Source organism: Polyodon spathula, chromosome 1 (assembly GCF_017654505.1).
Source record: "Polyodon spathula isolate WHYD16114869_AA chromosome 1, ASM1765450v1, whole genome shotgun sequence".
NCBI lineage: Eukaryota > Metazoa > Chordata > Actinopteri > Acipenseriformes > Polyodontidae > Polyodon > Polyodon spathula.
Genome location: NC_054534.1, coordinates 105,722,602 through 105,866,780, shown reverse-complemented (window position 1 = coordinate 105,866,780; position 144,179 = coordinate 105,722,602). Strand labels below are relative to the sequence as shown.

The following is a 144,179-nucleotide window of genomic DNA, read 5'->3' as shown; positions in this document are numbered from 1 at the left end:
AAAGATCCCCTTTTTCCTGTATACTATACTTCATTTTTTGCTCTCATGTACAGGCTGCACGGTACTGAATTTCTGCACCAAATCAAGGAAGGTACACGTGGTCTGCTGAGGTAGGGCTTTTCGAAGGTTTGGTGAAAAAATATGAAATTGCAGGTGTTTCCAATTATTTGTCCAGTCCTTATACATATGTATATGTACTATGTATGCTGTATGTAATTATGTAATTAGTAATTATACCTTGATATTTTTCTAACTTTGGTTATGTTTTATTTCAGGATACTAAAGGAAATAAGTATAACACATAAAATCAGTAACAGATTTGGTAACCAGCAAAAAAAAAAAAAAATGCTAGAATTAAAGTGGTTATGATTTCTGCAGTTATCAAATCATATTTATACCACGTTAAATTCACAATGACATAAGTCATTTCTCAGGCAGTGCTGATATTCTGAGCTCCCAGTGCAGGAACAGCTTTGAACTGCTCTCAGAATTACAGCACTGCAGCATATCCCACAATCCTGCTCTGCTGGCAGGGATTCAGAAACTGTGCTAGTATAACTATTTTTAGATCAGCGGGCTCCATTTATCAAAATGCGGCTGGGTTATGATAGAGGAGCACTGCCATTTACCACATTCCAACCGCACTGGGACTCTTGCACTTCCAATAAGCAGTAAAATGGCTTATACTGTGATTAATGGAGACACCATTCTCAATGCGAATGGTTGCAGAAACACGACTTTTGATGACAGCAACAACATGTTTAGCCAAGTTTGTGTTTCTTAAAAATAAATAAATAAATAAACAAACAAATAAATAAATAAAAACCTTCACAGCTGGGTGCCAGAACTGCAGGAATCTTCCTTGGAACGAAATGCTGTAGCCTTTTTCATGTTTTATCTCGTGAGCAAAAAGTAACATTTGTATTGTCATTTGTTTTCATTGATTGTATTTTTTTTTATATATTTTTTTTAAATAAAGGAAACACAACAAATTAACAAATCTAACATAAGTAAACATTTATTTTCTAATAGGTACTAAAAGTCGATTTTCGAAGCATTTTTGCGTTGTGTTTTTTTTTTTTTTTTTTTCGACCGAGTCTTATTCCTGGCCAGAATAAAAGGGGGGGCTCGCTGATTAACGCTTGCGAAAAATCTGATTATTTTTCTAGATCTATGCGCTTTAACTTTGTTTATTCAGACTTAGTCATTTTGCCAATGTTGCGTTACCCTTAGTCATTTTGAATGTTAAACGCAAGCTTTCAGACTCCTGCTGACCTCCTCCAGCCGCTATAACTAGGGGTCTACTTAAATCTCTTCAGCCATTGATTTGTCAACATTTAGATGAACCCGCCACTGGGATCTGTTGCAAGCAGCTACTAATAGTTAGAAAGTCGAGTAAAGGTATCAAATCTGTTTGTTGTAACTGCTGTGCTGTAATAATGCAGGTGACTTTGAGATTGGATAAAGTACTACAGTTTGAGTGTCAGAGTTGCTGCAGAGTCACACAATAGAAATCATATTATTATTATTATTATTATTATTATTATTATTATTATTATTATTATTATATTTTATGTAACTGACACAGCTTCATAACCAGAGCTGACATTCTACCGAGGTCAAACGTAGGTGAAGCTGTAGCTGGCAGTATTTATATGACTGCTTGGTATTTACTGTTCAATTTCCAAATCTGTGTTACACGGCAAACCAACAGAGACAATGAAGGAATCGCTTGTACTTTACCAGAATATTTACATTGATGATGATGATGCAAAGACACAACTGAGAACATGACCTCAGTGTCCTCATAGCTAGTTACGGCCGTGAGCTGACACTACATAATATCCAGGAGCGACTTGCAAGTTCAATGAGGAGGATGAGTCAGGTGGCATTCTTACAGAATTCTGCTATATGCATCTCCAGCCTTTTATGTTTCAATTTAAATATGGTGTTTCTGCTATGCAAATGTTAGATATGTTCATGAATAAAACTTTTGAGTTGTATCCGATAGTTTGTCTTTCATTTTCATATTGAGGCTGTTTAAAAATGTAACCATCAAATTGACGTGCACGGCAGTTCTAGTGTTACACAAAAATGGTGTTTTCTCAAAAAGGAGGGAGCTACTTTTACACCAGTGTGATTTTTACGGTATATTTCTTAAACCAATAAAAAAAATGCTTAATAATTGCTAATCACTTCCAAATCACGCGTCCACATCAGCATTTTATCATCATGTGAAGCTACTATCAAATATGATTGGGTGGTTTTGAAAAAATGTTGCCCTTATGTAGCCTTAAAAATAGAACATCATTCTAAATTGGAAGCCACGTCTCTGGGTGTCACCGGGGTGTCGACAGGGTGTTGACCAGTGTGGTCACATGAAGCGACAACCGGGCACCAGCTGTTGTTGACAGAAGTCTCCCGTGTGACCAGGCCCAAACGTATCTGTTTGCTAGACTAAAACATATGCCCCTTTCACACTGGCATGCTCTACCAGGGTCGGAACCTATCCAGGTCAGGAACTGGTGTCATTCGGGTTGGCTATGTGACATCACACTGCTTTTGCTAAAGCAGGGTTGACCTGGGTGACAGACGCAAGTATACAATACATGTATCAGTGCCCTGGAAGCAGCTTGCTACAGACACTTCCATCCAGCCTTCTCTGGATTAAACCGTCGGCATTAAAATCAAATGTTTCTTCATCCCTGCTGCAATCTGACTCATGCTGTGTCTCAACACAAATATGTCTAAACAGAGTAAACAGAAATATTCCTTGCGGAAGTGAAGCCTTCACGCAAGCATGGCTGTTTGTTATTTCATCAGCTTACCAATGGCTGTCATGCATATTGCCTTGCACACCCTGGTTCAAATTGTGTCGACCCACATCCTGAGGTGGGTCTCTGGGACCCAGGTCAACCCGGGTATGACCCAGGTACATGGTTTCACACTTTGTGGGATTGTGACCTGCTCATTGTGTGTGATGTATTGTATCCTTACGCTTCTGCTCATCCAGTTGAACATCAATCCAGGTTTGTCCAAAAATTTTGAGCGTTGCAGTGACTTTGGGAATGTTCATGTTTTTGTGCTGTTCCCTACTACCTTTTCTGTACTGAACAGAAGACACTTCCAGCAGTATAATTATTTAAAATTTACAACTACCGGTAAGCCACTGATACTTTTTATAATTTGAATTTTGGAACTGGCGAGTATATCCCTTCCCTTCCTGTGTCAGCTTGGGTATACCTCCCTTTTTTAACAATCTTTAATTTTTCTAAGAAAATCCGGGCAGATCTTTGACTTTCCTATTGGTTAAACTCCCAAGACCTTCACCTAAAACTGATAATATGTTCAACGGTTTATGTACCTCCTCTGCTCACTCATGATTGGACACCTCCATAACAAAGGACAGATCTTTGACTCTCCCATTGGTTAAACTCACTCAACACCTTCAGCCAAGGCAGGGCATACCTTCAACTTTTTATGTCCCGCCTCTGCTCACTTATAATTGGACTGCCGTGGAGAAAATGCAAATCTTTTATTGGTTGATCGTATCATAGGATCTTCAGGCAAACATTAGAGCATGTTTCGCAGCATATAAGCAAGCACTGTAAGAGTGCTGTCGACAGTTTAGTTGGTCAGCAGAGAATACCTTGAAGGCCCTAAAAACACGCCCCTGCCTCCTTGTTATAAGAGGGACCTCACTGGAAGGAGCTGGATTATAAGAAGCCCTTGGCAAAGTTCAGACATGAAAAGGAAAGAAGGCTCTTCTGCACAACAGCTGCAAAAAAGTGACTTGTGTAATGTAGGGACACCTTGTTTGTTTGTTTGTTTTTTAATCAAGATATTTTAAAAAGACAGAATTCTTACTGACTGAATACTAAATGAAAACTTTGTTTTTACATTTTTTTTTTTTTTTGTTCTTCAAGTAGTAAGCTCTGTTGGCTTGTATAAAAATACTGGGGCTGTGTTGAATGTTAAATCATAAAACATACTGACCCCCTCACTAAAGAAAATGTCCCCCAAAAATTTTGGTAGGGGGCCAAATTGACCCTCAATCAGTAAGCCCTGGCGCAAACATTACATTTATAAAATATTTGTTACCTAGCCAATGTGTGATTTATCAGGTTGATCCACCTGGTAAAATGACAAGTTGTAAGTGAAGCAATTTCTGAATGTATCTTTCTACTACAAAGTCAAGCTCAAATTTGTTTCTGAAAGTGGTCCAAAATTGGTCACAGGTTTTGACCATTGGCTACTTTCACCCATGCTTCTGACACAGACAATTATTCAAATATATTTTATATGTACCTCTCCCTCCCAGATGCAGAGATACTTTGTCATGCATTTGCCTCCTCTCGACTCGACTGCTGCAACTCTCTATATGGTGCTCTCCCAGCACACACCACAAACCAACTGCAGCTAGTTCAGAATGCAGTTGCCAGGAACCTTACCAGATGTAAAAAATGTGATCACATCACCCCCCGTCTTGCCCAGCTGCACTGGCTACATGTAAAGTTCAGGACTATGTTAAAAACTCTCCTGCTCACCTACAATGCCCTTCATCACACAGGTCCCGAGTACCACCTCAACCTGCTGACCCATTGTGTCCCTGCCTGCAAGATGAGGTCCTCTGACTCTGGCCTGCTTGTTATCCCCAAGCAAAAGTGCACCACACTTGGAGAACGCTCACTTAGCTTCATGGCTCCAACTTTTTGGAACTCTCTCCCAGCTTTGGTGCGTGTTGCTCTGACCGTAGCTCACTTTAAATCAGCTCTCAAAACCCACTTGTTCTCTTTTGCTTTCCATGCTCCTTAAGCCTGATATCTGCTTTAGCTGCTGCTACTACTATGTCACATTATGTTACTATCATGTATTATGCACTTTCCGCTGCATTTAATGTACTATTTCACGTACAGTATCATGCACTTTCCACTGTATTTAATGTACTATTTCACATATTATGCTACTACCATGTATTATGTACTTTCCACTCAATTTAATGTATCATGCATTGTTTTGATTTTTTTTTTTACTGTATATCATGTATTATGCATTTCCCTGTATTTGAAGTATTAGGGATTTTCTTGTATTTACTGCATCTTGTAAAGCGCTTTGTGATAGTGATGCTGTATATGTGCCCACACAAAGTTAATTAGGTGTATCCCCTCAATGTTTTGTTCTGTCCCTTTCTACAGCCTGTCTTGATGAGGGCACTGATGTCACAAAGAATGCCCAGGTATTAATATGCGTTCGCTTTTTGATTGTGATGACCATTGTTTCTGCGAGAGTTTTAGGTTTGGCAGCCCTTTTTGATCGGCCAAGTGACTCATTTCTGAGTCTCTTAAAGCCAGCATGGAGGAATGCCACATTAGCTTTGACAACCTGTGTGGCTGGACAGCCGACGGAGCAACAGCTATGCAAACCGTATGAGTACATGTGCTGAATTATTTGCCCACCAAGAGGTTCTTGCCAAGGCTTCCATGAAAACCATGGATGAGGTTGAATCCACAGTGAAAGAGTATCAATGTAGCGAACACTAGCATTGTTAATAAACTGAGATTCGCACCATCGTGTGAAACGGGCAGTGAGGTGCCTAGTGTGCTGCTGTATTACAATCCAATCTGCTGGCTCCATTTTAATAACTGTATACAAAGGCTATTTCAGCTTGAGGAAGAGCTCATTGAAGTTTGACCATCATTTCTCCCGATCTAGTCCCAAAGTTACAGGATCCAGTGGTGCATGGATGTTTGCTCTTTTTGAAAGAGTTTTTACTAAAGGTTGCTTCAGTTAACCTGGAGCTTCAGAAAAGGCAGATTACAATTTTGACAGGATTGAAGTAAATACTGTAATGATCCATGCACTGTAATTCCAGCTGTATATGTGTGTTTACGTGCTGTATATTTATCTTACTCCTGCTGTTTGTAATTATAACCCCCCACTCTGTATTTCCTGCCGCTGTTTGTTTATCTCTGTGTCTGTAATCCTAGCACAGTGGTCCTAACAAATATGGACATGGTGCATTTTATAAGATCACATAGTCTACTTAATAAATAAACAAACAAACTTGATAAAGATGAACACATATAATGTAACAAAAGGAAAAAAGTACAAGAAAACCGAAAGCATAGACCAGAAACACATTTTATTTTTTAACAATGCCTTACCTTTGAATCTGACTTTTTATTGCCAAAACTAACTATGCACCTGATGATAACCATGCTACTGTTCCTATGGAAATGACTGCTTATAGAGAGAAAGAAACATCAAAGATAAATGTTCTTGAAAATAAGGATTTTGAATATTTTTGCCTTCATTGACAGCTAAATGGAGACACTTTCCAGAAATTCATACCAAACATACTCCTCACAGCTTACTGAGGTCCACACCAATAATAAACAATATCTATCAAGATTAACATTTCAGCAATGCAATCGTGTCATCCTCCTTACTTTAAGCTTCAAATGGTTTGTTTGTATTTGAGTCTACTGCTGGTTGCTGGGTGTGTTTAAGATAAATGATCGTATTAGTTTACACCAGTATTAAAAAGCCCTCAACAGGACAGATTTATTTGTAGGCTAATGTGTATTTGTTGAATCCTTTATCTTGGCAACTGGACATTTGTCTAAAACATGGTTTATTCTTTTTCCTATGGTTTACCATGCTTGGCTAAAGTTTACCCAGTTTTCAATATATAGATTTGTGAATGGGGCCCACAGTGTTAAAAGCATATGTCACTAAAACATTTATAATAATCTTTATACATTACTTTATAACAAGACAGAAATGTAGACATATCTGTAACAGGATGATATGTTACATGTGTGGGTTGTCACTGAATAATAATGAGGCAGACAAAGAGCTTTGGGTGTTGACACACTTCTCAGGCATGCAGATTCGTCACAGGCACCCAGATTTTATTAACACACTGTACTAGGGTACTGCTGGCCTTAGTATCAGATTTTAAAAAGAAAAGTTTGCCACACAAGACGAGCCTCACTAAAAGAGACGTCTCGCTCCGGGAACCTACTGTTGCTCCTGAAGTCCCGGCCCCCCAGAGACTCCAGGTCGTTGCGACGGTCCTGGCTGAGCAGAGCCTTCACAAGGACCTTGCAGTTGAAGGGTTTGGTAGTAGTTATCCTGCCCACAGACATGCTCCTCCTGAATAGAAACAAAGCCCCCCCCCCCGTGTACCATGGCGATGCAGTCACCTTTTGAGCTGCGCACAGCCTCCCTGGGCTTGTATTAATATGCATGTGTCATAAACAGTGGCATTAGCAGATAATAATGAAAGCAAACAGTAACAACAGAGATGTATTTGCCACATACTATGGAAACTATTCATACAATTTTAAGGAATTGTGTGTATATTTTGATTACTCTAATGAAGTTTGCAGTTCATGAAACATTTTCTTAACTGTTTGAGAGAGTGTTAAAAGTTCATTTTTAAAAAGTTGAATTCTTCAACTCTCCTTTGTTCTTTTGTATTAATAATGAAAAGTTAAATTCTTCAACTCTCCTTTGTTCTTTTGTATTAATAATGAAATGTTCTTTTATTTGTAAGGTAGAGTTAATTTGTCGGGCTCTTCCTTTCTTTTCTGAAACACATGGAGCTGTATAGAACACAGAATATGTGCTTCTCGGCCTCTGTCGTAAAATATTCAAGTAATCCTTCTAGTGAAATGACCCACAAACCACCCTGTGAGAGGTGCAGTGCAAGTCATTTCTCAAAATGAGCATAGCAGCTTAGTGGGAGTCGTTTTCTACCACTTTCATTCTTGAGTTGAAGTTTAGATAAAGTAGTTTGTTATGCGTGGTTTCAAAGTTTTAGGATTAAAAGTTATACTTTTCCTGATAAAAGAAAATTGAATTTTTGTAGGTTGTGCTGAGAATAACAATAAATCATAACAGATCTTTTAAGCAATGCAGTCAACTCATATTTGTGTTTGTACACTGAGGAAAACTATTGTGTGTTTTCACATACCCTGATTGGCAATGATCTACTGCTACATTAAGTGGTCCGAGACTAGGGCCAAGTCAGTTTGTAAAACCAGCCAAGTTATAAATGAATAAGTAAAGAATTACCTTCATAATGAAAAATGTATTTTGTAAAGAAAAAACAAATACAACTAAAAATTAAAGGTTACAAATATCTGTCAGATTGCATGTAACCTTGACTTCTGACATAATGAGGCTTCTGAAAACTAATCATTTCACAGAAGATATATTTGCTAACAAGTTTTTTTTTTTTTTAAATAATATGTTGACACTTTATTCAGTTTGTTAGTAAAAGTTTCAATTTGCAAGCTACTTTTGTTACTTTTGAAACACTTTTTGTTAATTGTCTCTGATTACTATCTACTGACATAGAAGTTACTTAAACACAAGTGTGCTTACACATAATTACAATGTTATTATGCATAGTTAAAATGTACTTAATGGGCAACAATACTAGAGGTGGGCAATGATATGAAAACTGTAAATCAATATTGTGCAACTATTTTAATATCAATATATTAGAAAAGCAATACTTTACTTTTACTTAGTGGTGCTTTTCTTCACGATATCCATGGAGAAAAACAAGGCCATGTTATACTGTTTTAGTATTCCTTCCATGCCTTCATCAGACACAGCACACCTGAAATATTTCTATACTTCACTGCTCACAGACTAGCCAATCCGGAAGTAATTAAACCTTTCTGTGTATATGCTGACACAACACCTCAAAAAGTACAGTGTCATGTTGCATTATGAGATGCGTTTTGATGTTTAAAAGTACATCTCATTTATAATACCGAAAGTTCACATTTAAAAAATACATTAATAATACTGGTAGTATAAGTAATCACATGGACAAAATGCAATGAATCACTGGCATATGTGCATATCTCAAAATAATCCCAAGAGTGCTTAATGCAGCATGCAAATAGTGTTTGGTATCTTGTGAATTATATATATATATATATATAGATATATATAAGTATATATCTATATATATCTATATATATATTAATATAGCATATATAGATCTAATATATATACGGCTATATACATTAATGCCAGCTACAAGGAGAAACAAAATCCTCCAGCTCGTTGTTTTAACCGGGTTCTTCTGTAAAAAAGACAGCCTGAGAATTAAATTAGCTTCGCGGCGAATCTTTTGAAAACAGATATAAGAACATAAGAACATAAGAAAGTTTACAAACGAGAGGAGGCCATTCGGCCCATCTTGCTCGTTTGGTTGTTAGTAGCTTATTGATCCCAAAATCTCATCAAGCAGCTCTTGAAGGATCCCAGGGTGTCAGCTTCAACAACATTACTGGGGAGTTGATTCCAGACCCTCACAATTCTCTGTGTAAAAAAGTGCCTCCTATTTTTCTGTTCTATTCGGCCCCTTTTCTAAACTCCATTTGTGACCCCCCGTCCTTGTTTCTTTTTTCAGGCTGAAAAAAATCCCTTGCGTCGACACTGTCAATACCTTTTAGAATTTTGAATGCTTGAATTAGGTCGCCACGTAGTCTTCTTTGATCAAGACTGAACAGATTCAATTCTTTTAGCCTGTCTGCATATGACATGCCTTTTAAGCCCGGAATAATTCTGGTCGCTCTTCTTTGCACTCTTTCTAGAGCAGCAATATCTTTTTTATAGCGAGGGGACCAGAACTGCACACAATATTCAAGATGAGGTCTTACTAATGCATTGTACAGTTTTTAACATTACTTCCCTTGATTTAAATTCAACACTTTTCACAATGTATCCGAGTATCTTGTTAGCCTTGTTTTATAGCTTCCCCACATTGCCTAGATGAAGACATTTCTGAGTCAAGCAAAAAACTCCTAGGTCTTTTTCATAGATTCCTTCTCCAATTTCAGTAAATCCCATATTATATTTATAATGTACATTTTTTTTTCTTGCATGCAGTACCTTACACTTTTTTTATTAAATGTCATTTGCCATGTGTCTGCCCAGTTCTGTATCTTGTCTAGATCATTTTGAATGACCTTTTGCTGCTGCAACAGTGTTTGCCACTCCCTACTTTTGTGTCGTCTGCAAATTTAACAAGTTGCTTACTATACCAGAATCTAAATCATTAATGTAGATTAGGAATAGCTTATACTGATCCCTGTGGTACACCGCTGGTTACCACACTCCATTCTGAGGTTTTTCCTCTAATCAGTACTTTTTGTTTTCTACATGTTAACCACTCCCTAATCCATGTACATGTGTTTCCTTGAATCCCAACTGCGTTCAGTTTGAGAATTCATCTTTTGTGCGGGACTTTGTAAAAGCTTTCTGGAAATCTAAATAAACCATATCATATGCTTTTCAATTATCCATTATCGATGTTGCATCCTCAAAAAAATCAAGCAAGTTAGTTAGGCACGATCTCCCTTTCCTAAAACCATGTTGACTGTCTCCCAGGGTACTCTGTTACCATGTAGGTAATTTTCCATTTTGGATCTTAATATAGTTTTCCATAAGTTTGCATATAATAGAAGTCAGGCTTACTGGTCTGTAGTTACCTGGTTCAGTTTTGTTTCCCTTTTTGTTGGATCGGTATTACGTTTGCAATTTTCCAGTCTGTCGGTACCACCCCTGTGTCAAGAGACTGCTGCATGATCTTGGTTAGCGGTTTGTAAATTACTTCTTTCATTTCTTTGAGTACTATTGGGAGGATCTCATCCGGCCCAGGGGATTTGTTTATTTTAAGAGCTCCTAGTCCCTTTAACACTTCTGCCTCAGTTATGCTAAAGTTATTTAAAACTGGATAGGAACTGGATGACATGTGGGGCATGTTGTCAGTATCTTCCTTTGTAAAAACTTGTGAAAAGTAATCATTTAACATATTTGCTATTTTTTTTTCTTCCTCTACGTGTTTGCCATTTGTATCTAAAACATTTAATCTCCTCTTTGAATGTTCCTTGCTGTTGTAATATTGAAAAACATTTTGGAATTGGTTTTAGCTCCCTTAGCAAGTGTTCATTTCTATTTCTCTCTTGGCCTTTCTAACTTCCTTTTTGACTTGCATTTGAAGTTCTGTGTACTCTTTCTGTGTACTTTCTTTTTGGTCCTTTTTTAATGCTCTGTAAAGTGCCTTTTTTCGCTGAATATTTTTTTTAATCTATTAAACCATTTGTGGCAATTTAGTTTTACATTTAGATTTGTGTCTACTTTAGGGATGTAATTGTTTTGCGCCTCTAGTACTACATTTTTGAAGAACAAGGATCCTTCTTCTGTGGGTGTTTTCTCTATTTTACTCCAATCTACTTCTGTTAGTCTTTGTTTCATTACTTCATAGTTTGCTTTTCTACAATGATAAACCTTAGCTTTAGTCATTACTTTTGGGGATTTAAAAAAACACTTCAAATGAGACCATGTTGTGGTCTGAGTTGCCAGTGGTTCTCTGACCTCTGTTTTAGTTATTCTATCTTCGTTATTTGAAAAGACTAAATCAAGGCATGCCTCCCCTCTAGTGGGTGCCTTGACAAATTGTGTTAGGAAGCAGTCATTTGTCATTTCCACCATTTCTATTTCGTCCTTCGCCCTGTTACCATATAGTAATTTTGCGCGGGAAAATACTATATGGTAACAGGGTACTGGGAGACAGGTCCACATGGTATTTAGGAAAGGTAGATCGACGTGCCTAAGCTAACTTGCTTGTTGACTTTTTTGAGGATGCAACATCGATAATGGATAATTGCCAAGCATATGATATGGTTTATTTAGATTTCCAGAAAGCTTTTGACAAAGTCCCGCACAAAAGATTAATTCTCAAACTGAACGCAGTTGGGATTCAGCACATGTACATGGATTAGGGATTGTTAACATGTAGAAAACAGAAAGTACTGATTAGAGGAAAAACTCAGAATGGAGTGTGGTAACCAGTGGTGTACCACAGGGATCAGTATTAGGTCCTCTGCTATTCCTAATCTACATTAATGATTTAGTATTCTGGTATAGTAAGCAAACTTGTTAAATTTGCAGACGACACAAAAATAGAAGTGGCAAACACTGTTGCAGCAGCAAAGGTCATTCAAAATGATCTAGACAAGATTCAGAACTGGGCAGATACAGTTTCCGGTAAGGGGGTAGTAGTTATCCTGCCCACAGACATGCTCCTCCTGAATAGAAACAAATCCTTCCCTGCTAAAAACCTTGTGAGAATGCACATTTGGGTGTTATGGGGTTTAATTGTGTAATTGTTTAATTGTTTAGTTAATCCCCTGCACCTGGTCGTAATTGTAAATTAGAGACAGGTGCAGGGTATTTAAGAGAGGCAGCCAGACTGTTCGGGGCTGCTGAGTGAAGAGCCCGACTGCGTGTGTGTCCAGTCGTATTGAAGGTGAAGTGCTGAGTGAAGAGCCCGACTGCGTGTGTGTCCAGTCGTATTGAAGAGAGTGTTGTGTCCAGTCCGTTTGAAGAGAGTGTTGAGAGAAGCCCGTTTTGGGTGTTTGTTAGGTAAACGGCTTAGCGTCCTGTGTGTGAGTCAGAGATCGGCTGGTGTATAGTGAGAGCTCCAAAACGGAGTTAGGTGTTTTATTTCTGTTTTGTTTTATGTTTATTAAAAGTGCGCGTCAGCGCTAAAGCAATTCCGTTTCTGTGTCCTGGGTCTACTTTGAAAGGGGCAACGAACGTGAAAGGTGAAAGGATCATATATTATATATATATATATATATATATATATAAAAATGTAATATAAAAATGTTATATATGTAATGTAAAGTGTTACTGTTTAAAAATGTAATTATTTTGAAATTCCAGAGAGGTGTCTCCCAGTATATTTCAAACTTATTTTTGTTCTAATTCTTAACCCACTCTTTAGGAACCATAAGAATATAACGCCAAGTTCCTTCAACTTCTCAAAGGCGTGTACTTTAGGTTGTTAATGCTCTTGAAGGCAAGGATTGCGTGGTGTGCAATAGTGTTACACTTCCTTTTCTTACAAATAGAGCTCACAATGATAAACCTTGATGTCATTAGTATAGTCCTACAAAGTTCATTCTAGCAAAGATCCAGACATGCACCAGATGTGTGACAAGTACCAGATGACATGATCATACCTGTGAAAGGGGTGTGGGGAATTCACTAGCACAGGAGACAGAAGTTTCTTTTGAAACACCACTGGGGTGCACTGATTTATTGTTGCCCGCAGATGGGGCTCTTGCCCGTGGCCTGAATACCGACAATGGTAATCAGGGCCACAGGGTTACCAGCACAGGTAAAACAGCCACAGTTCAGTGCACGTGCCAGTGATGAAAATAATATTCATTAACAAAAGGCAAAAGCAAAAGAGAAAATAAAACGCAGTAATAAACCTACAACCAAAAGGTGCTGCTCCTGGCAACGTTCCATAGCCACATCTATTCAATGCAGCTCTGGTCTTATTTGTGTGTTGCTGTTTTTTCACTATAACTCTCGGGGTTGCCCAGATTTCCTCAACTAATCCTAAACGTCCACTCAGGTAAGTAATAATTGATTAAAATTATTCGGCAGTGTCTGTCTTCCTCAGCCACACTTGCCCCTTTTTCTTGCTCCAGACACTGACGGTCTCTATCGGTTTATAATCCAGTTTTCAAGTAGCACTTCCGCTGTCGTTCTTCTTAGATGGGCAGGGCTGAGGAAACAGCAAAGCATTATTTTTATAGGTCGAGCGACCCCCCCCCCCCCCCCCCCCCCCAAGGCCCACCTCCCGACCACTCAGAGAGAGGGAGAGACAACACACCCTAACCCAACCTCTATCTGTCACTGCCTTGATCGACAGGCAGATCTTATGAGGGCTCCTGACCTCTCCTTACAGGATCATGCATGCGTCAGATAGCCAGCACAGAACTCGCCCTGTTACAATACTGTATAATATTGAAAAAATACTTGCTTTGAGAATAGACTTTTTGTGGCTTCCAATGAGTATCAAAAATCCTTCTCTGATTTCAATCAGAATGATTGTGGTTGATCAAACTCAATTAAATTGTAATGCACTTGCAGTGTGGCTGTTACGGGTAACAGATACACGGTTTGTAGTATTTCTGGATGATAGATGTGAGTGATCTATGCTGTTTTATTCAGTGTCTATTCAGTGTTTTAACTGAATGTCTGTGTGTGCTTTAACAGACTGTATACCCTCATTTTGAGAAGTGAAATTCCCATTAATTTAGCGTGTAGTTACCTGAAGGAATTCCCTGTCTAGTAAGACCATGCTGAACATGCCTTACACCTGGGGAATTCCCATTCCATATGGAATAGAATTGCTCTTAAACACCTGTGCGTTCCATTTCACAGGACCCCTTACTATAGGAGCAGGCAGTGTGTTTCAGTTATTTTTCTTCAGCTACCAGCCAGTAGGGGCTGGGACTACTCTGCTAAGGAGACGAGCATTGACATACTCACAGCACTTTCTGGGACATTTATGAACATCTTGGCTAATGTATATCTAAAGAGGTAGCCACAACTGTTTTGTTGTAAGTCATCATGTACAGGCTAGTCTAGACACTTGCAAGATATGAGTTATGCTAGGAAAAAGAATCTTTCTTATTAGATATTATGGTAACACTTTACATTAAAGGGTGCATAAGGTCCTTTTTATTTTATTGTGTTACATGCTCCCACGTGTTGCTACAACTGTTTTTACGGAAGGTGTGTGTATTGTTTACATTTTTTATTTTATTTTTACATTTTGACTACGTTTTATAAAACTTTTAATTTGCATTCCCTGCCTCAAGATGGCTTCACATGTACCCGCATTGACCTATCTAACTACATTTCCATATAGTGCAAAAATATGTCTTAATGTTGTGGAAGAGTCCCAATCCCAGGTTAGGGGCAGAGATTAAGAGGTTTCTTTAAAAAATACCAGTGCTTTAGAAAACAAGACCAAACACTCTTCTCTATGTGTGGCGTCAGCATGTACAGTAAATCAAATGCAAGTTCATTCATTGCTTAATGGAACCTACCACTGCAGATTTCCCATTGTCGCTTATCTCTAAATTCCCCATGATATGTTTCAAATGGAGTGAGAGGGTGTGTTTAGGCAGATAAAGGAATAGAACACACTTGGCTTTCATCAAATATGAAACTTTAGATACTGAGGAAGACAGGTTTCCCAGCTAAAGGCTTTGTCCTATGAAATATCCTTTATTTTGTGCACAAGTTCTCCCACCAGTTTTCTTCTAAACAGAAATGTATGTGTGGCAGATTATGGGAAAAAATACATCCAGATCTGCCATTTAAAATAATTAATCTGATTCAATTATAAATGCTAGGCCTTTTTATAGAGTAAAAGAATGACTAAAATGTCAATGTGAAACTTCTCTGTTAAATGTAGTAAGTTCAGCTCGGAAATTGATCCGGATTTCTTTATATTTCTCAATATTCATGTATTTGAATTGAATATATATATATATATATATATATATATATATATATATATATATATTATATATATATTTATATATATATTTTCCTAATATATATACAAATACCTAAGCCATGACGCTTCCTTCCTGGAACTTCCATTGTAAACAAACACTTTCCATTCTTATCCCTCTGCAACAAGCACAGCACGGTACAGCAGAGAAATACATTTAAAATAAAGACATGGGCTTTCAACCAGACAATGAGGAGGACTCCCAAACAACAAGATTCAGACCAATAACAGAGGAACTTGAGGAAATGTTTTTAAGAAAATGAAAAAACCAAGGGGATAAATACAGTATGTAGTGCAGACATTCAGGTGTGAGGAAGACTCTGAGCTGACTTTTTCATTCCAATCAACAGCCTTGCGAAAGGACCGCAGCATTGGTCACATACAGTAACCCTTATAATTAAGATGCAGACGGTTTGTTTTCTTCTGCACGCTGTAGCTGTTAGTCTGTAATTATTAAATGTAGGATTAGAAGTGGTTGATTCAAGACCCATTCAAATGAATTTATTTGGCTTTCAAGGGTTAATTAATAAATCTGTATTGTGCAACAGTTCAAGCCCTCGACTACACGTTAACAGTGTCAAATTACTTTGAAAAGACCAAAGAATGGCATTTAGGTGGAGGAGCAGGGAGCTTCAGTTACAGGTTCATTATCTCATTGCTGGCCTTATTTCATTTCTCTTATATCTTCTGTGGGCAGACCCAAGGGAATAATGGGAAAGGCTCTCAGGTATTTATAGCAAGGTGAAATAAAAAGGCAAGAGAGAACCTGCAGGTTATGTAGCATGGCTAAACAATACGCCTTTGCCTATTGCATTACAGATACCATAATCCAATTCATGTAGTGTGGAAATAATGATGTGAGAAAATGATGGGTCATTTATACTGACAGCAGTAGAAATATTTAATCTGTTGTGCCTATCGTTTGCATGCTACATTTCAAGCAACCTAGTTTTTTTTTTTTTTTTTTTTTTTTTAATAGGGTCATATGGATTAAGAAAGTTACGAGTTACAATTGTAGCATTTTGAGGACCCTCTTATTGCCCCAATCAAGCCTCTTGTTCACTGAAAATTGTATATTTGTATCCCTAAATATATAATCTTCAACAGTCACTAAATCTGGTATCCATTAATTACTAATACAGAACAACTTGGTGGGATTTTGATATAGTGACTACTGATATCTCAGTCATTGTTTTTCCACCCCCCTTGTAGGCCATTATATGTCTTGTATTTTTACTCTTAAAGTATATTTGCAAAATATGTTATATATATATATATATATATATATATATATATATATATATATATATATACACACACACATATATATATATATATATATATATATATATATATATATACACACACACACATACACAGTATATATAGATAGATAGATAGATACTCTAGATAGATAGATAGATAATACATGACACGTCAGAGGCATGAATAAATATGATTTAATTTCAGCTTTACACTTGCCTACCAGGAAAACATCTAACACCTCCCATTTGTTTAAGTAAGATTGATTACCTTACATTAAGTATGCATGACCCTCTCATTTGGCCTGTCGCCTACTGTACTCCCTCCTGGCTAGCACTGTTTTTCATTTCTGCTGTGCGTAGCTCACAAACCTCACCCACACATCTGTCTTCACACACCGCTACACAGTTCCCTACTATTCATACTGTGAGGAAAGCAATATCATGGAAATCAATGATTCAAAGAAGTATTTTTTCTTCCCAGTACCACTGACAGAGGTGATCTCATGCATATTTACTGTGTTGTATTACAGTAAACATTTAGTGGTCCAGTAACAGGAAGAAGACGTGAAGAATATTCAATCATGGCATGTCATGTGGAAGCATGGCACTGTGCAAAATGGGCTCTTTTCATAAATCTGTTTTTGAATAAACCAAAAACAGTCTAAAACAGTATAATTAATAAGAAGACTGTATTTTACTGGTAAATTAATTAAATTATTCACAAATTGGCAAGAATCTCAAAGCTATTTACTCCAAAGCTTCTTTAGCATGATATTTTCTCAAACCTAATATTACACCCCAAAAAAGTTACCAAATCAGAAATATACAACGCAGACAATTGATGTTGTGGCTCCTGGGTGGTCTTGAGTTGTTTCTTATTCATTTTGGAATTGTAAATTAGGTTTTGTTTTTTTCATTAGACAAAAATAACAATGACAATTTGGAAGAAGTAGTTCAGAGTATCTAGCCCTTTGTATTCTACAATTATTAAGAAACAAATTCAAAGACAGGGAGACCCTTTATAGCAAATCACTTTGAAAATCTAGTCCTGTCTTCATAAAGTTGTTTCTTCTGTTCTTCCTGGGGTTGTGCTTTAAGGCAGCAGTCTTATCTTATCATCATGCTTTCAGTCAAGCTTATTTAACACTTCTGCAGGGTGGGTTGGATCTGACCTAATTCAAAAGTGCCTGCACTATTTCACAGCCACCCCATTAAAGTGGCGTCTGTGTTCACCATTGTAATAGTCAATGCAAATACTATAAGGTGGACTCCATTCGAATTGTTCATTAGAAGGATACAAATGAGTGTATACAACTGAAAACTAAGGTCTTTCCAGAGTTATTGCCTGTAAACTGCTGGCTATACAAAATGTAGAATCAAATATTGCCTGGTTTTGAAGTTATCATTTTATTATTTTTTACCTACTACAAATACATTGATCTTTGGTGAAGATTTGTGGCAGATGTTGAAGAAGACATTTATCAGTTATTACAGTCTAAATGGGTAGGCTGTTCAAAGTTATAGTTTCATATTGTGAAGGGGTGTGTGTGTGGGGGGCTAAGGGTTATGGGGGTTGTTTAATCTGGGTGGTCTATATAGAATATCTTAAACAAATATTACAAATGACCTCAATCTGAACTTATGCTTACCCATGCGTGTTTTTTTTGTTTTTTTCTCAAGATTATAATCTTCAGTAGGAATTGTCTCCATAACAACATAATATGCAATCATAAAATAGACTATTGAACCTGTACCAATGACTTGATCTTATCAATTACTTATTGTACTATTCGTTTCTATGAAAAGCATTCAAATACCCATTCGATCATTAGTTCATTAGGAGAGTTCATGTTTTCTCCAGCAAACTTAATCTGTTCCTTTATGCATCCCATGTGATCTTATCTGAAAAAACACAGCAGTCTATGTGATATTAACCAGGCTGGACCAATCAATCAGTAAAAAATAGCATTAATCTTTACACAGTGAGCATGCACTAGCAATATCATTTCCAGTCAAATACAGTTTATTTTATACTAGCTTTCATTTCTGAAGACCTGGGTACAAATATAACAATGTGCTTGCTGGGTCCTACAACCATAGCTGTGAAAACTGGTAAATCACAACAAATCATTCCTGGGAGTTGAATACCATGACCTAGAACTATGCAACTGCAGATTCAAGCTGCTGTCTAACATTATTGATCACTCCTACAGTGCATGAAGAAAGGCCAGAGCCAGGTACATATCTTCAAATTGAAGCAACAGACCTCAGAACCACTTAGAAGACTGGAAACACTAGAAGAAAAATAAAAGCAAATATAAAGAATCATTTTAAACACCATTTGAAGCTACTTATTTTGCTTTTGCCCCGTGAAAGGATCCTGTAAGTGAACAATTTGAGCTTGAGTCTTAGTTTTAAAACACATGCATTTCTTTAAAGTGAAAGTTGTGCAAACCTGTCCCAATATCACTGGCTTGTATTGTGATTTCATACTGTGTTAATAGTCATGTAGGTATGCACTTAGCAACACATACAGAACACAGGCAAAAAGAGGCAGGCTCTAACAGAACCAAATAAACCAGGCTTTGGATCAGAAGAGAGATTTGTTTCATGTTCATCCGATTGGCTTAGTGGATGCATTAAATTAGACAGTGTCCATGCCCCTCCCACATAAGAAGACAGTTAAAACCTTTCTGCCTGGCTGAATCTGATAGAGAACCACGCGCAGTGACCTCCACTGCTAGACTAAAGGAAACAAGAAAGATAAGGAACAAAGCAAAATACAAGCCTTTTCTAACCCTGAGTGGAGCAATTTTTCTTTTGCAAGTGGAAAAGGTAGGGGTAGTACATTTGCAGACCTTTTCCATGGAATACCCCTCATGTACCTTCTTGACATGCGAGGAAGCTTTGTGTTTTTCAACTTTTAAGCATTATTCTCATTTTTTTCTTAGATCATCAGTATTCCTCAAAATATTGTTTTGGGAATACTGAATTCCTTTACTGAGTTGCTCACTTTTTTATTATTAAAGACGAAGGTAAGATTATGTATTTATTCATTTACTTGCTGTTTTGTATATTTGTTTAATTCATAATCTATGGCGTTGTTAAGATATAAATTCATGTTGTGCCTATACCTGTCCATTAGATCTAATGGGTTTATGTTTAGTGTAGGTATATTGGTGTGTTAGCTGTTAAAATGCTCTTAGATATATCTACTGTGTGTGGGTATCATGGCACTCCAAATTACTTTACTGCTAAACAATTGCAGAGTTTGACTTTCCATGCTTAAGCACCAGCTGATTTTCTTTCTTTAAAAAAAACAATAATAATAATAATAATACAAATGTATTACTCTTTATAAGTGAATGCAGCCTTTGTTGAGGAAACTGGTGACATGTTGACATTGCAGGCTAATTCATTAGCTTCCCATGCCTGTTTCAAACCCAACAAGTGCAAACAATTTGGTTGCCTCAACCTCGTCCCCTCATGGACAATAGTCACATTAGTTTGTCTTCACCATGCTAATCCCGTTGACCCACACCATCCTCTAATGAGCACAATTCGCTATACTTGAAGTTCACAAAAATGCATGAACGTCCTTATTATGTTTGCGGCTCTTGTTTGAAATGTCAGGGAAAGCCTTATTGTTACATTTTAGCAGCTGTACTTGGATCTACCATTGTTTTGATGCATCCTCTTGTTAATGCTGTGTGCAAGATAATGACAGCCAATTTTTATGTACATTGATTTTTTTTTTGTAGAAAGTATATGGAGCAGCGTTGCTCACAGCCAACACAAAAAATATAGTAGCTCAGTGTATCAGATTTGAATCGGGCAAGTTCATTTTTCACAGCTTTGAGCATAGTAGCATAATAAAATCAGAAAAATGTAATCTGATCATTCCTAATGTAGCACACGTTGGACCAGGTTCAAACAACCACTTAGCTTTTCTCTAGGAGTGAGAAGTGAGTTATAGGACTAAAAGTTTTCATTTTCATATCTGGAAACTTTAGATGAAGTATAAACAGCAGCTGGTGAGATTCCAGAAAATCTCTCCAAGAACATTCCAAATGCATACAAATGCATACAACATGTTAACATAATGTATATATATATATCTATATATATATACTATATATATATATTATATTATATAACTTCTATATATACTACATCTATCTATCCTAGCTATCTATCTATCTATCTATATCTATCTATCTTACATATATTATATAATATATAATATATATTGCTTCTGGAAAACCAGGAATTAAAATTGTCATGTACATTGACAAAGGTTCCTCTGAAAGAAAAAGTACAGGGAAATAAGATCACTGTTTTTATATAGAAAAAAAAGTTAATAGAGATTGTGTTTGTATTTATTTTTCTAATCCACGTACAGCTATGGCAAAAAGTTTTGCATCACCTAGAATTTTAGGATTGAGACTATATGAACATAATTGAGATATTTTATTTGACATCATGTAATCAAAGGAACTACAAAATTATATCACAAAGTCTACCGGAAGCCATAATAGTAGTACAATATTTCATGTTAGATTTTGAGTGTTAAATTTTTCAATTTATGTATTTATGCCAGTTTTTTGAATATGGGAAATTACAAAGCGGTATGTAGTTCAATATGCTAATGATTCAGCAGGTTTCATTTGACTTTATGAAGCAAGCATTATTCATTTTTTGATGCAACACTTTTGGCCATGTAGAATAATAATCAAGTACCAAAAGATCTGATACGATTATTATTATATATTTTTTTGTTCCAATATGCTTGCTGCTAAATCACAGCTCCCCTAAGGAGGTTGGAGTGATTTGATCTGCATCAAAGAGGAAAAGAGGGGAACACTTCTCTTGTCATCTGGACTTCATTGGAACAGGGGCAGAATGGTATGCTTGAGCTTCTTGTTAAGCATGCTGCTGCTGTATCTGGCAGAAGCTGAGAAGCTGTATCACAGCCGGGATCACTCAGATATTCATCTCTCCCCTGGGAGTCAAGCTGGCCCAATCCTGACTTTTAAGTCTGCAAAGGTAAGCATCCATCAATGCCTTTGGTAGTAACACCATACAACTAACCAACCCCAAAGCTTATACACAAGTCAAGAATTCTTTAGGTACTTAAATTACTTAAAGATTCATTTTGAGTTAGTGTCATGTGAGTGGGTGCATGCAAGATTAGATGTTTTCCGTAGTGTTTTTAAAACGGCAGCTGCAGTTGATGTGTTGGTCTGTACTGTGGTCCTTTACTGTGTGGAAGCGCCCTGCATTGAAGCATTCTGATTGGTGGATGAAGGTTTCTAATGTTTGTTTAAAAACTGTACTCACAAAATAAGAGCTACTTTATATTCTTAACCTGTAATTGAAAGAAGAACCCTGAGGGAAAAAGTTTGTTTAAAAAAAAAGGAATTTCAGGCAGAATTCTAAACTAATGTTAAATGTTTAAACGTTTAACTGCTGTATCAACACTACTAACTGTTCATCAGTGTGGAGTCCTATCCAACAGTTACAGTTTATATTAGATTTGTTAGTTTAGCTTTGTTTCCTAATTCTTTCACTGTACTTTGTATATCTGTTTTTGAAAATAAATGTATTTAAACTTCTGAAAAACCGCACTTGAACATGTATGTTGGTTAGACATTGCTTGCAGTATTTGTGAAGCACAAATATAACAGTGATAAGATCCTTCATCAACATGTTTAATACATTTCTTCCAGCAATATCTGGCTAGGTATGGATGGATTAAGCCTGTAAATTGGGAGTCATTGGAGTACCACAATGTATTGCTACCCCAAGAGAAAGACCCTGCCCCTCCAGACATCCTGTCCTTTATGTCAGAAGGGCAGTCAATCGGCAGGTACATCACTGACATGCCACCCACAGAGCTCACTCCAGACCCAAGCTTCATCAACGCTCTCAAGCTTTTCCAGGAAGCCAACAGCCTTCCTGTGACAGGTCTTCTTGACAGTGTCACCAAGGAGGCTATGAATAGACCTCGATGTGGTGTTCCAGATCACGAAGCCTCACCAGAAGGGAAAGGTCCTGATAACTCAATTGGAGTCAGTTGGAACTCAACTCTTGAAAGTCACTCCAATGTTGAAAATGACACAGTCATAAAGAGCTCAGACCAGTCGATTGATACTAGTTCCTTCAATTACAACATCAGCAACAGCATGGGGCAACACAGGGAGAGACGTTTTCTCCAGAAGCTGGTGGATTACTCACACAGGAAACGTAGAGCTGCAGACTATATTGAGAATAACACCAATGGACTAAGATTCTCCAAGGCGACTCTTAAATGGAGGCTTCTTGGGGAGGGCTACAGTGCCTGGCTCCCCATTGACGACCAAAGGTACACCCTGAAACAAGCTTTCCGAATGTGGAGCGAGGTAATGCCCCTGAATTTTGAAGAGGATTTAACTTCCCAGGCCAGTGAAATTGACATCAAGCTGGGTTTTGGAACACGTAAGTGTGAACTTTGCTTTTATCTTTCTCCCTGTCTCAATCTCTGATGCCTGGTTGTTTATCTTACTAAGCAATTCAGGAATCTGCTTATTCTGTTGGCAGCCCCAACCTCTTTTGGTATCGGTTTTTAATGGTTTGAGCAGTATGTTTCAATCTTGATTTTTCTTTTGCATGTAAAATTACCCTTGGAATAGAAATAGCAATAATCCTTAATATGGTATCCTTATAAACTGGTTATAATACAATCCTTTACAAGTAATATCAAAATAGAACCAACAATGCAGTTCTATTACATTATTTATCAACATGCAGTTTTAAAACAAGACCCTCACGTAAAGGACAAGGATTTATGAATTCAGGTGACAACCATACGATTAAATGGTTATCAGTTTAACATAATTTCGGGTACCTTCGTCTTTAAGTAAGTTTTCACGAAGCTTGCATACTGTGTTCAACAAGTTAGTAGCATCCATCCCTGTGGTAGCTGTAAATACAAAATTAGAGCTACCAATGATGAAAAAATGGACGACCATGACGTATATCAACAATTTGTCCGGAATAGTTTAGAATAATGCATGGCATTTAATAGTTTAATGCAAATTGCATAAGTAGTATTTATGATCTGTATGGTATTAGATGTTAGTATTAAGTTTATTACAATGATTGATTTACAGTATGTAGAATATCATTTTGTGATCTCAAGATATGTGTTATGTAATTTTGACAGAGTGACACCTGAGATATCCTCACAATCTGATATTCCCAATAACTTATTCTATATAATGTTAATACCAGATTTCGTCACAATTATATATGTCTATTTTCCAGAAAAAATGTAGGTTTGACAAGTGTATTGGCAGGCAAACACCACTCTGCAGGACATAAGCTCAGCTATTGGTAATAATGAGAAGTATTGTAGACCTCCTACCACCAGTGTAGGAGCAGGGGGTGTGTCAACCTTATGGTTGGGATCTTATCTAAGTATGCATTACTATTTCTTCAGCCAAAATACTGGAGAAAGTCAGAGGCCAGTTCTGAACCAACAGTGAAGCTTTTCATATAAGTGCAGTTACTGAAAAATTGCAATGTGGGCCAAAGGTCATTTTTTTTCTTTTTTTAATTTAGTTAAATTTGTAATTTATAAAATGATCACACTCTTGGGAAATGTAAGTATGATATTCTGAAAAAGTAAAACTAAGTAATTCCACCTGTGCCAATAATGTTTCACCTCCTTTCTGCAGGTACTCTAGTCTCCTGCCAAAAACAAAACAAAAAAAAAACATTTTACAGAGTAAGGAAAGGCAAAGCTGACAAAACACAATGTTTGCTTGCTTGTATGTGTTCTTTTGCACAGTGCTTCGAAAATTAACTTTTGTGTTGTTGCTGGGTCACCTTGATAGGCCTTGATAGTTGATGTGGGGTTAACGCATTGGTCAGTATTCATGACCTTGATGATGCATCTTTATAAAGTTTAATCTTTGGTAGAATTAAAGGGCTTTGGCATTCATTGTCTTGAACCCATCAGGAAGGCACCTTGGCTGCTCACAGGCTTTCGATGGAACAGGTCAGGTATTTGCACATGCCTGGCACTTGGGGGATATACATTTTGATGACGATGAACATTTCGTGCCACCGAAGAGTGATCAAGGAATAAGCCTCTTAAAGGTAAGCAATTTTAGGCAATCCCATATAAGGGAATATCAATGTAGATTCTGCTCAGTATTCAGTATTGGTTTTGTCCTACCTGCAGGTGGCAGTGCATGAAATAGGCCACGTGCTGGGACTGTCCCATATCAACCGGCCAGGCTCTGTAATGCAGGCCAACTACATCCCTCAGGATTCTAATCTAGAACTTGACTGGATGGATAGGAAGGCTGTTCAACAGATATATGGTAAGTTAGGTTAGAAAGGTAAAATGAGGCTACTTCTATCAAGTTTTTTACGATAACAATGACTGGATTCTAGTAATTAACAACAAGTGTTTTGCCTAAATGTCAAATTCACCAGAAACATCTAAACTGTCATAATGTGGTACTGGATTCTGTAAGATATATGCAATATAGCCACATTCGAAAATTCAATATAGCCACATTTGATTAAAATACAATATAAGTTAGCAGGGAGTGCCAAATCTGTGAGTGTTTAGGTGACCTGTCTATTTCTCCAGCTGCAAAGATGGGTGCCAGAAGTCTGATACCTTGGCAGATTCTGCCTAGCGTCATACTTCTGAGAATTGCTGAGAATGAATTTACATACAAAGGGGTCTGTTTTGGATCTTAGAGTGCTGAATGTACTTCATTTGAATGTAAAAGTGAGTTATATGCATGTTTAAATGTATTTGCATTTGAATTGCAGACACTTATGAAGTGTTCTCTTTCTGTCTAACCCTCTGAGGTGCCTGTGAGAACAGTTTCAGCACAGTTTTTGACTGGGTCTACAAAGAGATGAACCAGTTTGGAGAGCCAGCTTACCGCTTCAACACCTACTTTTTCCGGAACAGCTGGTACTGGATGTACGAGAACCACAGCAACAGGACTCGCTACGGTGATCCCAACCTAGTAGGTGTAGGCTGGCGTGGGATACCGCCCACGGACCTAGACGGATTTGTCCACATTTGGACATGGAATAAAGATTACACACTTTTCTTTAAAGGTAAACTCCAGTGATGTCAAACAAGTAAACCAGGTGCAATATGTACTAATGCCTGTGTGATTTAGTTAGCCTGCAATATAAATATATACATGTTTTGTACAGCAGAACTTTGAGTTCATGACATCACCACTAAAACTACACCTCTGTCTTAACAAACAAAATCGGGTTCACAAACCATGGGCCCTATTTGGACATGTTTCTTTTAAAGTCTGAATAAAATACAGTACAGTTTGTTATTCAGAGAAGAAGGTATTCATTCTTTATTTAGAAAAACAGATTTTGAAAGAAAAAACAAAACAAAAAAAAACATAAGCTAATACCAGTAAAACAATATCAATTTCTTATTATATATATATATATATATATATATATATATATTATATATATATATATATATATCTATATATATATATATATATATATTTTTTTAAACCAACTGGCTATGTATATTAGACATGTTCAAAAGTATAAGAATTTTTTTCTTTTAATTTAGAGATGCCTAAAGAGTTATTTTTTCATTAACATTTTACACATTGAGTGTCTCTTATTAGTGTGCATTTACATAGTAAATATATGTATACTTACACCTAATTACAATTTTGTTATGTATTGTTACAATGTACTTAATCTTTAGAATTTTTTGCATGATGTAACACTAACCCGAACTCTAAACCTATCCCTAACCTTACTAACCCTAATCCTTTTCTGATACAATTGTGTACTTACATACATCGTGCAAAAAGATTTACATGTCAGGTACATTATAACTATTTGTAATAACATTGTAATTATACAGTTACAAATGCACAGTAATTAGAGACACTAAATGTGAATTGTTACTTTTGTTTCTTAAAAGTTATGTAACATCAACTTTCCTTTTTTATTTTTCCAAAAAATTGAGAAAATTGCATTGTAGTGTTCTAAATTTGCATGGTGAAATGTAGCTTCTGATGATTGATGGCGCATACTCTTTTAGGCACGCAGTACTGGCGGTATGACAGTGAGAATGATCAGGCTTATACTGAAGATTCTCAGGGAGGGGCATACCCTAAACTCATAAGCGACGGCTTCCCAGGAATCCCCAGCCCTATCGATACAGTCTTCTTTGACAAACGGGACCACAACATCTATTTCTTCAGGGGAAACAATGTGAGGAAGTATTCAGACCTGTCATATTTACTTAATTCTAGATATAGCTAAATGTTGACAAGACAGATGAATCTGCATTTTTACACAAGCTTGTGCAGATAATCCTAGATGTGAAATAAAAGACATGTTTTTCAGTTCTTTGCCAAGTTTTCTATTCAAATCAGCTACATAATTCTTACAGTAACAAAAAGGTAATTTCCTATGATGAATAATACCACGGAAGTTGTCACTACCTAAGTCAACAGGAAAGTGGGAAGGAGGGGGGGGGGGGGGGGGGGGTGCTGTTGCAATTGAAGTTTGAGGTATCCCTTCATGGGAATAGTAGAGACCACTGCATCACAGTTACTAAGGTTTCCCTTCTTGTTCTCGAACTTGTAGGTCACTGCCTTCAATGTCGACCTCCATAGCAAAGTCGCTGGCTACCCCAAGCGGATTACTGATGTTTTCCCTGCGGTAGTGTTTGCCGATCATCCAGTGGGCAACCTGAATGCTGCCTACTTCTCTTATTATTACCAGTCAATCTACTTATTCAAAGACAGGGTCTTCTGGAAGGTGGTGGATGATAAGGAGCGACTGGCCAACCCAGCTCTGCCATACAACGGTCTGCTACCTCACCACAGGATCAGTGAGCAGTGGTTCGACATCTGCGACGTTCATCCATCCATGCTCAACATGGGTTCAACCAATACAGATAACACTTAAAAATAAGCAATGAAAACATTTCAAGTTTGGCCCAATCTGGCATCAAAACATTATTGAAAGTCAGGTTTTAGTTGCGATCAGGACCTAATTAGTACTTTGCGACACAAATACAAGCTGTTGTGGGGTGTGGTGTATTGGAGCTATACAGCTCTGTATTCTGTGCTACAAGAAAGTGTAGTTGTCTGTAATAGGGCTGCACTTCAGTAGTTGATTATTTGGTGGTGTACTGTTTGCTTAGCCCTTATATGACATTGTATTAGATTCTCAAAGCTATTTACTCCTATACTGCAATTTTTTTTTAAATAAAAATACAAAAAATACATCAATTACAATGAAGAAAACAAGCCAGCCTACAAAGTGCGATTTGGCAGACAAGGGCCAAACTAATAGGTTTTGCATTTTCTATTGGGGTTTGTTGCATGTACTGGCTCTGAGCCTTCTATTATCAGGTAATAATGGTGAAAGCAAGGCTTAGTCTAGTAAAACATGGAGGAGTATTGCAAGGCAGAATGATAGTCACCCTCCAATTAAACTTACTTAAGAACAATAGTGATATTCTTGTACTTCTTTTTTTACTTGATCAAATAAAATATCTCCACAATAATGAGTTGGGAATTTTCCAGAATTACAGGAAAGTGGTGTTGTACATTTTGAGTTTACTGTCTGTATGCTGTATTTGCGATTTACTTGTGGTACTGTGCAATTCTTTCATTTACATCTGAACCAAAAGAGTTAAGACAGTATCACAATGTAATATTTGCAGTGTAGACCCCTGCTCATCCTCTTAGCAGATGCTAACCATGCCAAATGAATGGTGATGTGTTGATGCTGATTTTAATTGCCTCATTATATATGTTTTGTCTGTTGTTGTGTGTGTATGTGTGTGTTGTGTGTTTTTTTATTTTTTTATTTTGTTAGTAAAGACAGTTTATCCTTACTTTGATGAAAACACAAGCTACATAATAGGAAATTAGGAAAGCTTTGATAAAAACATTAAATATTTAATGTCTCCTGAACTACAAGAAGCAGTCACTGTCTCTGAGGAGCAGATCTGTGCTACAAGAAATTGTAAGCTGAGTAAACCTCAGAATAAACTGACTAATCTGAGTTAATCTCACAATTGTATTTTTCTGTCAATGGCAGTACATTGAATAAGCAGCAATAAACATTCCTTCGTTTTGGTGACTGCTGGTGCTGGTTCACTGTTTATGTAAAGCACATTTAAATTATTAAAACTATACTCACAATAACAACTATTGTACCTTCAAACTGCAAAACATATTACCTCAGTTTCTATGTATTACCTGCATGTAGAATTCTCACAATGACCTGTCAGTTCTAAGCTGTTTTGACACTGCAGGAGCAGACTTATTTAATTGAATTTTAATATTTCTGTAACAATGTTTACTGTTGTTAGAACTTGACAAGTGGCTGACAAGCCATGCACTTACTGCATGTATACATCTTTATGAATAAATGAATTAGTTTTGAAGCCAGGCCTGTGTTTTCTGTGTCTTTTTGTAGAACTGTATATAAGAGCATTGAAAGAGTAGACTAGAAATTTTCTTCCCATTTCAGGAACCTGTAGTATTTTATTAGAGACAAGCCACCTTGGAAGAGCTTAACACACTTCTCAGAGGCATTCCCAAAAACCAATCAAAAGACTCCGCTGCCAAACCCAAAATACCAGCACATCCGAGGTGTGTAACTGCAGGAACAAAACAACTGAAAAATAACTTTATTATTATTATGAATTAACCATTTAGCAGACGCTTTTATCCAAAGCAACTTACAGAGACTTGATGGTGAACTATGCATCAGCTGCTGCTGCAGAGTCACTTGCAATAGGAGCTCAGTTTTACGTCTCATCCACGCAAGGAGCTTATGTCACTTGCTCAGTTTCACACACAGTGCGTCTGTGGCTGAGCAGGCACCTCCTGGAATCAAGCCACTTTCTTTAACCACTGGGTTATCGAACCTACTATTGAGGAGTCACAATAAAAATCCCAGATCCAAGGCCTATCATTACAGTACACTGTTGGCATTGAATTAGTGGAACAAGAAAGCATTTTTTATTGTACATGTTTTTTGTTTTGTTTTTTCTCATATGGCTAACAATTTGCAAACTATATAATTCTTGCCATCCGATAGGTACCAGATCTGAGATTTGGCAAAAATTAACCCCTGATTATACATATTTACACAGCATGGAGGACTCACTTATAGTATAAAAATAATATAAATTTAAGTTTGTATTTGGAAGCTGATCTATAAAAGGTACTGGGACCCAAATGATCAATCCTGCATTATCAATCATTCTGTACACCTGCTACAGAGGGACAGAAACATTTAGATTTATTTACTGTGGTTATTTAAAGTGCAGTACAACTTGTTACACTAGAAGAACACAATATATAGAAAATAGGTTAACTAATTTAGACCAAACTATTTCTGTGTCATTTAGTATAGTACAGTGAGCACACACTATCTAAAGTAAGAGCAAGAAGGAGGCTTTACATGCCATGTGCATTTCCTAGAATCGAGGATCAAATTAGGTCTACAGCATATTGAAGAAGAGGGAAAAAAAACTAATATGGCAATTCACCGGAGAATGTCTAGCTATTACATCATTTTTGGAAGCCTTTTTAGGTAAGTAAATATAAATTAAATTAAAACAATGTATTAGCTTAAGACAGCAAGTTGATATTGTTATTTTAAAACCTGTAATTGACCTGGTACCAGCAGGTATTGCTACAGCCAAATATTTCAAATTTTGACTCATCAGTCCATAGCACCTGCTGCCATTTTTCTGCAACCCAGTTCCTGTGTTCTTGTGCATAATTGAGTTGCTTGGCCTTGTTTCCAGATCGGAGGTATGGCTTTTTGTCCTCAAGTCTTCCACAATATAACTGATGCAGTATAACTACCTTGGGTCTTGTTGCTGTGCTCAGTCTTGCCATGGTGTATGATTTTTGACAGTAAACTGCCTTCAGCAACCTCACCTTGTTAACTGAATTTGGCTGTTCCTCACCCAGTTTTATTCCTCCTACACAGCTGTTTCTGTTTCAGTTAATGAATGTGTTTCAACCTACATATTGAATTGATGATCATTAGCACCTGTTTGGTATAATATAATTGATGCTGTTTTGAAGGCAAAGGGGTGGTCACACCAAATATGGATTTGATTTAGATTTTTCTTCTGTTCACTCACTTTGCATTTTGTTAATTGATAAATATAAACTATTAACATGTCTATTTTTGAAAGCATTCTTACTTTACAGCATATTTTCACACCTGCCTAAAACTTTTGCACAGTACTATATATATATATATATATATATATATATATATATATATATATATATATATATATATATAATATATATATATATATATGTTGTTTGTTTGTTAGGTCATTCCTAAACCTTTTCTAATTGGTGAATTAATGTCCTCATAAAACACAACACGTTTGACATTTGATATGATACCTTGAATAACACATTTTACAATAGATTCTGCTGTACTTTATTTTATTTTATTTTATAATGTCTGCCATTATTTAAATTATTATGCTTGTTATGCTTACCTTGTCTGTTTCTCTACTTGTTGGTGTAGGTACGGTTGTGTAGAAGAATGCACAAAGTCTCTTGTTAATTGTGTCTCAGCAGAGTAGTTTAAATTTAACAGAAATCTTTATAGCTTAAAATGCCATCATATGGATTAGGTAGCTCCCCACAGTACCGAAACTACAAATGAGTCTCCTTTTGATTTGATATTTTTAGTCACCAGCACACTTATTATCTGATAACATTGGATGCACTCAACAGACTGTTTAAGAACACCCGCTATGCAAGTAGAAAAACACAACCCAAGCATCTCCTGCCCTGAGCAAACAAAATCAATTTCCATGAAATTTTACCCAATACGTCAATACATTTTCACATATGTTCCTCCTTTGGCTGTTCCATATACAGAACTTACAAGCTACAGCAGTCAATACACCACCCACATTTCCTGCAAGAGAACTATACCACTTGTTCCATATATATTTAACTTATTGCAAGCCTTTTTCTTATCAAGGCCGTCCATGTCTATATTAACATGCTGTGCCTGCATGTCTGGATCAAGGTCAATGCCAAGAACATTTAGAAACACCAGCTAATCACAATTTGTGTCAACATTTAAATGAGTATACATAGAATGCATACAGTAAGTATTATTTCCAATAAAACAAATCATTATAGCCGTGTTTCATTAGCTCAATTGAATAAAGGCACTCAAAACTAGTTTGATTAGTAGTATTCTTCCATCCACATCCAAGATATGATTTTAGTCTATCATCGGGACACATAATTACAGTTAAGCCTCCTGAGAACAGAATCTCTTCATGGTAATTAATCATTATTGCTTACATATAGTATGGAATGTTTCAGAACCTCGAAGTAGCCCCCTACTTCTCGCCCTGAAACCTGGCTGCAAGCCTACATGTAGATACTTCAACTTTATTGGTGACTTAAAAAGCTAAAAGGCCACTTTTTAATATCAATACACTAAGAGGGCACAAATAATAAGTAGACAATACACGCCCAAGCTAAATACAATAGCGAGATTTACTGCAAGTCTTAAGCCTTGATTTAAAAGTAGCCACTGTGAACGAACTTCTGACATGATCGGGCAGAAAGTTCCACAGCTGCGTAGCCTGAACACAAAAAGCAACTTCTCCTTTCTTCCTAAGCCCTGCCCTCGGAGTGCAGAGCAGACCACTGTCATAAGAACATAAGAACATAAGAACATAAGAAAGGTTACAATTGAGAGGAGGCCATTCGGCCCATCTTGCTCGTTTGGTTGTTAGTAGCTTATTGATCCCAGAATCTCATCAAGCAGCTTCTTGAAGGTTCCCAGGGTATCAGCTTCAACAACATTACTTGGGAGTTGATTCCAGACCCTCACAATTCTCTGTAAAAAAGTGCCTCCTATTTTCTGTTCTGAATTCCCCTTTGTCTAATCTCCATTTGTGACCCCTGGTCCTTGTTTCTTTTTTCAGATCGAAAAAGTCCCTTGGGTCGACATTGTCATACCTTTTAGAATTTTGAATGCTTGAATTAGGTCGCTGCATAGTCTTCTTTGTTCAAGACTGAACAGATTCAATTCTTTTAGCCTGTCTGCATATGACATGCCTTTTAAACCTGGAATAATTCTGGTCGCTCTTCTTTGCACTCTTTCTAGAGCAACAATATATTTTTTATAGCGAGGTGACCAGAACTGAACACAATATTCATGATGAGGTCTTACTAATGCATTGTACAGTTTTAACATTACTTCCCTTGATTTAAATTCAACACTTTTCACAATGCATCAGCATCTTGTTAGCCTTTTTTATAGCTTCCCCACATTGTCTAGATGAAGACATTTCTGAGTCAACAAACACTCCTAGGTCTTTTTCATAGATTCCTTCTCCAATTTCAGTATCTTCCATATGATATTTATAATGTACATTTTTATTTCCTGCGTGCAGTACCTTACACTTTTCTCTATTATATGTCATTTTCCATGTGTCTGCCGAGTTCTGATTCTTATCTAGATCATTTTGAATGACCTTTGCTGCTGCAACAGTGTTTGCCACTCCTCCTATTTTTGTGTCGTATGCGAATTTAACAAGTTTGCTTACTATACCAGAATCTAAATCATTAATGTAGATTTCAAACAGCAGAGGACCTAATACTGATCCCTGTGGTACTCCACTGGTTACCACACTCCATTCTGAGGTTTCTCCTCTAATCACTACTTTCTGTTTTCTACATGTTAACTACTCCCTAATCCATGTACATGTGTTTCCTTGAATACCTACTGCGTTCAATTTGAGAATTTATCTTTTATGTGGGACTTTGTCAAAAGCTTTCTGGAAATCTAAATAAACCATGTCTTATGCTTTGCAATTATCCATTATTGATGTTGCATCCTCAAAAAAATCAAGCAGGTTAGTTAGACATGATCTCCCTTTTCTAAAACCATGTTGACTGTCTCCCAAGATACTGTTACCATATAGGTAATTTTCCATTTTGGATCTTATTATAGTTTCCATAAGTTTGCACATAATAGAAGTCAGGCTTATTGGTCTGTAGTTACCTGTTTCAGTTTTATTTCCCTTTTTGTGGATCGATATTACGTTTGCAATTTTCCAGTCTGCCGGTACAACTCCTGTGTCAAAAGACTGTTCCATGATCTTGGTTAGCGGTTTGTAAATAACTTCCTTCATTTCTTTGAGTACTATTGGGAGGATCTCATCTGGCCCAGGGGATTTGTTTATTTTAAGAGCTCCTAGTCCCTTTAACACTTCTGCCTCAGTTATGCTAAAGTTATTTAAAACTGGATAGGAACGGCAAGCCATGTGGGGCATGTTGTCCATATCCTCCTTTGTAAAAACTTGTGAAAAGTAATCATTTAACATATTTGCTATTTTTTCTTCTTCCTCTACGATTTTGCCATTTGTATCTCTTAAACATTTAATCTCCTCTTTGAATGTTCTCTTGCTGTTGTAATATTGGAAAAAAACATTTTGGAATTGGTTTTAGCCCCCTTAGCAATCTTCATTTCTATCTCTTTCTTGGCCTTTCTAACTTCCTTCTTGACTTGCATTTGCAGTTCCGTGTACTCTTTCTGTGTACCTTGTTTTTGGTCCATTTTTAAAGCTCTGTAAAGTGCCTTTTTTTTTTGCTGAATATTTTTTTTTTACTTGATCTATTAAACCATTTTGGCAATTTAGTTTTACATTTAGATTTATCTACTTTAGGGATGTAATTGTTTTGTGCCTCTAGTACTACATTTTTGAAGAACAGACATCATTTTTTTGTGGATGTTTTCTCTATTTTACTCCAATCTACTTCTGTTAGTCTCTATTTCATACTTTCATAATTTGCTTTTCTAAAATTGTATACCTTAGCTTTAGTCATTACTTTTGGGGTTTTAAAAAGCACTTAAAATGAGGCCATGTTGTGGTCTGAGTTTGCTAGTGGTTCTCTGACTTCTGTTTTAGTTATTCTGTCTTTGTTATTTGAAAAGACTAAATCAAGGCAGGCCTCCCCTCTAGTCGGTGCCTTAACAAATGACCTCAAATGCCCTGTCAGCTGACCTCAAAGCACGCTAAGGCCGATAGAGAGGCAATAACTCTGACAAGTAATCTAGTGCCATTCCACTTAATTCTTTAAAAATAAGTAACAGAATTTTCACTGGAAGCCAGTGCTGAGATGCCAGCACAGGAGTTAAATGTGCTCTCTTTTGTGTTCTGGTGATAACCCTTGCAGCTGAATTCTACACAAGCTGTAGCCGTGATAAGGCTTGGCTTGTAAGTCCAGCACATTACAGTAGTCAGGTCTAGATGAAATTAAGGCATGGACTACTTTCTCAACATTGATTGAAAGAAATGATCTAATTTTGACAGTATTTCTTAGATGATAAAAAGACACATTTGTAATCCTTTTAACCCTAGCAGTCGATTTATTTAGCGCTTATCAGGCACGTCAGGTGCAATTTATTTTCACACGCGCTGTTTAATTTACATGCGTGATTTAAAATATTTGTTTTCATGAGTAAAACAGATTTAAAAGGCACTGAATCGAAAAAGGACACTCAGTACTACATCTCCAGCCAAGCCCCACCCCTTGTTCGCTGTATTTTTCACATACCTCTTTATAGACGTACATACTGATAAATCCTCTCCTGATCACTCGTTTTATCACCAAACTCCTCAATAATGCGATCCAAGTCATTATTTTATTACTGTAACATCTCAGAAAGCTCTGCAAATGTTCGTGATATTCTTTGACCACTGGATGCAGAAGCAGCTATCTCCTTTGTTTGTGTCCATGTTATCTCTGTGGTGCATGGAGCTATCAGATACGCCCTTTTTTCAGCTTCATTTGGCTCCTATCGGTCTCACTCAGCCATTGAAAGGTTTTCTCTACTTTTTCCAGAGAAAAACGACTCGAGACTTGTGCTTTACGTCTTTTTGATGATGTCGGACACGGTCTGACGTCAGACTGGAAATGGAAAATTGTAATGTCGGACCTGGTCCGACATAGGACTGCAAAAAGTTAATATGTGACTGTGGCAAAGTGCCCCACCCATGTGTGTGTTGTGTGTTAATGTTGGTGTATAGGTGTTGGTGCATGGGCTATAAATGGGTCTGTGCAGCACGAGTGATTTAAAATATATAGTTGTATTTAGGCACGAGGATTGCATAATCACTTCACATGCAGATAAAGTATGTAACAGTATGTGAGCACAGGATTGCACAAATTAGTTCACGTGCCAACATTCAAGTGAATAGTTAATTAGTTATTGAATCCAGACACAACAGTATATCTAGATGCACATTTTACTCACTCAGGCTTGTGTGTTCTAGACCTGTTAGGGGTCAAAGCAGCGAAGGTATGGTCCTTTGAACAGACTGGCCCGACAGTTCATTTTCAGGGTTGGGGAGTTGGTCAGCCTGGAAGAAGGCAAGACTCTGTTGCCAGAAAGTATTGACCCAGGCGACTTGTAATCTGTTCCTTCGCTTTGGTTACAAAATATAACCCGGAAGGACCCGTGCAGGAAATAGTACAATATTGTGAGTGTTTATTTTGTTTGTCTTGTCTATAATTGCCACTTGTGTGTTCATAAACTGCTAACATGTTCCGGAGCTGTCGCTAAGGGCCAGCAGTAAAACCCGGAACAACATGACACTATTTGTAACTGTATAAATTGTATAGCACCCAGGACTAGTGACCGCGCTTGTATATTGTGGGAGAGATAACCATGTTTATTGTTTAGGGTTGCAAACCTCTGTTACTGTCCTAGATGTTTTACACATCGCTGTGTATAACCAGAATTTATTATTTGGTCACCAGACCAGAATTACAAACAGTAAAATACACTTTTCCATACTGGATTACAAATCTCTGTCTGATTTATTCCTGCACTGCATCAGCAGTCACTTTGCCACAGTTCCCTAATAGTTTTCATTTTATTTTGAAAGTAATTAAAAAATTCTTCACACTTAATAGATGACATTTCTAGGTTACTAAAATGAAGGATTATCTGTCCGGTTGTCAGCTAGGGTTGAAATCAAGTTCAATTAGTGCTCCAAATTATAGTTAGGTTTTTGTTTGGTTATTCTGTGTTTACTTTGGAAAAATGAATATATAGGTATCAAGCTGTTTTCCTGAACTTTGTTCACTGCACTAGAAGACAGCATTTAAGGTGTCAAACAGTGTTAATAGTCACGATAACGACTACTAACCTCACTAACCTAACCCTAATCCTAACCCTAACCCCACTCTAACACTAACTCTAACCCTAACCCACTAACTCTAACCCTAACCCTAACCCTAACCCTAACCCCAACTCTAACTCTCTTCTGATACAGTTGTGTACTTACATATATTGTGCAAAAAGATTTACACATGAAGTATATTGCAACTGTGCATAATAGCATTGTAATTATGTGTAAGTACACATGTGTGTACAGTAATTGGAGACACTTAATATAAAGTATATAATACAGACCTCTCCCATCTCCAGTAGCCCTATTTTAAGTTGAGTTAAAAGAGTTGGCTCAGCAAGGCCTGAGATAAATGGTTATTAATACATTTCAAATATTTACCAGTAGGTGGAGCCCAGCATCTGTTCTATAAACAGGATAGCTTCATTAAGAAGTGCTTGAGTTCAAGGCCACAAGAATAAAGGCCATGAGCATGCACAACTCCATATATGACTGGCTGTTATAGGAAATTCGGGAGTTTTCCATATATTTCTAAAAAAGATGCAGTATACTGGAAGTGACAATGGCATGACTCACGACTCACATGACTCACTTTCTGTCACGTTCATTGCAGCTGAGGGGGGGGGGGGGGGGGGGGGGGGGGGGGGGGGGGGGAGAGTAACAGTGGAAATCATTTGACTGACGCTGAGATTGCAACAATAAAACCTTCAGTTATTCCGATAGACCAGGGGTGGTCAAAATGATCCTTTCCACTACTGGTCTTTGTTCCAACCCTGTTCTAAACGGTTTATTCAAACCAAGTAAACCTCCATTCAAACTCTTTAAACAGTTAATGATATCACTGTATTTGTTAAATCTGGTGGAATGGCCCTCCAGGACTATGATTGAACACCCCTACAGCAGACTATGGTGAAAAACAAATTGTTATACTGAAGTGTTGAAAACATGTTGTGAAGAAATGTGGTATGGGAAAATAGTGTCACCAGGATGGAGAAAAAAGTAACTATTATAAAGGAGGCTGTTCAACAGATAGCTCTCATACAGTATATTGTGGACTGAGCTCCCCAATATAAGTCTCTTGGTTTTTTTTTTTTTTTTTTAATTCTATTAATCTAGGCTACAAAAAATAAATAAGGAAGGGTGTGGCAGGACTCAGGCCCCGAATATGTAAAGAGTGTTTTTGCATTTTACCGTATGTCAGCTTGAAGGTGCATCAAGTAGGAAATGATTATAGAAATGATTGGTCCAACCGAAAACATTTCACAAAACAGTTAAATAAGCACAGTCTTTAAAAAACTAGAAAGGGTTATGTGTGAAAAAAGTCAACAATATGTGAATGGAAATTTCCATCAAGATTAGCTTCTATGCATGTCTCCTTATACATTCACATAAAGCAAATTAATTTGACCAGGCTGGGATACAGTATAACTGGCACACTGTTTTAAGAGAAATACGTTCAGAAAGCTGCAGAACCAGTCTGTTTATCAACCACAGGCAGCACTATAATCTATTGTGGTTTTGCATCAGAGCTGAAAATTAATGTTATTGTAGCAATTTGTGCATTTGTGTTTATGTACTGTATTGCCTGCTGCCTGTTTGTGTTATTTCCTCTCCAGTGTGTTCCACCATTGCTTGTTTACCGTTTGTGTGTGTACCCGTACCATGTTACCCGCTGCCTGTTTGTCTGCCGTGGTCTGTTCTCATTGGTTGTTAGATGTGCACCCTCATTGGTTGTTGTTTGTCTGGCTGTGCGCGTTAGTCCTGTTATCTTTTTGCATAAGGGGACGGGCTAAGCCTATAAGGAGGGCTGCAGCATCATTCAGTGGTGTGGTTCCTGACATGCAGCGAAGCAAACAGAGCAGTGGTCTCTGAGTAGATGTGGAGCTAGCATCCAAATAATAAAGAAAATTCAACTGAAAGAAGCATGTCTTCTCCATTTCCTGCCTCCGGCAAAACCCTACATTATCATTATAATCGTGAGGATTTGATGTTACAATGTCACTGTGCAATATGAAGAAAAAAAAAAAAAAGCTTTTGTAGTCTGTAACATTTTTGTCTCATGAGAAGGGACAGAAAATGATCTTCCATATTAGGGAGTGTGTAAAAATATATCAAACGACTGCATTTTTGTTTTTTACAAGGAACTGTTAAAAAACAGAATAGTGGCATTGTATTAAAAGAAGCATCAATTCTTCTTTATAATCTCCTTTGTAATCCTTTGATGTATTCTTCTCTGAAATAGTGCAATTTGACAAAATTGTGCCCTTTTGTTTATTTATAGAATTAATTTATTTTACACAAAACGTTTTGGAGATTCCCTTGGATAACTATTTAAGTTTACATTGTACCATCCCAGCAGAGCTAAAAAGTGGAAGCAAAAAAGTTGCATAGAAGACGTCTACCACAAAGCTCCAATTAAGAAAAACTAAGCTCACTAGTAGGTCTGTGCAATGAATCAAACACTAATAATTTATTCTGCAATAAAGATCTGTAGACATCTGAGATGCCTGCAAACTACACAAGAAAGGGTAGACTCAATAAAGATTGAATTTGTTTAAAATTAAACAAAATCAACCATAACTTGTAAGTGCATACAGTATCTTTCATTTTATTGTTTCTTCAGTGCTAGTTTTACTCACAGAATCCATTCAAATCAATCATTGTACTGTACCTTCCCATCAGAGTTAAAACGCAATTTGAATACAATTATTTTATTATAAATGCTGATATAACAGTGAGTCAGGAGCTGCAGTTGTGTGATGACTCATTTAATTCCAGTGATCGTGTACTACTGTATAGCTCCCAGCTAATTCAATTACTTTTATTCAGCTGATTAAATTCGTCAGAATTTCAGCCCCTTTGTGAGTGAGTGTGCATGCGTGTCTGTGTTAGTATACTGTTCATAGAATGAGTTTAGTTTGAAATTACAGCAACCTCTGATATTTATTGTAAGGAGTGCTCTTCAAAGTAATCAAGACACCAATAGTGAGAATAATATATATATATATATATATATATATATATATATATATATATATATATATATATATATATATATAGTGGCAGAGCAAAGCTCTGCCCTTTATAAATTGGCAGGGATGGAGTTAATTTCCCCTACCTGCCTGGGTTTATTATGTTCAGGTGGCTGGAGTTGATTAGTTGATTAGGTTAATTAACGATCAATCAGCGCCCAGCCACCTGACATAAAAGGAGGCCTCTGCTTCTCATTTGGGAGGAGGGAGCTGAGGAAGCAGGTTGGTGGTTTTTGGTGTGTGTGATTTTTGAATTTTGATAAATCCAGTGAAGGCATTGCCCAGCCTGGAAATTGTTATTTCTGTTAGTTTTGCTTTTTGTCTTTCTTTATGTGTTTCAATCCCTTTGTTTTGGCCCTTGTGCCCTTTTATTTTTGTGTTTTATTTATAATAAAAGTATTATTTTTTTTGAACTGCAGTCTCTCTCTGGGCCTCTATCCACTCGCCAGCCTGCCACATTTGGTGTCAGAAGTGGGATAGCGCCACCTAGAGGCTCAGAGCAGTATTATTTTTTTTTAATTTTTGGGATTATTTCTTTTTTTTTTTTAAAAAAATGAGAAAGAAGAGCAGACATCGGCAAAGGCAGGACAAGCAGCAGCTGAAGAAATGTAAGCTGCTGCAGCCACCGCTGGAGGACCCAGCCAGCCTCTTCCCTTGGTGTTCCTGGTGCAGGAAGGAGGACCATTGTTGGCGGTCCTGCCCAGATGTGCCACCGGCAAACTGGTGTGGCCGGTGTGAGGAGGATGGCCACAACTGGGCAGGATGCCCCTTCAACCAGGTCCAGGAAGAGGTGCAGTATTCACCCCGGGCATCAGGGGCCACCCCACTACCTCCAGCACCACCACCTTCACCACCATCCCAGGAGATCTGGGACCGGTTGATGCACCCTGAGGCAGACCTCGTCCACGATCTCCCCATAGTTATTAACACACTGTGGCGTCGAGATGGGGAGAGGTGGGAACAGTGGGAGGAACAACACCACCCGGCCTCCTTCCCAGAGGTTGCCCTCATGGTGGTTAATTACCTGGCGGTAGACATGGGAGATGCCCCGGTCACTCCAATAAAGAGGGGTGAGCCGCCTTCCCGGGAGCCAGAGAGGGGTGAGCCGCCTTCCCGGGAGCCAGAGAGGGGTGAGCCGCCGCTCTCAGAGCCCAGAGAGAGAGGAGCCGCCGCTCCCAGAGCCAGAGAGGGAGGAGCCGCCGTCGCTCCCAGAGCCAGAGAGGGGTGAGGAGCTGCCGTCGCTCCCAGAGCCAGAGAGGGGTGAGGAGCTGCCGTCGCTCCCAGAGCCAGAGAGGGGTGAGGAGCTGCCGTCACTCCCAGAGCCAGAGAGGGGTGAGGAGCTGCCGTCGCTCCCAGAGCCAGAGAGGGGTGAGGAGCTGCCGTCGCTCCCAGAGCCAGAGAGGGGGGAGGAGCTGCCGTCGCTCCCAGAGCCAGAGAGGGAGGAGGCGCCGTCGCTCCCAGAGCCCGAGAGGAAGAAACCACCGCTCTCAGAGCCCAGAGGGGAGGAGCTATGGCCCAAGGATGCCTGCCTTGCACCGCCCAGGGATGCCAAGGCCCGCTCCACTCAGGGATGACACATTCGCATCGCCTGGGGTTGCCTGCTGCTTCGCATCGCCTGGGGTTGCCTGCTGCTTTGCATCGCCTGGGGTTGCCTGCTGCTTCACATCGCTTGGGACTGCTGGTGTCTCCTTTTTGTTTTCTAGGGTTACCGAGGGTCCGCCGCCTCCGCCACTAGAGGGAGCCGGGCCGCCGTCGCCGTAATACCTTGGATTTGGTTGACTAGCCCATGACACCTTAAGAGGGCTTGACAGTGATTCTGGTGTTCCACAGTGAGTGGGCACAGCAGTCTTGGCAGTAGACCAAACTGAAAGCACCAGAGTTTAAGTTTGCCCAGTAAAGCGCTGCTGTCTATGCTGTTCAACCCTTGCACTGCTTGTTGTCTCACTTCTCCCACATAAAGTGTCCCATTCAATGTTATTGGTTAATTTGCCCAATAACCGATTAGTGCAGGCTACTGTTGTAGTCATGATTGTCATGTCATCCATGTATGTTCGAATTGGTGGTAGTCGCATTCCAGAAGCCAAGCGCTCTCCAACCACTACCCATTTTGATGCCCTAATAATTACTTCCACTGCCATGGTAAAAGCCAGTGGAGAAATGGTGCATCATATCATTATTCCAATTTCTAGACATTGCCATGTAGTGGCTAATTCTGAACTTGAAAAACTAAATTGAAAGTAGGCTTTCACTCAGTTTCTTATTGTCCTTGATTCACTGAGAAAATCAAATGCTGCCCAAAGAAGTTCATGTGGTTCTGAACCGTGTGCATTACCCAAATCCAGGAATGTCACATGGAGCTCCTTCCTCTCCTTTTTAGCTGTTTGAATTTCCTGCTCACTCTTATTTTTTCTTTTTCTCATGTTCATCCAATTCTCTTCAGCTAGACACTTATCTGGAAATTAAATACATTGCAATATACTGGGAAAATATGTTGACATATGTTTCAGTATACTGGAAAAGACATGTAGTACAAAATGTGTTTTCTTTTCCTATACTATATAAAAAATATACTTGAGCATGTATGTGTGTGTGTAAATACATAGATATACTAAACATACTGAAACCTTGGGAAGTTGGCTCTTTTGTATACACAAATACCATACAAATAAGTGTCATATTTCTTACAGTAATATCCAAGTCACATTATTTCATATCAGTAGGTTAGCCCATCTGTTCAGTTTTAGAGTTTTTAAGAGTTGATCTTTGCCAATAACTTTTAATGTGACTATCAAGACTCATCATGTGTGTATCTCACTGCTATTGTCATTTGTAGTATGTAAACTATATAATGATATGTGCATTATATTTTTGGGTTCTATACAGAGGTTTGGAGTTACAGCAATACATGAAAGTAATTAACAAAACAAAACTAAAAGTGTACAGTACATATTTAATAATTATCAAGTATATTATAACAACAAACTTTTCAATCATCATACTCTCCACTCTGTATTTATTCTTCAATTCATTTACAATACAAAACCCAAAAGTAATACTAAAATGATTCAGCTCTCAGTTGTGATTCCAGCTGGGTGTGTGTATGATTGGGTATCGCTTTGTACTGTTTACCTATTGTAACATTCAGGGCTACTGGAAGTTTATTAATTAGCTTAGTCTTTTTATTAGACAACCAGTTACGTTAATGCATATGTGATAATAATAAAAATGGAGACAGCTTTCTGAAAACTGAAAGGTTATTACACTATCAAGTCCAATGAAGTGGATCTGAAACTGTAGTATATCCAGTTTTTCCATGACACCCCTCAATCGTGTTGTGAATTACTGAGTGATACTTATTGAGAAAGCACCGCAACCTTGTTAACTAGAGACAGAAAGCACCTGCCCTTCCTCTCTGTGTAAAGTCTCATTCTTCTCGTCATTCTCTGCTGTCCTGGTAAACTTCATGTTACCGGCTGCTACCACTGTACACAAAAGAGGAAACATAGTCACTTCTGCATACGTGGAAAACAGCAAGATTTGTATAATTTAAAATTCAACATAAATATTAACTTAAAAAGGCATACTTACTGCAGTAGATGAAAGTGCAAGCCCACAATAACCATACCAAGAGTACTGCTGGTAAAAAGCAAAGGAGCCAGTTCTGCATAAAGAAACTGCAAGGACCTGCAAGAATACCAAGGATGTTATTAAGATCGTTACTTGAAATGTAGTGGAAGTAAATGAAAAAACCTTGACTACTGTATAGCACAATATCCACCAAAACCTATATTTGAAATCTTACAGCAAAGTACTTCATATATATATATATATATGAGATCATATGGGATGAGATGCATGCTGTTGCATGCTCAAACTTTACTTTGAAAGTACTGATTATAAAGTGACTGTGATTTTTAGTATCAGTTTGTGAAACCTGAGCATTTCAAGTAAGTCATTTACAATATAAAGTTTCACTGATCTGTTATTGGCATCAATAAACTGGCTGGTACAAGCAGGTATCCCATTTCGCTCAGCAGAAGATAAAAACAGGAAAAAGGTATATTCTATAATATGTATATATTTATACTTACTTTCTTTGTAAATGTTTAATAAGATGACTGATAATGTGGTGCAATACTGGACCATTTTGATTACACGGTGTAGCCTTTGCAGTTGGACTGTGGGGGGGGGGGGGGGGGGGGGGGGCAAGAAAAACAAACATTTGTGGACTGTCCTGCAATTTCAACTCATAGTATCGGTACTCATAATATTAAAAACTTGGAAAAACTTGATAAAACAGTAACACATTTCTATAAAACCTTTATTTATTAAACCCTTATTGATTCTTGTAACCGAATTGGCTAATCCAGTGTCCAAAAGTAGTCTTCTGAGATCAGTTAATAAAAACAGATGTTGACTGCCCTTTTCTCCCTACAGTGGAAAACTGTTGCCCGTCAGTTAAAAAAGCAACTGTCTGTCACTTATTACAGTCTTGTTGAAAAGGCTCATGAAACGTATATCAATCTGTTCTCTAGTAGTTAATTGCTGTGGAGATCAATAGGAAAAGCACCAGTTGTGTTTGTGAGGCTGCTACCCTGCAATTGTGTGCGCTTCAGCTTCATCTGAATATATACAAAGTAAAGACAGACATACTGTACCTTGTCTTCTTTCTATTATGGTTAATATTAAGATGGATACGGCAATCATCATCAGAATCGCCAAAACAACTATGAGGTTATCATCTGCCAACACAAATATAAAACTGTAAAGAAGACTTTAAAAACAGAGGAAAATGTACATTATACGACACAGAAATAAGAACATAAGAAAGACTATGAACGAGAGGTCAGGACTCCAGTGATTCTGTCTTAACAACATGACATGAAAAGTGTTTTTCTTGCAGGGGATACAATTGGAATTTATCCACGGAATCGTTAAATAAAGCTGTGTACCAAACATTAAGCCATTACCTCAAAGCGTGAGGCTTTTATCATCTAGAAATGTTACAAGACCGCAATATGGAAGCCGTACAAGGTTAACGTGAAGGATGTTTTTAGAGTTTGCTTAATCAGTTTCCATAATACAGAAAATAAATCAGCATCCGAACCTGTTAATAGGCTATCAAAAGAGAACAATACGATTGAAGAAAAAGGCAGATCTAGTTTTTATTTACCTTCATGTATCCATAAGCTCAGTCCCGCAATGTTTAGAATAGGGGAAACATGGTCTGCCACAACACCAATATTCAACCACCAAGGCATCAGTCGAAACCCTAAAAGGAAGCACATCTGTGAATAATAGAATTTTCACTGTTGTTGTTGCTTCCTTTACCCGACCCACCCCATAAGCACATGATTTTAACAAGTCTAGTGGTACTGCAAAATGTATCTGTTTTCCAAGAACCAACCACTGGGGTAGAACATTTTTGCCCATTTAACATGATGTGACAATGACAAACGCTGGATTTATACAGATAACACTTGTATGAAATTATTCCCCTTGACTGTGTTGAAGAGATTTTGTATATTAGACTCCACCATACTGTACAGCTTGAAATGCACCAACAGAACACTGAAAAACTTGATAAATGCCTCTTGGCATCTAATTGTAGAAAAACTGAACATGCAACACAAGAAGTACCTCTTTCTTCACATTTCCAACACAGCATGATGACGGATTGCACAGATAGTTGGTCCAGAACAAACGCAGAGATCACTGTAATGACAATGGCTTTCTGCCAATCTGAAAAAACTTAAATGAGAAGACATTTTTTTTTAAAAAATCACGTACAAACAAAGTATTTATGTTCCTTTAAACTAATATGATTAACTCTTTCAGTGCTATGGGGATGAGCCAGGGGTGAGACAGCCCTAGATTTAAACGTGTTTATGTTCCTTTAAACTAATATGATTAACTATTTCAGTACTGTGGGGTTGGTCCAGGAATATCAAATCATCAAATCAAAGTTTATTTATATAGCACCCTTCATAAAGGTGTATCTCAAAGCACTTTACAGGACAAAAAGTCACATTTATAAAAACAAAACAAACAAACAATCAAGTCCGATTGAAAAACATTTAAGAAATAGAAAATGTAAACACCAGTAACTAAAATAAATAAAAATATAATGCTGATAAAATACAAACAGATACAACAATAAAAACTAAAACAGGTATATACATACATACATACATACATACGTACATATACAGTGGGTTGTGAAAGTATTGACCCCCCCCTTGGAAATTTTCCTATTTTGTTGCCTTACAACCTGGAATTAAAATTGATTTTTATTTGGATTTCATGTAATGGACATACACAAAATAGTCCAAATTGGTGAAGTGAAATGAAAAAAATAACTTGTTTCAAAAAATTCTAAAAAATAAATAACGGAAAAGTGGTGCGTGCATATGTATTCACCCCTTTTGCTATTAAGCCTCTAAATAAGATCTGGTGCAACCAATTACCTTCAGAAGTCACATAATTAGTTAAATAAAGTCCACCTGTGTTCAATCTAAGTGTCACATGATCTTTCACATGATCTCAGTATATATACACCTGTTCTGAAAGGCCCCAGTGTCTGCAACACCACGAAGCAAGGGGCACCACCAAGCAAGCGGCACCATGAAGACCAAAGAGCTCTCCAAACAGGTCAGGGACAAAGTTGTGGAGAAGTACAGATCAGGGTTGGGTTATAAAAAAATATCCAATACTTTGAACATCCCACGGAGCACCATTAAAGCCATTATTAAAAAATGGAAAGAATATGGCACCACAAAAAACCTGGCAAGAGTGGGCCGCCCACCAAAACTCACGGACCAGGCAAGAAGGACATTAATCAGAGAGGCAACAAAGAGACAAAAGATAACCCTGAAGGAGCTGTAAAGCTCCACAGCGGAGACTGGAGTATCTGTCCATAGGACCACTTTAAGCCGTACACTCCACAGAACTGGGCTTTACGGAAGAGTGGCCAGAAAAAAGCCATTGCTTAAAGAAAAAAATAAGCAAGCACGTTTGGTGTTCACCAAAAGGCATGTGGGAGACTCCCCAAACATATGGAAGAAGGTACTCTGGTCAGATGAGACTAAAATTGAGCTTTTTGGCCATCAAGGAAAACGTTATGTCTGGCGCAAACCCAACACCTCTCATCACCCTGAGAACACCATCCCCACAGTGAAGCATGGTGGTGGCAGCATCATGCTGTGGGGATGTTTTTCATCGGCAGGGACTGGGAAACTGGCCAGAATTGAAGGAATGATGGATGGCGCTGAATACAGGGAAATTCTTGAGGGAAACCTGTTTCAGTCTTCCAGAGATCTGTGACTGGGACAGAGGTTCACCTTCCAGCAGGACAATGACCTTAAAAATACTGCTAAAGCAACACTTGAGTGGTTTAAGGGGAAACATTTAAATGTCTTGGAATGGCCTAGTCAAAGCCCAGACCTCAATCCAATTGAGAATGTGTGGTATGACTTAATGATTGCTGTACACCAGCGGAACCCATCCAACTTGAAGGAGCTGGAGCAGTTTTGCCCTGAAGAATGGGCAAAAATCCCAGTGGCTAGATGTGCCAAGCTTATAGATACATACCCCAGGAGACTTGCAGCTGTAATTGCTGCAAAAGGTGGTTCTACAAAGTATTGACTTTGGGGGGGTGAATACTTATGCACGCTAAAGTTTTCTGTTTTTTTGTCTTATTTCTTGTTTGTTTCACAATAAAAAATATTTTGCATCTTCAAAGTGGTAGGCATGTTGTGTAAATCAAATGATACAAACCACCCAAAAAATCCATTTTAATTCCAGGTTGTAAGGCAACAAAATAGGAAAAATGCCAAGGGGGGGTGTCAATACTTTCGCAAGCCACTGTATTATAAAAATCTCATCGCAAACAAATATGTTTTTAGTCTTGTTTTAAAACCAGATAGTTTCAGCTTCCCTCACATGTGCTGGCAGCTCATTCCAAAGTTTGGGGGATCTATAACAAAAGGCCCTTCCTCCCTATTTAACGTACTTTATTTTAGGGATTACCAGCAATCCCATATTCAGGGATCTAAGGCTATGAGTGGGGATACATGGGGTAAGCAGTTCTCTAAATAGGTTGGTGCCAAGTTATTTAGGGCCTTATAAGTTAATAACAGTATTTTAAAATCAATTCTAAAATGCACAGGAAGCCAATGCAAAGAAGCCAGCCCTGGGGTGATTTCTAAGGTTAATATAACAAACTCCACAGGGTCTATTCAAAGGTAATAATGTGATATGAGAAGCCGACACAGCTTCAAAGGGGTAAGCCTTTTTTAGGTTTTCTGGAGATGAATTAATTGCTGAATAATGTTAGATCTAGATCTTAATCTAAAAGAACATGACAGCCCTGAATTTAAAAGGGTATTTCACAGGGCTGCTGAATCACACTGGATTGCATCAACCATCTATATTTAGGGCTAATATCAAGATAACCAAGGATAAATGCAACCCATCTATGATTTAATCCCCAATTAAAATAATTACTCTATGAGCATGATATCTACAGTTTTGACTGGCATTCTCGTAGACCTGTTTACAGGTCTTCAGTGTTGTCATGTTGACATTGTTCTTTTTTTAAAGGAAAGTTAATGAAACAAGCAGACAATGCAGCTGAAGTAAGTCATTTTAACATTACACTGTATTTATAGGCATCCGCAGGGGAGGGCAAAAAAAAACAAGTTATATGAATGGTAGTTGGAACCCTACCAGCAACGTGCTTAAAAATGTTATAAATAACATGTTGAATTAGGGAACTTCTTTTCATGTCTTCTGTAATAAAATCATGTTTATATGTTTTACCCAGCTCACTAAATTATGCTTAAGTTTAAACTGAGTATTAAATAGATTGCTGCTGGCCATTTACAAGATTGTAATACCTGTGCCTCCAGTTAGATGTGTCAGTGCTCCGGCTCTGAAGCCACACAAACCTATGCGTGATAAATGTCATAGTATCATGCTGTTTAAGTTTGTGTTTGCTTTTTTTTAAAATAGTTCAGTTAGGTTGGAGCAGTGTGTTTAACATGCACTTCATTACTGCAATATCTCAGTAGCTGGCATGTTTTGTATGGTAATTTACACTTCCTGCTCTACTTGATTGTGGTTGTTTTTCTTTGCAAAGTATATTTATAATTGTTTCCAGTAAGTTAAAAAACAACATTTTGACTGCCTGTTCCTGTGTGGTTAAAATAATTCTATAGATAAGGAGACAGTAGCTAACATGTATTCTTAAATTCTCCTTACTGTGCAGCAGTCTGTGCTCTTGAATTAAATATACATAGACAAGTGGAAACTCTACCTGAAAATGATAAGGATCTCAGCTGCCATCCGGACCTATCTGAGCTGTAAATGTAAATGAGGCTGAGCAGTGTAATAATTATTATGTGATACAAAACCACGTTACCCTGACTAGTTTTAAACACCTTGCCCCACCCTCCCCCCCCAAAATTAATTCTGCAAATGCCCATGACATTATATTAAATTAAGACAGAAATGTGCACTGTAGTTATCTTTCCCTGAATATTTCATATTGTAATCATCACAATTTGAATCATTCTGAGTGGTTCTGACTTTGAGTTTTAATTATTTGACCCTGTTGCTGTATCTAGTTTTCAGGTAAGTTCAATGCCACTGTATAATATGCCTGTTCCAGTTGCATCTACTGTACATTCTCTGGAAGCTGAATTTTATACACATGTGAAATGTCATGGGAACTAAACCCACCTGGGTTCCAAAGCTACGTTCAATGACATGTAGAGGCAAACAGATTCTGAGCATTAAACTGACAATTGAGTTAACTGAGGAGATCATATCAGTGAAAAGGGTAAACAAAAGAATCATATTAAGTACATTTTGTGACTGATATAATTGTGTACATTCAAACACAGCATTATTCAACATTGCAAAGCCTACATGTACTTACCAATTACTAATAAATTTGCTGTCTTGTTGTGTTTTGTGAATTGGGCTTGGCACTTGTATACTCCGCAGAGCCTCGACACAGCTGCATTAGAGGGCAGTTTTAGGGTGTTATTTGCAATCTCAAAGTCTTCTGGGACATTCTGATCATCTTTTGTCCATGTCAGTGAATCGTAACTGGTGACATTACAAGTTAGGATATCTTGGTTCTTAATTATGCTGGGGTCACCAGGAAGCTCTGAAAGGAAACATTTATTTTTATTTTTATTTATTTTTAATTCAAAGTTTTACAAATGAGGATTTAGGGCCCTATCCTGGTGGATTCCTAGATACCCACTTTGCTCTGGAGCTTTGAGTCACCTGTGTCTTACTGCTATGTCTATTTTCTATTTAGTTTTTTCTACAAAGCATTATTGGTATATTCCATTTAGTCATGCAAACATGACTACAATTACTGCTGTGTAACAAAATATAGAAGAATAGGCTCTTTTAGAGTTCAATGTCCAGTTATTTCCCTGACTCACCCTGCACACCATGCCGTCATGCCCATCTTTAATACATGGAAAGATGAGACAGACAAGGTGCTGACAAATCTTAACTACAATGTACTGGAATTATGTTGTTATCTTTATATCCTCTTATATACTTTACTTATTAAGCAATTCAGCCTTTCAGTTTTCATTAAATACCTTCGATAGAACTATGGCAAGCTTCAGCCTAGCAGTATGTGTAGCTTCATTCTTTGTACATACAGTACTGTATGTTGTTAAATAATATAATGAAAAACTGAATCGACACAGGATTTTGGATAATATATTTACAAATATATTTTGTACAGTATTCAAATATATTTCAGCAATAACTACAAGGTGCAGTCAGTGTAAAAGGAGATTACAGGCATCTGAGTGGATAAAAGCCAAGACAGAGTTGAGGTTTGTATTTAAGGCAAGAAGATGGTTCTCTACAAGGACACTTGCTGCTCTTCCTATTATAACTATGATGTGTTCTGGTCTTTCCTGGAATTTAGGAGAAAGCTAGGATAGTAGGATGTCTATGGGAGACTGTGTATGAAAAGTGGATTGTGGCCTGTATACTGCAGTATATACATATTTGAAATGTCAATGGCAGACCACCTGTCATATAATTTGCAATATGCTGTAGATAGTATGTAATAGCTAATGATAGTTGGTATCATAACATTATTTAAATCATATATATATATATATATATATATATATATATATATATATATATATATATATATATATATATATATATATATATATATATATATATATATATATATATATTATTTATTTATTTATTTATTTATTTTTTTTTTTTTTTTGCAATTCGTCAGCCCATGACACATTTTTGTGGTACCGGGTCTTTCATAGGATGAAAAAACACTTAATGGCAAGTGGTGGCGACGCATACTGCACTGACTGTCCTTTTGGTTAATTCTTCTTTCATAATGGCCACCATCTCGCCACTCCACATGATTCAAAGTGAATGAACCGTTGGGCAAGACAGATATCCGTTTCTTGTACTTTGCAAAGATGTCAGGGCTCTCTGGCGACGCTGAGTAAAGGGTAAGAACATCCTCTGAATATCCACTGCTGTTCTTAAATGTCCATTCAATCAATCTGGTGTGATTCCCCTTGGCCCCTGGCAGGGAAACGGAATCCCCGAGGTACACTAGTATCTCTGGAACCTCAGGTCTGCCTCCTGGAACCTCGTTGGTCACTAGAAACACAGACACACAGCTGTAGCATGGCCAAAGGAACTTCAGTCAACCCTCACACGCTTTCTCAGATCCTGTCAAATACATTCACATCATCTCATGTTCCTGTAGCACCCACGGTAACAGGGACATTGCACTTGTTCAAACTCATTTGTATACAATTTACAGACCTAAATAAACAGAACATAAAAACTTCAAATGTGCACGATACCAGCTTTGGCTACTTAAGCTAACGGTAATATTTGGATGTTATAAAATCGTCTATGGAGGATAGTTTGTGCCACAATTAAAATAAATAAATAAACCAAAAACGAAATCAATAAATAAACTAAAATAAATACAAACATAAATTTAAAAAATAAATAAATAACATGGAAAACTATATTTATTTATTAATTTATTTAATTTTTCATTCTGGCACAATCTTTTTTACGCTGGTATTTCTCATTAGCATCAATCATACTGGAAGGGCAGGACAATACCATTGGTGTGTTCAATTATCTACTAATTGGTCTGCCAGGTTTGAGTCAGCGCAGAATCGAGAAGCAGCAGTAGTAAAACAGTAGTACAGCACACCCTCACTATAACGCCCTTCATAACAACAAACCTTTGGCTGTAACGAACCTGGCCCCTGGATCCCAACTAAACAATAAAAAAAACGATCATCTAAACACACTGTCAGCAACCCACTCTGTAGCATGGGAGTCATCTCCACAGTGAAGTTAACTTTTCACTGTCATAAAACAGTGTGCACTATGTGACTATGTCCTCGAAACAAAAATAATTTTATGTTGCAACAAAGCTGGAAATTACCAATACTGCTGTAAAAAACAGTCGGTTCCTTTGCAAGGAGCGTATATCAGGCTTATGTCTTTGTATGTGATTAAGTCACCTACCAGCCCTGCTGCTGCCTTCCCCCGTGCACGCTACAATATTTAAGATTTGCTGCACTTTGAATTGTTTTATGTCGGATTGCTTTTGAGTAAAAGTTCAGTTTCAATTCCGTTTTTTTCTTCTTTTTTTTTTTTTTTTGTAATGTGTTTTAACTATTTAAAGAATAGAATAAAGCAAAGAGAATACTGGATACATGTAATATTACTTTTAGTCACAACCTTATCTCATTAACTTACTCCAACAGTTTATCGTTCATTTTGATTGTCCTTTCATTATAATGAACCTGTCGATATAACTAACAAAATGCTGGCACCCCAACAGGAAAGAGCTGTGACGCGTGTCCACATGGCTATGTGCTTGTAGCTAAATGCACAATTGACCCCAGGATTACTATGAATAGATGAGGTGTAGCTGTACTTCTGTTGAATTGCAAACTTTAACAAATTGTCGCCACCTTCAGTGAGTGTTCAGTATTGCATGCAACGTATTACCTTGTGTGATACTAAGATTTCACAAAGAGACATGCTATGATATTAGGGTTTCACACAGAGACAAACAAACACCTTCTCTATGCTCCTACATTTAACACAGGAAACCATTTTGTTAGTGCCATTAAATACAAGGGACAGTGGTATAATGGGGAAAAAAAGCCAAACCACATGTGAGAAAAAGCAAATAGCACTGTCATTTTCTGTTAATGATGTTATATACACCAGTGCACCTCCATCACTCTAAAGGGCACACCTCTATGGAATATTAAAGACCACAGTAGTTATATCAATGGGATCTATTTGCATATTTGTTACATTAAGCATTTTATTTTATTTACACCTCATCTATTCCCAGTAATCCTGGAGTCCTTTGCGCATGTGAACAGACGTCACGGCTGTTATTGATAATTGTACCAGGCAATTTATTCTTTCTTTTGTTTAGCAAGGTACAGCAGTGTTGTCAGATAAGACTCCTGTCATTGTATTGCGCTGATTTGTAACATATAGGAAAAAGATTTCTGCTAGCTTAGAAAATGCAGATCTGCTATGGTTGATCAGAGCATTGCAGCTGCAGTCAACACTTTAGATGACGCCGAAGACTGAGAGCAAGGTGGCAGTTTGCTAGGTGGAGGGCTAGGTCGGCCAGGGTGTCCTCGGCTCTGTGGCCTGTAAGTGTAACTGCATGGTGAGTCCGCAGTGTGCAAAGATGCAGCGGGCTGACGGCACACGCTTCCCAAGTCAGCGCAGGGGTGGTAGCAGTGAGCTGAGACCAAAAATAATTGGGCAAGACTAAATTGGGGAGAAAATTATAAAAAACAATCATTGGCAACATCTAAATAAAAAAAAAAAGAGAGATGAGTGTGCTCTCTTCTAAAATAAAATGCAGCAACAGAGATCAAAGCAGTTTGTTTAGAACTCGACCAATATAAGAGCGTTGGGGATTTTCCAGATATACTCCTTTACCGGGCTTCCAGGTTGCAGGATGTGTAAAATGTACTCATGATAGAGTATAAACTGCTGTCTTAAAGTATATGAAGGTACGATTGACACTTATTGTTTATTTTGTGCTTGTTTGCATATGCATATGTGTGTATGTGTGTATGTATGTGCATGTATATGTATGTGCTTGGATATGTATGTGGATATTCGTTATTTAGTGCTATTACGGGTGATCTATCTTTCCTCATTATTTTACCTATTAAGGAATATAGTAAACTAATTAGTATCTTGTTGTAATTGGATGTGTGTTTAGGAGTTGCAAGAGATGATATTTTTGGGCTAACATTCATTTTGAATAAGGTTTAAATGACACAGTATTGTAATTGTTGATCTTTATTATTGTTAACTGTTTTATTAATGTTTAATAACTATCTTTCTCTATTATCTCTAAATACCAGGGGCCTTAGAAGTTAGCTGACACTCTCAGGAGCTGACTCCGTGAGCGTGTCAAAATGGTAAAGGTGAACTACCAGTGTGCAAAGTACAGTCACATTTGACCAGAATATCTGTGTGAAGCACATTATTGTCTGTGCTTGTAGTCATTGTTAATGTGTAAATATGGTTTGTTTTAAAGAATTTACGTTTTTCGTGCATTTCCACATGTACAAGAAGTAAACAGTCTTAGGTTTTGTAATGGCTCCACACGTTTATAAATGTTATTGTAAATAAATACAAACTTATGGTCACATACTGTAGTATTTATTACATTATTAAATATAGGAACGTTAAGCTCTGTTATTCTCATAGTTTTGCTACCCCTGCACAGTTAATATTTCCTTTAAAAAAAAAAAGGGGGGGGGGGGGGGGGGGCGACATTAACATTAATTATTATTATTATTATTATTATTATTATTATTATTATTATTATTATTAAATATTACTATTAGCATTACTAAAATAAAACATGACATAGGCTACCCTGAACGTTGCTCGCTCTATCTGAAAATGAACTTTAAATGCAGCCTTAGTGTAGTGGGTTATATCACACCATTCTCAACATTGGCCGTTTTTGAAAAACAGAATTTGGTCCCAAGAGTGGAACAATTAATAACCCTAAAGATGGTTACACTTGAAGGCAGTGCAGATGCCACTGTTTCATGCAGTAGTATAAAGCAGGCCACCAGTTAAGCATGCAGTCTATATCTATGATAACAACTGACAGCGCTGCGTAGGATCAGGGAATGCTTCAAAATCAGAGGCAGAGCCACAATAAATGTCTTGTTTAAATTTAAAGTAAATTGTAAAATTGTTGAGATACTTGTGTTGGAATATTGTTTCAAAATGGTATAATACAGCAAAAATATATTTAAAGGGTTAATGTGTGGCCGAAGGTTTCTCACTGATAATTTACCCTTTCTCGGTCAAAATGGCAAGTTTCTACATAAGCAAGAAATCGTTTTTTGAAGAAGAATGGTTTGATAAACATGTTATATTTGCGTATCTAATGTGGAATCTTTAGAACACTTATACTTGGCTATCTATAAAAATGTCATGCCTGTCAGAATTGACATATGAGGACATTAGATGGTATTTCACTGTAAATTGTAATAATGATATTGTGTTTATTGCAAACCTTAATATTTTTCTAGCAATGTATTTTATTCACAAGAGGGGAGGCGTGAAGCCTTCAGTAATAGCTCTTATGCACGAGATTGAAATTTATGTAAAATCTTAAAAATTGGTCAATTCTAAATTAGCTTGCCAGTCATATGATGCGTTAACTCAATACTGTATTTTTCATGTATGATTCATTTCTTGCTATTATGTTTGTCAACGTGTCTTTAACATAATTTGAATCTGTTGTATCAACCCTGCTATCGTTATTTGTTCGTGTAGTTTTGAAATGTTCTTTCAATATACGCTTTACCCCTTGAGTGCACGCCCCTGCGCAAACAACCCAAATGCAATGTTAGTAGATCACCGATTCAGTTACCGTATTGTAGCTAATGAAAAAACGAAACAAATAAATACATTTTCCATTCAATCTATTTCGATTTGTATTTATTTCGTTTTTTATTTATTTATTTATTTCGTTTTTTATGTATGTATTTATTGATGTATATATTTATTTCGTTTTCTATTTATTTACTTATTTCCGTACCCCACTACACCTGCTCACCAACACACACTGGATCCGCCCATGGTAACAAGCACGGCATAACTGTGTATGGTTTGATTTTATTTTTATTATTTTTTTTTTTTTAAAGGATATTGCGTTTAAGTACATGTAAGTAGCTAAATAATAATAATAATAATAATAATAATAATAATAATAATAATAATAATAATAATAATATTTGACGTTTCATAGATTAAGTTTAATTGAGCCAATGAGATCAAATCTTTGATTTCATTGGCTCACCATACTTTCAGTTTCGTCAAAGCGACTTTAAAATATTCAACCGCCTTTTATGAAAATAAAGTAATGTCCTGCTACACAGAGACGAAAAGGAACCATTCATTCTGTAACAGTAAGTTGTTTCTTTGTTTGTTATTGGTCTCACATTTAACTTTGCAACACGAATGTGGTAAATTGTTTTAATCACCTAGTCACGGTGTATTTGATTTCACTTTGAATACTGAATCGAAACCCTGGATGTTTCCAGCTGCGCGGCGAATCTTCTCTTGCATAAACAGTTTGAATGTCATCGAATTTAAGAAACAGCTTTTTAATGTTCCAGGCAGGGAGGAAGCTGCTACTGCCTATGACAATAAAGCAGGACGGGTATTTTTATATCTGTGTTTCAATTATATCGGTTCATACTTAGTCAGTTTGTAATATATAAAGTTATGTATATATTTATAAACTTCAACGACAAAGGGGAATACTGTTCTGGCGAATATTGCAGTACGGTTCTCCAGACTTATGGCTACAAAATAGCCTAATTAGAAACCCTATTCTAATATCGGAAGGCACGTTAAAATATGTAGGCTAATTGTAAACCCTTTTTAGCATTTACTTGAGATGTTAATTCCTCGTTCTATTATTGTTTGACTCCTTCAAGTGACGAAGCAAATGCGTTGCATCACGGTGAGAAACTACTTGTACAGTCAGTGGCACCGGGACGATTTTTAAAGTGAGGGTGCTGAAAGCCATTGAACAAAACTGTAACCCTTGTATATGATGGAAGACAGGGGGTGCTGCCGGACCCCCAGCACCCCTAGTGCCAGCGCCCTTGTCTACAGTAGATATTCAGAACCGGGATATTGCGTATTCAGCTGGAGCTTTAATAGAACACATGAACCCCATAGACAGGCACTAATCCAACAAGCATTGAGCCCCATGTAGCATTCATATAAATGAAATGAACACATACGTTACCGCCCTTATGAATAAATTAATATAATGCCATACATCATCCGTCATAAATCGACTGGAAACCCGACTCAACACGCACATAAATGGCTAGGCTATTCATAACAACATGTTGTGGTAATATGTGATTTGTGTTATCTGCCGCCGCCGCAGAAATGATTACTTAGTTGCTCATAAGTATGGTTGTTAATTTCTAGGACTGCGTAATGGTATGCTTAGGTTTTTATGTCAGTTCATATAAAGAGTCGTATAGTTGTTGTGTGATACCTACAGTATTTAGGCAAAAATAAATAAATACATAAATAAAATAAAATAAATTGCAGTCAAATCAATTGCGACATGCGCACAGAAACTGGAGTACTGTATATCTCAATTCTGTAACTACGCGTAAATATGAATTTTAAAAGCTTTGAACAATAAAGTCTAGAATATATTAAAACACCGTTTACAGAATCAGAAATAAGTAAATTGAACGGTGACGGTGGATATTTATTCCCCTAATGGTTTAACCAAGCGAAACTCCACGTGTAGCAGAGAGAACCTGTCCTGCCAAACCTACCTGTTACAACGAGAACAATCCAAAAGAATGTCGAAGTCATGCTGGTGCCGGGTCTGTCGATCTTCATCGAGTTAGCCACTTCTGTAGGCAGTGTAGCCTAAAGCGCAAAATGCAACATTGCCTTTGTTGTTTGTTTGAATCAGAACAGCAAAATAGAAAAAGCGCAGTTTTGCAGAACCTGCGCAGTGTAGAAAATGGAACTGGAATGAATGTTTCAGGCTAGAACGGGTCGTTTTATGAATGATGAACTAGGCGGTGCTTAGTATTTTTTTTTTCTCCATTAGGTTTATTTGCGATTAACTTGGTAACCAACTGTGGTAGAAGTTAGTGTGCACATTTCTAGTTATTTAGCTTTTCTAAAAGTAGTATTTGTTTACCTTATTTCTTTTGGAGGTAAAGTGTGTGCGTGTGTCTCTCTCTCTCTCTCTCTCTCTCTCTCTCTCTCTCTCTCTCTCTCTCTCTCTATATATATATATATATATATATATATATTTATATATATATATATATACACACACACACACACACACACACACACACACACAGAGCCAACTTTTTTGTCAACGTTTTGATAAGTTTAACATACCTTTGTCAATGGAAAGTGTGTTTGAAAACAAACAGTGGAGTTATTTATAGGCTTTTGATGCCATCGTAACAACACATTTATTTCTCTTTAACTAATGTGTTTGTGATTGTATTCACTATGTAGCTAATGATGTAGCGATCTACTGTTCCGTTCTATTTAATATGTATATATTATAACAGCCCGATTTTCAGTTGTTTTGCTGGTGAGCTAGTTTTGCACTGCTCCACTTTTCATAGCTTTCCTCTAAAATTCTATTTTCTAAAGCGTTTTGGAACTAGGAGCAATCACACTTGGAACAACTCACTAACTGAAAAGAAGAGCAAGGTCGATTTACTCTTCTATTTTACACCTACGTTATGTTGAGTAAAATGAGGAGCAATTTATAAAAGACAGGATTATCACTGTAAATCAGGTTGGACTGTTCACGATGCTTTCTGTTCAATTTAATCCATACTTTATTGATTAAAAACCCGACGCGTTTCGGCTTAGCCTTGTTTTCAAGGCATTGCTAAGCCAAAAGGCGTCGCTTTTTAATTTTTATTTATTTATTTATTATTATCCAATACAGTATTTTGTATGCATTTGTTTATTTTTATTTAAGCGAGTTGCATGGTTTCCCTTAATGTATTTGTATATTGCTTGCACCACCATTTTGTACCGAGTCCATATCTGTTTCTATATTATTGTTAAACCACTGACAGCGCTTTTTAAATGGATGGCTTTCATTTTAATATTTCCGAAATTAGCTGCTACGGGATGAGAGAAGGAAGTTGGGATGTTTTGTTAAAACACTGAACCCTCCCAAAATATTGCATATGGCATTTTCAAATTAAATAATTATTGGTTAATGACTATTATCCGTTCCTTTAGTTCAGTATATATTTAATTTGAAATCGCCCATGATGCCGTCAGTCAGAAAGCCCTGGGGATCTTTTCTATCACAAGATAGTATGTTCAAATAGTATAGGTCTTTTGACCAGTTATCACCTGCTATTTCGATCAGTTATCATCTGTTTCTATCTTCCAGTGGAATACTTGGTGTTATGTTTCACAGGTAGCTAGCAAATACACCTTTATAAGTGACCCAATTTTCTATCTAAGCCTATGCTGTATATGTAATTTAATATATTCCCAAGTAATGCACACGTTTTGGAACTGCACCATAAACACGACATTGTGTTACTAATAAATAGTTATTTTACGCATCCAGGGGACCTGCAGGAAGGCTACAGCACGTCCCATAAGTGCCAAAATCGAGCTATACAATGGTGGAGCATTGGCTTCCGAAGCTAGCTCGAAACCAGGTTCTTCTAGAGTTTGCCTACCTGCATGTCAGAGAAGAAGGAGGCCCCCTCCTCAGAGGCTGCTACAGAAAGTGTGTCCTCTTGTGCCAGCTGGGACGTCTCTTCCCATCCACCCTGGAGGGGGGGGGGGGGGGGGGGGGGGGTATGGCAGTTAGGGCTGCAAGGGAGCCTAGACTGCGGCCAGGGCCACAGGTGCCTGTTTCGTCAATAGCTCCAGGACCTGGGCCATCAGGGCTTTGAGGTCCATAATGTCCCTCACCTGCCTGGAACGCTTCACCCTTCTTGCTTGCGGAGATGGGGAGCGACTACGTGAGGCCTGCGCATCGGGGATCTCCAGCAGGGGATCCTGGGACAGATCCTGGAGGAGGGGCTCTGGGGCTCCAAGAGCCATTGATGGTCTGTCCATAGAGGAAATGGAGCTCGCATTCGTGGCCCTCTCCAACCTAGCTTCCTTCTCCCAGGGCTGAAAAGCCGCACAGATGCTGCAGGCCACATCCCTCTCGAGGGCTAAGGTGGCATGTTGGACGCCCAAGTACCGCACACAGAGGGTATGCTTATCCTCTTGCAGGATATTTGCATTGCAGTGCAGGGGTCGAACCCTGACCTACCTGACATGGGCCTGGCGTTGTGCATGGGCTGTGCACAGTGCTCAAGCACTGATTAAAAGTGCGACACTGCGCTCACCTACTAGTGCTGTAGCAGAGGGTACCAAACACCGTGCATCTTGTGCACCATGTGCACCGAGTACCGTGGGCACCACGTGCACCATGTACCATACAGCAGCTTATGCCCATGCACTAATGTAGCATTGGCATCAAGCACCATGTGCACCATGCACCGCGCGTACTGAGCACCATGCGCACTGAGTACCGTGCAGCACAGTGTGCTCTTGCACTAGTTCTGTGGCAGTGGCCAAGCACCTTGTGCACCGCATGCACCGTGCGTACCGAGCGCCATGAGCATCGAGTACTGTGCACTGTGTGTGTCGCCTACTGTGCAATACCGTGCGTTCGTGGTCTTTTCAAAGTTGTTGATTCCGGGAAAGCGGTGAGCCAGCTTTCAGCACGAATGCAAGGGAACTACAATTGACTCGATTCGACTCGAGAAGCTCTTTTCTATCAATGAACCCTCAGCTCAACACAGAGGTCTTACTGTACCGTCTTGAGAAGGAAAAATAGAAATGGCTTCCTCAGGATGACAGTTTTATTCCTTCGGTGGGCAGGACCAAGTGCATCATCCCAGGAAGGGGCCTGTCGGCAGCTCTGGTATAGAGAGCTCAGCGATACCTTCCCAATGGGCAGGCATATCCCATACATAATGTCATTGTTGGTCATCTTCAAATTGAAAGGAAAAATGAATCACACAGCTATACCCAATCGATACTGGAGTTGTGTAATGAGCTAAGTTTGATTCACCCCTATATAAAGCTATTCTCTTGGTTTAATTCTAGCAACAATTCTCAAAAATCTTGTACAGATTATTGGCTGATTTCTATCAACTTATTAAAATACGTGTCTAACTGTTATATCCAAGCCTCTCCATTATCAGATCACTAAAGCAAATATCTTTCTTTAGATCCTCATAGCCATAAAAATGCATTTTTAAAAATCTTACTGGAAATTTCATTGTAACTTACTTAACAATTATTATTTTTGTAACCAAGTTAGGGTTCATACTAGGGAAATACACACAAAGGAAGGATCAATATCTTATTTGAAAAAACTGGAAATATTAGATCCTTAACCTTTATATTAAATTTGACAACAAATTAGCTCAATTTAGACATATTAATCAATCCAATATTATTTCAGAAATAAACTTAGCTAAATAATGAAGTTAGATCCAAATTAACAACACTGCAATCACATTTGGACAAACTATATAAAAATAAAGCGACTGGGGCTTTTCTTTGTTCTAAAGCAAAGTGGATTGAAAAGGGTGAAAAAAAAGTTGTTGTTTTTTAATTTAGAAAAGCAAAGGCAATGTAAAAAGTCCATAACTACTCTCTTTATTAATAATCAAAGACAGATGATAAAAATAAAATCGCTAGTGAAATTTATAATTTTTATCAAAATCTATATAATTTCTCATGTTCTCAAAGTGATTTATGATATAAGTGAATATATATAAATATCCATTTATATATATATATATATATATATATATATATATATATATATATATATATATATATATATATATATATGTTATAGATGGTCTCCTGGTCCTGACAGCTTAACTGACAAATTCTATCATTGTTTTTGGTCAGGTCTTCAGAAATTTTTGGTTCTTGAATTTCTGTGAATGCATTGAATTAAATTCTTTGTCATAAGAACATAAGAACATAAGTAAGTTTACAAACGAGAGGAGGCCATTCGGCCCATCTTGCTTGTTTGGTTGTTAGTAGCTTATTGATCCCAAAATCTCATCAAGCAGCTTCTTGAAGGATCCCAGGGTGTCAGCTTCAACAACATTACTGGAGAGTTGATTCCAGACCCTCACAATTCTCTGTGTAAAAAAGTGCCTCCTATTTTCTGTTCTGAATGCCCCTTTGTCTAAACTCCATTTGTGACCCCTGGTCCTTGTTTCTTTTTTCAGGCTGAAAAAGTCCCTTGGGTCGACACTGTCAATACCTTTTAGAATTTTGAATGCTTGAATTAGGTCACCACGTAGTCTTCTTTGTTCAAGACTGAACAGATTCAATTCTTTTAGCCTGTCTGCATATGACATGCCTTTTAAGCCTGGAATAATTCTGGTCGCTCTTCTTTGCACTCTTTCTAGAGCAGCAATATCTTTTTTATAGCGAGGTGACCAGAACTGAACACAATATTCAAGATGAGGTCTTACTAGTGCATTGTACAGTTTTAACATTACTTCCCTTGATTTAAATTCAACACTTTTCACAATGTATCCGAGCATCTTGTTAGCCTTTTTTATAGCTTCCCCACATTGTCTAGATGAAGACATTTCTGAGTCAACAAAAACTCCTAGGTCTTTTTCATAGATTCCTTCTCCAATTTCAGTATCTCCCATATGATATTTATAATGTACATTTTTATTTCCTGCGTGCAGTACCTTACACTTTTCTCTATTAAATGTCATTTGCCATGTGTCTGCCCAGTTCTGAATCTTGTCTAGATCATTTTGAATGACCTTTGCTGCTGCAACAGTGTTTGCCACTCCTCCTACTTTTGTGTCGTCTGCAAATTTAACAAGTTTGCTTACTATACCAGAATCTAAATCATTAATGTAGATTAGGAATAGCAGAGGACCTAATACTGATCCCTGTGGTACACCGCTGGTTACCACACTCCATTCTGAGGTTTTTCCTCTAATCAGTACTTTCTGTTTTCTACATGTTAACCACTCCCTAATCCATGTACATGCGTTTCCTTGAATCCCAATTGCGTTCAGTTTGAGAATTAATCTTTTGTGCGGGACTTTGTCAAAAGCTTTCTGGAAATCTAAATAAACCATGTCATATGCTTTGCAATTATCCATTATCGATGTTGCATCCTCAAAAAAATCAAGCAAGTTAGTTAGACACGATCTCCCTTTCCTAAAACCATGTTGACTGTCTCAAAGGACCCTGTTACCATATAGGTAATTTTCCATTTTGGATCTTATTACAGTTTCCATAAGTTTGCGTATAATAGAAGTCAGGCTTACTGGTCTGTAGTTACCTGGTTCAGTTTTGTTTCCCTTTTTGTGGATCGGTATTGTCGAGCATTATGAAAGAAAGCTTCCCTCTATTACCTAAACCCAGTAAATCCCTTTTGAATAATTGGCATCCATTTACATTATTATGTACTGTTTATAAATTATTAGCACAAGTTTACGCAAATAGATTAAAAAAAGGTATTGCTAAAGTTATCAGCGAAACCCTTCATCAACGGCAAGCATATTCATAATCGGCTTTCCCTCTAAGGCTAAAATGCATGCATTTTTCCCAGTAAATGGCGACAACCTTCACACTCAATTTACTAACTTTCACAAGTTATTATCATAAATATCAAACTAAGATCAAGACTCCAATCTCTTGGGGTAATTCTATTATTTTGATACCATTCTTATAAAGCATTAACATAAGCATATTTGTGGCTGTCTTGCAGATTTCCCTCTGTAAAAATGCAAGTCACATTATGCTCCTGCACCAGTGGATCTATTGGTACAGGGTGGGCCAAGCATTTTTTCTGTTTTGCGAGTTAATTCATCATGTGACTTTACTCCATGTCTCTGCTGAAACTCAACATGGCGGCTGCACCAACGAAGAAAAAAAGCAATGTTTCAGTAAGACAGAGCTAAAAGAAATCTGATTATCTATATGAGGATGGTGCAATAGTATTATTATAGTTTTTCTGTAATTCGCATGATCATGTATGAGTCAATACCATCAAATATAGTAATGTCCGTCGTAAAAACACATAGAGAATAAGAAAGCAAATACGATGGCAACAATGGCAAAGCACTGCATTCTTCTATGCTGAAAAGACTAAGGTACTGCGCTCAGGGCAGAGCTTTCCCGAAGCAAGCTAAATTAAGCAAAATGTCATTATCGTTTAGTTTATTTCTTTCCACACTACCTGCCTTTAATGAAGCTATAATTCACAATTTTAAACCATGGTCATGTCTTAATTGAATTATATTTCCTGAAGATGAAGAAATGAGCTCAAAACTATTTTTCTAGCTATACAATCCTTAAAGGAAATGGATCGCTTTACAGTGTAAAGCATGTAATCACTACACTGCACATCGCTGGTTTCATAAGGACATTCTGGGTGGAGACACGCCTCTTTTTAAATCTTACAAATAACACTGCAGAATTAGGAAAGAAAGAATTGAGAGGATTCCGTATGTGTTTACATTAAAAGGGGCCCTATTTCAATAACAATCGGGTAATAGGTAGCAGTGAACCTGTTTTACAGCAACGAGTCAGTCAACACGCCTTTATCAATGTTTCATATTTTATCCTGGCATCACAGTGCCAGTAAAACGCTAAACTTAATTTGTGGAGTACTGTACACAAGATTACTATTACATGACATTGATGGACTCTTAATAAATGGTTTCATATTTTTTTTATTGTTATTGTAAATAAATAAGCTAAACAGGTCTTTTCAAAACACCTTTATTTGTAGACTGAACTGCTGTGTTAGTGGAACACTATAAATATGATTCTCACAACTGTGCTGGACATTTGGTTTTCTGAACTGCTGTAGTATAATTCTTAGGTTTTCCTCATTATTTTAATGCCAGCAATGAGCAAAGTGATGTCTATAAACATTATGACAGCTTTGAAGTGTCTTCAGGTGCTTTACTTACTATTACAGCAACAAGAGTCTGATTGAAAAAAAATATATATATATATGGTAATATTTATTAAATTTACTTATTTTAACTAGAAACATCATATTTATGTTCAAATGCCATATTTAATTATTAACACGTTGATACAAAGTGGGAACAAATGGAATTGGACATTTTTGAAAAACAGAATTTGCTATTCCCAAGAATGGAACAATTAGTAGCCCTAAAGATGGTTACAACTCAAGGCAGTGCAGATGCCAGTGTTTTCTGCAGTAGTATAAAGCAATTTTATGCAGGCCACCAGTTAAGCATGCAGCCTAGATCTATGATAACCGACAGCGCTGCGTAGGACTCAAAATCAGAGGCAGAGCCACAACAAAAGTCTTGTTTAAATTTAAAGTAAATTGTAAAATTGTTGAGATACTTGTGTTGGAATATTGTTTCAATATGGTATAATACAGCAAAAATATATTTAAAGGTTAATGCGTGACCGAAGGTTTCTCACTGATCATTTACCCTTAGTTCCTACATAAGCAAGAATTCGTTTCTTGAAGATGAGTGGTTTGATAAACATGTTATATTTGTAGAGATTTGCTGGATGCATAGGAAGTATATAGATTGTATAATGATTTCATACAAAAATTCAACCTCTTAATTACAAACAAGTCAGTAAAATGATTGACGTCATTCCCAAGGCTCTATTCCTCATTAGAGATTTGCTGCAGTATTATGAAGTCCTGCTCACCCATCCTTTTTGATTAATAGTTTACACTTTCTAAATAATAAATGTAATAACACATGACTTTGTGATGCTCTAAATGTTAATGATTTCAAATATAAATACAAGAATGACATCCTACAGTCAAGGCTTAGAAAAACAAGAATCTTCTAATTAACCTGCCCAGTTCCACCAAAAGCTAAAGAAAGTCATTTTTAAATAATTAGCTCTATATATCCATCCAGTGAATTTCTTCAGAAAGGATTTCATTTTGATAATGTCCCGCGTGTATTTTGCTAATCTAATGTGGAATCTTTAGAACACTTATACTTGGCTATCTATAAAAATGATCAACCCTGCTATCGTTATTTGTTCGTGTAGTTTTGAAATGTTCTTTCAGTATACGCTTTACCCCTTGAGTGCACGCCCCTGCGCAAACAACCCAAATGCAATGTTAGTAGATCACCGATTCAGTTACCGTATTGTAGCTAATGAAAAAACGAAACAAATAAATACATTTTCCATTCAATCTATTTCGATTTGTATTTATTTCGTTTTTTATTTATGTATTTATTTCGTTTTTTATGTATGTATTTATTGATGTATATATTTATTTCGTTTTCTATTTATTTACTTATTTCCGTACCCCACTACACCTCCTCACCAACACACACTGGATCCGCCCATGGTAACAAGCACTGCATAACTGTGTATGGTTTGATTTTATTTTTTTTTTTTTTTTTTTTTTTTTAGGATATTGCGTTTAAGTACATGTAAGTAGCTAAATGACTAAATAATAATAATAATAATAATAATAATAATAATAATAATAATAATAATAATAAAATAATAATAATAATAAATTTGACGTTTCATAGATTAAGTTTAATTGAGCAAGTGAGATCAAAGATATTAAAGCGACTTTAAAATATTCAACCGCCTTTTATGAAAATAAAGTAATGTCCTGCTACACAGAGACGAAAAGGAACCATTCATTCTGTAACAGTAAGTTGTTTCTTTGTTTGTTATTGGTCTCACATTTAACTTTGCAACACGAATGTGGTAAATTGTTTTAATCACCTAGTCACGGTGTATTTGATTTCACTTTGAATACTGAATCGAAACCCTGGATGTTTCCAGCTGCGCGGCGAATCTTCTCTTGCATAAACAGTTTGAATGTCATCGAATTTAAGAAACAGCTTTTTAATGTTCCAGGCAGGGAGGAAGCTGCTACTGCCTATGACAGTAAAGCAGGACGGGTATTTTTATATCTGTATTTCAATTATATCAGTTCATACTTAGTCAGTTTGTAATATATAAAGTTATGTATATATTTATAAACTTCAACGACAAAGGGGAATACTGTTCTGGCGAATATTGCAGTACGGTTCTCCAGACTTATGGCTAGAAAATAGCCTAATTAAAAGCCCTATTCTAATATCGGAAGGCACGTTAAAATATGTAGGCTAATTGTAAACCCTTTTTAGCATTTACTTGAGATGTTAGTTCCTCGTTCTATTATTGTTTGACTCCTTCAAGTGACGAAGCAAATGCGTTGCATCACGGTGAGAAACTACTTGTACAGTCAGTGGCACCGGGACGATTTTTAAAGTGGGGGTGCTGAAAGCCATTGAACAAAACTGTAACCCTTGTATATGATGGAAGCCATGCAAAGCCATGGGGTGCTGCCGGACCCCCGGGCACCCCAAGTGCCAGCGCCCTTGTCTACAGTAGATATTCAGAACCGGGATATTGCGTTTTCAGCTGGAGCTTTAATAGAACACATGAACCCCATAGACAGGCACTAATCCAACAAGCATTGAGCCCCATGTAGCATTCATATAAATGAAATGAACACATACTTTACCGCCCTTATGAATAAATTAATATAATGCCATACATCATCCGTCATAAATCGACTGGAAACCCGACTCAACACGCACATAAATGGCTAGGCTATTCATAACAACATGTTGTGGTAATATGTGATTTGTGTTATCTGCCGCCGCCGCAGAAATGATTACTTAGTTGCTCATAAGTATGGTTGTTAATTTCTAGGACTGCGTAATGGTATGCTTAGGTTTTTATGTCAGTTCATATAAAGAGTCGTATAGTTGTTGTGTGATACCTACAGTATTTAGGCAAAAATAAATAAATACATAAATAAAATAAAATAAATTGCAGTCAAATCAATTGCGACATGCGCACAGAAACTGGAGTACTGTATATCTCAATTCTGTAACTACGCGTAAATATGAATTTTAAAAGCTTTGAACAATAAAGTCTAGAATATACTAAAACACCATTTACAGAATCAGAAATAAGTAAATTGAACGGTGACGGGGGATATTTATTCCCCTAATGGTTTAACCAAGCGAAACTCCACGTGTAGCAGAGAGAACCTGTCCTGCCAAACCTACCTGTTACAACGAGAACAATCCAAAAGAATGTCGAAGTCATGCTGGTGCCGGGTCTGTCGATCTTCATCGAGTTAGCCACTTCTGTAGGCAGTGTAGCCTAAAGCGCAAAATGCAACATTGCCTTTGTTGTTTGTTTGAATCAGAACAGCAAAATAGAAAAAGCGCAGTTTTGCAGAACCTGCGCAGTGTAGAAAATGGAACTGGAATGAATGTTTCAGGCTAGAACGGGTCGTTTTATGAATGATGAACTAGGCGGTGCTTAGTATTTTTTTTTTTTCTCCATTAGGTTTATTTGCGATTAACTTGGTAACCAACTGTGGTAGAAGTTAGTGTGCACATTTCTAGTTATTTAGCTTTTCTAAAAGTAGTATTTGTTTACCTTATTTCTTTTGGAGGTAAAGTGTGTGCGTGTGTATAGCTTCTCTCTCTCTCTCTCTCTCTCTCTCTCTCTCTCTCTCTCTCTCTCTCTCTCTCTCTCTCTCTCTCTCTCTCTCTCTCTCTATATATATATATATATATATATATATATATATATATATATATATATATATATATATCTATATATACGTTAAACGTTTACATACTTTGGAAACAGTCAATGGAAAGTGTGTTTTGTCCAAACAGTGGAGTTATTTATAGGCGTTTGATGCCATTGTAAATAACACCCTATTGATCTACACAAACACGAACTAAGTGATACATCGATTCTACTATTTTGCTAGATGACAAACGGCAAGCTATAAATTATACAATATATCATACTTGCGGGCTAAAAGTCAACATTTACACGACACTCGATTTCACGTGACGAGGTGAAAAAGTCCGAAACGAGATTTTCTAAAGAAAGATTTCAACCTCCATTTCAGCTTTGCTCTAAAATTCTATTTTCTAAAGCACACTTGGAACAACTCACTAACTGAAAAGAAGAGCTAGGTCGATTTACTCTGAGTAAAATGAGGAGCAATTTAGAAAAGACAGGATTATCACTGTAAATCAGGTTGGACTGTTCACGATGCTTTCTGTTCAATTTAATCCATACTTTATTGATTAAAAACCCGACGCGTTTCGGCTTAGCCTTGTTTTCAGGGCATTGCTAAGCCAAAAGGCGTCGCTTTTTAATTTGTATTTATTTATTTATTATTATCCAATACAGTATTTTGTATGCATTTGTTTATTTTTATTTAAGCGAGTTGCATGGTTTCCCTTAATGTATTTGTATATTGCTTGCACCACCATTTTGTACCGAGTCCATATCTGTTTCTAAATTATTGTTAAACCACTGACAGCACTTTTTAAATGGATGGCTTTCATTTTAATATTTCCGAAATTAGCTCCTACCGGATGCGAGAAGGAAGTTGGGATGTTTTGTTAAAACACGGAACCCTCCCAAAATATTGCATATGGCATTTTCAAATTAAATAATTATTGGTTAATGACTATTATCCGTTACTTTAGTTCAGTATATATTTAATTTGAAATCGCCCATGATGCCGTCAGTCAGAAAGCCCTGGGGATCTTTTCTATCACAAGATAGTATGTTCAAATAGTATAGGTCTTTTGACCAGTTATCACCTGCTATTTCGATCAGTTATCATCTGTTTCTATCTTCCAGTCGAATACTTGGTGTTATGTTTCACAGGTAGCTAGCAAATACACCTTTATAAGTGACCCAATTTTCTATCTAAGCCTATGCTGTATATGTAATTTAATATATTCCCAAGTAATGCACACGTTTTGGAACTGCACCATAAACACGACATTGTGCTACTAATAAATAGTTATTTTACACGTCTGATTTGATGTTTAACAAAGTAATTGTTAAATATGTAAGAGCATACTGTGTAGGAGACCAGCCGCACATGAAAATCAGTAATGGCATCTGCTGAAACATCAACAAAAACAAAGAATTATGCCAGTAGAGCTACCTTATAGATACCTGTAGAACAAGTACAAATTAAAAGCATATTGATTAGGTTTTTTTTTTTCTAATTAACAGTCCTGTAATGTTTTCCTCGAAGAGGATTAAAAGGACTGGAAGTTGCAAATACAACAATGTTGCTAGCGGGCCATAACATGGGATCACACAGGCGGAGACCCCCTCCAGCTGTTGGACGTGTCGGACCCAGCCACCTCCGTCAGGCAGGCCACAGAGGGGAGCACCCTGCCGCCCTTGCCACACGTATCCCAGAGGGAGGAGTTCTGGGTGCTAATGCAGTGGGCAGCTGTATCCACGGACGTCCCATGGCTGGTGGAACAGGAGGGAAAGGGGAACCGCTTCCTCCAGCAGAGAGGGCATCCACAGCACACCCTCCCCTTATGCAGGACTTCCTGGATGTGGTGCGCTCCTATTGGGGCAACCCAGCATCTACACCCTCAGCCTCCAGAACAGCGGAGTATCTGCTGCACACTGCAGGAGCCCAAGAAGCGGGCCTAGGCGCATTCCCCGCGATCACGGTGCTGGCGCAAGGTACCACCTTCACCAAGGGGGATAAGGACTCAACCTGCCCATCAAAGCCTTGCAGAACGGACGCGATGCTAAAAACACCTTCGACGGGTGTGCTCCTCACCACCGTCGAACCAGCGAGGGCGATACTCCTTCAACAGGAGATCGCCAATCTTCAAAGGAAGAACGCTGTACGCTTGGTAAGTCCAAGCGATGCCCTCAGCAGCTTTTACTCCAGCTACTTCCTGGTGCCCAAAAGGGACGGCAGTTTCAGACCAATTATGGACCTCAGGGTCCTCAACTTGTTCCTCAAACAGAGGAAGTTCAGCATTTTGACAGCACAGCGTATCCTCCAGTCTGTCCAAACGGGCAACTGGTTCACATCGATCGACCTGCAAGACTCCTACTTTCACGTCCCGATCCATTCCAGCACAGAAAATATCTGCGCTTTGCCTTTCAAGGCAACACTTACAAATTTTGCGTGCTGCCGTTTGGCTTCTCGCTGGCGCCCCGCACATTTTCAAAGTGCATGGTTGTAGCTCTGGCTCCACTCAAGCTGCGGGGTATTCGAATCCTAAACTATCTGGATGACTGGTTGGTTTGCGCGCAGTCAAAAGCACGCGCAGAGGAGCACACAAAACAGGTCATAGATCATGTGGGCTCTCAATACATCAGCAGAAGATGTCAGTCCACAGTGTTCCTGGGGATCAAACTGAACTCTGTGAGCATGCTTGCCTCACTGTCGGAAGACAAGATTCGGTCGTTGGAGACCACACTCTCCCTATTCAGAGAGGACGCTCTCCTACAGATCAAGCGATATAAAAGTTTGTTGGGGTTGATGGCAACCGCCTCAAGAATCCTTCCACTAGGGCTGTTGCGAATGCGCCCTCTTCAAGCCTGGGTGATTACACTCAAGGTGCACCAGGTCCGAGATCAGTACTGGCTGGTGCGAGTGACCAGACAATGCCGGAAGACACTGGAGTGGTGGCTCCAGAAGGGAAGTGATCACTACAGACTCCTCCAGTCTGGGCTGGGGAGGGTGTGAAACGGGAGAGGAATAAGAGGTCAGTGGAAGGGACAATGGCAGCAAGCGCACATAAACGCGCAAGAGCTGCAAGCAGTGAGCCTGGCGTTATCACATTTTTACCAGCAATTAGCGCACAAACATGTGCTGGTACGGACGGGCAACACCACAGTGGTAGCCTACATAAAACATCAAGGCAGCCTGCGCTCACCGGGCCTTCACCACACAGTGCACAGACTCCTGTCCTGGGCGCACAGAAACTTGTGTTCCATCAGGGCAGATCGCCTCCCCGGTGTGGACAACAAGACAGCAGACCTCCTGTCCAGACGGGCTCCAGACAGCTCGGAGTGGAGGCTGCATCCTCAAGTGGTGGAACTGGTTTGGGAGAGGTTTCGACCGGTACGAGTCAACCTCTTTGCCACAGCTGAGTCTACTCATTCCCTCCTATCGTTCTCCATGGAGAGAGACCGGGGCCCCCTGGGAGTAGACGCGCTAACTCAACTCTGGCCACAGGGGCCCTTGTGTGAGTTCCCTCTACTACCATTATTACCTGTGACACTAGAGAGTATCAGGGTGGAGAAAGCACAGGTTCTGCTGGTTGCACCCAGATGGCCGAGACGCCCCTGGTTTGCTCTCCTCTCCTACATGTTGTCGGATCAGCGGTGGCAGCTCCCGCTATGCAAGGACCTCCTGAGCCAAACGGAGGGGCTATTATGGCACCAGAAACCAGCCCAGCTCCAACTCTAGGACTGGCCATTAAACAGAGCCATCTATTCAGACGAGGTTTGCCAGATGCAGTAGTAGAAACACTACAGTCTGCTAGGGCACCAAGCACTAGAGCCCAGTGCTCATATAAATGGAAAGTTTTCCAAGACTAGTGCATTGCCGAAGGTCACAGTCAGGTGACTTGCCCGATTGAGACGATATTAACCTTCTTACAACACCTGTTTGATGCAGGAAAACCAGCATCCACTTTGAAGGTATACTTGGCAGCAATATCAGTGTGCCATGACAAAATTGACTCTGTGTGCCCTAGGGCACATTTCCTGGCAGTGCAATTTCTTAAAGGGGCTTGGAGGCTTCGTCCTTCCATGAAAAGTATGGTCCCCAAGTGGGATCTAGAACTGGTACTGCAGGCCCTTATGGGACCCTGTGGCAATGTTGCCCCGCCCCTGTGTTTATTTCAGTGTTGTATGTTGTGTGTAGTGTGTTAATGTTGGTGTGTAGTCATTGGTACACAGGATATAATATGGGTTATGTGCACAAGTGTTTTTGGCCCATTCTACCAGGGGCCAGGCAACTTTGTGGGCTCTCCTTCATGGTGCCTCCTTAGATGACTTACGCAATGCTGCTACATGGACAGTTAGTCAGAAATTGTGCGTTTTCACTGCCTTGATGTGACAAACCGAACAAGACCCTCTCTGGGTAGAGTTTTGCAGGCGGCATGCCCTTAGGTGGCATGTGGGCTCTGTTGCTATCGCCGTGGGGCTGTACTGTAGGTAATCTGGAGCCATGACAAATTTGGTACAGCTTTCCCATTCGGTAGTGGTTGTCATTCGAATTGAAAGGGAACGTTAGGTTATTACCATAACCCTGGTTCCCGAAAAGAGAATGACAACCATTACCCTTTGAGGTTGTGTCCCCAGCTGACCTCTGTTTCAGAAAGAAAATGGTGACGTGCTACTGTGAGGACGTCCCTCTTCAATAGGAGGTGGGCGGGACTTCCCCCTTTCACAGCAGAACCCTGATAGGGCAGCTTTTGTATATTTGCTCAGACATTGACAGTCAGTTATCATTCTCTTTTCAGGGAACCAGCTTTATAGTAATAACCTAACGCTTTCTACTGTGTACAATGACAGAAAAAGTTGTACTTTTACTTTTTATGTGAACATAAAAAATTCAGACCTATATATATTTGAAATGTTGACCCATGCTACAAAATAATACCACAGCCTCCACAGAACCAGAGGACAAACAGGAAATCATTTAAATAAGCATTATATGGTGACAAATCCCACATTTTGGTGAAAAAAGTAGAAAGAAAAAATATAAGACTTCTTCCTATAAGATTTACATGTGACAACCAACCCCCAAAACTATGTGACAACCTGCCCCAGCCAGACTTTACATGATAATTTAGTTTTCTCAGTACTACTGGGAGAACCTACTGGTTTTGTTTTTATACCAAAAGATAGCCAGTATCTGGTTCTATTTAACATGGCCACCAGTTCAAACAAACTCCAATACTACTAAGAGTAATAACATAAATAACAAGATATGCATTTTTCTTTACTTTGGGTATGAAAAAAATGAAATATGTGCTAACCTTTAGGTTAGATGGAATTGACCTCAAATTACAAGATGGTATAAATAAATACACAGTTTCATTACCCGGAATGGGCAGTTAAAGGTCGGTTCGGTGGGTTTTTTCAATAGTGCTATGTTGTTCCCACTTAGTTGTATTGTGTGTATCATTTTCTTACTCTGCAGTTTCAGAACCCGTGTTCCGGGCGTTTTTGTTTATACAGCTGTTTATTGCACGGACTGGGCAATGAAAAGTCGGTTCGGTGGGTTTTTTCAATAGTGTTATGTAATTCTCACTTAGATTTATTATGTGTATAATTTCGTCGTCTTTGCACTTTCGGAACCTAGTGTTCCGGGAGCTTTCTGGTGATAAAAAGAAGGTTCTGGGCCAGAACGGGTTAATGGCAGAGCATTATTAATCGGTTCTGAGTGGTAAAATATTCTCCTCAGTGTGTAACTTTCTATGCTGTTTTTAAAGCAGTCCAATTCATTAAAGTACCATTCCTGCTTTTACCCCATCCTGAATCACTACTTCTGTGATATATTCTGCTCCTGACTTCGCACTAGCCTGATACGATATATAGAAACGGGCGCTTGGGTATTTTCGTGGTGTCATGTAAAGCAAATAAAGGGTTTTGCAGTTTTCTCTTAACAAACATGGTCTCAGGACCGAGTAGGTTAACAAATAGCCTGCACATAGCGTACACTTTTAATTTATTCTGCCAGTGGCCGGGAGAGGGGGTGGGGGGCACCCGGAACCGCAACGTTTTTATAATAACTTTGGAAACCTATTCTAATGACTTTGTTTTGGACCGCTTGCACACACAGCTGCTTATGATGCCTGAAGATTACTTCTAGAAATTCACAAACTGCCCGCTTGTATTGCACAGTACTGGTGAGCACAGAAGAATAGTGCTTTTCGTCTCTCTCGCATAAAAAATATATTTTTGATAAAAATGACACAGAATAACTTGATGTGTGGGTATAGCTGCTTCAGAACTTGCACAGAGAAATATAAACGGACAGGGTTTCTTTGGAAGTGTTTTTGCTTTCTTTCTATTGTGTTGTACAAAAGAAAGACTATTTGGCTGTAAACCCCTTGTCGGGTCCCATATCTGGTACCTTACACTTTTTTTTTTTTTTTTTTTTTAATAACGATGAAACCGCGAACTGACTACACAAAGCGTTAGAGTGGTTTGTCTTTGCAAAAACTGAATTTCTGAAGTGCTTTTCCTTTCCAATGTATTTCTTTTTTTTATTACTGACAACATTTACTGTAACCTAACCACAGCCATGCGCATATTTAGAACAAGGGAGAGTCAGGTGTTTTTGCTCATGGTCATATTCTTAGAAGGCAGTTTATGTAAACAGGTTGATGTTTTATCAGATCTAGCCTTGTTGGTTTTTCAGTTCTTTAAGATATACAGATTCCCCATGAGCTCACCACACCTTAACAAATTTTAACATACTTTAAGAAATGTTTCTTTCGGTGCAGTTTGCAAGACATTTGCAAGTACATTTAAGTAACATACTAAGAGTACGACTAGAACAGGCAATACTTGGAGTTCCTGAAACATGAAAATAGTTTTAAACATTTTAAAAGCTTCTGCCTGTTTTTCCCACCTTTTCTCTATACAATGAGTTCAGCTGCTGATGTACAGCAGGTGTTTCAGTTTGTTGCATCACAGATACAAAGTCATTGACAAATATGGTTGCTCCTTTGTGGATTTCTAAAGGACTTGTGTGTCAAACTTCTCTGCATTTGACAAAAGACATTTTAGTTGTTTTTGGATTATCAGTCAATCAATCTTTATTTGATATAGCGCCTTTCATAGTGGACCACCATCACAAAGCGCTTACAAGATGCAATAACAACAAGAAAATCCATAATACTTTAAATACAAAGAAATAATAGATATACAGTAAAAAACAATACAAGTGCCTAATACATGATCAAGTAGCATAATACATGAAATAGCAGCAACACAGCAGCTAATAGCAGATATCAGGCTTAAAGAGCATGGAAAGCAAAAGAGAACAGGTGGGTCTTGAGAGTTGATTTAAAGTGAGCGACGGTGGGAGCATCAAAGCTGGGAGAGAGTTCCAAAGAGTTGGAGCCGTGAAGCTAAATGAGCGTTCTGCAAGTGTGGTGCACTTTTGCTTGGGGATAACAAGCAGGCCAGAGTCGGAGGACCTCAGCTTGCGGGCAGGGACATAGCAGGTCAGCAGGTTGAGGAGGTACTCGGGACCTGTGTGATGAAGGGCATTGTAGGAGCAGGAAATCTTTTAAAGTAATCCTGAACTTTACAAGTAGCCAGTGCAGCTGGGCAAGATGGGGGGTGATGTGCTCATGTTTTGTACATCTGGTAAGGATACTGTCAGTGGCATTCTGCACTAGCTGCAGTCGGTTTATGGTGCGTGCTGGGAGACCACCATAAAGAGAGTTGTAGTAGTCGAGTTGAGAGAAGACAAATGCTTGACAAAGTATCTCCGCATCCATGAGGAAAAGGTAGGGATGGACTTTGGAGATGTTTTGAAGATGGTAGAAGGAACATTTGATCATAGATGAGATGTGAGCATCAAAGGAGAGGTTGCTGTCAAGAAGTACCCCAAGGCTTTGTACTGTGGGGGAAGGCAGCAGCTGGCAGTTTCCAAGGTTCAGGGCAGCTATATTGAGATTTTTAAGTTGTGTTTTAGATCCTACTAGAAGGAGTTCACTTTTGCTGGTATTCACCTGAAGAAAATTGTCAGACATCCAAGAACTGGACCATGACAGAGGGGCTTCCAGGGTCGAGTTTTAAGTAGAGCTGGGTATCATCAGCATAGGAGTGAAACATGAGGCTACGTTGGCAGATGAAGAGACTGGGCCCAAGAACAGATCCTTGGGTGACACCACAAGTGACTGGGTTTGCAACACCACTGCATCCAGCACAGAAAACAGACTGCAACTGTTTTTCCTGTGCTATGTATTTTCAAATAAATATGAAAATGATTGAAACTGTAACTATATGAGTGATGTTACACTAGCACTTACTAGCCTACTGCCGTACTAAGCCAATGAACGTGCTCACCAATAATAACATATGCATAAGCAGTTAGTAGCAGCAGGTTTATAGTGTATGAATGCCCTACTAAAAATCAATAGAGCTTCACCAACGTCTTGTTTATTGTTTACTTACAAGGGTCCTCGTTCTGCACCAGCAGTATATGAATTAAAAGGTAATTGCAACAGGTGTAATTCATTTAGAAACAAACAAGACTGTTGACATATTAACTTTAACTACAGTATCTAGTTAAGAAATGAATAATAGTATTATTCTACACAAACTGGTCAATCCTTGTGTTTTAAATATCCGTTTTCAATGCAAGCGATTTATGTTGCTGTTTTAAGCGTTCTAAATAAGGGAAATATAATGTTTTGTCTACTACTAAAATAGCAAAAAGTAAGAAAAGGACATCTTTATTCTCCATTGAAAAATTGCTAACAGATACGGTTATATTTTGTTCATTTTTAAATAAAATCATCGGCCTACTGTAAACTAGAAAGTGAGAACTATGAACCAGTTTTTCAAGTGTGAGTACAATAGCAAAAAATAAAATAAAAATAAAATGTGAACCCATTAACCATGGCCAAAAGTTTTGCATCACCTAGAATTTTTGGATTGAGACATCATTAAACAAAAAAGTTATATAAACATAATTTAGACATTTTATTTAACACCATGTAAAAAGTTATATCACAAAAGTCTACAAGAAGACATAACAGTAGTACTGCATTTCATGTTAGATTTTGAAATTTCAGAAGTTTCAATAAGTATATGGAAAACTACGAAACATTATTCAGCAGGTTTCATTCAAGTTTATGAAGCAAAATTTGTTTTTCATCACCCTATAGACTTAACTTTTGGCTATAGCTGTATACAAAAACACACAGGGCACTGTGACACCTGACAAGAAACCGTGAACTTTGAGTAAGAATTTGATACCGGTGTAGTGTTATAAAGTGGTACATTGTCACAATGTGGTATGCATACCAAAACTTGACCCGTGTAATATTAGAACGTGGTACACTGTCACATTGAAAGTGGTACGCTGTGATCAGGTGCAATCAATTGCGATGTGATGTGTTTTCCTATTGTCAAACAGAAGAGGTACAAATTACCATGAATTATACATTTTTTTGTGAACCTAAACTGGAAACAGACAATCGAATTCACGACGAACAAGATAAATTGAGAAGTCCACCACAAAGTTGCAGAAGTAAAAAAATGTGCAAGACCCAATGTATCGCATATGATAAATGTTTGCATACTATCTTCTTAATGGTGGAAAAATATGATAAATTTCATTTAAAAAGATGAATAAAGACCAAAACAGACCAGATCTGAAGGGGCACTTCTGTCCTTTCTAAGCGGAAGTTGTTTAGGTGTGCGTTTTTACCCGCGTACCTGAAAATAACAACACCGGCACCGGTAGGGTTAATGTTTATTAACACTTCACAGCTCCTTTCATGTGGTTTAGAATGTTTATTCATTCAAGGACAATTCAGTAACAAGTGGCACAGTTTACATTGAGGTGTCCAGGCTGTTCTATAAGTTCAAAACATGGTCATATTGTGCCCACAAGCAAAAATTAATATATATATATATATATATATATATATATATATATATATATATATATATATATATATATATATATATATATATCACACAAACCTACTGCCAAGTGGAAGAGAGAGTGATAGGCCTAATCGTCTCTTAACTTTTTTTTTTTTTTTTTTTTTACAAAGCAAAAAAAAAAGTGTATATATATATATATATATATATATATATATATATATATATATATATATATATATATATATACACACACACTTTTTTTTGCTTTGTAAAAAAAAAAAAAAAGTTAAGAGACGATTAGGCCTATCACTCTCTCAGCCACTTGGCAGTAGGTTTGTGTGATAAAGTGGCATGACAACCTACATCCCCAATCCTGGCACGGGACATTCCATTTCAGAGAAATTATTTTTCAGTTTAAAACTGATTTTTTTACAAGCAGCTTGTGCTGCATCGTGTGTTAAGGAACTTTACGATTCTACTCAACAGATGCAGCACTTTACTGTGAGGTAGAATTTGCAGGGACAGACCCTGCACAAATCCAGTTTGATCAGGGGGACTTTTCAAGAATGCAGAGGAAACTCAAAGCGAACAACAGACACAACAAGCTGTTAAAAATATATATATATAAACAACAAACGCCCAGGGTCACCTTTTCTCATATGAACGCTCCAAAAAAGAAAAGGCAGCCCAGGGCCGGCCTATATTTTGGCCAGCTTTTCGATGCGGCCAAGGGCCTGCAATCCGGGATGAGGACCGGCCTATACATATAAAGTAGACTCAGGGCCGCCTTTTCATATCACATGACCAATTTGATTGTGTAGCTCAGTAGCAGAAATCACGGGAATCCGTTTGTTGCGGAATAACAAGAAAAAAACAGATTTTCTATGATGATGTTGGAGATTTTTTTGTTTTACATTTGGGGAGGGGCAAAAAGCATGCAATGCTTTTTTTGTTTGTTTGATAATAACGAAACCAATACAAGTACCATATATAAACATTAACACAGACAACTTTGCTTTAAATTTAGGTAAACATGCCTGTCTAATAAAACTGCTTCTGGTATTCAATTTCAGTGTTGAATGAGGCTTCAGTTTACTTCAATCAGTATCCAGAGCTGTTCAAAGCAGAAAACAATAACAACCACCCCTAAAGATCGGATCAACAAGTTTGGCAAGGACAAATTTCACGTCGAGGGTAATGTGCTGTTTAATAATTCATGCAACAAGGCTGTAGGATAGGCAGATCATTGTAGAACACATGGGAAGCGCTAAACATAAATTGAATGAAACAAAATGTAAACAGCAAACAGGATTCTTCATTGTTTTATTGATTAATGGCACTAGTAAGTTTGTAACTTGCTTAGAATGTGAAATTGTAAGAATTTGTCATTTCAGTGTAGTTTTATAGAACTACAGTATATAGAACCATTGAGGTTAATTTAACAAACCATGCATCAAAACCTTTAATGACTCCACCCATCATGTTGGTCTATATAGTAAGTCATCATAATAGTGAACATCTACCTTTGAATAAATCAGCAGCAATTACATGTTTTTGAAACATTTTATTATTAATTTTCTATCAATAAAACATCAGTTCATTAAAGACAACATTGCCAGGGCTCTCAATTTTGTTAACAGTACTTGCCCTTCGGTCAGTCCATTGTAGACATTTGGTTGTCCAAAAAAAATGTCAGGTTGTCCATAATTGACCTGTGGACTGTGATTTGTACAAAGTACACTGTACTTAATATAGGTGCAGTATTTTTAGTTAGTTTCTACTAGTTTTTTGATAGTTATCCACATAGGCGGGCAGCCGCAGAGCATTATAGCGCTTCTATCCAGAGCAGAAGTTGCTCCTGGTTTTCCAAAAGTATTTGTCAGAATCTGGAGGTGCGTATCTAGCAAGAGACAATGCAGGTATGCAAAAGAGAAGTAAGATACAATCTAAGAAATGTCCAACATTTGAGAACTACATTGCATTATTTACAAAAAACAAATATACAAAGTTGTATACTACAAGTATACTTGTGCCAAAGTAGGATAGTATAATGGTACCATTAGTATACCAAAACCAGACAATTTTGGCACAAGTATACTTGCAGTATGTTACTTTTTTGTAAAGGATGATATTGGATTCTGATCCAAACTTCTTTATACCCTCAGTTAAATGCTGAACACTATGAGAGGTGAAAAATAACAAAAAAACTAAAATGTGACATCACTCATCATCTTGATGCCACCTGTGAAGATGGAAGTGGCATCAGTGGCCAATGGAGCTTATATAGAGAAAAATAATTGTAGCAGGTGATATCAGATCCTGAGAGTACATAGAAAAAATAATTTAAAAAAAAAACACTTTTTAAAAAATCAAGAACTTCATGTTTACAGTGCAAAAAAATGAAAAGTTTTCTGAAAATTATCATTTATTCGATTTATTTCAACAATTTCCCAGAAATATAATTTTTCAAGTGTTTTAAGATAAGTGTATCCTACCTATAGAACTACAGGGCAAAGGTTGTAACATGTATCCATACTGTGCACAAATCATTTATATACACTTTTTTTTGCTTTGTGAAAAAAAAAAAAGTTAAGAGACTATTAGGCCTATCACTCACTCTTCCACTTGGCAGTAGGTTTGTGTGATAAAGTGGCATGACAACCTACATCCCCAATCCTGGCACGGGACATTCCATTTCAGAGAAATTATTTTTCAGTTTAAAACTGATTTATTTACAAGCGGTTTGTGCTGCATCGTGTGTTAAGGAACTTTACAATTCTACTCAACAGATGCAGCACTTTACTGTGAGGTAGAATTTGCAGGGATAGACCCTGCACAAATCCAGTTTGATCAGGGGGACTTTTCAAGAATGCAGAGGAAACTCAAAGCGAACAACAGACACAACAAGCTGTTAAAATATATATATAAACAACAACGCCCAGGGTCACCTTTTCTCATATGAACGCTCCAAAAAAGAAAAGGCAACCCAGGGCCGGCCTAGATTTTGGCCAGCTTTTCGATGCGGCCCAGGGCCTGCAATCCGGTATCCTACGTATAGAACTACAGGGCAAAGGTTGTAAAATGTATCCATACTGTGCACAAATAATTTATAAACTGATCAACAAACCGGAGAATGTGTATTGAAAATATACTGAATTAATGCAAATTTCTTGAGCACATTTTGTAAGTATTTCCCAGTACAAGTATGAGTTTCTTAACATGGATAATTACATACATAACTTAATGCATACGACACAAAAAAGTCAGCATCTTACATTACTTGGTCAATTACAAACAGGATGGAATAAGCTTAGTAACAGCAACAGGGCAGAATAAAAAAAAATAAAAAAATAAGCACAGTAATAAATTAAACAAAAATCACACTAAACACATGCTGAGAGACACAGTGGAAGCAAGTATACGTCTGCAAGTAACATTATATGTGTTTAAGTCAACAGCTATACATTTTATCAACATTCGTCAGATGTATTCTCCCATAACTAAGACATTGAATCAAATATAGATAGGAAACTACTGTTTCTGCTAGTGGCACTGGAATAAGTTTTAAAGTGGGGGTGCTGAAAGCCATTGAACAAAACTGTAACCCCTGTATGTGAAGAAAGTCATGCAAAGCCAAGGGCTGCAACTGCACGCCCAGCACCCCTAGTTCCAGCGCCCCTGGTTTCTGCTAGTTCCCTATCAAAGAAATTGGCGGGTTTTGTTACATGTAGGACTGCTCTTTGCAGCGCTTTTGTATAATTGCAACACACGGCAATACTATCTAGCAATTAGTGTATGTAAAAAAAACATAGTTAACTATAACTCTGTATATAACTGTGTACCAAACAAGACTTAAACAAACAGCATACATGTATCCATTTTACAACCTGTTCAATGTTAAATGAAGGACTGGGACTGCTATCAGCATCAAACTTATTACATAATAACTCCGTAGAATAGACTGGATTACCAGCACTGGCAGAATGCTCACAGTGTATGAAGACGAGTGTGTTTAAATAAATATGAGCATGCATGCTGTGTGAGCCCTGGGCTGGTGTGATTACAAATGACTAGCCCCCAGACAGGGTAGCATTCACACAGGGCAAAAAGAATAGACCCACAACAGGGTCAACTGCCCAACAAGCTGAGACCACCTATTTTACCTAACTCGGATCGGACCACTTTAAGAGAGCCAAGACCATTTGAGACGTGTTCACACAGGTCTCCAATTGACCCGATCTGGTCCCAAGGGGCAGAGCATTTGCTCAAAGGCACCATTCACATGGGAGTGTTTGGATGCTCTCGAGGTGCGCGGGGGTCACTGGTTCACGCCCAGCTCTTGGCCTGGTTACAACACCACTTACTTCATACTGCACTCTAACCCTTGTAAATTGTGTTGGATAAAGGTGTCAATAATAATAATAATAATAATAATAATTGTGTGGCAGGCTGGCGAGTGGATAGAGGCCCAGAGACAGACTGCAGTTCAAAAAAATAACTATTTTATTATAAATAAACACAAAAATAAAAGGGCACAAGGGCCAAAACAAAGCAATTTAAACACAAAAAGACAAAAAAAAAAACTTACAAAAATAACAATTTCCAGGCTGGGCAATGCCTTCACTGGATTCAAACTTTTAAAACAACCAAAAAACCAACTTTCTTCCTCAGCTCCCTCTTCCTTAATGGAAAGCAGAGGCCTCCTTTTATGTCAGGTGGCTGGGTGCTGATTGATCGTTAATTAAACTAATCATCTAATCAACCCCAGCCACCTGAACACAATGAACCAACGCAGGTAGGGGAATTTAACCCCATCCCTGCCAATTTCTAAAGAGCAGAGCTGTGCTCTGCCACAAATTGTTATTATTATTATTATTATTATTATTATTATTATTATTATTATTATTATTATTATTATTATCTGACATCCATATGAGCGATCTGAGCTTAGCAAAGAAACATACAATACACTGCTGCCAGCAAGCAGCCTACTACTAAAGTGTTAGAAAATACTGTATATCCTTTTACAGCCAGTTATTTAGTAAAAATACTACTGAACTACAGAAACAATAAAAAATGCAGGAAGGATGCTTACCAGGGCCGATGTCAGGGAGCGTTCGCAATTTATTAGAAAAGAAAAATTTTACCCTAAATTTATTTGATTTAAATCTGATATATATATATAATATATATATATATATATATATATATATATATATATTATATATATCTATATATACAAAATTGACAAATTTGGTCCTTGTAAACGATCCTTACCTTGAGTAGCACCACCACCTAGCCTTTGATCGGGAAACAACATCGTCAGCAGTCGTACCTGGCGGTCTAGATTGTCCGAAAAAGGCGCTGATACACGGTGACTGTACTAACATAGTTGAGTGTTGTTTGTTCTGATAAAATACTTGAAATATTCACCCCTTGATTCCTTCTCAAGTTACCACACACACACACACACACACACACACAAACACACACATATATATAATACCCGAAAGTAAATCGCAATATTTTTAAATAAAAGTAGCCGGCGCAAAGATTACGATTTATTTTCGGATATTATTGTACCAAAAAATGAAAAAAAAGCATATTCCTTTTGTTATGAGACATAATTTTTAACGTTATTTAACCCCGATGTGGAATTGATACCATACCATGCCTACTACAGGCATAAACACCACAGGGCACCAATAAGCGCCAGATCGACTAAGAATAAAACCCGCCCTTACTGTGGCACGAATGCAGACTCATACACGACAGACTAATGATAAAATACTAAAATAAATGCATTTAAAAAAATATGCATTTGGAGAAATTTGTCACGTGACCGGATATACATCTAGCATATTATTAAACGTTTTACCACTTCTTTAGAGTTTATACGTTTAAAATTCCCATCCATATGCACGTCATGAAAAAATAACTGTTATTTGTGACATCTGCCTTCAGTTAAGATTAAGTGTACATGTATTGTAAGGGCGGGTGCCACAGCTGCCAGGCAGGGACTTTCCTTGGATCAGTAGGCTGGAGGAATTCCCACCACAGCTTCCAGGCAGGGACTTTCCGGGATCAGTGGGCTGGAGGAATTCCCCCCACAGCTTCCAGGCAGGGACTTTCCGGGATCAGTGGGCTGGAGGAATTCCCCCCACAGCTGCCAGGCAGGGACTTTCCTGGATACCTGGGCTGGGGAGTTTCCCAGATCCCTGGGCTGGGGAGTTTCCCCACAGCTGTCAGGCAGGGACTTTCCCCGGATCAGTGGGCTGGGGAGTTTCCCCCACAACTGTTGGGCAGGGACTTTCCCGGCTGGTGAAGTGTCCGCTCTGCATTGGCTAAAGCGGGCACTGCCTCCCTCCTGCTCCCCTATAAAAGGGACTGAGAGCTGGACATTGGGGTTAGCCTGGAGAAAAGGGACTGTGACCTGGAAATTGTTTAAACTTGTTATTTTGGTCAGTATTTTGTGTGCAAAATAAAGCCAAGTGTTAAACTTCAAGAAACTCTGTTTTGACATCTTCTTGACATCGCTACCGTATATTGTTGCGCTCTCATTAAATATAAGTTATTTATATCCAAAATAATATTTTAATTGCCTGCTCCCTGTTTGTGTGACTGTCAGATGATACGGTCGTATTGCAGTTTGTGTTAAAATGTCCATACTTGTAATATATTAATACTATATTAATACAATAATCCAGTATTTTACAGTCACCAGCATTTTTTTTTTTTATTGTTTTATTTATTGCATCTTTGTTATAGTGGCTTGATGTGGTAATCTGCTAACTGCATATTCCATATTTGTATACTATAATAACTGATGACTAATACAGAGACATATTTATTTATTTTGCTTGGAGTGGAAAAAGAAAAAAAAAACTTTGTACTTATACAATACTTTTTTTCAATACAATTCAGTAAAACACGACTTACTCCAATGCACACACCGAATGCAGTGTTTGCTTCAGGACTTACAGACTGAGGGTCAATGTGGCCCCCTCTCAGATTTTTAGGGGGACATTTTCTTCAGTGAGGGGGTCAGTATGTTTGATTCAGAACCAACCACCATTCCTTATTTTTGTTTGTTTTAAAAATCCCAACAGAGTTTACTGACCTATTGTTTCTGTAGAACAAAAAATAAAACTGCAAAGCTGTAGATACAACCAAGGTGTCTCTACAATACTCACTGTCACGTTTGGGGAAAATATTGGGAAATGTGTCACAGTGATGCTGGTGTATTACTGAGTGAAGTATATCCCCATCTGAGATAGTGATAATAAAATGAAACCACATTGCCAACAGATACAGTTTAATAGAAGTAGTATTTCAATTCCATTTTCCTGACTGGTAAATTCTTACCTCCCAGCTGCCCCTTTATTTTGACAGTTTCCATATCAAAGATGGCATTTTTGTTCTTTGACATTTTTTCTAATAATTTCCTTAATTTTGATTCCGGTGGTGTTTTCTCAATGCAAGATGTATTGTAGTAATAAAGTGCTGGATAAAATCAACTATATATATATATATAACATTTTTTGTCATAGAAAAGGCACATTTCACATACTTTATAACTTTACCGTAGGCGGCTACGTTTTTTTTTTGTTTGTTTTGTTTTGTTGTTTTTTTTTGTGTGTGTGTTTGTTTTGTTTTAAATCAATGATGCGGTTTTCGTTTCATAAATCTACTGCACTTTGTCTATAAACTGTACTGCAGTACGCAGAAGTACAACTTTCTCCCATTCACTTGCTAGGTCACTCCGTAGCTCCAAACATCACACAGATATTTTGTCTAGCAAATAGATAAGTTTACAGCGGATGAATTTCACAGTATTTTTAAGCACAAATTTACACAGGTCTACATTTCAACAGTCTCTGCCGAAGCTGATTACTTGTTCTTCCTGAAGTAATGGTCATGTGTAACAGGGATACGGGGTTATATTTGCCATGTTATTAACAACCCTAATGTTGTCGCCCAGGCTTTACTGCGAAACTGACTGTAACCAGGGAGGGTGTGCGCGCATTTTACTGGATTGGTGAATAGTGGCACGGGAGTTTAATTATGAAAACACAAGTGTAACCAAACCAGTAAAAAAGATTAGTCTGTCGCCAGACATGTCATGTTAATACAAAATGCATTAATTTACTGCGTATTGGTATTACGACTGGTCTGGGAAGGGGGGGCACACGGGCGCGTTAAGAAAAATTCAGCGGGACATTTTTTTTTTTATTATTATTTCATAAGGTGTAGATTTACGGTTTTGTGTTGTTCGCCGAGTTCAATTAAATCAACCTAATTAATATATGTATATAAAAAAAACAGTGAAAACTCTAATCAGAAAATAATTAAAACGATTTTCACAGGGCCCAAACTGTTAATGTTAATTTGTGATATTAAAGCTGAAAATCGTGTTAGAAGTCACGTTCAAAATCCCCGTTTCTTTGTTTAAATTTCCAATTTCATTGCAGATGTTATCCCTTTACAGGAAATTGCTGATAGCCTTAGGAAAAGAAAATACATTATACATTGCAACAGTTGGTGCTGTATCTTTTTAGGAATGCAGAATGTGTCTGACCTTTTTTGGAAAAAAAAAAAAAAAAAAAATTCCAATTTAAGATTGTATGTTTTACTGGAAAATAATGATATAGAAATGTGTTACAAGTTTTAACAGTTCTTTCAAAACAAACAAATTCCTAATTAAAAAGATTTTGTCTGTTTCTTTTTTCAACTTATTTTGTTTATTTATTTTGTCAGGTTCATTAATGTGAGAAAGAGCTTTATGGGCTGCCTGGAGTCTTCACTTCAGTATACAGGTTGCACAGCTGATTAAAGATGCCCTGGTGAGAACTGCTTCTTCCTGCATTATTTGTTAGGTCAAAACTGCATTAATGGCATATGCTGCTAATAAGTTCTTAAGTAATGTAAAAGAAGCCTTTACTTCAGAATAGGTGTGCGAAAGTCTTTATTAATGACCACATGCTTTTAATAAGCCCTTTATTGGAAACAAAGTCCAACTCTGGGATAGTGTTATCCATACATGGTATACTTTGGTTTGCTGCTTTATTACCAATGTATAAATCATATAGAAGCAGCTAGTAGTACCTACAATGGCCAAGACCAGTCTTCACTTCAGTATAAGGCATGCCAATCCTTTATTAATGTCCACTAACCTGTTAGTATGGCATGCTTGAGAATAAGCATAATAAGAACCTAACAACCCTTTGAGGCTGTACATGATGTATTGTGGACTAATTAGTCACAAATAAATGCCTAATCTGCAGTGCTTAAAATAAAGTGTTACCAAAAATCTACTAGTTTCTACTTTTTCCAGAAGTACCTTTAAGCTATTCCTGCTAAAATGTTCTCTTTTGCGGACTGTTTGAGAAGCCATTTTCCCATTCTCAGAACGCACCCAAACCTCCCCTGTTAATGGTGGTTTTTATAGTGTGACCTCTAACCTCAGGGCTAGTCATTAGCCATGGCCCGGTGGCCCGGGCCCGGTAGAATGCGCAGTTTGGCCTGTAGTTATGAAGCACCACAGGGCCGAATGGGCCGGTAACATTTAACTAGTATAATATATACAGTGCACATGGCTTCCGTTTCATGAATCCAGGAAAATGGGCCAGAGTGCTGAAAATGAATTTACAAACCATTTTTTAAAAACATAACTACGAACTAATCCTAACTGTCCCGCCGCGCGTCATATTTGTTGTACAGTCAGAATCTGAGACTGCGTACCGAAGTGCTGTGTTGGTACTCGTTCCCGTGAAATAGCAAATCTTTTACAAATCGGGTTTTCTACAACTAGCAACCAATGAGCCAAAAGGAGCGCGCTGAAATCAATAAATCATAAAGAATGTAATTATGAAAAAAAAAATGAAGACGAATATTTAGAGTGGAGGCTTCATTATGGCAGTGAAAAAAAAAAGTTACGTTCAGCCTTGTTTGGCGTCAGTTTCCCAGACTTGCAAATAAAACAACAGCTTTATTTGTTGTGAATTCAACATTTCTTTAACATCATGTCCAGTCTCACAGTAAGATGTCCCGATGGATACCCAGATACACAATCGAATTGTCTAACTTTGATTTGGGATCTGATGTGTTCAGGTCAAAAGTGCCGTTCACAATCTTTCCAGGGCTCGCTGGTATCAGCCAGCAAGATTGGCACTGACTTGGGAGAGGCTACACAAGCGACAACGTTCAAAATATTATTGTTTTTATTTTGTATTATGAATATTGTTTTAATAGTGTTTATTATTAGGATTAGGGATGGGAATTTCGAATAGTTTCCTATTTGAAAACACAGGGTGCAACATTTTTGTGTATTCGATTCCCTTACGTTACCAAGAGTAAAAAGGCAAATGCGTGTGCACAAGCAGACAGCCTAACAATGTAAGCAGGTAAAGTTTAACGGGGTTCACAAAGTGTTCAAACAATGTACAAGACGAGATTCCTTCGTTCAATACTATATTTCCTTAGGCACAAGTTTTTTCCTTTTGTTTACTGAACTAAATACAGAACTCAATGAGCGGCAACGTCACAGCGCGTATCTCTTCCAATTGAAGCAACAGTAGCATAATATTGCGCAAACCACCAAATAACATTTTTTGCTGTAGTGTATTCAGAATAAAATAACACCTATCATATAGGAACCTAAATATTCTACATCTGTGTTAATTCTAACAAATAATATTTATAAAATAATCTTAATAGTGCAAATATTGTAACCTGGCCAAAACAATAGAAAATACATTCCAATATTACAATAGTTTAACGTTACTAATTACAACTAGCCATCGAGTATTGACATCAGATGAATGCAAGTCAAGTTACTTTGTTTATTCGATAACCTGTAAATAATTCAAAACAAGGACACCTGGTTGTGCTTTTAATGGTCAGTGCAAATGTTCCCGTTACCCCATCCATTCACAGAAAGTCAACAGTAGATGTTTTTACATGGAACTGCAGACCAGAGTTAAAAAATAAGTCCTTTCCAACTCCAAGTGTCTTGCCTTTTTTATTAGTCACTGCGTTGTTGTGCTTAACTTTTAGTGTCTTTTGTATTCATCATAATGTTAAATTACCTTTCTAATTTCAATGTTACCCAAGTTTGAATTACCACGTTTAGCACGTGCTGTATACACGTTAAATGGCTGAAGTAACACATATTGAAAGGCTTCGTTTAGCCACTTCCTTTTGAGACGTGGGCTCTCTTTGGTTACCATACACAGTTAGGACCATACTGAAAATAAAAACCATCAAGAAAAAATATATAAATATATTGGGCCAGATAAAACTGCATCCGGGCCAGTAAAAACACGAGCTCAGTGGCCCGAAGAGCCAGTAGTTAAAAATCTAAACGTAGATCCCTGAATCTGTCGCATGTGTTCTCATAGATGTTATAATTACATTATTACAAAATTAATCAATGCAATGCGATGCTGTTTTATGGTGCAGTCACACACACACCTTTAACTTACACGGGAATAGTACATAAACACCAGGTAAATGGAAAATGTGGTAGTAGGATATTTAAAAATGTAGTTTTTATTTCACATGAGTAAAACACACTTTCTGTACCAATTTTCAGATAATACGGCATTGCTAACAGACCTGTCGTTGAGAAGCACAGCGCGGACATCGATTCGAGTGGATCATGGAAACCGGTGGTAACTGATCGAATTAGCAGGTGATATGTGGTGGAAACGCCAGTCACACTTGAACTCTGACCTCGCAATATAGAAACAAGCTCCTGCTTTCTTTTCTTGCCTGTGTAGGTGGCGGCGGTAAAGGTTGAGTTTCATAATATGCCCTCTCCAGCTGTAACCTTTAGTTGTAATTTTTCATATTGTACGTTAGTTTGTTACTGTGACCTTTCAGTTTAAGTAGAACACGATGCATAACCCACTTTACACTAATGCCATAATACAAAATGTGATAAAAATGTTTGTTGTGTGCTTTATTTTATATAGAAAAGTTTTCATACTAACTTGTACTTGATGACATTAATTCATAAATACAATTTATGCATATGATTAATACCTTTTCATGACTAATTTGAAACCATTGATGTCTGAATAATAACTAAAACCGAGTTATTAATTATTAATTAATCTTTTTACATAATTTATTTATTAAAATGTTTGTGTATGCTGTTACTTGATTACTTTCTTGTTCACAGGCATCTAAAATTACAGTAGAATTTTTTAATTTTCAAAAAAAAAAAAAAAACATGTTTTTGACTGATTCAAATTTTGCTGCTGATGTATTTATTTTCAAAAGGTTTTTTTTTTAGGTGGTGCTGGAGCTGTGCTGTGTGTTTTTCTTTCTTTTTATTTTGGGGGGGTCCAGTACCAGGGCCCAGTAAATCTTAGCACTGCATTGTGCGTGCATTCATACTGCATCTGCAGCGCCTCAGGTGTTTCACACTGTAATTTCAATCATATTGTAGCGGCCGGATATGTGCAGGGGTTCTGGCGGTCGATGAATAGGCAGACAACAGCGTGCAGTGAAAATGTTAGGTTACTTACCATAACCCTGGTTCCCTTAGAGAGAAGACAATCCCCAATAACATTTACTTATGGGTTATGCCTGCCCATTGGGTAGATATCGTTGCGCTCTCTATACCAGAGCTGCCGATAGAAGGAACAGCAGCATATGAGGAATGCATAAGCACTGTCTAACCCAGAGGTTAGTGGTGTGAACTTACACCCTCAAGGACCATCATGCCTAATGAAGACAGGGCAGGGTCTACCACATTAAGACAGTAGAACCTGGAGAAAGTATGCAGCGTAGCCCAGCTAGCCGCAGCACAAATATCAGACATCGAGGCCCCTCTGAAGAGGGCCCAAGATGTAGCCAACCCTCTAATGGAGCGTGCGGCTACCTCACCAGGTGGGGGCAAGCCAGCACCATTATACGCAGTTGAGACTGTATCCACAATCCTGTGTGACAGACACTGCTTAGAGAGGGACTGTCCTAGGGTCTGTGTCCTGTGACAGACAAAGAGCTGGTCAGATTGACGCAGAGTTCTTGTCCTATGCACTTAGCATCTCAATGCCCGCACTGAGCAGAGGAAATTCAATCTCTCATCCTCCACTGAAGCAAACGGAGGTATAGGCAGGAAAGCATACAAAAATGCTTTGGGCCACTCGTGTGCTAGGGCGTCTACGCCGAGTGGACTGCCTAAGCGGTGGAAGGAGTACCATAGGGGCAATGCGTCATCTCTGCCGAGGTGAAGAGATAGACCTGCACCTTCCCGAACCATTCCCAAATGTGCTCCACTATCTGAGGGTGGAGTCGCCGCTCTGATGGATGCAGTCTTTTCCTGGAGAGGAGCACATGCTTCACTACATTTTTGGATGAACCACTGTGCTTGTCCCACCCCTCTCAACAGATCGAGGATGGCGAGAGGCTGTCGGCTGTACAAGATCTGAAAGGGGTAGAGCCCTGTTGAGCTCTGTGACACCTCTGTCACTTCCCACCTCTGTCAAAGCCCAACGTTTTTGCTCTTGGTTTACAAACGTCTCTTCAAGGTCTGATTAAATTGTTCCACCAAAATGTCCGTCTGTGAATGATAAACAGATGTCCTGATGGGACGTATTTTTAATAATTTATAAACCTGCTGTAACGTGTTAGATAAGAAGTTGGTCCCATGATCAGTCAAAATCTCCTTGGGGATCCCTACTCTAGCCATAATCTGCATTAACTCTGTGACTATTGCAGCGGCACTAGTGGATCTCAATGGAACTGGGTATCATATTGCATAAAATACCACTACTAATATATGCATATACCCAGAGTCAGAAGATAGCAAAGAGCCCACTATATCTATTGCAATGCGTTTAAAGGGAGTGGAAATAAATTGGCAGTGGAACCAAAGGGGTGGGGCGCACTCGACCTGGTGCTACTCGCTGGCAGTCTGGGCATGTGGCTACATATTTCGACACATCAGTATGAACACCTACCCAACAGAATCAAGCCAATATCCTTTCCCTTGTTTTGTCAGCTCCAAGGTGTCCCGCAAAAAGGATATCATGCGCCAGCCTCATAACCTCGGTCCAGCAAGACGGGGGAACCAATAATTGTGTTACTGGCTGTCCTGTTCCTGCGGCTAGATTCAACCTATATAGTAATTGCCCCTTGATACTGGTGTGGAAATACTAGCGCCCAAGCGCTATCAACATCCTTACCTTCAATAGACCGGACCTGCCCCCAAGCGTGCACTACTTACGGGTCTTTATGTTGCCCCCACACTATGTCCGCGTTTGAGTACCACATGTCTGGTACATTGAGAGGGGCTGGAGTAGCATCTGCCCTAGGTGGCCCATTAACCTCGCCCACTCAGTCACACTGCATTCCAACTCCCTTTGACTGGTGTTTGTTACCATTCGAGCGCTCTTCCACCAGACCCCAGCCTTGTCTCAGTGATGCTTCCTCCCATTTTGCGGTCCTTCTCTCTTTATTTGTTTTTATAGGATGGAAAATAGGAGAAAACATTTCGGCTTGAAAAGGAAACACATCACCAATTTGTTCCTTTTTCTTTTTTTCTGCCACATTTACGTGTGTGGCTGAGACTGCCATTATTTGCATTAATTCTTTAAATTTTGGCCAGTCTCGGCCCAGAAAAACTGGATGTGGCAACCTTTCTACCACCCCTACTACCAGGTGACATTTTATCGGTCCTTGAAACAGGGAGAGGCAACCCTGGTTAGCTGCAACTCTGTTGTCTGACAGGTATGCGCAAATCGTACTGGAGTCAAGCCGAGCCCCAAACACATCGTGCACTGCACCTGTGTAAGCCGACTCTTTGCATCATTGATGGTGAGGCCCAGCCTCTGTCATGACTGCCGTGTGGGCCACTGCTCCCCTCGAGACTGGGACAGATCAACCAGTTGTCGAGATTACTCTGATTGGGGACCAGGATAGCGTCCACGCACTTTGAAAAAGTACGATGAGCTAGGGAGAGGCCGAATGGCAGAACAGCAAACTCGTAAAAGCTTCTTTGAAAAGAGAAGCGGAGATACGTCCTGTGCTATGGATGAATGGTAACGTGAAAGTATGCTTCCTGTAAGTCCATGTTGGTGAACTAGTCAACCGGATGGATAGACTGGAGAATGTGATGGTGCGTCAGCATTTGGAACCTCCTTTCTTTTAAGAACCCATTGAGGAGCATCAGGTCTAAGATGGGGTGAAAGCCACCATCTTTTTTGGATACCCCTCTCCGTAGGAGGCGGTGTCTACGAGACGAATGGCTCGCTTGCAAAGCAAGGCGGCCACTTCCTTCTGAAGTACCGAGGCCTGGAGAGGGTCTGTCACAAAAGTATTCGAGATGCCTCTAAAGGGAGGAGGTCCCAAGTGGAAATGAAGCGCGTAAATGTTTTGCACGGTTGCGAGCACCCAGGAGTCTGAGATGCAAGCATGCCAGTACTGCAGCTGTTGTGCTGAAAAGGGGGTCTGAGGCTGCCAACCTTCAGGGGCCCTGCTCGGACTGCTGAGGCTGGGGCTGGGCACTTTGGAGTGAGAGTTTAGGACGCTGGCCCTGAAAACGCCTCCTACGTTGCTGTTTTGTGGACGGACCATGACCTGAGTTCCCTCTGCGTTACCTGCTGACGTGCCCTGAAGGTGATGCCTTACGTCACCTTGCGGAGCTGTGGGGATTGGAAGTGTCCCGATGACAGTCCACGTCTGAGGAGCTCACCAGCAGTTCAACCTGCCCCATGTCAAAGTACGAGGAGGGAGCAACGTGGCCACCTGCCGGGACGCCTCGCGCTCCCGGTGGGATCTCTGTAAGATCTCCTCCACGTCTGGCCCAAATGTATATCCTGAGGATATAGGTGTGTCAAGCAGTGCAGCCTTATAGGCATCAGGAACTCTGGCTTGTGACAGCCACAGCTGTCTACGAGCCACAATCAAGGTAGCCAGGCCGCAGCCAAGAGCTTGCTCTTGGAAACCAGACGGAGATCTGCAGCAGAGTGCTGGACAGAAGATGTAACTCCGAGGCCATGATCTCAGGTAGCGGGGCCTCACGCAGAACACTGCACATAAGCCGTTAGCACACTCGCCATGTTTGACAGGTGAGTTACCTGCACCTCTGCTGCATACGCTTGAGATGCATTACTGTCACCTTGCACTGAGGGTTCGGGCACGTCGGGTCTCTAGCCAACCCACCCACCGGGGGGGCCTTAACCAGGGCCGCGATGGTGGAGTCTACCGAGGGGAACCCCACTAGGCCAAGCTTTTTCACGCCTTCTAGAGAGGCAAGCAGTGTGGTCTGCTTTAGCACACTAGGACCTGAGGCTGGACGATCCCAGGGGGAGGGTACCTCCTCCATGAAATCTAGGAAGGCCGGAACGCCGAGTACGCTCCCATGTTCTCCTTGAATTTATCAAGATGAGCATCAAGGATATGGACTATGTGGGACATCCTACAGCCCATTGTGCCGTAGTTCTTCACCAGAGTCTCAACCAGCTCCACATAGTTTTCGGCCTTGTGATTGCCCAGAAAGCACCGAACCACTGCGACAAAGCTATTCCAAGCCGCTTTCTCCTTACTAGTGAGCTTCTTGGGGAATTCATTGCACTCCAGGATCTTCTTTATCTGTGGTCCAACGAAGACACCGGCTTTGACCTTTGCCTCAGACAGCTTAGGGAAGAAGTCTTGAAGGTACTTGAAGGCTGCCAACTCCTTATCTAGAGCTCTGACAAATTGTTTCATAAGGCCCAATTTGATGTGCAGTGGTGGCATCAGCACCTTCCGGGGGTCCACCAGTGGCTCCCACTTGACGTTGTTCCTCCCCACAGAGAACTCGTTCTGCTGTGGCCAGTCCCGCCTGTGGTAGTGCGCCTTGGTGTCCCTGCTGTCCCAAAGGCAAAGATAGCAGGGAAACTTGGTAAAACCGTCTTGGATACCCATCAGGAATGCCACCATTGCAGCCTCTTGATGCCATCTCAGAAAAATGCAGATATGTATCCACTTAGGCAGCTGGAACTAAACTGAACTGGTGGGCTTAAGGCCCCTGTATTTATACTACTATTTATATTACTGGAAAGTTCTAGAAAGTTCTAGAAGTTACTCCAAGTTTACTCAGCACTGAATCTATCTGGAATGTCCTGGAAAATAGGTAAATTTCAAAATATCACTGTCCTGGTCACAAAAGCAAAGTTTGTGGGGAATAATAGCCATTTTCTATACTTTTGAGGCATAAGCAATTAGGAAATAACACTTACTACCCAGGAACCAAAAAAAAAAAAAAAAAAAATGTTACACGGTGTTATAGCTTCATTAAAAGGCAGGTAGCGTGGAAAGAAATAAACTAAACAATACTGAATTACAATTAATTTGGCTTACTCCGAGAAAGCTCCACCTTGAGCATCACGTGCACTGTGTGTCCCGAGAGCCGTGTGCAGCGAGTACCGTGCAGCACCATGCGATCATGCACTAACCCTGGGGTGCTTCAATCCTTCTGGTGCACCCATAGACATGTCTGCAGCTGACATACGGCTTTTGTCTGTGAGAGGAGTATAAACCAGCTTTTAGAGACTAGGGGTGCATCACAACTTTAGGTCCCAGACTATTTTTTGGACTTCTTTATTTGACCTTTTTATAAAAGTGGTTGTGTTTATTTATTTATTTTCGGCTATATTCTTCAGTATTTAATTAGCAGTGGTTCCAGACCTTTTGCTGAAAGTAACAGTATCATCAAACAAAAGCTCAATGTAGGTGGATAAGAATGTATTGTTCCTTTCTTTTTTCCAGTTGTTGCGAATGCATGTGTGCTGCCTCATTGTTTTCCAGTTACATAGAAGTCCAGACTATTGAAATGTCACTAATTGGCTTGTTATTGAACCTGAAAAACAATTATAGATTTCAGTTAAACCAGTCATAAGCAGGAGTTGCAAAGGGCGTTGCGAGTAGGAGAGATGACCTGGCAATCTACACATTTACCAGTTAATCTATAGATTTACTGATAGTGTAATTTATATATATATATATATATATATATATATATATATATATATATATATATATATATATATATATATATATATTGACTTAAAGCATTTGGACACAATATAGGTTACCTTCATTGCAAATTTAAAAAAAAGCGAATAGAACGCTACACATGAAACTAAAGTGAAAATTAAACAATAAAAGCTATGAAAATCAAGTGTACACAACCATAATCTAAACAAGTAAAAAAAAAAAAAAAATTACAAAATTTAAAGAAATAAACCACAATATTACAGTAGTACCAGAATTCAAGTTTTATAATAAATGCATGTTTGCTGTTTCTTTAAGAACTGCCCATTTGAGACTTGTGCACTAACTGGAAGTGCATGGCAGGGAAGATATGGTTAGCTACAAACACGTGTAAAACCTGCATACCCCAATAAAGAAAAAAACAAGCAAAGAAAAATAAATACATTTCAAAACAAACATTAGAGGAGCCAGTATTGCTGATTTTAATTAGAAAGTCATTTGATTTTAAAGCTTTAGTCATAAATCCTTTATCTAACATTTTCAGCATGTAGGGTTAAATGGTGAACATTGAATAACTCCACTGCAAACTAAAGTTATTGTAAAAATCCCATTCATAAAATGATTTCATCCATAAAGGTGCTTTCCAGCCTCACGTTTCCAAAGTGTCACGTTTAATAGCTTGATGGATTTCTCATTGCCAAACAGAAAAACAGCAGAAAGCACGAGTTGTGCCAATTAAAATACATTCCTCAGCTGTGCTGGGTGTCACTCAAGTGTCGTCTGCAACCTGAGAAGTGGGTTGCAGCAAGCAGAGGGCGTGGAATGCTTGGTCATACGTGCAGTGTGTAAATCAAAGGAGGTTATGAGGTTGTGTAATGCAGTGGTGAGACCACACATTGTGGCCTTATGGAGAGTTCAGTAAAGAGCAGCTAGATTAATTTCAGGCCATAAAGGGTTGAGCTATGGGCATACTGTATTTTATCCAGGAACTGAATCCATTTATCCTATAACAAAGAATAATTATGGAGGGCACTTGGTTAAAGTCTTTACAATCCTAAATGCTAAACCATGTAACTTTGCTAAATCCTTCTAAATCTTTAGCAGTGTCAGCCCTTGTCCAGCCAGTCTCAATTACAGTGTAACTTCCAATGAAGAACACGGATGCGACCAATTTATAAAAATAAATATGTACCATGGTAGGGGTATAATCAGAAAGTATACACAACCTGAAGACACAAAGCTCGGGGGAGAGACACACCGTATACACCAGCCGTGGAACAGGGATGTAGACTACATATAGAACTGGGCTGAAACATTGTGAATGAACTGTACAAATAACAACTGTAAAGTTTTAAATACTGGTCACAGCAGGGGTGAAATTCTGCCAGTACACACCGGTACTCAGTACCAGGGCTTTTTTATTTACTTTTCATCCAATTTGCATGCATTCCATCCACCCGTCTCAAATGTGGCCAAAGCAGTCACCCAGTAGCCCCCTGTGATGGGGTACTCTGCACCCCTGTGCATATTATGTATTATTTTGTATTTTATTATGTATTATGTTTTGAAGAAATTTGTTATTGTTTTTAAATACCTCGTGAGAATGTGTGGCTGTCGGCTAGTAATTACTGAATTAGCTGACAGTCACGAAGATGTATTAAACTCTTGAAGGCTATGGCTGAGGGGTTAATAAGATCATTAATAGCCAGTTAATCCCTCGGCCATAATATTAGGGAAAATATTGGAATATTCAAATGACCATTCAAATGCACATGAATTTGAAGGTAAAACTCCATGACAGTGTTGACCATAAATTAAATAGTTGACAAATATTAGATATTAGAAATAATTATCACAAGTGTTTTGCCTTGCACTGGACCACCTTCTTAGAACGTGCGCTACAGTTTCTAAATGCACGTGCTGTTCGGACAGTGGGGTTTAACATAAAAAGCAGGATCAGCAAAGTAAAGTGCTGCTTCAGTTCAGATTTGACCAGCGTGTCAGAATCAGGGGATACAGATATAGGTCAGGCAAGAGAGTGGGCAACTTTCAAAAAAAGTGGAAAATGGCAGAGGGGGAAGGGTATTTCCCTTTCATGCTAGAAAATGCTTGCTTTTTTAAACATAAAACGGTGCACTCTGAGTCACTTCTGAGTGGTTAATAATAGAAGAAAATGCACACAATTGCAAAAAACAATTGATAAATATCTACTGTTTATTATACAAGAACTTACCTAAGTTTATTTTGATTTTCTGTACTTCCATAAACATGCTGCATTTGTTTCCTGCTGATGCATTTGTCTCAGTTAATTGCACAACTTCACAGAAGTGTCTATTTTAACCGGTTTAATTTTCAACTAATTTCTTACAGCGTTGTCGTCAGATCTATATATATATATAAAAAAAATAGGGTTCCAGTACATATCATTTTATATGAATAATTAAGCAGATACATATATTGTAGGCTCGGAGACCTTGCTCCTGGTGACTTTGTGCGTGCAGCTTTGAATTACGTCATCACGGAATAGGTCACATTCCTATCTCACGTGACAAGTGAAAATGAGGCTTTTGCTCACTCCTTGTGTTGTGAAACGAAGAGGTAATGCTTCAGTAATTTAAAGTACTTTTTAAAATGCTATGAATATTATGTGCATGGTTATACTTTACAATGAAATGAGCACTGTACATGTCTTGTTTATATCTTTTACGCAACCATCCCAAACGAGTAGGCCCCTATATAGCTGATTAATATTTTTTAAAACAAAAATGCACGACATGCAGTTTTTCTCCTTATTTACACTATTCCAAAAATTAGAGAGACCAGTCTGTCTGAAAAAGTGAAAATGCTTTAGGTTTCCAAACACAGGCCCAACTTGCAAGGTAAATCTTACATATGGCGGTCAACGTTGTTGTTTTATTGTGGTCCTGTTTTCTGTTATGAGGACAGTAATAAAAAAGGTGAATAGCTGATAAAATGTGTGAGGCATATTGCTTTCTGCTGTTAATCCTTTAATGGCAGTGAGAAATCCTACAAGCTGTTAACGTGATAGACATATTATTTTCGATCAGCACAAACTTTTCGACTTTCACCGGCATGAGATAAGGATCTGAGGGAGAGCCCCGCCACCCTGAATTTACGAATCATTTGGGATGCTACCTGTTACTAAACAGGTGTAGGGTGCTATTTTCAAAACATGCATGAATATTGAATGAATAAGCAAACTAGCTTTGACCACTGTAATGTCTAACCTACAGACAGTAAATGAATGTACAATAATTGATCTTGTTTGTTGTTTGCTATCTGTTAGAAATTGTAGTTTTCAGTATGGTTGTGAATTGTAATTGTTTATGTGAATTAGAGTGAGAATTTGTATGTCACATAACAGCAGGGGAAACACAGAAAAGACTCGCTCTGATTGTGTAGAAACAAATCCTTGCAGGCTGGAATGCACCTTTATGGATGAAATCATTTTATGAATGGGATTTTTACAATAACTTTAGTTTGCAGTGGAGTTATTCAATGTCAGTTCACCGTTTAATCCCTGCATGCTGAAAATGTTAGATAAAGGATTTATGACTAAGGCTAAAAAATCAAATGTCTTTCTAATTAAAATCAGCAATACTAGCTCCTCTAATGTTTGTTTTGAAATGTATTTATTTTTCTTTGCTTGTTTTTTTCTTTATTGGGGTATGCAGGTTTTACACGTGTTTGTAGCTAACCATATCTTCCCTGCCATGCACTTCCAGTTAGTGCACAAGTCTCAAATGGGTAGTTCTGAAAGAAACAGCAAACATGTACAGTAAAGCCTGCCTTAGCGACCACCTTTGAAGAGAGACCACCTGTAACAAGTTATTATTTGCAGAGGCCATGGAATGTTTTTCCCCTATAATTTCACTGTGACAAGCGACCACATTTTCTTACTCTCATTCATAAAAACAAATCTGTAGGAGAAACCGAACTTTGCTTCGGCTTCATCCTTAGTATGAACTGAAACTTGAACTTAAACAAACAGAAAATTGAACTTGAAAGGAAGAGGTGAATGTGTTGAAATGAAAGGTGTCCGCTACTGCAAGTTACAGTTTAAAACTGAAAGAAGTCAACATGAAAGTGAAAAAAAAAAAGTTTCTTACCTAGGAGGAAGGTGTTAAAGCAATATCACAGCTAGAAACCAATTTGTGTTTCTGAGACTCCAGTTTGGAGTCTCAGAAACACAAATCCAAAACCTGTTTCAACAGAAGGTACACATCGTTGCGTTAGTACTGAATTTCCTCTTCTTTTGAAAAAAATAAATGTTAATAAACCCACCAAGAGATTTTAAATACAATATTCCTCCATCCAGGAGAGCAACCACAAAGAAAAGATGTTAAAATCAAGCCTCACTCAGGACAACAGGAAGCTGCTAGAGACTGGAAGATGCTGGCAGATGTTGGTCAACGGCTTATTTTTCCACCTGAGATTGCCACCACTAACCTTCGACCAGACATTGTCTTCTCGTCTGGATCAGCACGCCTTGTTCATCTGGTAGAGTTAACAGTGCCATGGAAAGATGCTGTGGATGAGGCTTATGAGAGGAAGAAACTTTGATATGCTCAACTAGCTGCTGAAACGGAACAGCGAGGTTGGAGAGTCCGAGTTTACCCAGTGGAGGTGGGTTGTCAAGGATTTGTGGCACATTCTACAACCCGGTTTCTCAGAGACGTTGGGTTCAGTGGCCAAGAGTTGCATCGCACAGTGAAGAACTTATCTGAAGCAGCAGAAAGGAGCAGCAACTGGCTGTGGTTGAGACGGAAAGATTCTGGATGGGGATCTCAAGCACAATAGAAAGAAAGCAACACTGATGCACAGGTAAGTAAGCTGGGCTGAGTTGAGTGGGGGATGGAGGGGGGTGATGCTGGGACACCAGAATCACTGTTGAGCCCTCTTGATGTGTCGTGGACTAGTCAATGAAACACTGAGGATGGAAGGTGCCCACTTGAAGACCCCAGAGATGTACCCTACTTAGCTCAATCCAGACTGTTGTCATGCTGATGCACTGGGGAGACCGCACTGGCTTGATCCCTGGAGCCAGCATCGCAGCCGTTTTGTGTGCTGATGTGCTGGGGAGGCAAAATGAGCTGATCCCTGGAGCCAGCATTACACTTCAGCAATCAACACTAGACAGAAGGATATCTACATCATCAGATGGAAGACAACGAAAATGGATGGAGATGCAGATGGATCACATTAGTTTAATGCAAAGCTACGTCTTGGTGCTTATCTTGGCAAGAGCCGAGTTCAAATCAGCATGAAGTTCAACATCTACTCTCATGTAAAGGAAGTCATCTTTTATACTGTATAAAAACATAAAGTTTACAAACAAGAGGAGGCCTTTCGGCCCTTCTTGCACGTTTGGTTGTTAGTAGCTAATTGATCCCAGAATCTCATCAAGCAGCTTCTTGAAGGATCACAGGGTGTCAGCTTCAATAACATTACTGAGGAGTTGGTTGCAGACTCCCACAATTCTCTGTGTTCTGAGTGCCCCTTTATCTAATCTCCATTTGTGACCCTTGGTCCTTGTTTCTTTTTCAGGTCGAAAAAGTCTCTTGGGTCAACACTGTCAATACCTTTTAGAATTTTGAATGCTTGAGTCAGATCGCCGTGTTGTCTTCTTTGTTCAAGACTGAATAGATTCAATTCTTTTAACATGTCTGCATATGCCCTGTCTTTTAATCCCGGAATAGTTCTGGTCGCAGTTCTTTGCACTCTTTCTAGAGCAGCAATATCCTTTTTGCAGCGAGGTGATCAGAACTGAACATAATATTCTAGATGTGGTCTTACTAATGCATTGAAAAGTTTTAGCATTTTGTTGACCTTTTTTATAGCTTATGCACATTGTCTAGATGAAGACATTTCTGAGTCAGTCAGTCAACATAAACTCCTAGGTCTTTTTCATAGATTACATCTTCAATTTCAGTATCTCCCATGTGGTATTTTTAATGCACATTTTTATTGCCTGTGTGCAGTACATTACACTTTTCTGTATTAAATGTAATTTGCCATGTGTCTGCCCAGTTCTGAATGCTGTCTAGATCATTTTAAATTACCTTTGCTGCTGCAACAGTGTTTGCCACTCTTCCTATTTTTGTTTGCCTAATATTGAGCCCTGTGGTACTCTACTGGTTACCTCGCTCCATTTTGAGGTTTCTCCTCTAATTAGTACTTTCTGTTTTCTACATGTTAAGTACTCCCTAATCCCTACTGCGTTCAGTTTGAGAATTAAGCTGTTATGCAGGACTTTGTCAAAAGCTTTCTGGAAATCTAAATGAACCATGTCATATGCTTTGCAATTATCCATTGTCGATGTTGCATCCTCGAAAATATCAAGCAGGTTTCTAGCTTAAATGCTTCTTAACCTCCTTGTATGTAAAGTTAATTTAAAATAAATAAATAAAAACTAAGATAGTGTAGTAGTGGCATACATTTAAAAGCACATGATTAAAATTGTCAATGCAACGATCAGTAACAATAATAGCCTGTCAGTACGTTGTGAAAGTGCCCATTTTACAGCTCACCTTTGAAGAGAGACCACCTCTTACAAGCGACCACTTTTGTTTACTCCACTGAGTGATCACTCTTGGCAGGTTTTACTCTATTTTCATTGTAAAACTTGAATGTTTCTTGATGCTTCTCTAATGCACCTCCAAGTGTTGCTGTTTTATACAGTCTCTACACCCCTTTGGGTGCTAAGCTTAATTACTGGTTTATCTCAGCATCCTGACCACACAACTTCTGCTTACTCCAGTCAGGTGAGCGCAGTTTTATTGACACTTTCTCAGGCAATAAAACAGTATTTCCCTGATAGCAGCCAGATAACAGCATACTTTGCGCAGCTGCACTCAGAATCATAGTTTTGTACTTTTAAGATTTTCATTAACTCTTCAACTTAATCTCTAAATGCACACTTCATGATTAGGTAAGGTTAGGTAAATCCCATGTCTGACTTGTTTTGCATAGGCTGTTGAACATGGTGCAGTAAAAAAAAGAAATTGCACTTCTCAATTTTTGCCTTCAGTGATCAGTTTCTTAACTGACTGTGCAAATGATAGCAAGATTTACACTCTAACCAATTCCACCTTATATAACATATAGATTATATTATATATAGATTATATGTTATGGTAAAGCCCCTTCGTGTCAGGTTAGGCCAGGGACTGTTTTATGTCGGTGTGCTGACAACAATGTCATTTTCCATTTCAACTGATCCTGAATACTTGAGAGAGCGCTGATATTAAATTATCACCTTTTTAATTACCTTTCTTTCACATTTTTTAGCTTTGCCTTTTAAGTATTGAATTAATATATTGAATGGCTGAAGTAAAATAGTTTATTTCTAGCCTTGTGTTTTCAGTGGTAAAGTCCTGCCATGGCCTATTGCCCCGCGGGAAGCCTGCGGCTCAAGCGCTGTCCTTCCTGGGATCCTTAGCACTCCTTCTGCTGTGCAATATTCTACTCCATATTCTTGTCCAATCATGTTTGCGTTCCGGTTGTGTGTAAATTAAACTGTATTAAATTTCTATATTGTTATAATATATTAATTTTCTCTTTTTCTTACTGAGTAAGGATTACAGAGTAAGGAAACAAAACCAAGCAGCTACTGTGGGTGTGCCTACTTTAGCAGCTTGATGCTGTACTAGTGTCGTTATCAACACACTCTTACAAAGGCTTGTTTTACAAGCAGGCTGCTTCCAGTCTCGTGTCTGTACCAACTGGAAGGTTAGCCAGCAGTTCTCTATTAAAGGGGATTCCCCTGTTAGTACACCACTAACAGTAACTGTGACACTGTTGCCCCCGTTCCTGCTACCAATACCTGAACCGAGGTTACCTTTCGTCGGTACCGAGTGGCACTGACTACTGTGCATACTATCTGTATACTCTGTGCTCTACTATGCATCCTGACACTGTCTGTCATTTAACTGACACTGTGTCTTATGTGTTGTGACACTGTCTGCTGTATGCACTGACACTGTGTATATTGTACACTGCTGTCACTATATTTTAAGTGCATTTTATATTGTACACAGACACTAGTTTCCATGTGTGTTGTACTGACACTGTCTGCTCTGTGCATTGACACTGTCTATTGTGTGCAGTGACACTGTATCTGTGTTTGTACTGACACTGTATACTATGTGTAGTGACGCTGTCCTTTTTGTCTACACTGACACTGTCGTGTGCACTGATACTGCATTGTGTATTGGCATTATCGACTGTGTGCACTACTGCTGCATTGACACTGCTTGCTGGTACTACTGTGTGCACTACTACATAATACAGAGTCTGCTTCTACCATGACTAGGTTTCATGCAAGACCAAGATGCCTCTAGAAGACAGACATGTTAAGTGCATTGTCTGTCTGAGTCCTGATTGTACTTCATGCGATTTCTGTGCCCCCTTCACCAAGCGTATACTGGACTGTCAGCTTGCCAGTCATTCCAGAAAACGTTCCTTCACGTCTGCTCAGCGCTCGGCATCGCCACACTCGGTCAGTGCGGCTGGACCCTCCTCCCGTGGCTTTGTGTCAAGGGAGGGTGAGCGTCAGAGTCAAAGGAGTCCAGTCGAGAATCCATGCTCCTTGCCTTCCTCCACATCTTCTCTGCCTTCTGCCCCTCCAAAACGGAAGAAGAAAGCTCGGCATTCATGTTCTGCAGATAGGGAGCAGATAGATGAGATCTGGGAGGTCCTGTCATACCAGCAGGTTATTCTTACTGAACAGCTGCAAGACCGCTCAACAGCACTGGTACCCCGGTCTCTTCCCCACTCGCCCCACCCGCCCCTGTGCAGGCAAGGGCATGAGATCTAAGGGGTGATGCGCTATCTACTGTCGCCTCTGAGGAGGCTCATGAACAGGATATAGCATTCCCATCTGATAATGCAGGCTCTAACAGCGCCCAGCTTTTCTTATCGGAAGAGCTTATGCCCCTGATACAGTGGGCTACTGCAATTTTGCAGCCCACAGCACAGTGGGCTGTGCCTCAGGCGAAGCAGAACCACAGAACCCTGGGTGCTCACTACTGTTCAAACTGGTTACTCCTCCCGTTCCAACGCGGCCCTCGTCCCGTGACTGTATCAATTCTCATGGACCCCCAAGCCGCTGCTCTGGTGACTCAGGAGGTAGCAGCTGTGCTGCAAAAGTGGTCCATTTACATAATAAACCCCTCCAGCAAGAATGGGGGGTTCTATTCCAGGCATTTTCTGGTGCCAAGAAGGGATGTTGGCCTCAGACCTATCCTCAATCTCACAGGTAAACCTGTATCTGAGTCGGAGACGGTGCAAGATGTTGACTTTGCAGTGGCTGTTTCAGCTCAGCAGGCCAAGTGTCTGGTTCACCACGGTAGACCCAAGGCAAGCCTACTTTGACATTCTCATAAAATCAGGCTACAGGAAGTACCTGAGGTTAACTTTTCAGAAAACAATATAAGAGTTCGGTATTCTGCCATTCGGCCTCTGTAGCTCTACGTGTACTTGGAAAATGTGCATTGAAACAATACTGGCCCCGTTGAGACTCAGAGGCATCAGGGTACTTAACTACCTGGACAATCAGCTCATTTTGCGCCGAGTCTCCAGCACAGATACAGGAACATAGAGCTTGTTACCAACCACCTACATCGGTTGGGTCTGAAGGTGAATTATGCAAAGAGCCAGTTAATGCCCACCCAGATATTTACCTATCTAGGGGTGCACCTGGACTCAGGGCTCATGTTGGCCACCCTGTCAGACAACAGAGTGGAGAGAATAACCGCCTGCGTAGAGCTATCTCAGCTCAGCAGAGCACTGCCAGTAGTGGTTTTCCCACAGGTTTATGGTTCATAAGTGAATAAGTGCAAAGTAATTTTGTTATTTCTAGTGAATACGAACATCTGATTTTTGTATCAGAATACATGTCAAAAAATATTTGTTCGAATATTCAGATATTTGTCCCAGCACTAATATATATATATATATATATATATATATATATATATATATATATATATATATATATATATATATATATATATATATAATCAGCTTAACTTACTAATTAAGTAAAGTAAAAAAAATATTTGAATGTTCTGGTAGTTGGGGGTTGGAGGGTGGAGACAGAATCTATGTGTGGACTGGAATCAGGAAAAGGTATTGTGTCAAACTTACACTTGTATCTAAAAGTCTTTGTGACTGGTAAACTATCTGCTAGTGAGGGATTATGAACAGTGTAGTTAGCACTCCAAAGTGGAGTTTTGCTTTATTTTGTTTTTGTGTAAAAATAAATAAATATACAGGCACCGCCCTGTTTTAAACCTACCCATGCTTGTGGAGTGCTGTTTACAAGAGACAAGTGAAGACGGTCCTGCATGTGGCAAACATACCCCTCTTTGTCACAATGTGTGTGTGTGTGTGTGTCTATATATATATATACAGGGCGATATGACAGCAAAGACCTGAGAAGAGACTGTGTGTACTGTGTCCAAACTGGTCATTGTGATATAAGTGTTTTGTTACCGTTAAATCTGAGAAAAGTTTAGTTAAGTACTACTTGATGGAGAGGCTTTTGTTTTGTTTACTTTGTGTTTTGTTTGTGAAAATAAATATACAGGCACTGCCCTGTTTTGCAGCATAACTGAGAAGGGCTTAATTTACTCTGAAAGATAGTGTTAAAGGTTATACAGTGCTGCCTCGCTGTAAGGCTCTCGATTATAACGTGCCTCGGATATAATGCGCCTACAGCATGTCCCCCAATTCCCTATACTAGTGATTCTACAGTAAATAGAGTACTGGTGTTGTTTAAACTGTAAACAACTTCTCAGTCTAATTTCTGTTTCTGTCTCTCCCTTTTGATACAGTATCTGAACTGAAGAAAGGCACTTTATAACACAGACACCTTATTCAGCATTTGTTTCATAACTAAATAAATATTAGGCCTATTGCGTGTTTATCTTTCCTAATGTATTTACTTTTTTGCTGCTAGAGGAGCTGCAGCTTTCTCCAGGAGATAACGCTTCAGCTTCACTTTAGCCCCGCTGCATCAGCAGATTCTGGGGCGAGCCCATTCCCTCTTCCCCTTGCCTGACCCGCTCTCCTTGCACTTGGTTTGCTTGTCTCTCGCTTCGAACTGAACTCCCCACCACCGTTTAGCCAGGCTATTTTTTCTTTAAAAATAGCTTATTAAAATGAACCATGAGTCGTTGATTACATGGTGCTTTATGTATGGTTAATTCACGTAAAGTTACATTTTTGCTTCACTATATGTGCATTATAGAGAGGGAGTTATTTTATTTTGTATTTTAGTCAGATGTGTGTTGTTATGTGTCCCGCAGCGCCCCCCTCCCCAGTTTATAATGCTGAAATTGTGTGTCCCCCGAGACCCACATTATAGCCAAGGAGCACTGTGTGTGTATATATATATATATATATATATATATATATATATATATATATATATACACACACACAGTGCCTATAGAAAGTCTACACCCCCTTGAACTTTTTTTCACATTTTGTTGTGTCAGTGCCTCAGAGTTTCATGCATTTAAATGAGGATGTTTTCCACTTATATACACACCATACTCCACACTGTTAAGGGAAAAAAAGTTTTTATTGATTAAAAAAAAAATGGTTAAGTCTCCACCCTCCCCCTAAGTTAATGCTTGGTAGAAGCACCTTTGGCAGCAATTACAGCATGAGTCTGTTGGGATAGGTTTCTACCAACTTTGCACACCTAGATTTGGCAATATTTGACCATTCTTCTTACAAAAACTGTTCAAGCTCTGTTAAGTTCCTTGGGGAGCATTGATGGACAGCAATCTTCAAGTCACGCCACAAATTTTCAATTTGATTTAGGTCGGGACTCTGACTGGACATTTACCTTTGTGTTCCTTAGCCACTCCAGAGTAGCTTTGGCTGTGTGCTTTGAGTCGTTGTCATGCTGAAAAATCAACTTCCGTCCCAGTTTCAGCTTTCTTGCAGAGGGCAGCAGGTTTTGTCTTGACCGTGCTCCAAGGGATATTCAAGGCCTTTGATATTTTCTTTTTTTTTTTTAATACCCATCCCCTGATCTGTGCCTTTCAACAACTTTGTCCCGGAGTTCTTTTGAAAGCACCTTTGTGCTCATGGTTGAGTCTTTGCTTTGAAGTGCATTACCCAGCAGAGGGAACCTACAGGAACTGCTGAATTTATCCTGAAATCATGTGAATCCTGAAACAGGTGGAGACCACTTAACTTGGTGTGTGATTTTGAAGACTATTGGTTACACCTTAGCTAATTTAGGATTGCTATTACAAGAGGGGTGGATACTTATCCAACCAAGCTGTTTCAGTTTTTATTTTTAATTAATGTTCTACAAATTTCTAGAATATTTTTTTACTTAGAAGTTGTGGGGTAGGATGTGTAGATAAATGAAAAAAAAAACAACAATTATAATGCATTTTAATTCCAGGCTATAAGGCAAAAAAGGTGACAATTTTGAATGGGGGTGTAGACTTTCTATAGGCACTGTATATATAGTTGGGGTCTGCAAAAGTTCCCCTAATAAACAGCCTCATTAGTATATTAAAATTATTAATACCACATATGTAAGTGAAGTAAAGGATTTGGGGCAAACCTTAACAGCATGTGTTCAGGTTTTTGTTCACCTTCTGCATGCATGGGCTGTTGTCATTGTAATTACTGTCAGTTAAACTTATCCTGTTTGTCTGTTGTCTTACTAAATTCTTTTGAAATGAGATTTGAGCTGCTGAAACCACAGTGAACCAGCCTCCACACCCTACCCCATTTACTTAAAAAAAAAAAAAAAAACTGGTTATTCTCAGGATTTTCTTTAGGTCTGTACACCATTGTCATGAATGCAAATAACTAAGTTTCTTAAAAGCCTTTTATGTAAAAGCCCAGTTTCTGGGACTCAGCTGACAGCCTAGTTTCTCAGCACACATCACTGTGGAACACCTGCATGCACACACCACCATGCAACCCCTGCACACTCACACCACCATGCAACCCCTGCAAGCATACACCACCATGCCACCCCTGCACACTCACACCAACATGCAACCCCTGCACACTCACACCACCATGCAACCCCTGCAAGCACACACCACCATGCAACCCCTGCACACTCACACCACCATGCAACCCCTGCACACTCACACCACCATGCAACCCCTGCAAGCACACACCACCATGCAACCCCTGCACACTCACACCACCATGCAACCCCTGCACACTCACACCACCATGCAACCCCTGCACACTCACACCACCATGCAACCTCTGCACCCTCACACCACCTTGCAACCCCTGCATACACACACCACCATGCAACCCCTGCACACTCACACCACTATGCAACCCCTGTACACTCACACTACCGTGCAACCCCTGCACACTCACACCACCATACAACCCCTGCATGCACACACTACCATGCAACCCCTGCTCACTCACACCACCATGCAACCAATGCATGCACACACCACCATGCAACCCTTGCATACTACACACCACTAAGCAACCCCTGCATGCACACACCTAGCCATCACTTTTAGTGCATATTTCTGGAACAGAAGCACCTAGAACCACCATTCAAATGGTTCAAGACTCATAGGACCAGCCTGAATGTAGCATGCCCAGTTTTGTAGCAATTCTTTAAAAAAAAAAAAAAAAAATCAGGGTGCCCCTATGGCACTGTTAAAAAAACACATTTTCAGTCATATCTCTCAACCCAGAGCACCTGCAATCACCGTTCACAGGGTTCTAGACTCAGGGGACCAGCCTGAATGTAACATGCCATGAATTTGAAAACGCCAAAAAAAAGTCTAAATTGGGGTCCTTTTCAGCTGGGGACACGTCGCTTGGAGGGATCAACAGGTGCCCCGAGATGGACCCCCGTACTGATTTTCAAGCCTCAGGGGCTCCCGGAACCCGAGATATAGCACCCTGAAAAATGTCTATGAAAAATCCCATTATAAAACACCTTTGAGGCAACGTCCGCCTCCTGGCAGCGGGGTGGCGTACGAACCCTTGGCCGGTGATTTTCTTTAGTTGAGAGTCATGTGCACATGAAGAAAGTGCTCCCTAGTTCCTTGCCCCAGGGGTCATGGAGATATGAGGTATGATGAGACCACCCCCTCCCTATGGCAAATCCCATTATGAAAAAACAAAAGCGCTTCAGAATTTGGGACGTTATCTGCAAACCAAACCGGCCCAGAATTTGGGACATTATCAAAAACAAAGTGGCCCAGAATTTGGGAAGTAAATGAAAACAGGAGCAGCCTATATTTAAAACTATGATTACATTTGAGATAAACTAATGTATCCTGTAACAAAACTGCAATAGTGTATATATTTGATATTAAAATACATCGAGCAAACGATTATAGATATATGCTATTTGAAAGAAAAAAGTACACCACTACAGAAAAAAAAAAATCTTACATTTGTGCATAACATTGTCAAAAATACATTTTTTTTTGGGGGGGGGGACCCATGTACTTAGCTAGACTGTATTAGACTATACAAGAACATAAGAAAGTTTACAAACGAGAGGAGGCCATTCGGCCCATCTTGCTCGTTTGGTTGTTAGTAGCTTATTGATCCCAGAATCTCATCAAGCAGCTTCTTGAAGGATCCCAGAGTGTCAGCTTCAACAACATTAATGGGGAGTTGATTCCAGACCCTCACGATTCTTTGTGTAAAAACGTGCCTCCTATTTTCTGTTCTGAATGCCCCTTTGTCTAATCTCCATTTGTGACCCCTAGTTCTTGTTTCTTTTTTCAGGTCGAAAAAGTCCCTTGGGTCGACATTGTCGATACCTTTTAGAATTTTGAATGCTTGAATTAGGTCGCCGCGTAGTCTTCTTTGTTCAAGACTGAACAGATTCTCTTCTTTTAACCTGTCTGCATATGACATGCCTTTTAAGCCTGGAATAATTCTGGTTGCTCTTCTTTGCACTCTTTCTAGAGCAGCAATATCTTTTTTATAGCGAGGTGACCAGAACTGAACACAATATTCAAGATGAGGTCTTACTAGTGCATTGTACAGTTTTAACATTACTTCCCTTGATTTAAATTCAACACTTTTCACAATGTCGCCGAGCATCTTGTTAGCCTTTTTTATAGCTTCCCCACATTGTCTAGATGAAGACATTTCTGAGTCAACAAAAACTCCTAGGTCTTTTTCATAGATTCCTTCTCCAATTTCAGTATCTCCCATATGATATTTATAACGTGCATTTTTATTTCCTACGTGCAGTACCTTACACTTTTCTCTATTAAATGTCATTTGCCATGTGTCTGCCCATATAGATTATATATTAAACAATATAGACTATATATTTGTGTTTTGTTGTCCTTGTTCTGGATTGATTGAGGCTGTGATGAGTTTAGTTTGACTTATTTTTTCGGTTTGGACCCGATCCCAAAAATCTCCTCAGATGTGAGGGCACTGATTGTACTTAGACTAGATGGTCATCAATCAGGAAACTCAGACAGTATGAAAAATATATTGTTAAAAAAAAAAACGTAAAACCAGTATTATTCTCAGGTTTAACGGTTCATTTTCAAACTCCAAAGAAGAGTAAACTGTGAATTCAGTTTTCTTCAGTGTGCGCAATGTATTTACAGGCTGTTTGCCAGGAATACAAGCCTGTCGTCCTGCTCTGGATCCAAGGTCGCAAGCTTTTTGTTTACCTCGAGTACACAGAGGAGCGTACCTACAAAGCATTTTCAGAACAGATTCGCTGGTAGGATGGGACCAGCAAATACGAAGCTAGTTAACACGAGCAGGAAAGGAATGGCACGCCCACTGCTTGTCTTTGGCAGAAATGTATTGCCATAGATCAATATTAATTAATCACTGTAAACTTCCTATACCAATAATAACTTGCAGTTCTGGCAAAATGTTTAATGATTAAAGCTTTGAATTTTATACTTGCAAAAGTGTCCACTTTCAAACAAAACAAACCACAGACAATATGAATTTTATTATTTTATTAAAACAAAACAGATCTCTAGATAATATTTCAAACAGAAACATACATTTAACTAAATAGGCAACTCTCCAGAATGAAAAGTATATTTACCATTGATGAAATACAGCAGGTTGAAAAGGTCTGGTTGCGATAACTCAGGTCTAAATTCAGTCAATGAAGAATTCCACTTGCATAGCAAAAATCCCAAAGACTAGCTAAATATTCAGAATCGGTGTCTTTGAAGAAGGAAGTGGTGTTCTCAAAGTTATTGAATATCCCACATTGATTGTCATTTGAAGTTTTTAATAACAGCGCTCCTTATTGTAAAGCATAGCAAATACATATAATAATTGTCCAGCTTACGCTAGCCAACAAATTTACCTCGGCTGACTATTAAATTAAACACAATTTGTTTTATCTTTTCAGTTTTCAGAACTTTCAAAGTTTCCTTTAATAGTTCAAGTTTTCATCCAACAGTTTTCAAAAATTTGAGCAGAGTATTCACCGGAAATGGTAGATTGGTCCTCAAATCAAATGGTCATAGGTAGATGGAATCTTTTTTGATCTCCTTCTAGTGCACAAAACCTTTTCTTAAACTTTCGCCAAAGGGGTGCGTTTGCACTCTCAGCCAATCACTGTCTTTCTCAAAAGAAGTTCTTTGTTTGGTGGCTGATGAAAGAGGTGTGTTTTAACTTCAAAGGTGTTTGAAGATAATTGCCTAATTTTGAATGAATGGTGTAAAACTTGTTTTTCTCATAACTTTCTTAGTCTGATTTGAATTTTCATTAGACCTGTAAATATGTGTTGCTCAGTCCAATACAAATATTTTGATACCAGATTGGATATACCAACCAAATCTGTCATCTCAACACACTGTTTCACCCTTTTAACTTAACTATAACATTTTAGGAAAATATTTTACTAATAATCTTTATTACAATACATATATCTATTTAGTTTCATGTAAAAAGTTGTTTTACAATATTTCAAATCACTGTTTTCAGTATTTTCTCCATATAAACAGTTTAATCATTATAGTTTTTCCTCAAAATGCCAAGTTACATGTTTGTTTGTTTGTTTGTAATAGATTAATCAAACTGTATTGATTAATAAGATCTTGCATAAATATCATGTGTTCTCATATAATTCTTCATTTCTCTTAAGAGAAATACTTTAATCAAGTCCATTGTTCCCTTAAATAAATTATTCAGATCTCTCCAGACCATTGTCACCTTTTTGGAGATGCTTAACTTCAAATAAATTGTATCTTCCGGGACCAGTTGCATATCTGTTCCTGTGTCTGTTTCTTAATCTAATCAAGAATCACTTTTAAATTTCCAAAGACTATTTGCCATTCATTGTTTATACAAAGTTGTTTAAACCTTAAAGCTAGTCTGCAGCTCCGTCTGTAGATGAGAGGAATTGAAAAAGGCGGGGGGGGGGGGAATCAAAACTCAGATACCTTCCAACCATCTGTATTAGTAAAATGATAAATTACATTCAGTCATTAATTTTCCCCACAACAGGACCCAAGTAACAGACCTAATTATTTCCAGAGTAGGTGTCAAACCACAATTACAAAAAAATTCTGACTGCACAAGAGTGTGTTGCGTAATATGGATTGAGTATAAATTAGAATTCATAGGTACTGTTTGCATTTGTGTACAACAGCACTTCACATATTCCATTCAAAATGACATGATTTCATTAGGTCAGTATAAAGGTACATATTTATAAATGGGTCTAGTTTCTGTTCCAATGGAGAGAGCAAACTTTCTTCTATAGGAAACATACAACAGCATGTTACTGTGTGACGGTTTATGAGGAGCACATTTTCTGTATTGCTTGGAAATCAGTAAATACATGAAATATGATTTACGAATGCCACTTGAACAAAAATCCAGATGAATGTGTTTTATGGTCTTGGAAAACTGCTTTGCTGGAATGCACCCTCAGAGTTTGAAAACTATTTGTTTGATGCCTGACAGGTTTCCAGTGAGTATTAATACTGCATTACTGGAGTTGAAACAGGAACCATATTCATGGTATTTAGAAATGTACATTGCATTCATATGTAACATTATCATAATAATGATTAATGTTTTATATGGAATAGCTAATATCAGTCAATGTGATTAACAAGGAAATAATGCTGTACATTTTAACAAGCCTTCCCCTTTACTGATTTTTCCAAGCACTGTAGAAAGAAATTTGTTGAAGTGTGCATTCTTGCAAAATATGTCATTTGGTCTTACTGAGCCACTGAAATGTATGTTCTACTTCAGACTGCAGTATATTTAGGGAAGTTCTGGTTCTCTTATCTATAAGGTGAAACTATTTAAAAAGTTTACTTTATTGCATTAATATTAGATTTTATTTTACACATTACAGTAAGTAAAAGAGTATTATGCAGAAATATATTTTTTTGTCAAGTAAACATTCAAGCTAGTGTTTTTTTTTTTTTTTCCTGAATAATTTCCACACAAAGAAAGTACTAGATTTGTGTGTGTGTGTGTGTGTGTGTGTGTGTGTGTGTGTGTGTGTGTGTGTGTGTGTGTGTGTGTGTGTGTGTTTGTGTGTGTGACATTGCTCCTGTGTGTGTGTGCTGGGTTCGAGTTATGGTTAAAAAAAACTTCCAACTTCCTCCCCTCTTCCTGAATCCTGGAGTCACCACTTCTGCAAGAACTCCTGGATACTAAACAGGGTTAAAATACAGTGTAAAAATCAGACAATACCAAAGTGAATTATGAGTTTCACATTGTTTCAAATATGATCTATAATTGCATTAGTGTTTTTTTTTTTTCTTCACACTTACCTGTTATAAACATTTCAGTCAGATTGGGCATTCTGTGGAATGAAAGGCTAGTGTCAAGTGATGAGGTAATGCCTTTATACTTAGAATAGGAAAGTGAATGCAACAGGTTAAAAATATTCACAGAAAACCAGAAGTTTACCGGATTATAGTCAAATGCATTTCGAAATGTCTGGAGGATAGGAGTGTTCGATACAAGTTTGGTACAAAATCAAGGCTGTTCTCATGTTCACCCGGTTTAGTGTGACAGCCAGATGAACATGCATGATCAGCATGTAAGGATCCCTGTTCTTTGAAAGAGAGCCCTAATAAAGAGGTCAGTTTTGCAGTTGTGTATTTGTGAAAATGCCTAGGACTTGAAGTTAAATATATGGTCAAAGCTATTTGGTTGAATACGATTAAATCAACTGAGAAAATACTGCTTTTATATGTTTAAAAAAATACGTGTGAAGTTATTAATGTTGTAGTCACCCTGAGTATTAAATGTTTGCAGTGAGGTGTAATGGTTTTACTCTGTCATTAGAGCACCATCACGTTATTAACCATGTTTTTCATGGAAGGAGTTGGAACACTTGCCCTTTGAACCACAAACAAATGTCACTGATTGTAAAATTAGACGGATGTAGTTACACCATATTATAGATTCCAGTTCAATAAGTGCTGTCACAGCATGCCATAGCACATATACTTCTATAACCCTACAGCTCTCTGCTCGGCTGGGAAACCCCTGGTTTTGTTTGACCAGCTGGTAATGATGTCTTATATTCTGGAACTTCCATTACTGTCAGGGGCTGACTGTTTTCATAAATTACACTGATCTCAAAATTAGACTGATGTGGTTAAATTATAATGAGATTCAAGTTTCAAAGTGCTCCTTTTATCTTTCAACCTAAACACATCTTTAACCCTACACCTCTCTGCTGAGCTTGGAACCCCCTGGTTTTGTTTGTTCAGCTAGTAATTAAATATTAAAATAAATCTTATATGCTGGAACTTACATTACTGACAGGGGCTGATCTATTTTCATAAACCACGCTCTTCAGACTAGAAGAGTTACCATAGTAACTCGAGTTAAAATGAGAATCCTCATTAAAGTTTTCTGAAATTAAACCATTAATTAAACAAAAATATAAATATATCAACTATATAGAATACATAATTTTTTTTTCTAAAATTTAGCACAGCTTTCAGTTTTTAGTAAGGCATGAAATATAATTCAATAAAACCTGATAACAATATGCTTATTTACTCCAAGGTCGCTAAATTGAGGTCATGGAGGTGGATATTTCCTTTAGCCTACTGGATTGGATATTAAGATGTCTCCTTTATAAGTGTGCGTCGTTGTTCCCGTAATTTGATAGGTGCAAAGGTGTTAGGTGACTCCAGTTACGTTTGGTATGCTTTGATTTGTAAGCGTTCTGCTTTAGTTTTGTCAGCTGTATCTTCACGTTGTGTAACTATTGCTTGCTCTCTTGCTTCCTGATTTTGTAGTAATTAATTTTTTTAAATGTGTTTTTTTTCCCCAGATAATTCCAGTATTTGTGTTTTGAACCCAGAAAGAGCTCACCGATATACAGCACGCCCTATGCATCTTGGATCATCCTCCACCCACCTCACCTCTGGGTTACCCCTCTCCCCCTGCCCACCTCGTCCTCCTCAGCTCCCAAGCCTAATGGCCCCTCTTCTGGATCTTAAAATTGGATTGTCTACTCAAGAGAAGCATCACTGTCAACATGTGATACATATGTAATCTGGTCATTTGATTGTGACCGTACTGCATTGTTTTGTGTATTACGGACCTGTGTAATTGTTTGGTTTTCAGTAAAGGCTTCATTGGTATTACACTTGCGAAATCTCTTTGTGAAAGGCATTGTTCTTGGTTCTAAAGATGTGTGAGCCTGTTTCCCTTCTGGTACCTCAGTGGATGCGCGGCAGACTCACTCCGGTGAGGGAGCTGAGGGGGTCTAGGTTAAAATTTGAGGGGGCTACACTGGACGTTGTGTGGGCATGTAGGGGAGACCGGGGTTGGTTGTCACACGTTTTATTCTTTATTATTTTCCTCAATCTGGTGCCATGCTGCAAGGTTCTGTTCCTCGTTATATTGAAGAATAACTTCACATATTTATTTATTTCAGCATAACTTTATTTCAAATATGATATTTAGATGGTTGAAAACGCGCCGGTCACTTGTGACACCCTGCCCCGTACTGGGGTTGGTTGTCACAGCTCATGATCTTGCTTTTACAGTAGACAATAATGAAACATTTTTAGTTTTTTTTTTTTTTTTTAAATAACATAAAGTTTCTACTGTTACAATGACAGAAAAAGTTGTATTTTTACTTTTTATGTGAACATAAAAAAATACAGACCTATATATATTTGAAATGTTGACCCATGCTACAAAATAATACCACAGCCTCCACAGAACCAGAGGACAAACAGCAAATCATTTAAATAAGCGTTACATGGTGAAAGATCCCACATTTTGGTGTAAAAAATTAGAAAGAAAAAATATAAGACTTCTTCCTATAAGATTTACATGTGACAACCAACCCCCAAAGCTATGTGACAACCTGCCCCAGCCAGACTTTACATGATAATTTAGTTCTCTCAGTATTACTGGGAGAACCTACTGGTTTTGTTTTTACACTAAAATATAGCCAGTATCTGGTTATATTTAACATGGCCACCAGCTCAAACAAACTCCAATACTACTAAGAGTTATAACATAAATAACAAGATATGCAATTTGTTTTTACTTTGGGTTTGAAAAAAAATGAAATATGTGCTAACCTTTATGTTAGATGAAATTGACCTCAAATTACAAGATGGTTGACTTCCAGAAAATAGAACAGACATTTCAGTGTTAGTATCACCTGTCTGCGCCATCTAGTGTCATAGATATAAGAACCGTGACAACCAACCCCGATCTCCCCTATAGTGTCACTGTTTCGATATCTCTCGCAAAACTTCAGTATTATTGTGGAATATAATGCAGATTAAGTGTCTATTATTATTGTTGTTGTTGTTGTTATTGCTTAGTAATAATAATAATAATAATAATAATATATAATAAATCAACAGACGCCTTTATCCAACATAGTTTACAGTGTTACAGTGCAGTATGAAGTAAGGACTGTTGTAACAATGTAGAGGCTGGGTGCGAACCGCCTACCCCCACACACCTCAAGCGAGCGTTCAATCGCTCATATGTGAATGGGGCCTTAGAGGCAAACGATCCAATATCGACAAAATATGTGGTCTCGGCTCGTTGGGCAATTGACCCTGGTGCGGATCGATTCTTTTTGCCCTGTGAGACTGCTAGCCTGGGCTGGTAGGTGACGTAATCACACGCAAAGACATAAGCCGGCTATTTTGTACAGCGGTATCGGCGCCATGTTCTAGTACAAGAGGTACCTGGGTTCGCGCCCGCCCTCCGCCCGTGTGTGGATTGCCTTTCCCCGTGTGAGGCGGGAAGTGAGATCGTTATAATACTTCTGATACTAATAGTCGTCCCAGTCCTTCATTTAACTTTTATTTTTTTAATTGGGTTTTTAAGCATACATATTTCAAAGCAGAGCGAGCAGACTGTAAAACGAATGCAGGTATATCGTTTATTTTAAGTCTGGTTTGGTACAGAGTTACAAAGTTGCAATTTTCAGCAGTGGTATTCATGCATGATTGCTACATTGTATTGCTGCGTGTTGCAATTATAAAGCGTGGCAAAGAAGAAAAATCCCACAGACACTGTAACATAACAAAACCGTTCAATTTCTCTGAGAACTAGCAGAAACAGCAGTTTCCTATCTATATTTGATTCAATGTTTTAGTTATGGGAGAATACATCTGACGAATGTTTTGTTAAAGATGAGGTAGCAGCTTATTTACAACCCTTGACATTTCATTGGCTGAGCGTATTTTGTCCCCTGTATTGAAAGCTCGTCGCGTTTACACTGTCACAAACATTCCGGATCGAGAAGATAAGAGGACGGATTCCGGTCCCTTTTTGCTAGTGTAAACGCTCCTGAGCAAGCCTCCAAATCCGTCCTTTAATCCTCTCAAATGCTGAGTTCGTGTTCCGGACTGAGAGGACAAGGGGACTATTCCGGTAACCTTTTTTTTCGGTGTAAAAACTCCATCTAAAAAAGTACAATGCATTTCTATATATGTTTTATATTAAGTACTGATGATATTCTAGCGATCTCGGTTTAACGCTGGGCGAGGCAATCCACAGTGGCGGAGGGCGGTCGCAAACTCAGGACCTCTCGCATGAAAGCATAGCACTGATATTCGAGATCGCTACAATACGTTTAATATATACAGTGCTGGCCGAATGTATTTTTTGTTATGTAGTTTACATTTTAAGATGTGTAGCGACTACGGGCTAAACCTAATTGTTTTTCATCCATCTATCGGTCACGGTGAGTCGAAGCCAACCTGGCAGACACAGGCAGGACTATACCCTGCATAGGGCGACAGGCCATCGCAGGGGAGCTAACGGGCAGTTTAGAAAGGGTAATTCACCATGTCTTTGGACTGTGGGAGGAAACCAGAGTACCCGGAGAAAACCTACCGAACACGGAGAGAACATGCAAACTCCACTCAGACAGACCCTTGAAGCAAGAATCACACCCAGGACCGCGGAGCTGTAAGGCAGCAGCGCTAACCACCGCGACACCGTGCCGTCCCTAATTGTTTTCTATTACAGGTGTCAGAAATAATGTCTGAAGGACGCTTGTGCAACTTCACTGATGACGAAAGTAGAGTGAAGACAGGATACAACCAGCAGGGCGTCAGCTTCTTTTCTTTCCCCCTCGAAGTACGCATGCCCCTATGTGAATGGATGGTAAACCACAATGCAAAAAGGCTTTAGAGCTTTTAACGTCATTTCATCTCACCGACACAGGGCAGGATCTGTAACAGCAGTGTATCACACAACACTGCCCGGTACACACAAATAAAATAAAGAAGTCAAGAACAAAGAACTGTAACATTTCTAGGTTATATTTAAACGTTTAAGCAAGAGGTAGAAGAAGGAGTAATTAGAAATGTTAAATAACATTGTTTATACTGAAAGTTAGAGTAAATGTAGCCTAATGTTTAAAAGTAAACCAGTAAGAGTTGCTAATTATTATTATTATTATTATTATTATTATTATTATTATTATTATTATTATTATTATTATTAATACGTCTTGAATCGTCCAGGAAAACTTACATTCGAATGTAAGTACAACTTACGGAGATGACATAAATGCCAGTGACTAATTGTACAACGTTTAAAATTTATTGGTAATCTGATAAATAACCATTGGATATAAGTATAAAACCTATCAAACAATTTAACCTAATTAAATCGGTGTATTAGCCATAATGTCCTAGATGCAAATATAGCCTTCATCCATGGAAGTAGGTATACATATATATATATATATATATATATATATATATATATATATATATATATATATATATATATATATATATATATATGCAAGTACATCTCTAATGTTTTGCCCAGGACGGTGCCACGTTGGAATATATTTTTGAAGACTAACAATTTCAGTAAGAATGTAAAATATTTATGAATAATATACAGTTTGATTTGCAGGGGATTGTCATAGCTTGATGAGTTTCATACCACATCCTTTGGCTGATTTCCTCCTTCACCCATTTAACTGCATGCACTTGTGGGGACACAGTTAAACTCAGCTGCATTCAAAATAAATCCTTATAACAGATTTAAAAAGGCTTTGAATTAATTAACATTTCATTGTGTAGGATTAACAAGGCAATTTCTCCTTTGAAAACAGAACAATTTTGAAATACTGTACTGAGATCTCATTGTGGGCTGAATAAGTCAAAAGTGAATCTCACAATCTCATTTTCTGTCCAAGTTTTATTTTATGGAAATTTTACAACATAGCTGATTCTTATTTAATAACACTCTTTTTCTGGCTCAATGTTACAATGAACTTTGTTGCTTTAGTGCTAATGTTGATGCATATTGTGATAAGGAGAGAAACCGATATTAATCAGACATTTATTATTTCTTGACTTACATTCACATTATTATTTGTGCAAAGAACCGTCAGGCTTTTGTACCTAGAATAGGGGATTTATTTAACCACATGGCTACAGCATACATCCTTTGAAGTAGAAAGAATAGCTGTGTTTTATTCTGAAAGTGTGGTTGACATTATGACAAACAAAATGTATAAAGTTCCCGAGGAGAGATGTCAACTTAGAAAAAGAGGAAGAGAAAACATTTGGCGTTAAGTACCAGATGGTGACGACTGCAGTGTAATGCATACCAGCTGAATGTCTCAGTTATGGTACAGTACATATGTACTGTGGTACACTTTTATAACAGTTTTACAGATCTTATTACACTATCAATAGTGTGGGTCTTCTTGACTTGTATTTCCTTTTATATTACTGCTGGAGTTCCAGCATCATTTGTCAAGGCCGTTTGACGTCTTCGGCCTGAAAAGCAAGATTACAGGAAGTAACTGTAACACTAAATTTATTCAAAGAACTCTAACATAGTATTTATTTGAATTCACTGAACAGTAACATTACATTTGATATCATTTGAGTTTTAAGTCTTTGCACTTGGCCCAGGATCGCATGTTCCTATCAAAAAACTACAGAGCCCATGCATTCAGCTGCAAGGAGACAGCAGCTCAGTTGTTATAGTACTTGTTTGGTAAACATTTTAATATAACAGTTGTTTGTACCACACTCAAGTAAGATGTTATACATAAGAAAAAAAAAGTACAAAGCAGGCGAAAATATGGCTAATCTAAGGTTAAAGTGAGTTCCCTAGCAGAACCATTGCTTTGTTTAATAAATGGCATGTCATTTGATGCATGGTTCAGGCCTGTAACATAGTGTTTTAGTTGAATAACAATGTGTGAGAAGCAATGTATGGTTCCATGGGAAGTTAAAACTTACCTTTCCAAAGGAAACACATGAAAAGAGCAATGATTACAACAACGTCAAATGCTAGAAGGATTGCCGTTCTCAGACGTTCCCGAACATTGCATTTCTCATCTGGAACTGAAGACAAAAAGAGAAATGAACACTATTAGACACAACATCTTTACTTCCATTTTTCCAAATCAAATAGGGATTTTTCCAGCTTTTTTGGCGCAACACTTCAAGTAAGTGATAAAGATTTTATGAAAAGAACATTTCACTTGCAAACTTGTAACTAGTGCAAATATTAGATGCCAATGATGTTATTATTAAACAGTGGTGGGTATATAAACAGATGCAGTGGGAGCCTGGAACTAAAAATTACTATCACTACTTTATTTGTATCCAGTGAAAGGTAGGCTATATAGTAAATGCACATCCACTTGTGTGTCTCAATTTTACACACATGAAAACAGAAACGACATTCTTTCATTTCTGAGTGCATCAGAATTTGAGGATGATATGAGGTGTCTGTCCCCTTGTCTCTACAGATGTATAAGTGTATAAATATCACAATTACTGTACATTTTAACTCTCACTGCAAAACACATTAATAGAAACCACATTTACCACAGCATGAACTAAAACAGGACTATATTTAAGGTTTTGCCCACTCAGCTCAATTTCTTAAATATTTTTGTTGAATCTAGATTTCACCCCAAAAGATATTAAACTGCTAAACCCTTTATTAGGCAATTTTGCAGTTTATCACATTTATCTCATCACATAGCATACTATGCATTTACTCATCAAAGTTATCTATAAACGCATGCTTATTTGTAAAATTATTTTAAAAATGCATTACAAAAAAGAAAACCGAAATGAAAAGAATGTAAAGTTAGTTCTAGACAATAAAGACATTTCATGAATTGGTTTATTATTTTAAAGAAAGTCGATAATGCAGATTGCTACATCTTGATATGGCTGATCCATTTTTGTACAGTAGTAAACCTAAGATCTCGCCCTCCGAGAGCTGGTCTCAATTGAGGTGAGACAATTACGCTATCAGTCAACCAAGGCTGGGTGATGGACCATCAGCCCTCCAGAAGGGACACTGTAGCCTCACACCTAGAATCACGACATGCCTTTAAGTGTTTAATAATTCCGGAGGGTGCACCAGTATGACAAGAACAGCGAGCTGCTCACCGCTCTCTGTCATCAACTATCCACAACCAGAAACACATATTCCCTCGTCAAGGAATAGACTATGCATTAGTAAATGGTCCATTACAGTACCAGCGAGCAAAAGGGATTGTATTCTTGACCGACACTGACCAGACTGCAGAAGATAATCGACAGATTGATATCTGCAGGTGCAGGTGTAGGTGCCCCGGATGTCAGTTTGGGTTCCATCCAGAGTGATTTCCTGATTGTTACTGAGATGAAAGATACCATGAGAGATGTTTCCCCCATCCTTCAGCCACCTGCACGGACCTTCTGCAGTTACATTGCAGGACAATGTGATGCTGCAATTCTCCACTGCATCCTTTCTTGAGATCACAAGCTTTTCTGTAAAAATGACAAACAAAACTGTTGTCACACTGTACTATAATGAGGGAACTGTAGTGCGTGGTTTGCCTTGGCTCCCCAATGGCAGGTTTCATTAGCAGTTCTCTTAGGCTACCTCGTCTAACGTTAGGTAGCCCAAAATTAGTTTTAATTGCTAAAACAGACATGGGGCCTAGTGGACAACGTAAGGCCTGGGTAAAGCAAACAAAATGATACTAAGAAAGTAGGGTGCACCGTAGGCTGAAATATAGTGTTGTAAAAAAAAAAAAAGACACAGATGAATTATTTAACTGATTAACTTACAAACTAGTGGAGATTTTATTTTGTTTTGAATTTATTTGCCACGAACAAAGGCCTGGGCTCTACAAAAAGACAGCAGAAAGCACAAGTCTACTCCTACATTTGCAAAGCCAACCTTAAGACTACAGCTTGTGACAAGCAGCTATGGTAGACTAGGTGGAAGCTTACCCATCACACAGAGTTTGTATAGCCTGCTGTCCTTTATCTTTTGATCTTGTGTAATCCTATACAAGCCTTCGTCGCTTTTGTGAAGGTTCCGCAAAAGGAAGGAGGCATTTTCAGGAAAAAATTCAATGCGGCCTTTATCATACTCAGCATAAATGCTTGGCTCTGACGTCTGAGCAAAATAAATTAGGATTGATTCGAAACTCTTGCCCGGGTCTTTTTGGACTTGCCACTCGGTCACTTTACCAGAAGACTCCAGACCTGGTATGAGAATATTTGCCCCTCTCTCTCCATAGAGAATGACTTTTGTGAAATCCTCTTCTTCGCAAAGAACTGCAGATAAAATAAACAATTGAAATTTAAAACACTGTATGGAACCCTACTGCTGCTCTTCATGTTGATGTGATTAACAGGCTTGACCTTAGTGCAACATACTGGATTTTCCGAGAAGGTATTGTAACATAAACCAACATGGATGCACTAATTCATCTTGACCAGAAAAAATGTGTCACCTCAACTGAAATTCTAACATATAACAGGGTAAAGCAGGTGTTAGAGAAACCTGCTGAGATTTGATTAAATCAATATTTGTCTTTGTAATATTAATTACATGACTGTTTTAACATCGAATAAGGTTATGTCCTCACCCACAAAGTGTGTACAATAAGTGTAGGTGAGATTTGTATTTGTATTTTTAATTTTTCATTCATGGTTGAAATTAATGCATGCAATTCACTCTGCAGTAGCCTGAACATGAGGGCAGGGTGTGTGTGTGTGTGTGTGTGTGTGTGTGTGTGTGTGTGTGTGTGTGTGTGTGTGTTTAGAAATGAGCACCACACTTCAGCTAAACCGATGTTCAGTTGCTTCTTTGTATTCTATAGGGCTATAGTTTTCACACTGGCATTTTTAGAGTGCCAACTGCTTGTAAACGGCTTTGTTCACACTTACCCTAATGCGATTTTCATTACTACTGACCATTGGACTAACTAATCCACACGCTGGATTAGTTTTAACTATGCATTAACCGAAATAATTTTGCAAACATACTATGCCAAATAAAAAATACAGCAACTCACTGTTTTGATTGTGCACGTGTCATGCACGTGCAGATATGCCTTATAGATGTTCAGATGAAAAACTGTCATGCCAAGTCAGCTCCAGCTTTAGTTTGTCTACATCGAAGAAAAACTAAGTTGCATTTAAGTTTGATTTTTATATCCATTTAAAGCCTCGTTTGAGACTGGTAGGCATTTCTGAAACTTACTGCAAAATGTAATTTTGGCAAAAATCTTTACTATAATTTGTTATATATTAAATTTATAATGACTTTATAATATTATTAATTATTATTATTTTATTATATTATTATTATATGATAATAATAATAATAATAATAATAACAAACGTAGCACATACTTGCTTTGCAGTCAGCAAAAATGTTGAAATATGCTGGAGAGACTTTCAGTTTAAGTTTCAAAGCCGTATCAGTGAAGCAATTATAATAAGTTCTGTGCATTTGTCAATAAACTCTTATAGCAAAACAGTTCATTCAAACACGACTTCCCATGAAAAATTCCTATGAAATTTAAAAGCCCTTTTAATTTGTATAAGCACCTCGCCCATATAAAATCTGGAATGGCTAATTATAATATAAAATGAGGAAAACGAATTCTGGGATGACTGATTCGTTGTGCTTTGCGTGGCGAAATACTTCATTTTAAAAACAAATCGACCCTGCTCAACATAACAGAAGGTATGTTAATCAAATATTCACTAACTAAACATAACACACATGCTAACACTATGCAGATCCAGTCATATCGAAAACATGCACCGTCAGCCACGATTTCGCTCTCCCTATCCATTCCCGCGCTCATAACTCGATCGAAATGCTAGCACATCAATCTAAGAACAGCACAGTATAATATACTATCAATCCAGTATCAACACATTCCTGATTTCTCATTCCGAAATGCCTCAAAACTGCAGGTTCTGATCGAGTACTGTACGAAATGCAAATACTGTATATATGCAAATACGGTAGAAGCACAATGGCTTATAAATGTTATTATTGCAACATAAACGTCGGAAAAGTTCAGAGTGCAGCACTTGTCCACTGTACCAAAATAATACATTCTTACCAGTTACTCCTACAAGAAGGATGGCCGTAAGCAAAAAACATCGGAGTTTAAAAGCCATGAATATACTTCAAGAAAGCAAGACAAAATGGCAAATTCAATCAAATAAACAGTTTCCTTTTCAAGATTAACGTGACATTTGGGAAGCTGAGAGCTCATCTAGACTTCTGAGGATGCATTCAGTCTCGGTGCGGCGCTTCTTATTTCCTATATATACTCTTTGGTCGCTCGGTTTCCTGCCCGAAAAGAAAGACTTTTGTCACGATTCTGTCTTTGTTTTTTTTTTTGAAAGACACCGAAGGCTACTGGTTAAAAAAGAATAATTAACAAATTCCAAAACATTTGCTGTATTTTAATATAAACTGAAGACATGTTGTCAATGTGATGTAAGTATAAACTTATTATAGTGTAGTAATGTTGTGCTTACATAATACAGCCCCTTCATTAGCGCGGGACTTGTTATATATTGTGTTTTGTGTTCAAGGGAATGTGATAATAGATAGGGCGATGTGTGTGGGTGTGAATATAGGAGAATGAAGACAGCCGAACACGCAGGTTTGGTCACAGAAAAAGTCCCGTATAGTAAAGCTAGTGTTATTTTCAGAGGTAAAAGTAAGGCACTGTGCTTGTTCGGGCATGCCTAAACATTGCTTAAACAACTGCTAAGAAAGCAGGGAAGCGCCCATTCAAATCGGCTACGCTGTGCATTTTCCAGTCTTTTACATCGTTATTAATGTCATTTCTCATATGTTTCCACCAGTAGGCAAATAGTATGCACTTATTTATGCAATAAATATGCAATACATTGGGTCTTGTACATTTTTTTTTTTTTTTTTTTTTTTACTTCTGCAATGCGGTGAATTTTTTTTTTCTTTTTAGAGAAATTAATTGTCTGTTTCCAGTTTAAGTTTGCGAAAAAAATATATAATTAATGGTAAATGTATCTCTGTTTGACAATTGGAAAACATACATCAGATCGCAATTAATTGCAGGTATACCAAAATCCTGCAAAGCGTACCACTTTCAATATACCGGTTTCTGTTACATGGGTCAAGATGTGGTTGGCATACCGCATTCTGATGACGTACCGTTTTGCGTCCCGTGGAATCTTTACACCCCTTGGCCTTCGGGTCTCTTCGGAACACAAAACGATGCAGGTTTTTTAATTTAAATTTTACATAACAAACAGTGTTTTGTAAACAGAGGATCTCTGCCATGATTGACAAAACAACACAACCAGAATCAGATGCACACGGACACACACCCCTTCCCGCTTAAATGGAAGGGGATGCATGTGCATGTTAGCTTCACATTTTGCTAGCAAAATAAATATTTATTTAGCAAAAACGTTTATTTTTTATTGTTTTTATGTAGTCTCTATCAGACCTGTGGTAAGTTATATTTATTTAGAATTGTTTACTATAACTGCAATCACAATTGCAAAGCTGTTTTGTTCAATTACAGTTAGTTATGCTGCAGTAATTAGAGTTAAACTAAACAGTAATATAAACAATTACACACATTAACATGTTTACTCTATTTATTCTAAATAACCAGCAATAATCACTGGTATAAAGCAGAAACACGTGTAGCGCAGAGGATAATGATCCCCGTCCTAGTGGCTGATGGGTTTATAATGCTACCATCAGCATAACACACGTACTTTCATCTCGACTAGAGAGCTTGCACTCTAGTTGCGTTCGTCTTTTAAATGCATGGTCGCAGGTTTGCGTCCCGGTCCTGCAGTTCTGTGCAGTTCAATGGAGTGTAAAACCCAGTCGTTACAAGGGCAGCTGCAGCGAACCATGTGAAATGGATTGTGTATGTGTAACGGAGAGAGAGATGCTCCCACTTGAAATAATCTAAAACGCCCCCTCTTTTTATTGGGTTATATGCTGGTTGGTGCATTTTGATGAATTTTGTAATCCCACTTTGGTTATATATTGATATTTCTATATACCGTCCTGCACTAATGCCCGTGTTTGAACTGTACCGCTTTGAAAATCTGGGGAGGAGAAAAAGAACACTATACAGGTGTATTCAAGCTGTCTAAAATCCCTTTCACACTGGCATGCTCTATCCGGGTCAGGACCCAGTGTCATGCCGGTCAGCTATGTGATTTCACACTGCTTTTGATAAAGCAGGGTTGACCTGGGTGACAGACTCAAGTACACAATGCTTGTATCAATGCCCCAGAAGCAGCTTGTTACAGACGCTTCTATCCAAGCTTCTCTGGATTGAACTGTCGGCTGAAATGTTGATTAGAGCAAACGTTTCTTCATCCCTGCTGCAATCTGGCTAGTGGTGTGTCTTAAACAACAGAAATATAGCTAAACAGAATAAGCAGAAACGTTCCTTGAAGCCTTCACGCAGACATAGCTGTTTGTTTTTGCATCAGCTCATGAACAGCTGCCAAGCATTTAGTCTCGAGACCCGGGCAGTGGTTTCACACTTCGTGGGATTGTGACCCATGTAGCCAGAACAGGTAGGAGTGCCAGTGTGAAAGGGGCTTTAGTGATTCAAAACTCTAAATAAATCTCACATACTAGTATATAAATATCCTGTTAAAGGTATATTTTTAGATAGCTACAAAAATTCATGAAAATATTTGCACCCCTTAACTAATAAACATTATCATTTAATGTGCAGCATTCCTAAAGCCTGTAAATAAAAGCCTTGTAGCAGTTAACTCCTTCCAGTTCCCTATGTGCTAAAGTGTGGCAAGGGCTAGTCAACATCTTTATCAGTGGCAGGAATATTTCAATTGTGTTTAATTCTGCTTTGGTGAGATCATTAGAAATATCTGCTGCTGCCCTCCTGGGTTTGTAGAGTAAGAAGAAAAACAAAGAAATAGTTGTTGCTTGTAAGTACAGTACTTGGTCAAACAAGGAGAAATAAAGTTTTAGAGGACTTATTTTCTATGTTCTGACAGGAAGTCTTGTCATTTAGCTTGTTGAAGTTTGTTTAGTCTTCAGAATAATAAGTCAGCAGTCTGGGCCTCAGTCCACATCACATTAGGAAAAAGACAACTGTTGACATTTGCAATGGTGCCATTTTATTTCCTGCTATATTATTTCTAAATGAAAGGAAACAATTCTTTTTTATTGCAGATGTAGGGTGATGTATGCAAGAAGGCTGTTGAACTCGATGAGAAAAACAGATAAATGTTTGTAGTATTATTAGGAAAAGAAAATGCATATCATTTTGTTAATTAGCAAAGGGATTTCCCCCACTTTTTTTTCTGTAAAACACCCCCGGTTCCTGAAGTACGAAAGTCTGATGTACGCTGATGTATTTGAAGGGGCTGATGTTTTTCCTCTATCTCTTTTACTCATCAGAATAAAGCTGCAGATAACATGGTCATTGTGTGGCTCAATTCCTTATAAGAACAAGAAACACAATGCAGAGTACTTCAGGCTACTATGCAGGAGCTATCAGATCATGACTGGCGTCGATTTACACCTCTTACATATACACTGTGGCAGGGAGTGGGACTTTGTTGTTCACAATCATATATAATGTGTATCTGTTATGCTCTAGCTGTACGAGTGAGTGTGTGTCTTTTGCTGTCTTAGGCTCTCTCTCTCTCTCTCTCTCTCTCTCTCTCTCTCTCTCTCTCTCTCTCTCTCTTCCCCCTGTTTCTTGATCAGCCTGTCAGGCTGCTCTTAGTGTGTGTGATGGAAATCTGTAGGACCGTAAGAGGAGGAGCTGGGTGCATGCACAACCAATGGGGTACCATACTACGAACGAACCAATGGGTGAAGAGTGGCCGGAGTTGTGCTGCATAAAAGAGTGTACTACTGCACCAGTGAGTGAGTTTTGACTGTGAGTCTGATAGAGCAATCCATGAGAAAAGAGCATTCTGAAAGAGCGTATCTATTTGATCCCTTGCCGCGCAGAGCATGCCAACATTTGGAAACTATTCAGCGGGACAGACCGGTGTGTGCTGTGTGGTGTGGTTAGGTCATACTTATAAAAACACACAACCTATGGCTGCATAACTTCCGGGAGCCAGAAGGAATTAATTAAAATTAAAGAAAATTAAGAAAGAAAAGAAAATGTGCTAGAATAATTTAGTTTCAATTTAAAATCATTTTTTATTATTTTCGTATTGTACAGTTATGGCCAAATGTTTTGCATCACTCTATATAATTACCTAATGTTGCTTCATAAAGTGGAATGAAACCTGATGAATAATGTTAACATCTTGAATTACAAACTTTGTAGTTTTACTTTGTAGTTTTCCATACACATAGTGAAAAATTGACAAATTTAAAGGTGTGACATATCAAAATCTAACAACTATGACTTCCGGTAGACGTTTGTAGTATTATTTTGTAATTTCTTTGATAACATGGTGTTAAATAAAAGATCTAAATTATGTACAAACTTCCGATTATAGGAAGTTACTCTCAATAAAAAGAAGCCCAGTTCTGCATATTATTACTGTGGTCAGAAACAACACCACTGAACAGCATTGCAGCCCTCCTTATAGGCTTAACCTGCCCCCTTGTTCACAGTCGGAAAGTCATGACAGTGATCTGCTACAGCTCTTGCCCGATGGAGAAGGCTGTGTTCATTCAAGAGGCAGGGTCCAGTTCAACTTGCCAATACCTGCTCCTCAGGTGCAAGGAGCTTAACCGGGAAGACCTGGTGATGCTGTCCAGGGCCTCGTCTATCCAGGGAAGCAGGTAGGAGTCTTTACGGGTTGAGGTGTTGAGGTGTTGAGGCAATGGTAGTCCACGCATAACCGTTACAAGCAGTCCTTCTTCCTGACCAGAAGAGTGGGGGCTGCTCAAGCACTGTTTGAGGGCTAAACGACTCCTCTGGCCACCATCTCCTGTAGCATTCGTACTGCGTTCTCCCTCTTAGCCAGGAGAAGACGGCAGGGTCACTCTCGGATGGCGGCCAGTTGAAAAGATGTACCAGAACTCTAGCAAGAGCCCCTGTAGTTGTTGCTGCTCATTGACGGTGAGGCTAGTGCATTTGCTTTGCTACGGTTGGGCTATCGCCGCACACACCACTCCACCCCCCGGCTCCACGACTGCTTGCAATGCATGTGTTGCATACATAGATGGAATGCCGCTGCTCTTGGCTCTAATTTCAATTTTAAAACTGGCAGGACAAGTACTGCTGAGTAATATACTCCCAAATAGGCTCATACTGTTTTCAGTTTCTATCCACAAAAGGTTTCGTAAAACCTACAATATATGCTGGGGTGAATTCCCTTACACTGACAATGTGTGACATGCCTCGGTAACTAAGGCTTTCGCACGGGAGCATGTTCAGGAATTTCAATTTGACCGTTATTGAGGAGGGCACCTGTAACAAATATATATATATAGTAGGTGACGTAATCACATACAAAGACATGGGCCTCGTATACGCTCCTTGAAAAAGAGCTCTTTTGTACATCGGTATCGGCGCTATGCTTCAGTGCGAGAGGTCTCAGGTTCGTGCCCGCCCTCCGCCTGTGTGTGGATTGCCCTGTGTGTGGCGCCTGCCTGCGGGAACCGGGATCGATGCATTATATATGATGTGTGTGTGCAATATAAATAAATAGCATTACACTGACTCACCATTTCCATACACCATGGAGCATCTCGATAACAGTTTCCACAGGGTGAACCAATTAAACACTCAGCTATTCCTCACACTAAACCCACACTCATACATACTTTACTCTAAGGTCCCCAAACGACCTACCTACCCTCCATATACAATTACAACCTCCCTCCTTTACACTGCTCTAATGGTGTGAACACTTATACACAATCCAACAGCAACAAAGCTCATAATAGTTCAGTCTGGCAGCAACAGCGGTCTCACGGGGTAGCGAAGAGTGCTACAATATACTGTGTGTGTGTGTGTGTGTGTATATATATATATAATACACACAGGGGAAACCCCATTCTAAAAATAAATAAACAAAAACATGTAAAACACAAAATAAACTGCACAAGGGCGGAGGGGGAAACCCCATTCTAAAAATAAATAAATAAACTGTACAGGGCTCTTCGCCCTGCTACATCTTAGTTTTATTTTCTTCTGGTATTCTGCCCGACTGATTCCACCCCGCTGTGAAAGAATAAGTGCCACTTTTTTTTAATGCATTCCTTATTCCTTCTCACTGGCTACCCTCCCCTCCTGTCGACCCATAACCCTGTAACTCTGAGATCAGTTCCCCTAATTCTTTGTTGCACTAGCCAAGCAGACAGCTTGAATGATCAGTCCTTTCCTTCAGTTTCATTCACACCGTGGGGATTAATCTGTTCTTTTAAGATGACTCATTCAGGCTGTGACAGCTAGTGGAGACTGTGTGACTGATAACCTTTAGTTCAGTTGGATTTCTTCAGGTGGCAATGTCTTGTCTCCTCTTTGGCGTGCTTTATTTTTCCTGCCTGTAACATGACAAAATACAGTTGGTGTATGCAATTCATTTAAAATCGACATATGTATTTTATGTTTTATACTCCTTATTTGAGATCAGGTACAGTACAGCAAGGTATATGCAAGCTACTTGTACAAGAGGCAGAAGTGACACATTTGGGAAAGCCAGTGCACCAAACACTAACTTCACAGTTCACTGAAATAACAAACTGACTAAGCTCAATACTTGAATTGAATTGATATACACCAAATGTGTAACATGCTGATAAGTCATATAAAAAATAAAAAACACACAGCACTGGAAAAGAATGATCTTTCAACTCTGCTGGCTCTACTGATCTTAAGAGTTTATTTCTACCTTTAGCCTATAAGGACTAGGCAAGCCTCTCCATATAGTGACTTGTCATATATTTAGTTTGTGTCACAGGACAGGAGATCAACTGGTGACCCTACATTTTACAATTCAGGTGCAGGTATACAGCTTTTAATCTTGTAATGGGTTCCCCCCCAGGCTTATGTATAGTACTGGCGTCAGCACTTGTGTACTCATCCACTTGACTGAAGATCAAGCTCTTCAGTTGAATGTCAGAGTTTGAGGATGTGTTTTTTAGATCAATGGGGTGATGTGACAGTCCATTACAGTGGCACACAACCCTGTCCTCTAATGTCACTAGTTAATATAGGTTGTATGTATTGCACTGTGTAGCTTCTTTCCACACATATGGGACATGGTTTTTGGTTCCATTAGAAAACCAGCATTGGTTAAGAGAGGGAGAATGTACAGATTCAAGGTAAGTTTACTTCAATGACGAGCTAACTAGTTAAAAACAGAAGATTCCCATATCACAGCTATGAAGTTCACAGTTAGTATCTAGCCCCTGCTATGCCATTTAATGCAATGCTCTGAGAAGGGTTTGTATGGGAAAATCGGTAAGAAATCCAATCCCAAGGCTTAATGTGAGCTTCTACCAATGTTACCATCACATCTTACCACTTTTGTATATACTAGGTGACACATTCTTTGGCTTATAAGTGAAGAGTAGCTCCATTTTCTTAGAAGAGAGACATAAGCCCACAGACCTATTTACAAGATTATATGGTACTGATATACACACACACTGGACTTAAAGAGAAAAACAAATGGCTTTCTTATCTTAGTGGGTTTTAATGTAACTTTAAAATTGCTGCTTTTGTATTCTTATGTGTATACTGTTATTGAAATGGTCTGACTGTCAGTTGTATGTGTGACATGCTATACAAATGTATTGTGGTTTGTTCTTTTCTTCTGCTATGTACTGTACTGTGCTTTGCAATTCTTTTGTACAAAAAGCGCTATATAAATGCAATAAATAAATAGTCAAAAAGTTTGTTGACTTACATAGGTAAACACAGAGAAGAAGAAGTGCCACACAGAGAAGAAGTGCCAGAAGGGAGAGGATGTAATTTGTCAAGTAATCTGTCGAACTGAGGCCTCCACCACATTGTGTATCTGAGAAGGAAAGATGTATGTATGTATTAAAAAAACTATGGCCCCCAAGGGCAGATCTATAGTTACCAACAGGAGACTTTAATGCCCATAGCCGCAGGCTGAGGCCATTGTCCCTTGGAGGTAACTATAGTTCATCCTGAGGGGCCTTTAGTTTCCGACTATGAGCCTGCTATGCATATTCGTTTGAATTAGTCAAGAAAGCATATGAGGCAAGGTTGTGTACTAAATATGATTTTATATATTTTGGTTTAAATATAGCTGTTACAGAAGAAATGTTCGGAGGAGTCCGCTGAGTTTGTGAATGCCGTAGTTTTTTTACATTGTCGAGTTAGATTTGTTTGAATTTTTGAAAGTTACCGAAAGCAAAGTTTTATCATGATTTTAGTGTTTGCAGCATATTTGTTTTTTGTATATTTTGAATTCCTTTTCTGTAACATCAAAAACTGTCCAGCAAGATGTGGGTGTGTCCGTCAATAGAGGAACTACAGTCCACATGAAGACTTCATTTCAGGGAGTTTGTAAAAAAAAACTGTTGACTGAAAGCAGCGTCACAGGGTGACTAGTCGGATCCATTTATGTGATAAGGTGTTTTAACCAATAATATGCCAGAATTTCTAAGGACTAATATATGTGTGTGTGTGTGTGTGTGTGTGTGTGTGTGTGTGTGTGTGTGTGTGTGTGTGTCTGTTATCATTTCCATAAAATAAGTGTTGAATAAATGCTCTTTACTGTCATACTAATCAGAGCTGTACATTTAAATTGATCAGAAGTTTGAGTTCCCTAGAATAATGATTCATTTCCTGAACTCTTCTGATAAATGAACTAGTAGGCGTAGCACCATACAAATAGGGTTAACCAAAGTCATTGTTTAAGCATGGAAAAAACTGAAAAGTAACAAGGGAACATATGTAACCCTAGGACTACATTAATTACAATACTTACAGTATTTCAAGCAAAGTCCTGTTAACACAGAGATAGCGACCAACACAACCAGTCTGCTACCAGTGTCCCACGCAGCATGACCTATGAAGGTAAATACAATCAATCAGTCTTTATTTTATATAGCACCTTTCATAGTGGACCACCATCAAAAAGCGCTTTGTAAGATGCAGTAACAACAAGAAAATCCATAACTTTAAAATACAGAGAAATGCTTAATACATGATATACAATAAAAAAAAAAGCATAATACATTAAATACAGTGAAAAGTGCATAATACATAATAGTAGCATAATACATGAGTAGGGTCCTGCGTTTTACGCGACCTGTTTTTTTTTTTAAATTGTAATTCAACTGCTATCCCCTAGATGTCCCTGCAGCTACTCCATTTATATATATATATATATATATATATATATATATATATATATATATATATATCGAATTCACAATTAACAATTAAAAATCAACACATTACGCTTTGACTAATTCGAAAAATAAAAGCTAATTATGATGAGTAGAAATGGTAATTGAATAAATTGGTGGGTTAAAAGAAAAATCAAGAGACCAAAACATGGAGTCAAAGACATTGCAATCAAAAAGCATTTCATTGAGCGAACGCACGCAACAATATCCACATGGTGTTCTGTACACCGATGGGTATTAATAATAGAACCATTAGCCTTGCAGTTGTCATCTTTGGCACTCGAAAGCAGCTTGTTTGTAGTCCGACATTCTTCCCGAAAAAACACTGTAAACGAAAGGACGCATTGGATTGACAGCTATGAGACGGCGTCCTCCAGCAAAAAACGTAAAAGTGATGAAACTGAAAAAAGGGGGACCTTTTTAACTATTAGGGTTGCTATTACGTATAATCCAAGACTACGTCGTACGTATTTCACCCTCGTTAAAGATGTCGCAAGTCACTCTTGCTTAGTCAAATGGAGATACGGAATATTTAGCCAATTGCAAAAGACAAGAATTGTTTGAACAAACAAGTTGTTTCTCCATGGACTATCGAATATCTTCTAATTGAAAGTAATATTAGCTGATACAGTTAATCTGCACTCTGTGAATTACTCATCGGTGGCACAGAGTGTTGGGAAATGTTTAAATGCATTTGAAGTTAATTCTAATAATGTGACCAGATTGGCCAGATTTGTCTCCAGTAATGCCAGTTACATGATCAAGGCATGTAATGACATTCTCCGAGGTTTACTGCCAAATTCAGTACATTTGACTTGTAATGCCCACATAATAGCCCTTGCCAGCAATACCTGGGGAAATAATTTTCTGAAAGCAGACAAGCTGGTTGCAACCATTAAATAAATTGTATAAACATTGCCCAAGCAGAAAATTAAGTTTTAAAGACCATCTGACAGAAGCAATTCAACAAGAAGGCTGTACTTTAAAATTGTTACTATACTATAAAGTTATGCTACTGTACTATAAAGTTGCCATCTGAGCCATGCATATCACGTTGGGGCACTTGGTATTCTGCTGCTGAATATCATTCTAAATACATCCTTTTTTATGCAGGCTTTGTGGAAAAGGAAATGCATATTTCACCAAACACTGTAGTGTTAAAGGACCTCCAGAAATTGCTTAAAGATGTGCAAAGTTTAAAATCTCAACTCTCTCTACTTGTGACCCTTGCCAAGGGACTGGTGGATCTGATTCAGTGGTTTGAAAGCCGTGAAGTGAGTGTCAATCAAACATATAATAAAGTTGCAGAATTAATAAATACATACCGAGCAAAGGCACAAGAGGTACACCACATGGACACTGCAATAAACAAATGTTTCTGAAAAACTGACTAATTACTACAACCCGGATCAATGCTTTTTCAACCATCTCATAACTTTCTGATGGCTGTGAGGATATTCGACCCACAACAAGTGTAGTTTGGATCTGGAAGCCCTCCCATTATAGAATTTGATACTGATTGTAAATCAGAAATGGACAAACACCTACCATATGCAAACGAAAACGGCAGTAGAATGACTTTGAAAGAATTTTGGATTAAAGCTGAATAATTATCCCCCAATTTAACACGAAAAGCTAAAATATACTTGTCAGTTGTTACCGATTCTGTAGATGCTGAAAGAAGTGTTTTTACAGAACAATATCAATCTATGAAAAAAGGCGGGGTTAACCAACGGAAGATGCTTAAGTTTAATAGCAACATTTAATGCATGGGGCATTTTCTTTCATGAAACTAAGTGACACTTCATATGCTGCTTGCAAACAACCTTGCATCATCATCATTATTATTTTTATTACTATTACTATTATATTGTAATAATATATATATATATATATTTTTTTTTTTTTTTTACTGCATCGATGCTATTTTTTAAATATTTTGTTGACAAATTACATGTTCCTACTAATAAACAAACATTTCAATTATTTATTTACACATTCTAAGAAATAATATTGAATAAGATGCATCAGTAATAAAGCGATGCATGACTAAATAAATGTCCGGAGCTGCTGCTGCCACCTATTCAACGCGCCAATGCACGTTAATAGAATTACTAATTGAGATGATTAAAGGAATCAGGAGATTATTAATCAGTAAGTGGTTTAATTAAGCAGACTACATGACCACCTTGTGGTGGGAGGAATGAAGTGCAGCCTAAGAAAGCAGGTTGCATAAAACATGAAATATTATCAGCAACACAGCAGGTAATAGCAGATACCAGGCTTAAAGCATATCAGCTTTATTAAATAGCAGACACACACACACAAAGTTAACACAACTAACATAGGGCATTTCAATGAAAATTACAAAATAAGCTAAAGTACTACTACTTTGCAGCCAAAGTGATTTGCATTGATTGAATACAGTGAGCACTGTTTGAAAATACACAAGCAAAACTTACACGCGTTTTTCTGGTGGTTCTTCTTTTTTCTATGGCAAAACCACAAAAGTACCCTTACAATGAGAATGGCAGATAACACAACCAACGCAGCCATTGCTACTTCAACGTGTTCTGCAAGGAGACACAAAGTCATACAGTTTTACACATCGCAACACCTTAGTTATAAACAAGCAGGACACTGCCCTGTCTTACTGATCTTCATAGAAATGCATGACTGGAAAACTAAGAGAGACAAATAGCCTATTCAGTCAATCTAAACAGCGGCATACATGAATACTGCTGCTATTTACAGCATTACGATATCTTTGTATCAGTACCGGTGTAAAGGTATCTGTGTATCGGTATTTGTGTATCGGTTGTGTATCAGCTGTGTATCTATGTATCAGTTGTGTCTATACCAGCTTGTCTTAGTTTATGAACATACTTACCACCACCACATGTCTTGAAGATAAATCCAAACAATCCTACCACAAGGGAGATGTTGCCACATATGTCACTGAAGCTTAAGAAAACATGTGGCAGACTGAAACCTGCAATAACACAAGAACATCTAATAAGTGCTTAAGTTGACTATCATTTCCCCAGTTGGGTGTGTAATGTGAGTGAAGACAACACACACACCTCTTTTACAGATCCAGTTAATACAGGAGAAGCAAATGGTCAAGAGCCACGGCACTTCAAACAGCACAGCCACTATTCCAAAATAAAGAGAGGTCTTCTCATGCCAGATCTCTCCTTCAAAATGAAAGTGAATGAGCTCGATCAATATGGTTCATTGAATGACGTATTGAATGCTGTAGAGATCACCCTCAGAGGAAGGAGGACAAGACCGAAGAATACATTTTTTATATACACAGTACATACATACAATCAAAAATGTAAAAGGCAAGAGTCATATGAAACTACGTCTAGACCAACAATTAACAATAACAATATAATAATAATAATAATAATAATAATAATAATAATAATAATAATAATAATAATAATAATAATAAGTGGACATGGTAATCATTGGGGAAAAAGCACTGAAACCCGTTACAGAGAGTCATCATAATTACATAAACCTTGTTTCTTTTTGCATTCTTAATTTCACAAGTGCTTCAAGATGACATGCACGATATCCTCTTAATCTAAGAAGATAAAAAAAGTATGCCTGGGTGCGTGTGCATACTGTACAGCATTTAAAATAGTGTTCCAAATCCATCTGATGTTGACAAGAAAGAATGAAAAAAGATTACAAAAATTACCCACTGAGAATGAAAAAATTCTCACTTGTGGTGATACACAGTCATAGTAAAAGTCATTTCTTACCATATCTCAAATGGAAATAGTGCCCTTGATTACTACTCAGTTGGTTTTCCACTGTACAAGTGTACCTCCCACAAATATCAGCCCTGGCTCCAGAAATGACCAGCGTGTCATTTTCAGAGAAAAGTAAAATCCGAGCTGGAATTGCTGCCCCTTCTTTCTGCCAGCTATACTTTGAGATGACTTCTTGAGCTTTGCAGATGAGTGTGTCTGTGCCACTGCTCAGGATGGTAGGCACTGAAAGTCTGTCTGTATTAAAAAACAAAGCACGAACAATAATGTCATTGTAACTGTTACAGGAATAGTGACTGCCCCCTTTCACTGAATCAGTAGAAACATTAAAAGGTACTGACACTTGTTGGGGCAACAATTACTTACCAATAACTTTCACTTTGATCCTCCTGTTGTATTTTAAGTCAACCTTCACAATGTAGGTGCCTTCGTCACTTTTATTTAAATGTTCAAGCACAAAAGACACATTGTCCAGATTCATTTTCACACGACCTACATATGAGCCATAAACTGAAGGCTCGGTTCCAATAAAATAATCCACTGCAGACTTATTCTCTGATTTGCCCTCCAATTCCCAGTTCACAACTGTGAAATCCTGCTTCAGCTCAGGGCCGGGGACAGACACTGACTCTCCTTGCCTCCCATACACAGTCAGTATGCTAGCGGTTTCCTCACCTGAAATGCATTTTAACATTTCCATAGACATCATATTTTAAATTAATTTTCATTAATACATGTTACACAAAACTTAAATTGGTTTAACACCCCCCCCCCCCAAATTAAAATAAAAACATGACAAAAAAACAACCATAGGCTTCACTTTAACTGCAACGTAATCTAAGCTGAACTATGTTCCCTTATAAAAGTTTACCATAGTGAATCATAGCAAAGCATAGTAAAGCACAGTGAAACCATGATAATTCATAGGTACGCATTGTAAAGTGGTGTAATAAAATATGACTTACATTTTTTTAGCATATTTTCTTTTTACCCTATTTCATCTACAATTGCAGCTAGTCCAGAATGCCGCTGCCAGGATCCTTACCAGATGTAAAAAACGGGATCACAACTGTTATTTCATTTATAATACACCGTACACGGAGATGTATATTGTTTGACTGGAATGTAAAAGCAGGCAGGAGGAACATAGTGTGTCAATATATATATTGTTTGAGATTTTTCTGTATTTGCCCACAGCTGTGGACAGAACAGAGAAAACGAAAAATAATAAGAAACATGCTTGCAAACCTGTAAGTGAAGCCAACTGCTTAATAAACGTGTGTTGTTAGAAAGATGTTCTTTGTTTGTTTGCTGCTTTGCTACAGGTGAAACGTACTTGCTTTGTCTCTGTTTCCCGATACATTATTACATAGATACTTTATTATTTTTAGTAGTAATAATAATAATAATAATAATAATTGTGTAACTTCCGGTTTGATTTCACGCATAGGTTTTTAATAAATGCGTAGGCGAAGTGTGCGCCTTCTAGGACAGAACAGGACTGAGAAAAAACGAAATACTAAGGCACGGAAACGCATCGTATTTTTGTTTAGTAATATAGTTAATGAACAAATCAAAATAATGTACAGCGACTCTAGAAGACTACATGTTAGGATAGGGTTTTTTTTTTTTTTAAATCAGCTCACTCACCACTACATAGCCAAGTCCTATTGTAGTACTTCTTGTTTAGTTCAGCGAGGGTATGACATGTTTTTTAACATCAGTCCATTGGAAGTTAAGAAATAAAAGTGAAGAAAAAGAACTACTCACATCTCACTTGTTGGATTACAAGCAAAATCAAACACAAACTCCACAGCCGCAAGGGTAAATACGGTTCCATAATGTGATTATGTGCAAGTAAATAACACGACTCCTCCTTGCTCATCTTCTTGGTAAATGCAGAAGCTTCCGCAGAAGATTATTTGTCCCCACCTACTATTTAACATAATTACGCCCCTTATTTTCCCATATTCCACCTATTCTGCCATTCATCCACTGTAATTGTTTTCTGTTATTTTATAATACTCCCTTAACCCATAATGAACATCCATAACCACATCCACTTTCTTCACTGCTATTTTTGCTAACCCATCCACCCTCTCATTCCCCTCTACTCATGTATGCACTGGAATCCGCACAAAAACCACATCCAATCCTAAATAAACACATTCTGACACTCGATACAGGCTGCATCATGTACTAAATCCTTTCTATCCCGTTTCCTGCATTTTAATTGCCTGTAGCCCTGATAATGAATCTGAAAAAAAGACTGCCCAATACCTTAACCTCTTAATCCATTGTAATGCCAAAATAATCCCTATTAGTTCAGCCGTCATAATAAACACGTTATCTATAATACTTACACATTTTGTTACCTCAAGTGCTGGAACATAATAAACTAGGCTTACAATATTACAGATCCTCAAAGAGGACACTACCCAGGGCGACCAATTTTTAATTAGGAGTAAGCTTTCGTAACACGGAAAAACTAAATTTATACTAAATACTTTGAACATCTGAAAATTATTTTAAAAAGAAGTATAATGTCCTGTATCAAACATACACATAACTTTTTACAGTCAGTACTTTATTGATTGGCAATCAAAAAAGTATTTGCAAAATAACTGTCAAATCTGTGCACCAAACATTTGTTTCATACTGTACTTCTTTTTGTGCCCATGCATATTTCTCTGCAGGGCGTTTCTCTCTCAGCAGTGGTTGAAGCAGCTCTAAAAGGCTTTGCAAGATGTGTGCCTGAAGTTGTGCTGTACGAGCAGGATCCCTTTCAGAGACTCAACAGTCAAGTTGTTCCTGACCACAAGCTTTGCATCAGTGAAAAAAGCAAAGAACTGTGCAATACAGTATGTAACAGTCAGTTTAAACCTCAGTGTTTCCAGAAATATATTTAAAGGGGAATTCTCATACCTCCTATTAAAATTTACATCATGCCACGCTCGCTTTAGTGTTCAGGGATAATAAAGAGCACATTCTAACAGGAAAATTGGAAGGTCTCATACCTCCGCTGGTAAAAGTACAATTTGTCAACACAATACGTACCGGTAGTGATTTTGTTATGCAAATCTCTTTGATTTATTTGTGTAGGGCAACTGAATGAACTAATTCCAGTTTATTTATTTATTTAGCAGACGCCTTTATCCAAGTCGACTTACATGTGTTACATGGCAATACAAGGTTAAATAACATGTATACGATATATAAGCCTATATAATGTGTATTTATTTATTTTCTAGAGATAGACAAAAAACAGAAAGATAAAAAAATCCATGAATTCAGATCTTTTTTAAAATTAGTTTCATGTTTTGACACATTCATATTTGGCTCGTTTAACAACGTGTGTTATATTACAGTGTGTTATATTACTCGCTAAGTGTTTTATGATTGTTGTTATTTGGTGGCTGTGATGCAAATGTATTCAGTGCTTACAAAAAAGAAGGACTGTTTTATCCTGTTTCATTTTACTATATTTTATATTGCACAGTGCATTTATCTGAAGCAAAACTAAAGTATTGCAGTGCGCTATAACGCAATAAACCCCAAGAGGCTTTTCTGCCTATCACGGTATACTCACTGCAGTCAGTCGACGAAGGAGGCGCTGTAGTTCCTCCAGTTAAATCCGTTCGATCAAGCTCTGATCCGAATGTGATTCTGCTCTGAAGCAAGATCGAGTTAGGGTCAGATTTTGGGCTCAAACTGATCTCAGGATCAACGCTGATTCTTTTAGTATAACCCAGTACGTCACAGAAGCAAGATCAAATCTGGGAAAACTGGCCCCAGTGAATTTCAGCTCTGCACGCATCAGTAGCAGCAAAGGGGCGAGCATGCAAAATCCCGGACACTCGTTCATTTTTCGAAAATCTGCCTGACAGAGATCAGAAGCCCAAAGATGTGGACATGTGCGGGAAAAAAACGGACGTATTTTTTCTAAGAAATGCAATGCCCTATAGTTAACCATTCTTTTCATTATCTTCCCAAAATGAAATGTCAGAGAAATTGGCCTGTATGAATTTGGATTTGATATACGCTTTCCTGGTTTACCTATAGGAAGCACTACTGCATGCTTCCAACTATTAGGGATAATACCCGTCTTCCATACTAAATGAAATAATTATAATAATATCATCAAACACTGCTCTGACATTTTTACTATCATCACATAACAAATGTTATCCTTTCCTGGTACTGTGGTCTTTCTCCCTCTTATAGCTCTTTTAAAGTTCACCTAACATAAACTTCTTATTCATAGTATTGTCTACCTCCATATTTCCAAGAATATATATTTTTCCCTTAGAAATGCTATCCTTTTTTGTTTAAATCCTCATCCCAATTTTCTCTGCTACTAGCCTCCATGAACGCCTTCCTCTTTTCATCATCCTCTATATATTCTTTTCCCCTTTCAGTATTGAAATCTCTTTACTGACACTTTTTAACCTATTCATACATTGAACTTTTCTCCACATATTTCCCACCAACATTTTATCACTTATTTCATCACAATACTATTTTTTTCCCTTTTTATGATCCTCTGTGCCATGGCCTTTTTTTTATATTCCATCAAATCTTCAAAATTTCGACTATTTTTTAACTTTAATCAGTGCCCTATTCCTATCCTTACCTGCATCCTCACACTCCTTGCTC

At 38.3% G+C, this 144,179-nt stretch overlaps 2 protein-coding genes and 1 long non-coding RNA gene across 8 annotated transcripts; 2 read left to right on the top strand and 1 right to left on the bottom strand.

Moving 5' to 3' along the window:
• Window positions 1-19,414: 19,414 nt before the first annotated feature.
• Window positions 19,415-29,153, top strand: LOC121319979 (matrix metalloproteinase-21-like). The gene is made up of 8 exons (XM_041258438.1): window positions 19,415-19,718; window positions 21,490-21,729; window positions 22,413-23,160; window positions 24,686-24,825; window positions 24,911-25,052; window positions 25,555-25,812; window positions 26,789-26,961; window positions 27,340-29,153. Exons 2-8 carry the CDS (start codon window positions 21,586-21,588, stop codon window positions 27,661-27,663), a joined length of 1,929 nt encoding a protein of 642 aa, XP_041114372.1. The 5' UTR covers window positions 19,415-19,718; window positions 21,490-21,585; the 3' UTR covers window positions 27,664-29,153.
• Window positions 29,154-66,736: 37,583 nt separating this feature from the next.
• LOC121302444 lies at window positions 66,737-117,244 on the top strand. Of its 3 annotated transcripts, XR_005947705.1 has the most exons (4): window positions 66,748-66,816; window positions 87,382-87,467; window positions 90,218-90,316; window positions 116,927-117,244. It is a non-coding gene; the product is annotated as an uncharacterized LOC121302444 (long non-coding RNA). The 3 variants fall into 3 exon arrangements; XR_005947709.1 differs by lacking the exon at window positions 87,382-87,467 and having other exon boundaries at window positions 66,737-66,816; XR_005947712.1 differs by lacking the exons at window positions 66,748-66,816; window positions 87,382-87,467 and adding an exon at window positions 79,704-79,818.
• Window positions 117,245-132,439: 15,195 nt separating this feature from the next.
• LOC121318031 lies at window positions 132,440-141,436 on the bottom strand. Of its 4 annotated transcripts, XM_041254676.1 has the most exons (9): window positions 141,294-141,436; window positions 139,890-140,198; window positions 139,515-139,760; window positions 138,822-138,935; window positions 138,629-138,730; window positions 138,201-138,311; window positions 135,315-135,395; window positions 134,262-134,372; window positions 132,440-132,894 (listed from the first exon to the last, which is right to left on the bottom strand). In XM_041254676.1, the coding sequence occupies exons 1-9, from the start codon at window positions 141,406-141,408 to the stop codon at window positions 132,827-132,829; spliced, it is 1,257 nt and encodes a 418-aa protein (XP_041110610.1). In that variant the 5' UTR covers window positions 141,409-141,436; the 3' UTR covers window positions 132,440-132,826. The 4 variants fall into 4 exon arrangements, with proteins under 4 accessions (XP_041110610.1, XP_041111476.1, XP_041112257.1 ...); XM_041255542.1 differs by lacking the exon at window positions 134,262-134,372; XM_041256323.1 differs by lacking the exon at window positions 138,822-138,935.
• Window positions 141,437-144,179: the final 2,743 nt, after the last annotated feature.

Excerpts from the sequence above, each read along its gene's own strand:
- LOC121319979 (XM_041258438.1), top strand. The coding sequence starts at position 21,586 with ATGGTATGCTTGAGCTTCTTGTTAAGCATGCTGCTGCTGTATCTGGCA. Across the intron at positions 21,730-22,412 it reads TGACTTTTAAGTCTGCAAAG|CAATATCTGGCTAGGTATGG; the intron begins GTAAGCATCCAT and ends CATTTCTTCCAG. Across the intron at positions 25,053-25,554 it reads GGCTGTTCAACAGATATATG|GTGCCTGTGAGAACAGTTTC; the intron begins GTAAGTTAGGTT and ends TAACCCTCTGAG.
- LOC121318031 (XM_041254676.1), bottom strand. The coding sequence starts at position 141,408 with ATGAGCAAGGAGGAGTCGTGTTATTTACTTGCACATAATCACATTATG. Across the intron at positions 135,396-138,200 it reads GAACCACCAGAAAAACGCGT|GTCATGCTGCGTGGGACACT; the intron begins GTAAGTTTTGCT and ends TTACCTTCATAG. Across the intron at positions 132,895-134,261 it reads TCTTCTCTGTGTTTACCTAT|GCAGGAAAAATAAAGCACGC; the intron begins GTAAGTCAACAA and ends GTCATGTTACAG.